The 144,179-nt window shown below is 36.4% G+C and overlaps 11 protein-coding genes and 2 long non-coding RNA genes across 26 annotated transcripts; 7 read left to right on the forward strand and 6 right to left on the reverse strand.

Annotated features, from left to right (window-relative positions):
* The first annotated feature begins 2,176 nt into the window (after positions 1-2,176).
* Positions 2,177-11,200, forward strand: LOC109175025 (protein DOWNY MILDEW RESISTANCE 6-like). Its single transcript, XM_019324281.1, has 4 exons — positions 2,177-2,576; positions 2,679-2,926; positions 10,232-10,556; positions 10,946-11,200. The coding sequence occupies exons 1-4, from the start codon at positions 2,379-2,381 to the stop codon at positions 11,186-11,188; spliced, it is 1,014 nt and encodes a 337-aa protein (XP_019179826.1). The 5' UTR covers positions 2,177-2,378; the 3' UTR covers positions 11,189-11,200.
* A 5,608-nt stretch (positions 11,201-16,808) lies between these two features.
* LOC109175051 lies at positions 16,809-20,864 on the reverse strand. 5 transcript variants are annotated; one of them, XR_002053232.1, is made up of 6 exons: positions 20,712-20,864; positions 20,375-20,452; positions 19,162-19,280; positions 17,721-17,826; positions 17,446-17,599; positions 16,809-17,241 (listed from the first exon to the last, which is right to left on the reverse strand). It is a non-coding gene; the product is annotated as an uncharacterized LOC109175051 (long non-coding RNA). The 5 variants fall into 5 exon arrangements; XR_002053229.1 differs by having other exon boundaries at positions 17,446-17,583; positions 17,721-18,010; XR_002053228.1 differs by having other exon boundaries at positions 17,721-18,010.
* Positions 20,865-40,020: 19,156 nt separating this feature from the next.
* LOC109175033 lies at positions 40,021-41,560 on the forward strand. Its single transcript, XM_019324290.1, has 3 exons — positions 40,021-40,355; positions 41,016-41,102; positions 41,183-41,560. Exons 1-3 carry the CDS (start codon positions 40,098-40,100, stop codon positions 41,321-41,323), a joined length of 486 nt encoding a protein of 161 aa, XP_019179835.1. The 5' UTR covers positions 40,021-40,097; the 3' UTR covers positions 41,324-41,560.
* A 21-nt stretch (positions 41,561-41,581) lies between these two features.
* LOC109175032 (peroxidase 5-like) lies at positions 41,582-43,180 on the reverse strand. 2 transcript variants are annotated; one of them, XM_019324289.1, is made up of 4 exons: positions 42,776-43,180; positions 42,502-42,693; positions 42,252-42,417; positions 41,582-42,099 (listed from the first exon to the last, which is right to left on the reverse strand). In XM_019324289.1, exons 1-4 carry the CDS (start codon positions 43,019-43,021, stop codon positions 41,687-41,689), a joined length of 1,017 nt encoding a protein of 338 aa, XP_019179834.1. In that variant the 5' UTR covers positions 43,022-43,180; the 3' UTR covers positions 41,582-41,686. The 2 variants fall into 2 exon arrangements, with proteins under 2 accessions (XP_019179834.1, XP_019179833.1); XM_019324288.1 differs by having other exon boundaries at positions 42,770-43,179.
* Positions 43,181-62,215: 19,035 nt separating this feature from the next.
* LOC109175066 (zinc finger BED domain-containing protein RICESLEEPER 2-like) lies at positions 62,216-71,286 on the reverse strand. 5 transcript variants are annotated; one of them, XM_019324327.1, is made up of 6 exons: positions 70,967-71,286; positions 70,489-70,580; positions 66,469-66,579; positions 65,675-65,855; positions 62,811-63,494; positions 62,220-62,726 (listed from the first exon to the last, which is right to left on the reverse strand). In XM_019324327.1, exons 3-6 carry the CDS (start codon positions 66,520-66,522, stop codon positions 62,620-62,622), a joined length of 1,026 nt encoding a protein of 341 aa, XP_019179872.1. In that variant the 5' UTR covers positions 66,523-66,579; positions 70,489-70,580; positions 70,967-71,286; the 3' UTR covers positions 62,220-62,619. The 5 variants fall into 5 exon arrangements, with proteins under 5 accessions (XP_019179870.1, XP_019179872.1, XP_019179871.1 ...); XM_019324326.1 differs by having other exon boundaries at positions 70,447-70,580; XM_019324328.1 differs by lacking the exons at positions 70,489-70,580; positions 70,967-71,286 and adding an exon at positions 67,640-67,944.
* Positions 71,287-75,873: 4,587 nt separating this feature from the next.
* On the forward strand, positions 75,874-77,829 carry LOC109175042. Its single transcript, XM_019324299.1, has 6 exons — positions 75,874-75,973; positions 76,222-76,296; positions 76,382-76,650; positions 76,742-76,901; positions 76,955-77,137; positions 77,240-77,829. Exons 1-6 carry the CDS (start codon positions 75,874-75,876, stop codon positions 77,827-77,829), a joined length of 1,377 nt encoding a protein of 458 aa, XP_019179844.1.
* Positions 77,830-78,749: 920 nt separating this feature from the next.
* On the forward strand, positions 78,750-84,450 carry LOC109175067 (DNA-binding protein BIN4-like). Of its 2 annotated transcripts, XM_019324330.1 has the most exons (14): positions 78,750-79,020; positions 79,401-79,647; positions 79,729-79,775; positions 80,223-80,547; positions 80,731-80,798; positions 80,892-80,945; positions 81,196-81,313; positions 81,530-81,576; positions 81,810-81,836; positions 83,257-83,332; positions 83,410-83,546; positions 83,657-83,756; positions 83,899-83,908; positions 84,240-84,450. In XM_019324330.1, the coding sequence occupies exons 1-12, from the start codon at positions 78,973-78,975 to the stop codon at positions 83,750-83,752; spliced, it is 1,290 nt and encodes a 429-aa protein (XP_019179875.1). In that variant the 5' UTR covers positions 78,750-78,972; the 3' UTR covers positions 83,753-83,756; positions 83,899-83,908; positions 84,240-84,450. The 2 variants fall into 2 exon arrangements, with proteins under 2 accessions (XP_019179875.1, XP_019179876.1); XM_019324331.1 differs by lacking the exon at positions 84,240-84,450 and having other exon boundaries at positions 80,223-80,499; positions 83,899-83,982.
* A 4,656-nt stretch (positions 84,451-89,106) lies between these two features.
* Positions 89,107-91,329, forward strand: LOC109175043. Its single transcript, XM_019324300.1, has 4 exons — positions 89,107-89,811; positions 89,852-90,704; positions 91,048-91,263; positions 91,319-91,329. Exons 1-4 carry the CDS (start codon positions 89,107-89,109, stop codon positions 91,327-91,329), a joined length of 1,785 nt encoding a protein of 594 aa, XP_019179845.1.
* Positions 91,330-91,352: 23 nt separating this feature from the next.
* LOC109175058 lies at positions 91,353-101,486 on the reverse strand. Its single transcript, XR_002053239.1, has 4 exons — positions 101,399-101,486; positions 97,112-97,118; positions 97,073-97,079; positions 91,353-91,363 (listed from the first exon to the last, which is right to left on the reverse strand). It is a non-coding gene; the product is annotated as an uncharacterized LOC109175058 (long non-coding RNA).
* On the forward strand, positions 94,576-115,863 carry LOC109175057 (probable ribonuclease P/MRP protein subunit POP5). Of its 3 annotated transcripts, XM_019324314.1 has the most exons (6): positions 94,576-94,588; positions 108,774-108,776; positions 114,573-114,768; positions 114,947-115,084; positions 115,306-115,476; positions 115,596-115,863. In XM_019324314.1, exons 2-5 carry the CDS (start codon positions 108,774-108,776, stop codon positions 115,452-115,454), a joined length of 486 nt encoding a protein of 161 aa, XP_019179859.1. In that variant the 5' UTR covers positions 94,576-94,588; the 3' UTR covers positions 115,455-115,476; positions 115,596-115,863. The 3 variants fall into 3 exon arrangements, with proteins under 3 accessions (XP_019179859.1, XP_019179858.1, XP_019179860.1); XM_019324313.1 differs by having other exon boundaries at positions 115,306-115,720; XM_019324315.1 differs by lacking the exons at positions 94,576-94,588; positions 108,774-108,776 and adding an exon at positions 113,189-113,433 and having other exon boundaries at positions 115,306-115,720.
* A 10,306-nt stretch (positions 115,864-126,169) lies between these two features.
* Positions 126,170-126,562, forward strand: LOC109175044. Its single transcript, XM_019324301.1, has one exon. It carries the CDS (start codon positions 126,170-126,172, stop codon positions 126,560-126,562), a length of 393 nt encoding a protein of 130 aa, XP_019179846.1.
* Positions 126,563-127,669: 1,107 nt separating this feature from the next.
* Positions 127,670-135,864, reverse strand: LOC109175056 (putative pentatricopeptide repeat-containing protein At5g37570). Of its 2 annotated transcripts, XM_019324312.1 has the most exons (4): positions 133,968-135,864; positions 133,278-133,907; positions 128,217-128,308; positions 127,670-128,129 (listed from the first exon to the last, which is right to left on the reverse strand). In XM_019324312.1, the coding sequence occupies exon 1, from the start codon at positions 135,650-135,652 to the stop codon at positions 134,006-134,008; it is 1,647 nt and encodes a 548-aa protein (XP_019179857.1). In that variant the 5' UTR covers positions 135,653-135,864; the 3' UTR covers positions 127,670-128,129; positions 128,217-128,308; positions 133,278-133,907; positions 133,968-134,005. The 2 variants fall into 2 exon arrangements, with proteins under 2 accessions (XP_019179857.1, XP_019179856.1); XM_019324311.1 differs by having other exon boundaries at positions 133,278-135,864.
* Positions 135,865-139,927: 4,063 nt separating this feature from the next.
* Positions 139,928-140,920, reverse strand: LOC109175045. The gene has a single exon (XM_019324303.1). It carries the CDS (start codon positions 140,918-140,920, stop codon positions 139,928-139,930), a length of 993 nt encoding a protein of 330 aa, XP_019179848.1.
* Between the last annotated feature and the right edge of the window lie 3,259 nt (positions 140,921-144,179).

Raw genomic sequence — 144,179 nt, forward strand, 5'->3', positions numbered from 1 at the left:
ATGCTTATGTTTTGGTTCTAGTAAGTCTATGTTGGTTGGATACACAGATGTAGACATGGCAGGTGACATTGACTCTAGAAAGTCGACTTCGGGATATCTAATAACATTTGCAGAGGGAGCAGTATCATGGCAGTCTAAGTTACAAAAGTGTGTTGCACTTTCTACCACAGAGGCTGAGTTTATTGCAGCAACTGAAGCTTGTAAAGAGTTGCTATGGATGAAGAAATTTCTTCAAGAACTCGGGATCAAACAAGACAAATATGAGTTATTTTGTGATAGTCAGAGTGCTATACACCTTGGTAAGAATTCCTCTTTCCATTCAAGATCGAAACATATCGATGTAAGATATCACTGGATACGAGATGTTTTGGAGATGAACCAGTTACAACTTGTAAAGATCCATACAGATGAAAATGGGTCTGACATGTTAACAAAGTCATTACCAAGGAAAAAGCTTGAGATATGTCGTTCAGCTGCAGGGATGCAAGTCCCTCCCACATTGGCGTGAGGGGGAATTTGTTGCTAGATGGTCCCACCAATGTGGGTAGGGTGGTGACCAAAAGCTTAACAATTAAGCTTGGAAGATGAAGTGAAAGGTTTTTTGATTAATGGCTTCATTCATGTCCACTTAATGGGAGATTAAAGTGGGCAAATGAAAAGACAAAAGAGTTGGCTTTGTAAAGCCTATATAAAGGCCATGGATTTGGCTACCTTGGACATGAGAGAGTTCAAGAAGAAGAAAAAGAGAGGAGAGAAAATTTGTTGAGATATACAAGTGTGAGAAAATTAGCCGAGAAGAAGTTGGTGGATTTCGTAGAAATTCTTGTGCCTCGAGGTATGTTATTTTCTCTTGTATTTTGTGTTGCCTCTAATCGTTGAATTAGAGAAGCCTCCTTTATTGTACCCATTATCTATATAGTGGAAGGTTTACTGGCTTGTGCCCGTGGTTTTTTACTCCTTGCCTTGAGGAGGTTTTTCCACGTTAAACTTCTTGGTGTTCTTCTTGGTGCCGTTTATTTATTTTCATTGCGCTAATTATATATTCTTGCGAGCTTTCTTCCCAACAATAACATCACGGTGAATATTTGTTGGAGACTAAAATGGGGTAACCACTAACCATATGAGGATTGGCATCATATTGGAGAGAATTGCCAACATATTGGAGAATGAAATAATTTGTTCGTAGTTTTGGAAATAAAGATTGCACCGTAATTTTGTTGGAGACTAAATCAATGATTTCATCTAAATTAACTATGAATGACATAACGTGTCCGTAATTTTGGAAATAAAGATTGCAGGCAATATTATCAATGGTTTCATCTAAATTAATTATGAATGAAATAATTTGTCCGTAATTTTGGAAATAAAGATTGCACCATAATTTTGTTGGAGACTAAATCAATAATTTCATCTAAATTAATTATAAATGACATAATTTGTCTGTAATTTTGAAAATAAAGATTGCAGGCAATATTATCAATGATTTTATCTAAATTAATTATGAATGAAATAATTTGTCCGTAATTTTTGAAATAAAGATGGCAGACAATATTATCAATGATTTTATTTAAATTAATTATGAGTTTAGTTTGACAAATATGTCCTTAAATTTGGTGGGGGGAGGGGGGGAGAACTTGGCTAGGCACTTCTATTATTATAGATAGATACATAGATACATAGATACATAGATTTATTTATTTTTTGAATTTCTCATTAAGCCTAAATTACGAATTTAATGCATCTACATCAATGCATTTTTTGGATTTTTGCCGAGGAAAAACTAAATAGGGATTTTTAACAAATGAGAAGATGGAATTTTGGAGTTTTTCTCTGCAAATTATGTTTTTTTGTGGGGCCCACCTATTGACCAAAGTGACGTGCACTCCGTACGTTCAGGGAAACTCTGCGCCCGACCTACGCGTTTAGAATTGTTATTTTATTTTTATTTTTAAAAATTTGTCAGATTTGTTTTTTCTTTTTCTTTTCCTCCTCGTTTTTCTCTCCCTCATCTCTCCCCTAATTAACACATAACAAACCAAAAAAAAAAAACAAAAAAAAAAAAAACAAAAAAACAAAAAAACAAAAAAACAAAAAACAAAAAAAAAAAAAAACAAAAAACAATGGGAGGTGCTCTTACTAGTTACTATATATATAAAGTGCCCTAGCGGAACCTAGCATTGAGAAAAATGAATTGCTTGCCCTCAGGATTTGGTCGAAGCTACTTAAGCTAGAGTACACAAAGTAGTTCTCTAGTTACAATCCGAATCCGAAGTAAAAGTGCACCTCTCCAGTTCTCCTTGTTTTACTTTTTTTTTTTTTTTCCTTATGAAAATCTTGTCTTGAAATTCTTGTTTTTATGTTACTTTGTACCGGAATCCATGGAAGCCAAAGTCCTATCCAACGGAACCCGGTACTCTTCCCTCCCTGAAAGCTACGTCCGGCCAGAACCCGACCGGCCGAGGCTATCGGAGGTCGCCGTCTGCAACGATGTTCCGGTCATCGACTTGGGCTGCGGAGAACGAGCCCTGATAGTCAAAGAAATAGCGGAAGCCTGCTCCGAATATGGATTTTTCCAGGTCAATTTTCAAATTTCCGACAAGCCATTTAATTTTGGACCGACAATGTCGCATTTCCTTGTACTTATCGCTAATTATTAACATTATTATTTTAAAATTAAGGTTATAAACCATGGGGTACCAAAGAAAGCCATAGAGGACATGTTAAAAGTAGCCCAAGAATTTTTCCAGTTGCCCGTAGAGGAGAAAATGAAGCTCTACTCTGATGACCCATCAAAAACCATGAGGCTTTCAACCAGTTTTAATGTCAAAAAAGAAACTGTTCATAACTGGAGAGATTACCTTAGACTTCATTGCCACCCATTGGAGAAATACTCTCCAGAATGGCCTTCAAACCCCTCTTCTTTCAGGTCAGTCCTCTAATTTTCTTCATTTTCTGTTTCCCAATCAAGTCCAATTTGGGTTCCATGCAATTATTTGTGCAATTTGGATGTGAAAGGGTCTATAAATTAGGGTTCCCCATGCAACACATAACATGCAGTTGTTTTCACGTAAGGAAAACTGTACCTTGTCTAGACTGATATACCTTAAAATAATCCCATTATAGTCAAGATTTTTAAAGTTTTTTATATGTTGTGGGACACTAATATAATAATTATGAAATCATTACACTATTAACATTTTTATTTGTCAATATTTAATTGCTAATTAAGGAATTAAGTAATAGATTTGTGTCTTTGCTTGATATTCCTGATTACTTTAGCACCAACTAACACTTTTGGTTGGTAAAAAGCATTGTCTGAATCCACCAGATTAGACCCATGAACACCCGAATATGTGCTGATTAAAGTAATCTTTTTCAAAACACTTTATACTAAAAATTTGAAAATCAATTTTAAAATTTGGAATCCAGCCCTCCTAATTTAACCACACCACAATAAATTTGTAACCGTGTCCCTATCATATGGTCCCCAAACATGTGACTCTTTCTGATCTGGTCGCATTATTGTTTAATATTTATTTCTTGATTTGCTGTAGGTAACAACCCAAGTACATCACACACATCTTACTTCAAAAAAAAAAAAAACAAAAAACAAAAAACAAAAAAAAAGAGTAAGGTAATTCAACCAAAATGACTAAACATATAAATTTGTAATCACAAGATTACGAGTTCAAATCTTTATCTTTTCATTTTAATTTAAGTCGATCAGTTATGGACAACCTAACTTGTTTAACTCTTTGTAGTCTTTTCACACGTGGTTTGGATCACAGTGGTTGCGGATTTCTTTCGTCACCCATAAAATAGTATAATATCACACCCAAGTGTTTTTATTTTAACATATAATAATGATATGAAAATTCAATAATATTAAAAACGCGTTATATTATAATAATATCATAATATGATGCATAAAAATAATTTAGATCAATAATTTGAATTTCTATGGTGAAATTAGAATGATAGAATTGTATTGTAAGCGCAAATCACGCAATTAACCCTTGTAGGTAATATTAGAATATATAGTAAATCATTATATAACCAAATGGTATTTTCCATAATTTATTAAATGGAGATTGGGAATATTTTTTTTGAAGAAAATGCCAACGGCGTTTGTCTGAAAGGTCGTGCCCGGCATAGGGTGTGTCAGGTCACGGCTTCTAGACATTTTTTGGCAGCACGTGGATGACGCAAGCCGTGAAGACAGCAGATGGCGTGGGTCGTGACGTTGGATGCCACGTAGGAAAGATAAAACGCGTTTTAATTGGCCTAGGTAGTGACGTTGTGGCGGTGACGTGATTTGTGCAGTTAAATCATGTGACAGCACGATAGGTTTGCCGTGTTTCTTGACATTTCAAATTAAAATAATAGTTATATTACGTGAATTTTCAAAGCAGAAAATAAAAATTAAGAATTAAAAAATATACATATAATATTTTACTTAAAATAAAATGGTAGGGACCAATATAGCATGACATAGTACTTTTTAGACACGGAGTATATTTCAATAATATTCTATTTATTTTACGGATTATGTGATATGTTTTAGGTCCGTTTAAGAACTTAAAAAATATTTTTTGAAAAAAAAAAATTTTAAAAGATAATTTAAGATTTAAAAATATTTTAATTTTTTGTAATGATTGTAATGACAAATTTCATATATTTATAATACACTCTTCACCTAGCGTTAAAAAGAATAAACAAGTATGTAATTGCATAAATTCGGAAGATTTTCCGAAAAAAAAGAATCATACATACTTCTCATGAGTGAAATTTACTTTTCTTGATATCATGAAATTATATTTTTATTGGCCTAAACTTTTCAAAACTAGATTGCACTATTTCCAAGTTTTAAATTCAATTCGCAATAAAGTTTGAAGTTTCTTAACTACCAAACACCATCACAATGACAAGTAGACCCATAGTAATTAGGCAAAGGAAAATGCTATTTTTCCTTTGAATTTTTCTCCTAATGTTTTGTCAAGGTACATTGAGTACAAATTAGAACGATAACGATTTATGTCTTTGAACATTTCAATAAACATAAATTAGTATTCAATATCCCTAGTATTCCTTAGAAAACCAAAGATAACATAGTCCACATAATTTGTGTGGACTATGCTACATTATACTAGAAAATGTTGATCTCTTGGAGCATCCGGCATTGAAATTGATAGCATATGCTTATGTGTATGAAAAAGACAGATTTTTTTTTTTTAAATTATTATTTGAATATCGAAACGTATGCGAAGAAAATTAGGGAGTTTGGATGAATGATGGAGCAAAGTGTAATTATCAGATAATTATAATATGCATTTTAATGTAATTGAATACAATCGGTTAAATTATTGAGTGTAATGACCCCCTTTCTTTTTTGTCTAATTTATATAGTTCGTTCATATCGGTTTAGACCAAAAAATACACAATCGTTATGCTTTGCAAGGTGGACACGGTTTTATGTTCATAATTACTGAATTATATGTTCATAATTATAAAGCTATATATTCATAATTTTTTAACTTCATATTCATAATTATTGAACTCTATATTCACAATTACAGAACTCTATGTTCATAATTAGTGAACTATATGTTCATAATTATAAAGCTATATATTCATAATTTTTGAACTTCATATTCACAATTATTGAATTTTTATATTCATAATTACAGAATTATATATTCATAATTATGTTCACAACTCTATGTTTATAATTATAGAACTATATGTTTATAATTTTTGAACTATATATTTATAATTATGAACAGTTTTAGAACCGTGTTCACCTTGCAAGATGGATACGATTCCACCGTATAATTTGCCAAAAATACAAATCTAGGCTTAGCCAGCTCATAGCCCAAATTTTATTTTTAAAATTTTAGGCTTTTTTTTCTAAATTTTTTTTTTTATAGTTCAATTGGGCTGGATGAGTTGAGTCCTACAATAAAAATTTGGATCTATCCTGGCCCATATACCAAAAAAAATTAATTTAGTTTTTTTTTCACCTTTTAATATATTTTATAACAAATAATTTTGTAATAAATTTTTAGGATCGCGGTCACGTAAGAATTATACATTAATTATTGTTGTAAAATGTATACATCTTTATAAGTATTTTTATTTATACATTAATCGTTAATGTTAAACAAGTATTATCAAACATCTGTATATAAACTTCTTCCGATGAGGATATAATATTTCTGAATGAATCAGATAATAAGTTTGTACAGGAATATATATAGTAGCGAATAGCAAACCTAATACAAGACTAACACTAGTAACAATAGGTAACGAATACTAATAATAATAGAGTCCTAATACTCCCCCTCAAGCACAAGGTGGACTAGCTACAACATTGAGCTTGCCACACAGAGTAGAGAAACGCGGACCAGGGAGAGCTTTAGTGAACACGTCAGCCAGCTGATCCTTAGTAGAAATGAAGCTAACCTGCAACTCTTTCTTTGCCACTTTGTCACGAACAAAGTGATAGTCAATTTCCACATGTTTCGTACGAGCATGGAACACCGAGTTGGAACAGAGATAAGTTGCACCCAGATTATCACACCAGAGAGTGGGAGGAGCTGCCAACGGCAACCGAAGTTCATGCAATAATAGAGAAACCAACCAGGTGACCTCAGCAGACACGTCAGCTAGTGCCTTGTACTCGGCCTCTGTAGACGAACGAGCAACTGTACGTTGCTTCCGGCAAGACCAAGAGATCAGATTGTCACCAAGAAAAACCGCAAAGCCGCTAGTAGACTTTCTGTCAGCGGGGTCCCCAGCCCAGTCCGAATCCGAAAAAGCATGCACTGCAACAGAGGAGGATGGGTGAATAAACAGACCAAAATGCAAAGTGCATTTAGCGTATCGCAGAACACGTTTGAGCATTGCCCAATGCTCAGTGGTCGGGGAGTGCATATGCTGACAGACCCGATTCACAGCAAAAGATAAATCTGGGCGAGTGACAGTAAGATACTGCAGAGCCCCAGCAAGACTGCGATACTGCGTGGGATCAGCATAAGGAACAACAGATTCAGAAACGGGTCGAGTCACAGGCACCGGAGTAGCCAACGGCTTGCAGTCCACCATACCTGCACGACTCAAGATATCTCGCATGTATCGCTGTTGAGAAAGAAACAAACCATCACCACGAGAGACCGTCTCAATGCCCAGAAAAAAAAAGACGGAGCACCCATGTCACGAATCTTGAACTCCGAGGCTAAGTCAGTCAGAAGCCGAGTAACACGCGAAGCATCAGATCCCATAACAAGGATATCATCCACATAAACAAGCACATATAAAGATACAGAGTCACGAGTGTATATGAATAAAGAGACATCAGTCTTTGAAGGTGAAAAACCAACCGACACCAAGAAAGCATGTAACCTGTTAAACCATGCGCGAGGAGCCTACTTAAGACCATAGAGTGACCTCTGTAATAAGCATACATCATCCGGTCGTGACGAGTCCTCATAGCCAGGCGGCTGTCGCATGTAGACTGTCTCTACAAGATTACCATTCAGAAAGGCGTTGTGAACATCCAACTGCCGAATTACCCAACCGCGAGAGACAGCCAAGGAGATTAGAAGCCGCACGGTTGTGGGTTTTACAACAGGACTGAAGGTCTCAAAAAAGTCCTGTCCTGCGACTTGATTAAACCCCTTAGCCACCAACCGAGCCTTGTGCCGCTCAATCGTGCCATCAGCCTTGCGCTTCGTCCTGAACACCCATTTGCAGCCTACAACATTCATACCAGGTGTGCGACTAACCAGACGCCAAGTGTGATTCTGGAGCAAGGCATTAAACTCAAGATCCATGGCCTCACGCCATTCCGGATACCGAACTGTTTGAGAATAACAGGTCGGCTCAGAAACAGTCATAAGAGCCACATGCTGCGTCGGCCCCAAAGAACGAGTCGCCATAACATGAGACCGAGGTGGAACCGGTTTTACCGCGCGCCGACCTCGCTTGGGCGCCTTAGGAGCACCCGAGACTGCCACATCTGGAGCCACGGCAGTCTCGGTGCGGGAATCAGAAGCAGCACCAGCAGCCCCGGAATCCGTGTCCATCTCCGGACGAGGATCCGGCCCAGCAGAACAAACACCGGAGCTCGCGCCAACCTGAACGGCGCCAACACCCCACGGCTCAATCGGGCGAGAGCTAGAGACCTGAGAGGGGACAGAAGAAGCAAATGGAAATATGGTTTCATCAAACCACACATGACGGCAAATGAATACCTTGTTAGTAGCAGGATCAAAACAACGATAGCCACGAAACGAAGACGGATAACCAAGAAACACACACGGAGAAGACCGATACTGCAACTTGTTACGATTATACGGGCGTAACAGAGGATAACAGAGACAGCCAAACACACGCAAGAAAGAGTAAGAAGGACTAGAACGATGCAACCGAGAATGAGGACTATCATTATCCAAAACCCGAGTCGGCATCTTATTGATGAGATAGACCGCAGTCTCAAAGGCATAATCCCAATATCGTTGTGGAACCGAAGCCTGGGCCAAGAGAGCCAAACCCGTTTCCACAACGTGACGATGCCGACACTCAACTCTACCATTCTGCTCATGGGTATAGGCACAAGACTGCCTATGATTAATACCCAAAGAGACAAAAGTACGGTGCAACCGTTTATACTCTCCCCCTAAATCAGATTGAATATAGACAATCTTACGACCATATGAACGCTCAACTAGTGAACGAAACTGCTCGAAGATAGCATACACATCAGTTTTCAAACGCATAGAATAAAACCATACATAGCGCGTATAGTCATCAACAAACAAAACAAAATAACGAAAGCCATTGACGGAAAGAAAAGGCGCTGGGCCCCAAATATCAGTATATATAAGTTCTAAAACATGAGACGTAGTAGTATTGACACGAGGCAAGGGAAACCGTGAGGATTTCCCAAGCATACAAGCACGACACAATTCCGAAGTATCACTAAAACTAGACTGAATAGAACATGAATTTAAAATCTGCCGCAAGATACGCGGGTGTGGATGACCCAACCGGCTATGCCACATGTCAGAGGAGACTCGAGAGGCCACAAACGCAGCGGGACTTGAACGAGAGACAGGCCAAGAATAGAGACCCCCCGAAGCCGGCCCTTTATATAGAACTTCCCTGGTTGAACGATCCTTCACAAAGAAACAATCAGGGTGAAACTCAAAAAAGACATTATTATCACGAGCAAACCGTTGCACAGACAATAAAGACGCAGAAAGCCCAGGAACATGAAGAACATCAGACAATCGAAACAGTGTTTTAGATGCGGCTAACGAAGATGAACCAGTACTAACAATAGGTAAACACTTACCGTCACCAACACGAAGATGGTCCGGACCACTATAAGGAACCGCCGAGGACATTAAAGACGGATCCGGAGTGGCATGATTCGACGCACCAGTGTTAGGAAACCACTGCTGAGGATTAACCGAAGCCGAATCATCAACAGAATATGCAACATGTGCCCGCGGCCCCGGAGCGCCATCATAACGACGATAGCACGAAGCGGCCGAGTGGCCTTCGCCGGAGCAGATCTGGCTCTAATACCAGATGAGGATATAATATTTCTGAATGAATCAGATAATAAGTTTGTACAGGAATATATATAGTAGCGAATAGCAAACCTAATACAAGACTAACACTAGTAACAATAGGTAACGAATACTAATAATAATAGAGTCCTAATACTTCCAAACATCTTTTAATAAACTATTAATATAATCTCTTGATAAAAACCACTCATGTAATTCAGAGAAATTTGTCCAATAGTAACAAATGGTGCCTCCACAGGTTGACATCCGATCCAACATAGTAGTAAGCAATCCGCCAAAGCAACCAAAATATTCCTTAGTGAATCGGGCGAAAACTATGGGCTAACTGCTAACGCTAACCAATTTGTTAACAACTAAACCCATTAATTGCAACCTTTATTTTAATGGCTTAGTGTTTTATCTGAAAGTTTTGAAATGTGGTAAGTTATAATGTCATATATTTTGTAAAGTTATACCTTGTATTTTGTTAATGATACATATAAAGAGCATACGACTTGCAATGCACAAGGTACAACCTTGCAACCTTGCAAAGTACACTAGTACAAGCCATTATTATAAAAAAAAAATTTATCTTTTAATCCTAATTTTGATATTGTTGCTAAGGAAAAGTGTTGGTGCATCCATATACTATACAGGGCTATTGTGAGCAATTATGTGAAGGAAGTTCGAGAACTTGGATTTAGGGTAGAAGAAGCCATATCAGAAAGCTTAGGCCTGGAAAAGAATAGCATCCGGGAGGTGTTGGGCGAGCAGGGTCAGCATATGGCCGTCAACTTCTACCCACCGTGCCCGGAGCCGGAGCTCACTTACGGCTTGCCGGCGCATACTGACCCCAATGCCCTCACCATTCTCCTTCAAGACTCACAGGTTTCCGGCCTCCAAGTCCTCAAGGATGGCAAATGGTTGGCTGTGAAACCTCACCCAGATGCCTTTGTTATCAACCTTGGTGATCAACTGCAGGTAATTAATAAGTATTTTTGTGGACTCTGATTATTATTATTATTATTGTGATAATGGCTGTTTGGTAAAATAGTTAGCTTATCCGTCAATTTTGACCACTATTAATTATTTGACTTGGTTAAAAAATTATATAAATATTTGATTAATTAGCTTTTTGTAACTTTAAAATGTTAGAATTTAAAAAGCTGCTCAAAACAACTTTTTTAATTAACTTTTTGAAAAAAAAATACAAATTATATCACTCAGCTAACAACTAATTTACTAAACATCTTTTTACAATCAGTTAATGTTATCAATTAGTTATACTCTCTAATTAACACATTCAGCTAATAGTTATTTACCACATAGGGCCAATATAAATAGCAATATAATTAAGAAAATGCATACAGGCACTGAGCAATGGCAAGTATAAGAGTGTATGGCACAGAGCTGTGGTGAACTCTGACAGAGAAAGAATGTCGGTAGCTTCATTTCTTTGCCCCAGCGATGATGCGGTGATCAGTGCGCCAAAGCAACTCTCCGACGATGGGTCTCCGGCTGTTTATCGGAATTTCACCTACGACGAATATTACAAGAAGTTCTGGAGCCGGAATTTGGATCAAGAACACTGCTTGGAACTCTTCAAGAATTAGTAATTAAGTGTTGGACATTTATTAAATAAATGGATCAAAGTATCTATGAAGTGCATGTACCAATTTAATACTTGTACTTTTATTCTGTTTAATTTAGTCCATATACTTTAAGATGTGATGAAACTAAAGACAATTGTCTAAATCTCATTAGGAACATGGTTATAATTATTTATTTTGGACATACTAAATTAATATATTAGTGGTATAAATAATTAATTTTAAATACTTATAAAGTAATATATGAATAGGGATACAAATATCGCAGTGCCATGTAACCTAAGTTAACGATAATATTAACACTGTTAACTATTGTCCTTAATTGTACCAATTTTAAACTACAAGGATTCAGATGTACAAAAAAAAAAAATGTATAAAGACTAAATTGAACAAAATGTTATAGTACAGGGATCTCGTAAGTACTTTGGACAAATAAATGTATGTTTATGAAACTTCATACATGTTATTAAAATTAAATAATATTTTGGGAGTTGTGAACTTAAAATATTATTTTATGTTTAGAGAAAATTTCATTAAAAGTTATTTAATTCTGGTTAGAAAAATAACCGTTCTTATAGTGAAGAGCTGTCAAAACGGGCTAACCCAGTCCTTACAGGCTGGTCCGTCTTGAGTTCAACAAGAAACGGGCCGGTCCATTTTTACGCGGGTTGAGATTTTCCCAACCCAACTCGTGTTGGACGGGTTGAAGGGTTAAATACGGGTTGACCCGTCTCGAGTTCAACACGAAACGGGCCGACCCATTTTTACATGAGTTTGAATTTTATCAACCCAACCCGTGTTGGACGGGCTTAACGAGTCAGCCCGTCAGCTCGTTTTTAAAATTTTTTAAAGTATATTATTAAAATTTTTAATGTTATATAGCTTAGGAACCGAACCTACGACCTTTAAGTTAACAACTAAAACTATACCCAACCAATCACATTAAACCTTTTGAATAAATACCATGAATGGTTGCGCGCACACACACACACACACACACACACACACACACACACACACACACACACACACACATATATATATATATATATATATATATATATATATATATATATATATATATTTATATATATATATTAAATTTTAATATATGATTGTAATTTATTTAATTTATATTTAATAGTAATATAGTTTACATGTAATATTTTTTTATTTTGTAATTATAATATTATTAAGTTATAAAGTTTATCAAATATATAGTTAATAACTTTATGTTAATATTTATATAAAAATACAATTAATTTTAGTAATTAATACTTGTAATAAATATATATATATATATATATATATATATATATATATATATATATAACAGGCTAATTTCAGCAATGGTCCTCTAACTATTATGATTTTTCAAAATTAATTCTCGACTTTTAATTTGGACATCTTAGGTCCTTTGACTTTCAATTTCTTTTCAATAGTGGTCCTTTCATCAATGTACGGTTAAATGGAAGGGGTAAATTTGTCACTCCATTTGCATATGTATTATCGACCGTATATTGTAAAAGCATATGTATAATTGATCGCATATCGTCACTCCACGCGATGAGTGAATGTAAAAGCATAATCCCAAAAATTCAGTCTCCTAAATACGCTCCCAGTCGAAGAACAAAAATCTCAATTTCCCTCCTTCAAACCGAACCCTAATCTTTGAATTAAAAGAAGTGAGAAGTGAGATTATGGTGGAAGAACGAAGCGCGTTCATGGATTCGAGAGGTTTAGGTGGCAATAGTCGCACACCAGGTAACTCTATTGTACTCTATAACGTATGTATTGTGCTTTAGGACGAAATGCTAGAAGTGGAGACCATATTGATGCTTTTGTTTTGTTTTGTTTTGTGTTCTGTTCTATATGTGATAATTGGACACTACACCAAATCAGGCATTTAGCGGCGGTTACAAACCGCCACTAGTATGTTTAGCGGCGGTTATTCAACCGTGTCTAAATAGTGCGTCGCGAAGCATTTAGCGGCGGTTTTGTAACCTCCACTATATATATATATATATATATATATATATATATATATATATATATATATATATATATATATATATATATATATTTAGGTTCTCGTGCGGCTGAGGGCTTCAGGTGCGGTTGTGCGGTTTAATCTGAGTCATTCATCTCGCTTTAATCAACGTCCATGATTATCAAAGTTTAAAAAAAAAACGCGGTGACAATTTTGTAGTTTTTGCATCTAGGTCAAAATTAAGGTGAGTGGATCTGTGATTAATGTGCGTGTGTTTTGTGCTTAATGTACGTGAGGTTTGTGCTTAATGTGCGTGGGGATGTGCTTAACGTGAATAGTTGTTAAAACTTAAAGTCTCTGAGTGAATACTTAAAGTGCGTGAGTTTTGTGCTTAATGTGCGTGATGTTTGTGCTTAATGTGCGTGGGTTTTGTACTTAATGTGCGTGAGTTTTGTACTTAATGTCAGTAGTTGTTGAAACTTAAAGTCTGTGAGTTAATATTTAAAGTGCGTGGGTTTTGTGCTTAATGTGCGTGAGGTTGTGCTTAATGTGTGTGGGTTTTGTACTTAAAGTGCGTGAGTTTGTGATTCAGATCTAACACTTAAGGTGCACCTTAGCTTATACTTCTTTGTTCCAGGCATGCGTTTTTTTTTTCTTTTTTAATTTTCATTGATTTGAGCCGTTGATCTAAATTTGATCAACTGCTCAGATTTAACCGCACAACCGCACGGGAAGCTATACCCGCATCTGAACCCTTCCATATATATATATATATATATATATATATATATATATATATATATATATATATATATATATATATATATATATATATATATATATATTTCTACTATATACTAATAAGAGCCCAATAGAGTTAGGCCTATAATGGGTAAAAAAAATGGTAGTCAAATTTTTTAATCAAATGAATGGCTCATATTGATCAGATTTTAATTTTTCTTTAAGATTTTCTAATTTATCCTTAATGAATATGATTTTTCGTTAACTTTTTCGTTAAATATTATCTTTTTCCGTTAATTTCACCGTTAACTTACTCATTGATTTCAATAAAAAAGGTCTTAGGTTCGAACTACATTCAATCAAAGTTGGCATAATTAGTACTCTATTTTACTCTTATTGAATTAAACAATAATTTAGTAGCTATAACAAAAAATAATACATATGCATTTCTTTAATTTAGAATTATGTGTCTACAATGCCTTTATTAAAAAAAATTATTCATTATTAATAAATTAAATAAGAGAAATAATTTCATTACTTATATTGTCTTTATTTTTCTCTAATATAAAAATTATTTACATTCAAAATTCAAAGTCATCAATTGATTATATTCGCTACATTGTCCCTACAATGTCTTTATTTAAAAAAAATTATTCATTATCAATAAATTAATTAAGAGAAATAATTTCACTAGTATATTGTCTTTTTTTTCTCCAATGTAAAAATTCTTTACATTCAAATTCATGAATTGATTATATTCATCACTACATTGTCTATTATCTTTTTTCTGCACTATTTTTTAATTAAATATCAAAGTTATAATACAAAATAATGTTATATATTTATTTACCAACTATTTTATTAATACCATGAAAAAATTTAAAAATTTTAAATTAATAAAGTCAATCATATTAACTATTTGAAGGATTTGTTGATAAAGAGAGTATTCAAATCACACAACAAATTGAAATGAGAAACTACCTCGCAATGTCCTTGTTTGACAATCAGCCGTTAGCGGTTAGCGTTAGGGGATTATATTAGCGGATTTGACCAGCGAATTATATCAACTGTTGGTAAAAAGATATTTGAAAAAATTAGATATTTAAAATGACCTAAAGGCATAATAATAACAAAAATTTAAGGACACCCACATATACTCTTTTCGCCTATACTAAGGCTCAAACACTAAACCTCCCATATATGAGACCAAACCAGATACCAATAGACCACAAGCCACTAATACATCTAAATTCCTTTAATTAGGAACTTCTTTATCCATAATAATTTATTCAACAATAATAGTTGAACTAAATGAACACTGAGCAAAACACCTAAAGGATTAGCACCGTTGAGTTATTCATTGATCTTGTATTATGCGCATCCATTAAATATATTAGAACCCCTTGCAACAAAAATATTTAGTTACTATTTAAAATTTTTTTAGTAATAATTATAATGAATCTCCTATAGTACATTGTATTCATATACTATGAATTACATATTTAAATAAACAAGTTAGACATTAAATTACTTATGTTGAACTTCTCATATATTATGCATTGATATACTTTCAAATATTTAGTTAATTATAAACATTGGATATAAAAAATGACCATCAAATTACTAAATCAAATGAATAGTTCAGATTGTTCAGATTTTTATTTTTCCTTGAGATTTTCTAATTTATCCTTAATTATATGATTATTCGATCCGTTAACTTTTCAATTAAGTACCGTTAATTCACCGTTAGTCTAATTCTAATATTAAAGTCTAATATAGAATTATAACTACAACATTAATCTAATTCTAATATTAAAGTCTTAATACAACTCTAACCACAAATCCGGCAAATTATGCTGTGAGCACGTGCCCACCTTGCAAGGTGGGCACGGTTCCATATCCATAATTTCTATACTGTATATCCATAATTTCTATACTGTAGATTCATAAAATTTATACTTTAGATTCCAATTGTTGAACTCTGTTTTCACAAATCAGAGAACTATATGTTCATAATTGATAACTATACCGTTTAGAAATTATGAATTTACAGTACAGAAATTATAAATCTACAGTACAGATCTGCAGTATAGAAATAATGAATCTAATATATAGAAATTATGAATCTACTGTATTTAAATTATGAATCTACAGTTTAGAAATTATGAATCAAAAGTATAGAAATTATGAATCTACAGTATAGAAATTATGAATCTACAGTATAGAAATTATGGATATGGAACCGTGCCCACCTTACCGTGCCCACCTTGCAAGGTGGGCACGTGCTCACAACATAACGCTCCTACTGCCGGAATCTCCTCAAACAATATTAGTATATATTCAATATTAATATATATTTAATATTTTATGTTTTAATTTTTATTTGCTCTCCCTTATATCCCGTATTTGGTTTCAACCATACCCATACAATTATTTTATTGACAATTATAATCAATCTTGACTATATTATCTTGCATTTGTAAACTTAGAATTATCAATTTAAGTACGCAAATTCAACATTCATTATCTATGCATGAACAATTCCAATATAATCTTGCATTGATATACTTTAAAATACTTATTTAAGAAAAACATTGGGCATTATCCTCGTAAAAAACTAGTATTTGAATAAATTTTAACGGCGATTTTGTAACCGCCGCTAAATGATTTATTTATTTATTTTTTAAAATTTTAGTGACAGTTTGTAATTGTCGCTAAATTGTTTCTTTATTTATTTTTAAAAATTTTAGTGACAGTTAATAAGTGTCGCTAAATTTTTTATAATTACATTATTATATTTTTATAATTATCATTTAATTATATTTCTTCAAAAATCTTTATATTGCAATCACAAATAAACTCTATATACACATTAATTAGAAAGAAAATCAATTATAACTAATCTTTGTCAAATAATTGTAACAAATAACTAGTGTTCTCAAAAAAATAAAAAGAAGCCAATAGTTCTGAGAAAAAAAGAGCAACAACATTAAATTTGTACAAATAGTCAAAATAACATAAGATCACTTGGGAGCTAAATTTGTCCCTATCACCTTCCCTAGTGTTCTGGCATTTCTTGATGTGTTCTGGCATTTCTTGATGCAATTTGAGCTATGCAGTTCGATGTCATCTACTTAGGCACTGCAAAGAAGACTTGCATGTTTGCACCAATCCAAGTAGACAAATCATTGTCCATCCACTCATTCCTGACTTTACCAAAAAGATCAATTAAAGCATCTCTGTTTTCATTCCATTCTTCCACTATTACAGGTTTTATCTTCATCCAGTTTTCAAGTATCTTATCAACTGTGAGTCCCTCTGCAACCTTGCACATTTAACAACAAACATCAGCCCAAGCATTATCAAGAAAAACCATAAAAGATGACAGTGTCCAATTAGGATATCAGTACTGTATCATCACATCTACCAATAAATTTTCATAGCCGGTTTCTACCACTCTAGAATAAGAAGTCCATGTAAATAGAAAATGTGCAATTGTTTGCTATTTTATTAGTTATATAATTCCAACCTTCACAGTCAACTGGACATCTCTGTCTTTTGCCATTTTTGTAAGTGATGACTATAGGGAGTGTATAAGCAGTTGCAGACAAGGTAAGTCACAATGAAGAGAGTTGCCTTAACAACAACCAATGACCAATCTGCAGTCCTACATTGCCCAGAAACTGCAGAACCTTAAAATGAACCCCAGGATAGATTAAGAATGCAAAGGATTTCCTAGCTTCAACATTAGTAATTACAGTTGCATATCATGTAGAAGATTGTTAATTGTATGAAACTACTTACAGTTGCATATCATGTAGAAGATTGTCCATTAACATGATGACTAGCGGATGAATTTTGCTTTTCCACTCCCTTGTGAAGATTGTTGCTTGCTTCCTTCATCGGGTACCTACATTTCATAGTATAAATTTCAAGGCTCGACTCTAAATAGTTAAATGAAATCAATGGTGTTTCATTATGCTGAATTTGTTCTTGATTTGCATCATTCAACGATTGCTCGTGTGTTGATGAAGAGGATAGTTGTTGAGATATTGGCCGACTATTATCCATGAACCTTTTGGATCGTGGCATACCTACACATCAAATGAAAAACAAATTTCAGATTACATGCATATCTCTAGAAATTATAATTCAAAAGGTCTACGTTAGAAACTGATCAATTAACAAGTTAACAGCAGAAAGAGTGATATAACCAATAAAGTTGGAAAATAGTTTAGTTGAGTCAATTAAAACCAATGCTCTAATCTGATCTGCAAATAAGTCTTGAATGAAGATATGCTTGACCACTACCTCTAGTTGCTTAATTAGCTTCCTATTTCTTGTATGGGCTCTAAATGTATATATTCACTTTATATAAGAAATGATTAGAGAAACAAATGTTAATGCATTAATTAATAAACAGAGATTATTGTGTTTAATATGGAATATTTTATAATATTGGCCTATCGGGCCAGTAAAGTTAAAATAGCAAGTTTCTCATCTTCATTTCCAAACACTAACCTGATATGTTTAAGATTTAAGAAAACAAATGTTTAATATATTCAGTAATTTAATTAATGCATCGAAATAAATAAAGAAAATGTTTAGCATTCTTTTTAGTAGCTAACTGCAATGTTGCAAAACACGCTAGGCGCCCCCTAGGCGCCAAGGGGGCGTCTAGCGCCTAGGCGCCGATTTTTTATTTTTTATTTTTATTTTTATTTTTATTTTTATTTTTTTAATTAAAAATAAAATTAAAAATTAAAAATTTGGTAATAAAACATAAGGTTTCCATAGTTATTTCTTAGAAACTATTTACGAAAGTGGTTGTAAAAGTGTTCAAAATATTGTTTAAACCATCTAAAAATACATAAAAAAACTAAAATTAAGAGCTAAAGAAGCATTTTTTTGAGAAATTAGTGGACCAAACCGCCTTCGGCGGTTTGCGGTGTATAGATCTCGAAAAAATACGCGATTTAAAAAAAAATTGTCCAAATCGGACAACCGAGTCAAAAGTTATGCCCCTTCCGAAAGTTTTCCGACATTTTCAAAAAAAAAAAAAAAAAAATTAAAAGCGCCGGTTCAGGCGGCTAAGCGGCCGGCCGCGGAGATGGCCGATTTCGGCCTTCTTCGCGGCGGCGCAATGGCGCCTAGTGCCTAGGCGCGATTTTTGCAACATTGGCTAACTGTTAATATGAAGATTCAACTACCAAATTGCTGACGAAGCATTAAAAGAAGTTCTCACCTGAGTCCTATTAGATTTGCTGGATTTAGAATTTGGTTTGCCTTTGTTCTTCTGCAGTGTTGGTACCCCTGTCCCTTCCACCAAGACACTTCCTTTCTGGATGACAGCGTATGGACCAACTGCAAAACTTTTACCAATTCTTATTGCCAAGTTGAATGATATTTTACCAAACATGAAAAAAAAAAAAAAAAAAAAAAGTATTGTGACAATCTATAATCAAGGGAATGGGAGGTAGGGAGAAGAGTTGCGGTGTGAGTGACCCAAGAGGGAATTGAGCGGAGAAGGTTAGGGCGGCGAAGATATAATTTTTCTTCTCAACAAAAGTATACAACAGTATCAGCTAATGGATTAAATTGTATGTTTAATTTGAATTTAAAAAAAAATTATTAGATTAAATTCTCTCAAGGTTTATGTACCAATACAAAAGAGTTTCACAAAATTTCTATATAGTTTTACAATCATATTCTTCTTTACTGTGGGTGCAGATTATAGGCATGTCTCTAGAAATAATCAATTTCACAGTAATATTAAAAATTAATGGAAGGCCAACTAAGGAATTTCTTGAAGGATTAAGCTCAACTAGTCCCATGACTAGAGTTCTACACTAATACATAACCAGGTAGCATATCATAACTTTCACATTATCTCAATGTACTAAATGCACCAGAATATAAATCATTGATCTAAGTCATCTAACAACACATAATATCAGTTAACAAATGGCTCTATAAGGTGGAGTTCAAGTAATCAGAAGGCATACTAAATATGTCTCTACATTGCAACCTTCTTCTCTGGTAAGCAAACCATTAACTAAATTGTACTTGTAAGCAAAACATTATTTCCCACCATATTTAGGTCCCAATATCACCAATGCAAGAATAAATTCATTTAAGCTTGGCAGGAGCTTTGTCTTTGCCTCTTTTACTCTTTATACTGAAGTATTATTCTTGTATCCATCCTAAACCTCCCATAGTTTTCCTCTGCTGCTTTCTTAATTTTATTTTAATATTTAATTTCTTTGAAGATTTCTAGCATCATAATGTGTATGACTACAATATCTGATGGTAACTCATATTCAAACACTACATTACATATTAACGGCACCTTTGGCAGACCTTTTGAACTGTTCAAAAATAACTGCTTAACAATATCGGTCTATCCGTATCAAATGAAGCCAGCTAAAATATAAGCATTTTCGTCTTCATGTTTATACCTGGATTTGTAGCAATATTCCCAAGGATAGCCGTCAAATCTGGTTTTTGCAACATTTACTTGTCTGTTAAACTGCAACCTGAAAAAGTGATTAGAGAATACAACGCTTAAATAAAAAATTATTTCAATTTACTGATTTCTACCCTAACATTTGCAATACTCGGTCGCGATTTCCGCATCGTCGCCGAATCTAAATAAAAAATCTAGATACGAATTCTGATTTCTGCATCGTCGCGATTTCCGATTTCTACCCTAACTTTTGCAATATATTCACAGATTCGACTCATAGACTGGGAATTGAAAAGATGGATTAGTAAATTGGGAAAAAGAATCCATACCGGAGACGCCGTTCTAGCCTTCCATCCGGCGACCATCTTTCAAGTCGCACAATCGACTTTCCAACTCAGTCGAGCCTCAGTTCTCTATATCAGTTAATGAATTGCAAACATGTATCGAGCACGACTGAAGGGTTTTTTGTTTTGAACACATCCAAATAGTATATGAATAAATAATTTCGTTGATTTATAGAAACCAACTGCGGCTAAAATATACCCATTTATTTTAAATGAGTTTTTAGCCGCGGTTAAGAGAACCGCCGCTAAAATAAACATAAAAATGATAAAATTAAAAAGAAATCATTGGTTTCTAAATTTTAGTACAAAATTAGTGGCGGTTTCTATAACCGTCGCAAAATATTCATTTAGCGGCGGTTATATAACCGTCGCTAAGTAAGTGTCGCTAAAAGACTAATTTGTTGTAGTGAGAGTTTTTATATTCTGCTTCGTTTACATACATGTTGGGATCATTTTGTGTTTTAAAATTGCGTGGTTTGTCTCGTTAAGCATCTGCTGGGGAGCATTCTTGTGGTTTCTTTTAATGCATTTAGTGTAAAGTAGTCTGAAGTTAACCATCTGTTGTCTGGTAACTCAAAAGCATATGCATTTCTATTAGAAACCTGTTGATTGCATATGTATTGCATTTGTCTGGTTATGCATCTGCTGGGGACCATTCTTGGGGTTTATTTTAATGCATTTAGGGGTCGTTTGGTTCACGGAATGTCAGATTACCTTAGGGAATGTTAGATTCCTGTGTTTGGTTAAAATTGGGGTATGTAATATAATCATGTTTGGTTTAAGGTTATCTTTTATTCACACACTATAATATTCTTAACATATTTTCATATATTTTAATAAATTTAAAAATTAAAATAAATAAATAAGATAACGGTATCATATATAATTACATGATTTTAAAATATTACCTAAAATATTGAACTTGAGAAACAAAATTATTTTATATGCTAACCTAACATAATAAAAATAAAAATATATAATTACAAAAATAATTTTATATATATATATATATATATATGTGTGTGTGTGTGTGTGTGTGTGTGTGTGTGTGTGTGTGTGTGTGTGTGTGTGTGTGTGTGTGTGTGTGTGTGTGTGTGTGTGTGTGTGTGTGTGTGTGTGTGTGTGTGTGTGTGTGTGTGTGTGTGTGTGTGTGTGTGTGTGTGTGTGTGAGATAAACTAACATAACCAAGGTTATCTTACATAACCTTAGAAATTGAAGGGAATCACATTCCCTTCAAAATCCTATGTGGATGGAATTTGACATTCCTGGGGAATGTTAGATTCCTTGAGATAATGTGAACCAAACATAGGAATGTGAGCTTTGGAATGTCACATTCCCTTTGTTATGTTATATAACCTGAACCAAACGCCCCCTTAGTGTAAAGTAGTCTGAAGTGGACCATCTGTTTTCCGGTAACTCAAAAGCATATGCATTGCTACTTTGTGTACTCTAAACTGTATTGCATTTTCTCAATTCTTTATTTCAGGAATTTTTACTCTTAAGTTAAGACATGGAGGCATGATAAGTCAAACTTTACCTCCTAACTATATAGGTGGCAACTTCATTTAATGACATGGTAGAAGATGAGTGGAGGTTGATTTGTTTACAGGAGAAGGTAGGGGAAATTGGGTATACCCTGGATGATAGTTTGAGCTATTCCATAGGCATTGAAGTAGGGTTGCAAGAATTGGTGAAATATTTTGATGTTTGGAACTTAGTTAACCAATCTTGTAATCCTAAGGAAATAGAAATATGGGTTGTAAAAAAAAAAAAAAAAAAAGGAATGGTGATGATGCAGGTGAGTGTGTTCTTAGTGGAGGTGACAATGAAGAAGAGTCTGATGCTAGTGAGGCAGAATATGAGGGTAGTGAGGAAGAATATGATGGTAGTGATGAGGATTATAATTCAGATGCCTTAATTACTGTAGGTGTGAATGATGATCAAGAATTTGTAAAAATTGTAGATGTGAATGTAGAGTATGGAGGGTTAGTAAATGTAGAAAGACAACCTCAACAATCTGAACCTACATTTGGTAATGAAGTCAACTATTATGATGAAGGAAGCTTGATAGGCAGTGAGGGTGAGGCAACAGGGTTCAAATGGACAAAGTATTTACAAGACATTGAAGGTAGTTGTCCTAAATTTGCATTAGGATTAACCTTTAAAGATAAGAGGGAGTTTCGAGAAGCTATAACAAATTATGCAATCAATGAGGGGAAGGAAATGAAATATGAAAAAAAAATGATAAAGTGAGATGTGTGGTGAAGTGTAAGCATGAGAGCTGTCCATGGAAAGTTATCCTGAGGTATGATAAAGATGATAAATTTTGGAAGATATCTGTGTTAAATGAGAAACATGATGGTTGTGTAATACTGTAAGGACTAAAAAGAATTCAATGGTGAATTTCATCATTGTTGCAAAAAGATGAAAACAACATATTAAAGGACATTTGGATTGGAAAACAAACGCATTTTTAGAAAAAGTTTGCACGGATGACCATTACACACTAAGTAAGAAGCAAGCATGGAGGGCTTTAGTCAAAGCTAAAGGTGAAATAAGACATGAGGCAGAAGACTACTTTAATAAGATCTGGAGCTACTGTAAGAACTAATCCCAAGTGTAGTTATGAAGTGAAGCTGAGTGACTCGCAAGTGGATGGAAAAAAACAGATTTTTACGAATGTATATCTGCTGGGAAGCTATGAAGGAAGGGTTTAAGCACTGTAGGAAAATAATTGGCCTAGATGGGTGTCACCTAAAGTGTAAAACTGGAGGCCAATTATTGACAATAGTTGGAATAGATAGGAATGAAAGTATATTTCCAATTGCTTATGCAATTGTAGAAGGTGAGAACAAGAACTCTTGGACTTGGTTTCTAGAATTGCTAAAGAAAGACTTGCAAATTCATGCCATGGTTCAGAATGAGTTCACAATGATGTCCAACAAGCAAAAGGGTTTCATACTAGCCTTTGAAATTGTGTTACCAGGAGTTAGGCATAGATTCTGTGTTAGACACCTGCACTGTAACATGAGGGTGGCTGGTTTCACAGCAAAAACAATCAAAGATGCCTTGTGGAAAGCAGCAAGGGCCACTACAGTCAATAACTTTACTGTGGCTCTACAAGAGTTAAGAAATCTAGATGAAGATGCCTTTGCTTGGCTTGCTGATAAACACCCATCTGAATGGAATAGATCCCACTTCACAGGAACTTCCAGTTGTGACATGTTGGTTAATAACATTTCAGAATCATTCAATGCAATTATCTTGACAGCTAGGGAAAACCCTGTGATTAATTGCTTGGAGATAATTAGGAAAAAAACAATAATGTTAAGGCTATTTGAGTTTAGATGTAAAAGCTACTGAATGGAGTGGAATAGTTTGTCCAAATATTGTGAGAAAAATAGATGACATTGATAAGCTTGCAGGAGGACTAATTGGCTATTAGTGTTCTCCAATGCTCTTTGAGATCACAGGGACAATCTGAGCAGTTTACTGTTGATTTAGGTAGAAGAGCTTGTCCTTGTAGGAAATGGGACCTAACTGGAATCCCTTGACAACCTGCAGTCTGTGCAATCTGGATGAAACATGGAAAATGACCTATTTGGCATTATGTGGATTCATGCTACTTGATTTCCACATACTTGAAAACTTATGAGGGATGTATAAATCCAATGTCAGGTTATGAAGATTGGCCTCTCACAAGTAGACAACTTCCATTGCCACCATTCTATAAAGCAAAAGCTGGAAGACTTAGAAAATTGAGAATGAAGTCTAAAGGTGAGATCAGTAATGATGGTGTGCATTTGTCAAGAAGACATGTTGCTTTACATTGCAAAAAATGTAAAGAATTAGGTCATAACAGCAGAAAATGTCCAAAATACCCTACTATGAGGCCTGCCAATCAGGTTAGATAGTTTGTATTTTTTTTATTACATTACAGTCATAATCTATTTGCATTAGTAAGCAACATAAACTTTTTGCAGTTCACAAGAAGAACATCAAGAGGAGTAGCTGCTGCTACTGTCCAGGCTGATCAACCTCAACTCTAGGCTGCTGTTACTGTCCAAGTTTCTGCTATTTTCCAGGCTGCTGCTACTGTCCAGGCTGCTGCTACCACACATGGTGCTGCTATTGCTGATGAACCTGATGTTATTACTCAACCTGAAGTTGAAGATAATCAATGGGAGATTCCAGATGATGTTTTGGATGCACATTGGCACCAAATCGAAATTCAGACACAGGACATTGATGGAGGTATGCTATTACATTCCAGTAACTAGGTTTGTTATGAAATTCAATTTTCTGTTTTCCCTAAGAACCAATATTGATTAAGGTATGTTATGTCTTGTAGGGGCTTCACTAAGTAGCAGTATGGAAATTCCAGTCATAACAGTTCATTGTAAGTTTTACTCTAGTCCATTCCTTCAATTTTAATAGAGTATTTTACCTACCGATTTACACTTGTAGTATGTGTAGTTGAACAAGAAGAAGGGAGTAAAGGGAAACAAGTCATGCAACCCAATATCCCAAGAAAAAGAATAGCTCCAATGAAGTCAGATAGGAAGAAACAACCAGTGAAGAAGTATGCTACAAGATTATCATCCACATTCAAGTCTAAATTCTGGGGAATGACAAAGACCCAATAAATTTGGATTAGTTGATGTGTACTCACTGCTTTTTGGATATCATATGATGTAACCTAGTCACTTTTATAAACTATTTTGGATATCATATGATGTAACCTAGTGAACTAGTCTATTTTGAACTTTATGTTATGTGTTTTGATGACAAAATTGACTTTTGATGTGTAATGGGAACTAATTACACTTTTAGTCATGGATGGTTATTTTACAACATTGTCTTTTGATATGGATGATTGTTTCCATATGGTTATTTTATAGCATTGTCTTTTGAGATGGTTATTTTACAACATTGGCTTTTGATATGGATGATTGTTTCCAGATGGTTATTTTATTGGCAAAAGTTATCTCTTACTCTGTCTTTCATCACAACTTCTCTCTAAAATTTCAGGTTTTTTTTTTTTTTTTTTTTTTTTTTTTTTTTTTTTTTTTTAATCTTCTGGTAATAATCTCATTTAAATTGAAACACTAATCACTTGCTTTAATAAAATTTCTGCCCTCTGGTAGTAATTACAGTAGAGTAGTGATAACAACATGCAATATTTAATTTCTGTATTACAACAGAGTCGTAATGAACAACATGCAATATTTAATTTCTGTATGAAACAACCAATTTTGATATAGATGATTGGTTGTTTCTAGATGGTTTTTTGACAAACTTGACTTTTGATGTTTAGTGGTAATATTATGTAAATGGAATTTTAGAACTTTATGTAGTTAAACATAACCACAACTACTACCAAAAAGTTGATTTCTTATTCACACACTTGCATAGAAGTTTATAGGCAAGTTCCATTTTCTAAGCTTAAGCCCTAAAGTTCAAACATTCAACATAAGGTTCTTGTTTTTTCTAGGTACATTCACTGCTGCTACTACAAATAACACAATGCATACTACATTAACACCAAATATCCTAATAACCTTGCCATGTCCTTGCTTATTTTGACAGTAACATTTGCACAAGCTTGTAGCCTTGTTTTCAGTCTTGCAATCTCTTCTTCATTTCGATTGATCCTTCTCAATAGCCTAGGAATAATTCTTCTTGACCTTGCGCACATCGGCGGATCATACCACCTCACAAAACCACACATTTTCCTTCCCTACAACAAAAAAAGCATAAAGTTTAAAACTTAAAAATTTAAATACGGTTGGAATTAAACTTAAACAACAATTCATGCAAATACCAAAAGTTAAACTCGAACAAAAATTACTCACACAACAAAAGTGGAACAAAAATTGCTCACAAAATCTGGAACAAAAATTGCTCATACAAAAAATTAAACAACAAACACAACAAAAATAAACCCAAAAAAATTACATTCAACTGGAACAAAAACTAAATCTGTACAATTCTTAAAACACTCACATTTTCGATTGAGCACACCCAATACCTTCTTAAATCTGTCCAAGATGTTTGAAGCTTCAAGTGTTGCCCACATTGACAATTTGGAATGGAAACCAACTCACCATATATGTATTCTTGTCTTCTTGAAGATGACGAGCTTTAGCTGATATACCTTCTAAACATCTCAGAGGAACGCTTACTGATACGATCACTCAGCAAATGGGGATCTACGGTTAACACGCTAGGGCTTCCATGAGATAAACAACTCTACGACCAATGCTGAGAACTAAGAGATAAACAAGGGATTGAGAGTATGTATATATCGCGTATAGAGATGATCAATATACGGTCAATAATACATATGCAAGTGGAGTGACTAATTTACCCCTTCCAATTGACACGTTTTTTAACAGGTTTCGGATCATGTCGACACGATATGACACGAAACTCATTTAAACCAGCTCAACCTATTAATATATTAAAAAACTAAAATTTAAAGTTAAATTATATTAAAAAGAAATAAAACCTACAATTCAATCCATCAAACAAACTAAAAAAATATTCAATTTATAACATTCATAAAATGGTAAAATAGTGTCCAAAAATCATAATTAAAAAGTCCATACTAGTTTTTAGAATAAAATTGAACACAAAAAAAAATAATAATAAATTCAAATTTCATATTGTTGAACATCAATAATTGGTATAAGATATTGGCCTAATGTAGTAAATTCATACTTAGTCATGTTCATGATATCTTTTGTAATCTTATTCATGACAATGGTTCTTAGCGGGTTATAAACATGTTTGAGTAAACAAGTTAACCTATTAACATGCTAAACGAGTTCTTAATAGATTTAACGAGTTGACCTGTTAAGACACGAACATAACGGGTCCTTAACGAGTCAACCCGTTGATCCGGGACACATTAATGCTAAACACTAACTTGTTATTTTCCTGTTCAGTTTCGTGTCGTGTTAACGGGTCGTGTCCTTAATTACCAGGTCTTTATTAACAGTTGAGGATTGAATTTCATAACATGCAATAATTGAAGGATTAAAATTGCAAATTTTCCATTATTTAATTAAAAACTAATACTTTAGGTTGCAAAAACTTAATTTTAGTAAAGCTTTTAATTTTTATATTCCTTTCCTAAGTTGTAATTTTTTTGAAAGAAAACTTTGTAATTTTGAAATCTGTATATATGCCTTCATAAAATATTTCCTTCATTTCCTATTACATTAAAATCTTTTCTCTGAGAATATTACGGTATTACCTAAAGCTATGCACGCCATGATTTTAAAGAGCACAACTTTGAGAATAGGTTTAAAATACAGTCTTACCAAAAACAAAATCAGTTATAGAATGTTATATATCTACATATCTGCATCTATCAATATCTATACAAATACATACAAAACTAAATTGATAATCTTGCATTGATATACGTAAGCATACCGAATGATATTTTGATAAATTCTGAAACACTAATTTAAAAATATATACATTGGATATTGGACTATTCGTGTAATGTTACTAGTTAATTAAATAAAAATTAATTTGTATGTTGTGATCAAATAAAATAAAATAATAGAAATATTTTCAAGTTTATATTGTAAAAAAATATTTATATTTATCATGGTTGCAGTAGGCGCTAGGCGCTAGTCGGGCGCCCGGACAGCGCCTAGCGCCTAGGCGGTCTAGGCTAGAGCTGTCAATACGGGCTAGCGGGGCGGGGCCGCCAAAGCCCGCCTTTTGGCGGGGCGGGCTAAAAAGCCCGCCAAGGAAACGGGCTTAGGTAGGGGCAGCCCGCCCCGCCCCTCCTTAAGCCCGCGGGCCCCCGCCTAGCCCGCCTATTTTTTTATTTATTTTTATTTTTATTTTTGATATCATGTATTCATGTGTCCCTAAAATCTAAACTCTAAGTCTCTAATATGAGTACATGACTGGTAGGGAATATCCCGACCGACATAGCTTCACCACGACCGAGGAGCCTTTTGTCCTTTTCTCTTTGTCTTTGCAGGTAACAGGTCGGGCTCATCGAGAAGAACCCGGTCGGGAACCGACCGGGAGTTGCCCGAGCGATGGTGTCAACCCCGAGCGGTAGTCCTTCGGCGAGGGAGCTGACTAGAGGCACGTGGCGGCTCTTTACATCGACAGGCAGGGCACCCAGGAGGATGGCACGTGGTGGCTACGTGGAAGACATGCCGAGCGGCTGGGATCTTGTCTCCGGCACAGCGGCTATAAGTACCCACAGTAGCTACAGTGTAGAGGATTTTTGGACAATCGATAGGTTGTAACTAGAGACTCCCGACCGCAGTCAGTCGGTACTCAGTGCAACCAAGTAGATTGTACTTAGGAACTCTACCTTGATCAATAAAGACTTACTTGCTTTACTTGGTCTTGTGTTATTTATATTGCTTACGTAGAATTAGCAGTATCATTTTGGCGCCGTCTGTGGGGACCGTGCAACAAGCCAACGTCTTGACGAGCACCCGGTCACCATACCAACATGTATCCGTGGGCACATAACAACTTCGCCGACGACCAGGCGGATGCGGCGAGCTCCTCCGACCACTATGCTACCCAACAGCAAGGTCAGACGATGGACCTCAACCTCAATCTCTCACCACCACATCCGTCAAATACATACCCGGCCGCCCAGCAACCGGTGAATTACATACAACCGGGATACCCACCACCCGGTCTGCCATACCAGCAGCAGCCGATGATGTATCCCGCCCAGTACCCGTACCCGGTCCCACCTCCACCATACGGGTATTGGCCAAGCCAACCGATGTGCTACACTCCCCCGGTTGGTTATCCACCATATACGCCTGCCTACACAGCTCCAGCCGCCGCCCCTCCAGTACCACCGATCGCACAAGTAGAGCCGCAGCGTCAGTCCACTTCCCGGGCTCGACGCTCGGCTCATTCGCGGTTGGGGTCGGGGGGTGCCGATGCGATGGAGGCACCAGCTCAGGCCGTTCAAGCGGAGGACCCTGAAGAGGTTGCCCGTGCGGTAGCTTTTGATCGTCTACGACCAGAGATGCGCCAGCGTCTGGGACCCCAGGACCCGAATCCCAGGCAAGAGGATCTACAAATGCAGGAAGCTAGCCACGAGGCTTCATCCGGGTACAGCGGGTCGAGATCACATCGACGTCGACGCGCTCGGGATACCGCCCAAGCCGCCCAGAACGCCGAGCTCAATGAGACCCGAGGATTGCTCTACAATCTCCAGGCCGAAGTTGCGCAGCTCAGGAGTGCGTATCCTACAGCACCCCCGGCCGAGCGATCGACCCTACACCAGACGCCTTTCACGGCCGCGGTGATGGCTCAGCCTTACCCGCTCGACTTAAAGGTCTCGGGAGAGAAGAGTTACGACGGTCGGACAGATCCTGAGGCTCACGTGAATGATTTTTTCAGCAATATGATGCTGAAGGGCGTTTCAGACGCCGTGATGTGCAGGGCCTTCTACTCAACCCTCACCGGTCGGGCAGCAGAGTGGTTCCGCACCTTGCCCCCGGGGTCGATCGACAAATTTGAGACCCTGGCGATCAAGTTTGTACGGAAGTTCATTACTTCCAAAGTAGTGAGGAAGTCCTATATGTACCTCGAGAAGGCCAAGCAGTTGGAAGGGGAAAGCTTGACCGACTTCCTCGTCAAGTGGAAAGCAGCGGTCGGAGAGGTCGAGCCCATGGATGATGCGACCGCCACTCACATGCTTCACATCTCCCTCCGGGCGGGGTATCTGTACCAGGACTTTATCCTCCACCCCCCGACCACATATGAGGAGGCCCTCCGAAGGGTCACGGATTACGCCAACGCAGGTGAGGCGAATGCCGTTAAGCGCTTGCAGGAGGTCGGCTCTTCCTCCCGTAAACCGGCCGGCCGGGCGGAACATCGATCGGGAGACGATCATCCCCGATCCCGCACCAGGCCTGGTGAGTTTACGGCCTTAAACCGATCTGCAGCGGAGGCCATGCAGTATGCCCAATCCTGCAATCTCATCAAACTCCCCCATCCCGATCGAGACGGCTCTGATAAGAGTAAGCACTGTGCTTACCATCGATGCGCCGGGCATGATACCGAGGAGTGTACCCACTTGCGCCAATTGTTGGAAGATTTGCTCAATTTGGGAAAATTGGACAAGTGCGTGGGGAAGAGAGAGGAAAGCAAGAGGAATACCGATCGGAGGGATCACAGGCGATCTCATCACCGCTCTGATCGGTCGGGTCAGAACCGAAGAGACGATCGAAGGGACGATCGTCATGAAGACCGACGGGACCCTGATCCCCCGACCAGCAGTCGCCCGGTCGGCAAGCCCACCATCCATGTCATATTTGGTGGCCTAGAAGACGCTTCCCAGCCGAGGACGAATTGCCCGGTTGCGATTGTGGATTCCCGAGAGACCGGGAAAAGACAAAAAATGGAGCCCATAACCTTCACCTTAGAGGACCAACCTAGCAGCAGTGACCACGGCATGGAAGCGCTCGTGGTCACAATCGACGTCAAGGGAACGGACGTCCAGAGGGTTATGGTGGACACGGGTAGCAGTGTGAACGTCCTATACTTGGACGTGTTCGAGAAGCTTGGCCTCGACAGGAAGGAGCTGACTCCGGTCGGTGTACCACTGTCGGGATTTACCGGGGCCCTCATTTACCCCGAAGGCAAAATCACTCTCCCGGTCGAGATCGGCACCCCCCCGAAGTCGATCAGGACAGAGCTGGAGTTCGTTGTGGTCAACCTCCATTGCGTCCACAACATCATCCTAGGCCGACCCGCCATCATGAAGATCGGTGGGATAATTTCCATGCCCCATCTCTGCATGAAGTTCCCCACCCCCAATGGGGTCGGTGTGGTCCGTGGCGATGTCCAGTCCGCCCGGAAGTGCTACACCCGAGCGGTCAACAGACGCGATTCCGGTCCGTCTTCCCGGGTGAACACTATAGCCAAGGAGGAGGCTAAAGAACGGAAGGAGCAACCCGAACCTTCCGAAGAGATAGAAGAAGTCCCCCTGTCCGAGGACCGCCCGGATAGGAAGATTAAGATTGGCCGGGCCCTCACCCCCGAGCTCCGAGCAGAGGTTCTGAGCATACTCAGGGAGTATGCTGATATTTTTGCGTGGGGACCCGAGGACATGCCCGGGATTGATCGATCGGTCATTTGCCATAAGCTAGCCGTCGATCCCGCAGCGAGGCCGGTCGTGCAGAAAACACGACATCTCTCCTCCGATCGCCGCGAATTTGTCAGGGAGGAAGTCAAAAAGATGGCGGCGATCGAGCACATCCGACCGGTGATCTACCCCGAGTGGGTGGCTAATATTGTCCTTGTTCCGAAGCCCCCGGCTTGGAGGATGTGCATTGATTTCACGGACCTCAACAAAGCCTGTCCGCTCGACCCGTATCCACTACCGAGCATTCACCAGATGGTCGACGAGACGGCCGGGGCCGAGTTGATGAGCTTCATGGATGCCTTCAAGGGGTATCATCAGATCATGATGCACCATGAAGACGAGAGCAAAACAGCCTTCGTGACCCCGGACGGGCTGTATTGCTATCGAGTGATGCCGTTCGGCCTCCGAAATGCAGGAGCGACCTACCAGAGGATGGTCAATATGCTCTTCGCCGATCTATTGGGCCGGACGATGGAGGCTTATATTGATGATATGCTGGTAAAGAGTCGGGACCGATCCGACCACACTCGAGACCTCCGGGAGTGCTTCCAGATCATGAGGAAGTACCAGTTGCGGCTGAACCCGACCAAGTGCACGTTCGCGGTTCAGACCGGCAAGTTCCTCGGCTACATGATGACCAAGAGGGGAATTGAGCCCAACCCGGCCAAAGTTAAAGCGATTCTGGACATGCAACCACCTTCTACCGTTCGGGAGGTCCAGCAATTGACCGGTCGGTTGGCAGCCCTCAGCCGGTTCCTCTCCAAGTTAGCCGAGCGCGCTTTACCTTTCTTCAAGGTATTGCGAAAAGTTAATGGGTTCGTCTGGGACGAAGAGTGCCGAGCAGCTTTTGATGAGTTGAAGGAGTACCTCATGTCACCTATTGTGCTCTCAAAGCCCGAGCTCGGAGAAGAGCTAGACGTATACCTCGCCGTCTCCGATCGTGCAGTAAGCGCAGTATTGTGCCGAACCGATCCGGAAGGGGTCCAGCGACCGGTGTACTATGTAAGCCACGCGCTACATGGGCCCGAGCTCCGGTACTCCCGGTTAGAGAAGGTCGTCTACGCCCTCTATATTGCTGCGAAGAAGTTGGCTCCCTACTTCCAGGGTCGAGCAATTCGCGTGTTGACTGATCAGCCGATCGGACCAGTCCTCCGCACCGCCTCTTCATCCGGTCGCCTAGTTAAGTGGGCGTTAATGCTGACCCAGTACGCGATCGAATACCGACCGAGACCAGCAATCAAAGGTCAGGCTCTGGCAGATTTCTTGGTCGAGTGCACCGCCCGGGATACCCGACCCCCCGAGGTTGAGGATCCCGAGGCCGAGTGGTGGTCACTAGCTACTGACGGGTCAAGTAGCAAGAAAGGGGCAGGCGGAGGTGTGGTAGTCACGAGCCCAGAAGGATTCAAAGTCTATTTTGCTCTCATGTACCAGTTCCACCCAACCAACAACGAAGCCGAGTACGAAGCTTTCGTGAATGGCTTGCAATGCGCTCGGGACTTGGGGGCTGAATACATCCGAGCCCAAACAGATTCTGCGCTCGTGGTCGGGCAAGTTCTCGGAGATTATGAGGTTAACGGAGAACGTCTACAACTATACCGAGACCTCGCCATGGAGAAGCTTGCACAGTTCCGGGGGTACACCGTCCGGCACATACCCCGATTGGATAATGCCGATGCGGACATCTTGTCCAAATTGGCCCAAGACGCCCCGGAACACATGTCAAAGATAGCCCGGATCTTGGTGATCCCGAGACATAGTATCCATCGTTTACCAGTCAATCCAATTCAACCGGCGGAAGATAGTTGGATCACCGATCTGAAGGAATTTCTCGAGCACGGTCGACTTCCGGACGACCCGCAGCGTGCTCGAAAAGCCAAGTTGAGAGCCCCGAGGTTCCAGGTCTTGGACGGCCGTCTATATCGACGATCGTATGGAGGTCCCCTCATGCGCTGCTTAACCGCGTTTGAGGCTGATTTAGTGATGAAGGAGCTTCACTCGGGAATTTGCTCCTCACATCAAGGAGGCCGATCGCTGGCCCGTCGTATCATGCTGATCGGGTACTATTGGCCGTCCCTCCAGCTAGACTGTGAGAAGTTAGCTCGGGAATGTGAGACGTGCCAACTGTACGCCCGGATGCCTGGTCGACCGGCAACCTTCTACCAGCCAGTCACGACCGCAATTCCTTTCGCTAGGTGGGGGGTGGAAATCTTGGGCCCCTTTCCTCAGCTGTCCGGTCGGAGAAGGTTTGTGATCGTCGCCGTTGATTACTTCTCCAAGTGGATAGAAGCCGAGCCCTTAGCCACGATCACATCTCAGCAGTGTGCTCGGTTCCTTTGGAGGAATGTGGTTTCCCGCTTTGGTGTGCCCGTGCATCTCATCAGCGACAACGGCCGCCAGTTCGTAAGCCAGTACTTTCAAAATTTCTTAGCCACGATCGGGACGACTCACGTCCGGTCGTCGGTAGCTTACCCGCAGGGAAACGGTCAGGTGGAAAATGCTAACCGGACGATACTGGAAGGTCTGAAAAAGAAGTTACACTCGGCCGGTCGTAGTTGGGCCGATGAGTTGCCATATGTCTTATGGACTTATCGGACGACCCCGAGGGAAGCTACTTCGGAGACCCCTTTCGCCCTGGTTTACGGAGCTGAAGCCCGGCTCCCGATCGAGGCTTGGATCCCGACCGATCGAGAGAGAACCTACAACGCGGAGGACAATGAACATGCCATGGCTGTGGATCTCGATGCGGTCGAAGAAAAAAGGGAGCTAGCCGCTCGGCGTATGGCCGAGTACCAGAAGCGCGTCAAGAGCTCGAAAGACGTTCGGGTCAACCCTCGTTATTTTCAAGTCGGAGACTACGTTCTACGACGAAGGGAGGCCAGCCAACCTCTAGAGGGCGGAAAGCTAGCTCAGAACTGGGAAGGGCCGTACATCATCAACGCTGTCATACGGCCGGGTACATACCGACTAGAGACAACGACGGGTCGGCTATTAGAGGGGACTTGGAATTCCGAGCACCTCGTTCTTTTTAGGCATTAGCCTATTTTTTGTATTTTTAGACGAAGTGGGGGCTGGACCTGCGAGTTAGTCCCGGTCGTCATTTCTATGTAGATTTTATGGTTGTAAAATTAATTCAACCGCCTGTGAGCGGGAAAGTTTAATGTATATACGATCAATGATTGCTCGACCGTTTGTATGCGGCGGCACGATCGGTTATTTTCTTTCACCCTTGTCATCAGCAGCTCAGTTCAGCATTCATCGATCGGGCGAAATCTATCGACCGGTCAAAATGCGCTCCATATTGGCGGACACTCAAGTCACGCCACCGATCGGGGAAGCCAGGAGCTCTCAGCATTATTCCCCGATCCGTCCAACTTCTGTCCACTATCGCACCCACTCGTGCCTCGAGCGCACAATAGTGTGGGGGCTGGGATAAGAAAGTACGGTACAAGGCCCGTCGCTCGGTTACATTCCGACCATAGAGGCTTGCTTGTTCTCGGCCCGTCGCTCGGTTACATTCCGACCGTAGAGGCTTGAAAATTTTTTCGACAAAGGCCCGGAGATCGGGTAAACCCGATTGGTTGGCCAGTTTTTAAGTCGAAACATCGAACGCACGACCAGGCCATAAGGTCGTAAGGTCGGGCGTTAAGCGGATCGAATATTGCGAGACCGGGTTTAAAGGCCAGGGGGTCGAGTGATTGAGATCAGTATGTGCGAAGTCGGGCCGCAAGGCCGCGAGGTCGAGAGTTAAGGGTCAACGCTTGCGCGGTTAAAGATAAAAGTGCGAAAAGAAAGAACGAGCGACGCAAGATGGAACCAAAAAATAAATTTCATTAACAAACAAAAAGTTGCCCGGTACAACTCGGGACCGGGCTCCCGATCAATGGTCCTTTACAAAAAAGAAGAAGAAGAAAGGAGCTTATTCTACCTCTTCATCTCCCGGGCTCCGGCAGCCGGTTCCTTTCCGCTCGGGGTGGCCGCTGTTGATGCCCCGGCCTCAGACGCCTTGGCTTTTGGGGCGAAAGGAGAGGGACCGGGATCGGCTAGGTCTGGGGGCAAGACCGAGAGGACCAGCTGAAGGTCCTCCCCATCCAAAGCTTGCTCCAGCCGGGTGCGGACTCGTTCGAGCATCTTCCGCTTCCCGGCCGTAAAACCCCAGCGGCCGAACGAGACGATCAGCTCTTCCCCGACCGCTGTTCCCCGGGCTTCAGTGAGGAAGGCCGAGCCCAGGTCCTTGTCCTTGAAGGCCGCCCGCGCCAGGTCGCTCGGATTCTCGAGCTGGGCCTTCAGCTCCTGGGCCTCTCCAATCGCCCGACTGGCGACCTTCTCGGCGAGGACCCGCTCCTCGTCACCCTTCTTCAGGGCCTTCTGCGTCTTCTCCAGCTCGGCCTGGAGCTCCTTGATCTCCTTCAGACGGCGAGCGGCCGTCTTCTTGTGGTGATCAGCCTCCTCGGCCAGCATTGCTTGACCCTGAAGAAGTTGGGTCGCCCGGGAAATCTGCAAAGACAAGGAACGTTCGGTTATCCCGGTCAAAGATACTTGGGCAAAGGAGATTACAAGTTGGGAAACTCACCTCGGCCAGATCGTGGCCGATCCGTTCAGCCACCTGGGCCGGGGTCATCTTCCCCAGGTCCGCTCGGGCTGGCGCGGCATTGCCGATCCGTGCCAGCACGGATGTAGGCTCCCTCTCCCGCCCGGCCGAAGGGCTCGGGCTGTGCTGCTCCCGGCGCCGCTTCAGGCTGCCCGCCTCGGTCGCGCCCTGGTCGGCGACCTTCTCCTTGCCCCGGGCGACCTCCACCCGGGTGACCAGAACGTCGGGCTGCTCGACGATGAAGCCCTCGCCCGTCGTCACGGTCGAGGCGCTCAGAGGTCGGGCAGATGGGATCTCCTTCTCCCCGGCCGCCTTGGTCTTGGCCTTCTTCTTCCCGCCGAGGGAGATCTTCGTGGGCGGGGGAAGGGCGGTGTCTTCATCACCGAACTCGGCCATAGCTGCAAAACAAGAGCAGGGTTAGTTCGTTCAAGAAATAAAGCTAGGTCGGGAAGAACAGCTCGAGCTAAACCTTTCTTCTTTCGTTTCGACGGCTTGGCGACCGTCACGCCCATCGGTACGGGCAGGTACTTCTCGCTTAGCTCGTACGTGGGGGGCGGGAGCTTCGCGGCTGCGAGACTCTCGGCCGTCCGGAAGATGGAGTACTCGTGTACTTCACTCGAGATCCGAGTGACCGTCTCCTTGAGCGCCTGAGTCGCGGCCGGCACCACTTGTTTCCGAAAATGTGTGCTCCAGACGCGATCGACCGGGAAGATCCAGGGCTCGTACTTAAGGGAGAAAATCCTATTTTTCCACCCCTTGTTGTTCCCGGGCAGCCCCTTGATTGCACACATGTCGGCCCGGGATTGCAGCATCAGGAACCCACCCCCGTAGCGGCCCGGGAGAACCTTGATCTGGTAGATGAAGTTAAACAACTCCATCGTGCACTCGGCCTCGTGCCGAGCGCATATCTGTGGGAAGCAGGCCAGGATCCGATGTGCGTTCGGGCAGATCTGGGCCGGGACGACCCTGTAATAGGCCAAGAAGGCGTTCAGGAGGGGGGTGAAGGGAATGGCGATCGGGGCCATCAGGGAGTCGTAGTGCATCCCGATCCACTTGCCCCGATGCCTGTCGATCACGTTTCCCAGCTGCCGGCTCGTGTCGAACTCTGCCCGACCCCGGAGTATTCCAGCAATCCGAGTCGCTTCGCCTTTGGTCAGCAGGCTCATCTCTTGCTCGACACTCTCGCTATTCAGGAATTCGAGCTCGACGGCTGGTGTAGCCAGCCCGGCCGGGTCTTCTTCGGTCTGCTCGGGGGTATTTTCTCGATCGCCCCCTCGAGGAGCAGCTTCCGGGTGGTCCCCAACCACCCGGGTAGGCGTTTCCCTGACGCCCTCGGTTGGAGAACCCCGCCCGCTTGACGTGGTCCTCTCTTCCTCTTCTTCGCTGGAGCTCCCCGATCCGCTCGAGCTTGAGCTTGACGATCCAGAGGAGCTTGATGCGTTGTCTCGCTCGGCGGCTTGCTCGGGGGCTGACGTCGCTCGGGGACTAGCGTCTGGGGTGTAGGACATAATGTCCACTTCCTCGTCGCTGATGTGCTCGACCTCCTCGTCGTAATCAGCAATCGAGGCGTTTTGACTGTCTGAGTCCGTCATATCGATCTACCTAAAGGTCGGTCGGAGTTAGTAAGGACTTGAGACGTCCGGGACAGTTAGTTGACCTAGCAGTTCTACCTATAAGTGAGAGCCTAAAGTAAAGAGGAGGGTTGAGAGCTTACCGATTGAAGGAAGACTGAAGTTTGAAGCTTGAAAGTTGAAGTTTGCTTGCTCGACTGCCTTGCTAAGCTGCTCTGCTCGGGACTCTCTGAGGGTACCGACTGGTGCGAAAGAGTGAGGAAAGTTCAAATGAGGGCCTCAAGGGCCTATTTATAGGAGGGCATTTAGGCGGGAAATGGGCCAACTTGCCTGACACGACCCGCGCTGAATCCGAGGCGACGGATGGGATCGCCGAGGCCGGCAGAGGCTGGCACGTGGCGTAGGAGGGAATGACAGCTGGCGGGTCGGCTTGGTGGCTGACGGTTGGGCTTCTTCATCCCGTCCCGTTTTTTCCCGACTGATCAAAAAGGCCCGGGCTGGGGGGCTCTTGGTAGGGAATATCCCGACCGACATAGCTTCACCACGACCGAGGAGCCTTTTGTCCTTTTCTCTCTGTCTTTGCAGGTAACAGGTCGGGCTCCTCGAGAAGAATCCGGTCGGGAACCGACCGGGAGTTGCCCGAGCGATGGTGTCAACCCCGAGCGGTAGTCCTTCGGCGAGGGAGCTGACTAGAGGCACGTGGCGGCTCTTTACATCGACAGGCAGGGCACCCAGGAGGATGGCACGTGGTGGCTACGTGGAAGACATGCCGAGCGGCTGGGATCTTGTCTCCGGCACAGCGGCTATAAGTACCCACAGTAGCTACAGTGTAGAGGATTTTTGGACAATCGATAGGTTGTAACTAGAGACTCCCGACCGCAGTCAGTCGGTACTCAGTGCAACCAAGTAGATTGTACTTAGGAACTCTACCTTGATCAATAAAGACTTACTTGCTTTACTTGGTCTTGTGTTATTTATATTGCTTACGTAGAATTAGCAGTATCAATGACTATGTTAATAACTTAAATATTATCTACTTAAAACACTTATTCATAAGTAAATAATACAAATTAGTTCATCATGACAACGATGAGTCGATGATACCATAGAGTCCAAAACATAAAAATTCAACATAATAGAGAGTTAAAAATTACAAAAGTTCATAACTACTTTAGGGAGACGGGAGTAAGACTAAGGACTAAGGAGTTACTGTCTGTCTGTCTTATTGTCTTACTGAGGAGTTAGGGACTTAGGGTTTTTTATTTTTTATTTTTTTTTTTATTTTTTAGACTTTTAGAATTTAGATATTAGTAATATTACATATTTAGAATTTAAAAAAAAAATTAATACAAGCGGGCTGCAGTTTGACAATTTTAATGGGGTTGTTTTCAACATTTAATTTAATCAAATAACACATCCAAATAAATGAATTAATGATAATTCATAAGTCATAACATCAAAACAATGATTTTCAAAAAAAAAACATTAAAACAAAATTAAAATTTAAAAATACTCAAACACTTCAATCATCCAAAGATTCAAAGTATCAAACTAATCTACGAGTGTATATATGTCATATTATATATATCTGATATGCGCGCGCGCACACACACATATATAATAATAAAATAATAGGTCGAGCCGATCGGGTTAACTCGACCGAAATGGACGAGTTAACTCGACTAACTTAGACGCTAGGCGGCCAAATCGGCCGAGTTAGGCGCTAGGCGGACGCCTAGACTGCCGGTAACCTAAGCGGGCGCCTAGGGAGGAAATCGCCATGGTCTAGAGACGCCTAGATCGATTTTTACAACCATGATATTTATTATACAAGTGATTAAAATATTTGATAAATAAATAATTGGAAAAAAAAAAAGATTTTATTTTATATGTGGTGGGCTTTGATGGTGTAAGGCCCATTCCAAGCTTCTATTTCAGAGAACTGCGCTATTAATCTTCTCCTCGGAGCCTAATTCGAAATTCAAATCAAACAGCAAAGATTAACGTTGCGCGGTGAGTGTGGGGAGTGGAAAGTGGAAAGTCTCCGAAAATGGGTTGCAAGAGAAATGCGAAAATCAGGAAGCTTGGAGCGGTGGTAGATGTGTCTTCTTCCCCGGAGACTGATTTGGAGGATGAGCAGCAGGGCACTCCCTTAAGGCAAATCTTTTGTCTCAAAAGGAGAGAGCAATTGAAGGAGTTTGATAACAAAGAGGAATGCTTTATCCTTGATTTTGATCCTTACGATTCCTCTCGCCCTGTTTCTGAGAATCTCGATCCTGAGATCGCTGTCGTCGCCGAAAAAGGCAATGTATGCTCATTTCAATCTTCTTGAAACTGGGTTGTATTTGTTTTTTAGTTTTTGAACTAGGTTTTCGTTGTTTTGTTTTGAATTTGGAGGGTTTTTCTTCTTTATCCATTTGGTTTGTTATGCTATTCGTAATTTTCTGAGTATTAGAGTACTAGAGTATAGTTATTGATTCTGTATATATATGGGAATGGGAGATTTATTGTTGATTATAATTCTTGATTTCATTTTTCTTGTTTCTTTGTTTTCTGGTAAATATTCATTTCATTTACTTGTGAAAATTGTTATTGATTTTTATTGCTTTTACTCTTCTGTGATTCTCATTTTTGTGTCTGTAGTGGATATAATCCATGAATTCTGTTTGCTTTCTGGTTAATAATCATTTCTTGATATACTAATGAAAATGGTTATTGATCACTGGTGCAATCTTTTCTTTCTTCTGTGACTTTCAATTTTGTGAATGCAGTAAAAACAATTTCTTTGTGGTGGTAAATAATCATTTCTTGATTTACCTGTGAAAATTGATGTTCTTGGTTTATGTAATAAGCTTTTATGTTTTAAGTGATCAATGGTCTTATGCTTTGGATACCAATTTTTTTTTTTTTTTTCATTTATTTCACTTTTCTTGAATTTGTGACTGTATTTCTTGATGGGTGTATACAGGTGGCATGTAGAGATTTCCCACATGCAAGGTATGTGTGTGTGGAGTTTCCCTATGGCACTACACCTCATGAGAAGCACTGTAAACTGGTAATATGATTTTGTACCTTAATTCTCTTCAAGAAATGTATTTACCGTAATTTGACCAAGTCCCAAATGTTCTTGATCAGTGCTATTGCTATGTGTGCGATGTCGCTGCTCCATGTAATCTTTGGACCCACGGAACATATCCACATTGTCACGCAGTAAACACCGAAGGTTGGAAACATCAGCGACGGGAAACGAGGAAGCAAGCGAGGATACAACCTTAAGCAAAGGTCGCGTGTCTTTATCCTTCACTGTCCAGCATTTTGTGTGCTTTTACAAGTCAACAGGGCATTTTAGGTCTAGTCTTGTCTTTGTCCTGTATTGTTGGCCGTTTGGACCGTGAAGTTTTAGCTATAAACGTAGAGGTATATGCGGTGCAGCCATTCCTCTAACTTAGTTTCTTTGTAGATATTTTTGAACGCTAATATGAAATTGGTGGATGGAAGAAAGATTATTCCTTGGCCATAATTTCCTCCTCAATCAAACTCAACACTTAAACTTAAACATTCTTGTAGATTAACATACAGGACTTGATACAAAAACTCTTAAAGTTCTAAATTGGTCAACACCCTGCACTCTTCTGATCTTCAGTGATTAACCACTCTACAATTGGCTCGAATTTCCCCGGCATTCCCTGTCAGGACACCAAGTTTACCCATCTTCACCATTGCAGCAGCAAATTTACTTTTCCAGCGAAACGGGGCTCGAGCATTCTGACTGACTTGTTTTGCAGTGGATGGATCTGTGAGCAGCGTTTGATCTGAGGTTAAGAGACCCCGGTTCGCTAAAACATTGGTGTAGTAGGCAACATCAAAGATGGCCGGGGTTGCAGGGTCCATTTGCACCACCAGATTTGGATCCTTACTGCCTTGCGGGCACTGTTGTTTCAGTTTAGCTGCATAGAGGGGATCTAGGCTGGAGTCTTGCCCCGTCGTCGTGTTAAAATTGTATAGCCTGTTGCTGAACGACGTGCAGTGAGAACGCCCGATGGTGTGTGCTCCTGCATGTAAATATGTATATATCAGTCAGATATGTTGAGCATATAGCCATTAACGTGCAATCCAACTATGAGCTTAGGCTTTTAGTTGAGATGGAGCACATGCTTCAATTAGATAAATACTAATCTCTTCTAACTTTCAAATCCCTCCTTACCGGAGAGCGTAACCATTTCTTTTTGCGTGAATCCCTTGTTGCAAAAGAGTGTGGTAAGCTGATCGACGTTAAAGAAAGGCGTTGGCAAATTGTTGGCAACCTCAGAAGCTAAAGAAATATGGCCATCTCTTCTTCCAGCCGGAACATCATAGCCAAGCCCTCCAGTCTGCAGTGTTACTGTAAGTGTGAAAACTACTTACTATTCTGTATATATATATATATATGTATATATAACATTGAAAATTCTTACTATCTCTACACTATCTCTGGCTGCAAAAGCCAATATATCAGCACATGACACAACTCCTTTACATATGGATTCCAGCCTAGCCTTTGCTTTGTCGATGACCTCGAATCCCCTCAGGCTTGGATTATTCGCGGGAGAATCCTTCTCTGCTTTGTTTGCAGGAGTGGAATCTATGAGCACCGAGCCATCACAGCCCTGCCAGGTATACATATAGAGTTTGAATCTATATTATAAGCGAAATATTGCGTATATATATGTATAATCTGCTCACCCTTACAAAGCAGTCATGGAAATGCACCCTGACAAGCCCAGCAGCCACTCCCCTGTCACGAAAGAACGCTTTCCGGACTTCATCTTTGACAACAAGCTCAGCCGCCCTGCACGAGTTTCGGTAAAACCCAACTTGCAACTTAGCTTCCAACACAATGGGGTGACATGAAAGCAGAATCATTGTCAGAGCTAAGCTACTGCAACAACTTAGGTTTCTTGAACTCATTTCTTTCTTCATTTGTTTGTTTATCATATCCCTAGCTCCCTTCCCAGAGTGTATGACTTGAGGTTGAGGTTGAACCCATAATTGTGTACTCTTTATATATAGACAAAGATTTCTACATTATTAGAAATGGATATATATGGACAAGGTCTATAGGGCCGCTGTATTTTCTTCTTTCTAGCATCCTCATAGCTGTAACTTGTGCTCTCATGCAGAATAGGAGAATGGTGGGTTTGTCGAGTTTTGTTATATTTGCAACACGAATATTTGTTCTTAAATTAACAATCTTGTTTTTTGTTAAAGGAATCTATATAAGCCACATTGAATTCCCCTAGTGCTGTAAAAATCGGTCTAGGCGGCTGAGGGAATTTCACCCCTATGCACCTTTTAGTCTGCCGATTAGGTGTGCCCGACTTGGTCGAGTTGCCGCCTAACTCGGCCAAGTCAGCACCCAACTCGACCGAATGTTTTTTTAATGGTTTAGGGCGGTGGCCGAGTTGTTGCCCAAGTCGATGCCCATTTTGACCAAGTATTTTTTTAAATGATTTAGTATGACTACACTTTATTATTATTATTCGACCCGGCCACCGACTAGGGCAGTAACGCCTTTTGTAACCATGGATTCTCCAGGCTCGAGAAGAAAGAATAAATGTCATCACTGATATTCGATCTCATGACTTCTCATATGGGAGAAGACACTACATGCCATCTAAGCACAAGGTGCTTGGCCACTACACTGGTAATTTAAAACAAAAAACAAAAATAAAAATAGTTTCTTCTATCTCCATAGGCTTTTTGGACAAATCCTTGAATTAACAAAATCAAAAAGGAGAAAAATACAATAGAATGCAACATAATAAAACGTTTGATTGATATATGGAATAAGATTAGCCTCTAAGCCTTTGACAATGAATCCTTAACTAACTCCCTCTGTACCCACATGGTCAAGTTGCTAGGTGTGTTTCCATCAAGTTCGATTCATAAGATAGATTAGGAATACTTGACTCTTTCTGCTTTAATAAGTTAAAAAAATATGTATGAAATATTACATGGTAACATAGTCAATAATACTAAAAAAATGAATAAAAATATTTATAGAAATAAATAAACCTATTTCATTATTTGAATTGGCTTTCTATTATTGGGGATGGGCTATTCTACTTATAAGAAAGTTAGACATGTTTACCAACCATAGTTAGTTTATCAGTTAATTTTGGTTTATTTGACCACTATTAGCTGTTTGACTTGGATAGTCAATATGAGTGTTTGGTTAATCAGTTTTTTGTAACAGCTTATTACTCTAAAATGTTAAAATTCAAAAAGTTGTTCAAAGTAGCTTTTTCAATAAGCTTTTTAAGAAATAAATTATACTCTTAAAGATCATTTTGCATGTAATCAACTATCAGCTAACAACTAATTTACTAATTATCTTTCTACAACCAGCTAATGCTATCAGCTAATCAAACCCGCTAAACCGATCCGCTAGCAGCTATTTGCCAAACACCCCTATAATCATTTCAAGAGGAGTTTGATATTGGTTATTCATGATTTTTTTTTCTCAAGAAATAGCGATTATAATTATATCATGAGAAAATCATTGTTTTGGTTCCTCAATTGTTTTGTAACTGTCAATTTGGTTTCTAATTTTCAATTTGAACGAATTGACCCTCTAATTGTTTTAAATTTCGTCAATTAAATCCTCTAGATTAATTAAGTGCTGACTGACAGAATAGTGACTAGGGGATTTAATTGATGAAATTTATAACAATTGGAGGGTCAATTTGTTTAAATTAAAAATTAGAGACAAAATTGACAATTGAAAAATAATTGAAGGATCAAAATAATGATTTTTCCTTATATCATTATAATTATCGTTTCAACTCAAAAATAAAAAATAAAAAAAATTGTTATCTGATTTTAGTAAATTGCCAGAGTGTTACTGGCAGAGGGATGGAGTTTAATATGGAAGAGGCAGACATAAGATAAAAGGAAAAGAAGGGACCAGTTTGTTGCTATTGTGAAATTAAAGTGCTAATTTGGTCCTCCATTTTAATTACAACTGTAAATATTTCAGCTGTTTTGATATTATTATTACAACAATTTTTAACAGTAAAAAATGTATATAGCAGCTCGTGACTTCTATGACGACCGTTTGGATGGTATTCATAGACACTGTTCTCTGTTGGCCTTGAATTTTGTTAGAGTTGTGTGATCTTGTTTCTGTAGTTTTTAATTTCTTGTCTTTTCTTCTCTATTGTATTAAAAAAAAAAAAAGATTTAGTCTCGATCAAGTTTAATTAAATTTCATCGAATTGAAAGTAATCTAGAGTTTTAATCTCGGCCCAAGTCCACCAAACTAATCCCTATTTGCTCAGAGAGATTGGAAGTTGGCCCGATGGGAATTGTAACTTATAAGAATTAAATCCAGATTACTCCGAAATTCTCCACACGAAAAGAGCTCATATACCATCTAAGCTACCACTCCGGGTTAAGCTAATTGTTTATGAAATTGCAAGGTATGTGTTTATAATATGTGTCAATTCAAATTATGTCCTTGATTTTTGTCCATTTTTTGTGTACTAATAGAGGTATATAATTTACTTTAAATGTTATACATTTCATTTTGGCCATGTTTGGCAATTGACGATTAGTGGGTAAAAAAATATTTAGTAAAATTAGTAGTTTGATGTTAATAGTTAAGGGTGTGTTTGGAAACCCGGAAAATGACTTCTGGAAGTCATTTTCCGGGTTTTTGGTGTTTGGCTACATGGAAAATGACTGGTCAAAGGAAAATGGGGTAGAAGTCAATGGAAAAGGAAGGCAATTTTATGGAAAATGACTTCCCCTTTTTTTGGGGGGAAGTCATTTTCCACTCTTTCTTCTCTTCAACAGCCAGAGACGTCAAGCCTCCATCAACACCAAAAAGAGAAGCTGCACCGCCGGAGACTAATACCATCGCCGTCGATCTGCTCGTCGTTGCTGCCACACAGACTACTTCGCCGGAAAAAAGGAGAAGACATTGGACTGCTCGCCGGATCCGTTGTTGCACTGCCGGAGATGCTTTCTATACGGCGAGCGAGAGAGATGCCACTGTTGCTTGCCGCTGCAAATAGTACGCCGGAGACGGAGGACTCGCCGGAGAGGAAGACAGATGAAGAAACCCAAGTCCAGAAACAGGGAGACAAAGGTTCGATGGTTGTTGCTTCGCCGCCGGATCTGCTATTCACCACCGCGAGATCTGATTTGTATCTACACTTGAAATCAATTTGCGAAAGAGATGGTTTATGGGAAGAGATAATCTGTAGAGAGATGCAGTCTGGACAATTGTTAAAAATTATGCTTATAATTATTGAAATGAATATTTTAGAGACTAACATCACCGCCGGCCGCCGAATTTGGATTACTTATTATTAGTGTTTAACGAATATTTATTGGGTTGCAATGAATATTATAATATTTATTGGAAAGAAATGAATATTATTTTCTTTTGGATTTTTGTCATTTTCCTGCTCATTTTCTGGAAAATGAACCAAACACACAAAGACAATTTTCTGCTGTGCAACCAAATACCGGAAAGAAAAATGTTTTCTGGAAAATGACTCATTTTCCAGAAGTCATTTTCCAGAAGTCATTTTCCTGCTTTCCAAACGGACCCTAAATGACCTATAAAAACATACACATATTTCATAATATAATTAGAGTAAATACCCAAAATAGTCCCTCGACTATAGCTAAATTCACAAATTGATCATCGACTTTCAATTTCAACCAATTAAGTCCTTAACTTTGCAATTTTAACACAATTTGGTCCCCTGTCTATTTGACCGTTTGTTGACTGTGATTTTTGAGGATATATATGTAATTTCATGGTCCATCGTCGGATTTTTAAGGTTCCGGTTGCATTTCCAGACCGCACTGTTACATTTGAATCCACTGCCGAAAGCAATCTACCAAATCCGGTTGCCTTTCTTCATCCTCCCTTTGGATTCAATGTAGTTGAGTTCGTACCAGAGCGAAGAAGACGACGTGTTTCCGAACCGGTGCAACGTCATCCTGGAGGCCTCCACGTGCTCCGACGAGAGCTGGAGGTTCTTCTAGAGATCGTCGATCACGGTCAACAAATAGTCAAATAGATGGAGAACCAAATCGTGTCAAAATTGTAAAGTTAAGGACTTAATTGATTAAAATTGAAAGTCAAGGACCAATTTGTGAATTTAGCTATAGTCGAGGAACCATTTTAGGTATTTACTCATATAATTATAATAATAAAAAAATAAATAAAAAAATAAAAAGAATAACCACCTACTTTACCCACATCGGTGGGTAAAGTGGGTGTGGAGCCTTGAGGCTCCTATAAAAAGAAAGCCTCAAGGCTCCACTTAAATAAACTTGCCTATCCAATTGGGGAATCGGATGGGCAAGTCATGAGTATTCCGATCGAAGAAAGAAGGAAGGAGGCTAGTCCCCGAAAATGCCTTTGGAAGTTGGGGTGGTCATGAGTATCTTTGGGCTCCTTTAAATGAGCCCTCTCGGGTAAGTGTCTCCCGTGCGGGTGATTAATGTGCGTGAGTGTGTAATGCTTAATGTTAATGTTTAATGTGCGTGAGTCTTGTGTATAAGGTGTGTGAGTTTTGTGCTTAATGTGCGTGAGTGTGTATTTAATTGAGTTGGTGTTGAAACTTTAAAGTGCATGAGTTTTGTACTTAATGTGCGTGAGTGTGTACTTAATGTGAGTTGTTGTTAAAACTTAAGGTACGTGTGCTTTTGTGCTTAAGGTGCGTGAGGGTTGCGCTTAAGATGTGTGACTTTTGTGCTTAAGGTGCGTGAATTTGTGTTCTGAATGTATTTTGTTTGTGTATTTAATGTACGTATGTTATGTACTTAAAGTGCGCCAGTGTAATAATGCTTAATGTGAGTCCACCCGCACAACCGCACGGGAAGCACCACCCGCACCTGATCCCTTCCCTATTATTATATAAGAGGCGTGTTAAAATATGGCTCAAATTAACCAGCCACTCACCATGCAACGTGTTCCCATTGTCCACATATTGCTCCCATGTACTGCAAGTCTCCTTTTTTGGTTCCACACATTTACCGCATTTCTTGCTTCTTTTAATTTAGAGTATAAATAGCAGTATTGCTTTGTAGTTAATCACTCATTCTTACATCAATTAATTGAATTCATTTATTTCCTCTTTATTGTCTTCTCACGTATACACATAGTATACATATATATATATATATATATATATATATATATATATATATATATTCTCTTTTGTATGCTCATTTGAGATTATTAATATATATATATATATATATATATATATATATATATATATATATTTATTCATTTGTTATTTTAGAATTTCTTCATTTTATATTTTCCTTATTCCTATTATTTAACTTCTATAATTCTCAATTTTCGATTCTTCGCTTCCGCATTATTCCGCTATATTCCTAACAAGTGGTATCAGAGCGGTTTAATTGAGAATTATTTTCAAAGATGTCAACTGTTACCAAGTTCGATATCGAAAAGTTCGACGGGAAAATTAGCTTTTCTATCTGGAAGGTTCAGATGGAAGCCGTTCTAACCCAGAACGGTTTGAAGAAAGCGCTAGCTGGGAAGAAGAAGAAACCTGCTACAATGACAGATGTAGGTTGGGAAGATCTGGATGACAAAGCACGTTCAACCATTCTTTTGTGCCTGTCTAAAGAGGTTCTACGTGAGGTATTAAGTGAGACGACTGCGTCAGATTTATGGTCCAAGCTGGATGCGCTTTACATGGCCAAAACTCTGGCGAATACGCTACGCCTGAAGGAGCGTCTGTACACAATCCGTATGACGGAAGGTACTTCTATTAAGTCTCACTTAGATGAATTCAATTCTATTTTATTGGACTTGGAAAATATTGATGTCATAATTGACGATGAGGATCGTGCTGTTTTATTGCTTGTTTCTCTCCCTAAATCATACAAGCATTTCAAAGAAATTATGCTGTATGGTAATAGTAGTGATACCCTTACTTTCGAGAATGTTAAGTCAAACCTATTGTCCAAAGAAAAGTTTGACTTTGACATTAAGTCTGAGGACAAAGGTGAAGGCTTGACTGTAAGGGGTCATTCACTTGAAACAGAGAGTAGCAATAAAAAATCTAGATCCAAGTCCAACAAATCCTGTAAGTATTGCAAGAAGCATGGTCATGATGTGACTGAATGCTTCAAGTTGAAAAACAAGCAAGAGAGAGAAAAGAAGTCCGCTGAAGCTAGTGTTGTTGAAAGTGATTCAGAAGGCGATGTTTTGTTATCTGTTAGCTCCGGTGAAAAACGGAGTGAAACCGAGTGGATTTTGGACTCTGGTTGTACATTCCACATGTGTCCCCACAAAGATTGGTTCATTTCTCTGGAACCGGTTGATGGTGGAGTTGTCTTGCTGGGTAATGATACCCAATGCAAGGTTAGTGGAATTGGAAGTGTTCAGATTAAAACTCATGATAATGTTATCAGGACTCTTATCAATGTTCGGTATATTCCTGATTTGAAACGCAATCTGATATCCTTGGGCACCTTGGAATCTTTGGGGTGCAAGTACATAGCTGAAGGTGGAGTTCTGAAGGTCATAAAAGGCTCTCTTATTCTCTTGAAAGCTTCTCGTTCCGGAAGCTTGTACATCTTGCAAGGCAGTACTGTGACAGGTTCAGTAGCGGTATCCTCATCGATGTCTGATGCGGATCTCACTCAACTATGGCATATGCGTCTGGGGCATATGAGTGAGAAAGGCATGCATCTCCTGAGCAAGAAAGGTCTCCTTGGTGGTTCAGGTACGGGTAAATTACAATTTTGTGAGCATTGTATTTTTGGGAAACAAAAGAGGGTTAGTTTCTCTACTGCTACACACCGTATAAAAGATGTATTAGAATACATACATTCTGATTTATGGGGACCAACTAAATTCCAGTCTATGGGAGGCTGTAGATATTTTATGTCTATTATTGATGACTTTTCTCGTAAAGTCTGGGTCTATTTCCTGAAACATAAAAATCAGGCATTGTCTATTTTCAAGACGTGGAAAATACTTGTTGAGACTCAGACAGGGAAAAGGTCAAGAAGCTCAGGACAGACAATGGCTTGGAATTCTGTGAGTCAGATTTCAATGACTTCTGTGCAGCAAATGGAATCGCCAGGCACAAGACCTTGCCTGGTAAACCCCAGCAAAATGGTGTTGCCGAACGTCTAAACAGGACATTATTGGAAAGAGCTCGTTGTATGCTCTCTAATGCTGGGTTATGGAAACGGCGTGATTTTTGGGCCGAGGCCGTTTCTACTGCTTGCTATTTGGTGAATAGATCTCCACATTCATCCCTTGACTTCAATATTCCAGAGGAAATTTGGTCAGGTAATCCTGTTGACTACTCTATCTTAAGAGTGTTTGGATGTCCTGCTTATGCTCATTCCAGTACGGGTAAATTAAACCCGAGAGCTGTCAAATGCATTTTCCTTGGTTATGCCTCTGAGTCAAAAGGGTATCGTCTATGGTCTCCTGATTCTCAGAAAATCATTCTGAGTCGAGATATCACTTTTGACGAAAATGCACTACTTTCTTCTGGAAAAGATTCCAGTACAGGTGAGACGCAGAGTACTGATGATAAGGTGGAGTTTGAGTTCAGGCCTATTGATAGTGTTACTACTGCTGATGGTAATACTAAAGATGATGCATCTACTAGCACAACACCTCTCGTCGAGCCACAACGAGAGTATTCCATTGCTATGGATCGGCCTAGGAGGACAATCAAGAAACCTGTTAGGTACGCTAGTGACGATGAAACCAATATGGTTGCTTATGCTCTTTCAGTCGCATAGGAAGTTGATGGTGATCCATCCTGCTATTCTGAAGCTTTTCCTATTGCTAAGTTCAAGCCATGCTTGAGTTTAGTCGGCTGTTCCAGTTGTTAAATCTACAATGAATTTGATCCAAGGTGGAGATTGTTAAAATATGGCTCAAATTAACCAGCCACTCACCATGCAACGTGTTCCCATTGTCCACATATTGCTCCCATGTACTGCAAGTCTCCTTTTTTGGTTCCACACATTTACCGCATTTCTTGCTTCTTTTAGAGTATAAATAGCAGTATTGCTTTGTAGTTAATCACTCATTCTTACATCAATTAATTGAATTCATTTATTTCCTCTTAATTGTCTTCTCACGTATACACATAGTATACATATATATATATATATATATATATATATATATATATATATTCTCTTTTGTATGCTCATTTGAGATTATTAATATATATATACATATATATATATATATATATATATATATATTCATTTGTTATTTTAGAATTTCTTCATTTTATATTTTCTCTATTCCTATTATTTAACTTCTATAATTCTTAATTTTCGATTCTTCACTTCCGCATTATTCCGCTATATTCCTAACAAGGCGTCTTGGAGAAAGAAAGATTTTTTTTTTTTTTAAATGCCATGTTAAAACGCTGCAATTTGTAGTGTGTAGAAATTTGATGGTTTAGAGCAAATCTGATGCAATTTGTAGTGTGTAGAAATTTAGTGGGTCAACCAATAATCAAATAAGCTTTTTATTTGACAAAATTATCCTTATTGTATTTTTGTTAAACAAAATTATCCCGTTATAATTCCCTTATTATTTAATAACTATCACTATTACCATACACTTGATTTTATATTTTTTTTTCTATTCTTTAATATCATTTTATCATCTAATAATTAATTTATTATAGGTTAGAGTTAATTCCATTATTGAATCCAGCTACTAACCTCTTCCGGAACTTCAATAGTGGAAGGAGTCATCTGGAATGGAACACTTGGTGCATGTGGCAATTCAGAAAGTTGTTCGAGCAGCATATTCCTGCAGCCAAAATACTCGTTAAATAAAAAATTAATTATAAGGAATGTATTTAGAAATGAACTTGACACTGACAAAAAATAAAGTATTTGCATACAGCACTATTTGAGGTCAAACAAGTATAATATCAAGTCCAACACAATGGTGGTTTTCTGTTCATGGATGTTAAAATAACCTCACAAAGGAAATCATACCCAACAGTTTCAGACTACATAAGAGGGATCATCATACCAAAGTAACTTCCTCCAATATCCATTTTATATAATACAAATTCCATTTTGTGATGATCCAGATACTTGGTACACCATAAAAGGGTGGGAAATGCATTTAAACAATCAAACTTAACCATTCACAAGTCATCACTACAAGACAAATACACAATATAAACCAGAACAGAACAGATAATTTGACTGTTCTTTTTTCTTTCCCTGAAAAATAGGGAACAGTAAATTAGACAAACCAGTTACTATTAACATGATCATTAGAATAGTAGAATTTGTCCAGTATGCTCAAACCAACATCAGCATAAATCCTATATCATGTCATTGCAATACCCTCCATCCATCCTTCATTAACTTGTGCAGTCAACACATTAATGAACTTATTTGTATTTTTCAATTAAGTTGTGCCAAATACCAAAGAGAGAGAGAGAGAGAGAGAGAGAGGGGGATGCTTTCAAAGCTGTTTAAGAGGCAAAGAGCCTCCCCTTTTGAGAGGTTCCAGCTAGGCCAAACAAGCACATAATACTATAATAGGAAGAACTAGATAGACGGAAGAAGTGATATTTTATCTCATCCATCACTTAAGGAGACAAACTTGTAACCACAAGGTCACGAGTTTGAATCCCAACCCTCTTAGTTTGAGCCGGTCAACTATGGACAACCTAGGCTGGTTTACCTCCTTGTGGTCCTTTTCCAGCTAGGGTCACAAGGCGGGGTTTACCCCACCCTCGGGTAGTGGCTGCGGGTTTCCCTCGTCACCCCAAAAAGATAAAGAGAAGCCTGATGCATATGTAACCAAAATATGAGAAGTCTGGTGCATGAATACAAACCTGATCTTCTCCAAATCCCGTGGTGAGTTCTGATTCTCCATGGGATGTGGTTCAACATGAAGTGTATAATCAGGACCAAAATATTCATAGTACTCGTTATAAGGCAATTTATTATCAGGTTCAACCCCCACTGCTACTGCTGTCTGCAACATAGAAAGAGGTCAACCTTAGAGCACATAACTGTACAGTATTAAACCAATAAATACAAAGAGAGATCACAAAAAAACACACAAAGGTGGGAGAGGCAAAACCTCATAGCACCAGCACCGGGCAACATTTCGAATTGTATACCCTCCACCACCCAAGACCATTAAAGGAACGTTAAAAGATCTGAGAAAACGGAGACAATCAGCATGGCCTTTGACGGACAAGTTGAAGCACCCCAACCTGTCTCCAGCCAAAGAATCTGCTCCACACTGAAGAACAACAGCATCTGGTTGATAAACCTCCATGACTTTTTGGATGATTGGACGGAATAAACTACGAAAACTTTCATCATCCATTCCATCATTCAATGGGACATTGAGGGCATAGTATTTCCCCAAACCTACACCAATGTCTTTGACGTGGCCGGTACCAGGAAAGAAGTCCCCAAATTTATGGAAAGATGCAGTCATTACCCTGTCAGTGGTGAAAAATGCCTCCTCAACGCCATCCCCATGATGAATATCAATATCCACATATAGCACACGCTGTGCAGTAGCATTACACAAATCAGAGGCAAAATTGTTCATGATAAGCTAAAAGCTCACACAAAAAGAAAGCAATCAAGAATGCAAATATATGCAGTTACATGAGTATGAAACTATAAGCATGTATTTTATGTGTCAATATAAAATCCAATGATGGGTAGTGTGTGGGACTCAAATATATAACTATCTAAGACCTTTTGAATATTGAATCATATATTCTACCTCAACTAAAAACTCAATGGGGAAAAAAGAGAAGAAAACAAATGCCTTGGGTTTTAAAGGTCATACTCAGATAACAGCACTGCTGCCTGCTAACCACAACTTTCTTCATGACAACAAGAACAACTAATCATCATCTAGAATTTTTCTTCTAAATGTTATCTGTCAGTAGAATTTTAACTGTTTTTTTTTTTTTTTCAAAACATCATTGTTTGGTCCTACTATTATTGTGGCATGATCATTTTTTTTTTTTTTTTTAATCTCTATCAACAAAATTCTTTTAAGATGATGTTAAATACATGAGCATTTTGGTCTATTTATTTTTTTTATATCAACTAGAAGGGGAAAACCCATTAAATACAGGAGAGTTTAACGGCTTACATTACAAATATTACACCAAGCCGGTATGCCGGCATGCCGGCGTTGTCGTCGTCTAGCATGCCTAATATATGGATAGACGGGTGGATTTTCTAACACATGCAACCCTTTGGGAGACTCCCTGGCTAGCTTAGCTAATGCCAGTTTTGTTCACGGGAAATGTCTGAAATTTGCCATATTTCGAAACTTCGCAATTCTTTTTTGCACGACTCAAGAATATTATGAGCGACGTTGGTTGGTGGGTTGTTGCTCTCCATATATTTGGCTAACATACTGGAGTCACTTTCAAATATTGCCCTTTTGAAACCCATACTCGCTGCTAGTTGAATACCCTTCAGTAGTACCCAGGATTCTGCTTCTAGTGGAGAGCAGTTACCAATACTGTAGAAGAATCCTTGCTTCCAATTACCACCGCAGTCTCTTATGACTCCACCGTAGTTGGCTTTGTTAGACGATTGATTGACCGAACCATCGACGTTGATCTTAACGAAATCTTCTTGTGGTTTAGCCCAGAAAAGTTGCTTCCACCGCCATCGACGTTAATTTAATTTTTCATATAAAATGGTTCAACTGTACATTTTTTATTTGATGGTTCTAATTGCATGGACAGTAAAAATTTGGTAGTCTATTTGATACTTTTTTCTTATATAAATTTGGACTAGTGTAAATTTGATTTTTTTTTTTAAGTTTGAAATATGAAATAAATTTTTAGTTTTCGATAATTTATATAACTGAGTAACCTGATAATTGGTTATTCGAGTGGTTACAATATCCATTTCAATCGGCTATAAAAGTAAAAATATCTAATTAATTTTTGGTCGGTTATGTAATCGACTTACTGTTTGCTCATTCCTATTCATAACAAGATTAAATTCATACTATATAGAGCACATGTTTTAATTTGGTATCAAAGTCAAACTAAAGGTCATGGGTTCGAATTTCAGCATGCTTCAATTTATATAGCCCTAAAAATGTTTTTTCTTTCTTTCTTTCTATAGATTGTGTCATATGGGCTTTATAATTTTGTCTTATGAAATTGGTTGTACCTTGTAATCAATATTTTAGTAATTTTTTTTTTATTTTATTTTTTATAAAGGAACCCTGGGCGTATGGGCACATGACAGGCAAATTATGCCCTGGACCCGTGTCCATAATGAATTGTGGACACGGGCCCAAAACGACGTCGTTTTTCAACAAAAAAAAAAAAAAAAACGCGTTATTTAGTTAAAAATAAAAAAAAAAAAAATTACGCGCGTTTTGCTGTTAACGGCGTTAATTTTTTTTTTTTTTTTATTATGAATGTACAGTTATGCCGTTATAAATGTACAGTTATACCGTTATGAATGTACAGTTATGCAATTATGAAATTATGAACACAGAGCTCTAACATTATGAACTTACAATTATGAACATATAGTGATAAAATTATGACCATGGAGTTATGAATGTATAGTTATAGAGTTATGAATCTATAGTTATGGAGTTATGAATCTACAGTTATGAGATTATGAATCTACAGTTATGGAATTATGAATGTACAGTTATTGATCGAATTATGAACAAAGAGCTCTGACGTTATGAACTTACAATTATGAACATATAGTGATAAAATTATGAACATAGAGCTCTAAAATTGTGAATTGAACATAGAGCTTCGAAAATTATGAATGTACAGTTATGGAGTTATGAATGTACAGTTATGAGGTTATGAATGTACAGTTATAGAGTTTTGAACGTACAGTTATGGAGTTATGAATGTACAGTTATTAACATATAGTAATAAAATTATGAACATATACTCCTATAACGAAGCGATCTGAAAAAAAAAAAAAAAGAAAAAAAAAAAGAGGGTAACAGTACCTACATGCTGGACACGGGTCCAACGCATAACGAATGCACATGACATTGTCATGCCGAAATCCCCAATTCACCCTTACACTCAGAACTCAGAGCCCCTCAAACACACCCCGTCAGCGTCGATAGCTTGGAAATCATTAACACGATTGAGTGTAATTTTTTTATGAGATATAAAAATAAAACACTTTTGAAAAACGTGAATAAATAGGAAAAGAGAATTTATGGAATGTATGTTTGATGAATAAAAAATTGACTCCCGGAATACATGTTAGCTTTTTTAAGAAAAATTAGTTAAAGGTAAAAGGCTATGATATTATACGTTTATGTGCATCGTATGTAGCAATAATGAAAAAAAGGTAATAGTATATGTATACTTACTATTAACCTCATTCATTCGGTAATCATTTATAAAGCATAATAGTTAGTTAATTAGTATTTAATAATTATTACTAACAATTTAGAAAGCTAAATGTAATTAACAATTATTTATAATTAGTATTTAATAATAATGAAAAATAATTTAAATTATTAGGAATCATAAAAGTAATGAAATTAGTAATAATTAGATAATGACTACAATTCTTTAGTACTTAGATAAGATTAGTAATTATTCTTTAGTTGTAATATAATAAGACAGAAATAATTTATGACTACTTTAGTAATAATAATAAACAATTTATAATCAAATTATTTATAAAATAATATTACTTATTACGTAAAAATTTAAGGAATAAATATATAATAATAATTTGCTTGCAAATAAAAGAAAGTGATAAATTGTTGTGTTCATATTTATGATTCATTTAACAAGTTAAGTTCACCATACATGTTGTCATGAATGTAATATTTTACCCGCATGGGTAGCTCAACTGGTCATAGAGGTGAAACTTTGGAAGAATGACCAGGGATCGAGTTTCACCAGCGACAGTGTAGGAGCAACCCACCGGTCTAGCCTCTATGGTTCATGTTCAGTTGGAAGAATGAATGTAATATTCTCAATCGACCATCATGGATATGGTTCATGTTCAGTTGGAAGAATGAATGTAATATTCTCAATCGACCATCATGGATATGGTTCATGTTCAGTTGGAAGAATGAATGTAATATTCTCAATCGACCATCATGGATAAATATTCTAAACATTATATATTGCTATTTCCTCGCACAATTGCGTGAATAATGTTGCATCAAAGTAGAGCTCTAGTTTTTTTTTTTTTTTTTTTTTTTTTCTTTTCAACAATTAGCTGTTAAAGTGTTATTGAAGACGTCGGAGGTGTTGATAAATGTACACAAGAAAGCATGCTAGAGAAATGTAAGAAGAAGTTCGTAAATAAAAATATCGTTTTGAATGAAGTTGAATGTATACGTTAATGTATATTGTTTCTTACTGCTGAAGGTTGAGAGAATCAATATACCACGAACGATGTCGTCTTTGTAGTATATTAAATGAAAAGGATGGTGGGATATCGGACATCTCCCAGTTATTTGGTCTAAAATATAACAAAAAAAAATTAATATATGTAGTGGGTGAGGTTCCTGTGTGAACAGTGCTTCTCGTGTGGACGGTGCGGATTGCACCATTAGGTTGGCATAAATGCACCATTAAGTGTCTAAAAATACACCATTATGTGTGGTGCATTTTTTTTTGGTGTGTGGTGCATTTTGTGGAATTTCATTCTGGTGTATTTTCGAACACTATGTGGTGTATTTATGCATACCTAATGGTGCAATCCGCAGGAAGCTATGTTCTCATTTGAACCAAAATTTATATCTAGTTAAGTGTATAATCTATAGTTCATGGATTATAAGTGTAATATTACCTTGTTCATAATGGCGAGATGTTATGTATTCTCCATAACGATTAGACTCTAGTTTTATCTCACTAGGTGGCTCTGTTGTAGCCATAGTAGAAAAAAATTTCAAAAGTGAAGAAAACAACATGTCTAAAAAGTATAATGTCTCCAGGATATAAAGCATTCTCTATCATGAATTCGGTGTTTCCCGTAGTGAAGTAAATTTTCTCAATGGTAACTTCCTACCGAGCGATCATGGTGCAAAATAGCGATATAAAAGACTCAAGACCGTAATTTGGTAAGCAGGTACTCTTTCAAAATAACGATTTTTTTTTTCATTTAAATTAGTATTTGCCTCGTGCGATGCACGGAATGAATTTGTTGTAATATATTAAGAGTATTTTGATCGATATATAATTATCTAAATTAGAACATCAAATATTATATAGTGCAATGGAATCGGTTTGGATCATTTATGTGTTTTTATGTTATCATAGCTTGAATTTGTGCAAATAATTGTTCAAATTAATAGCTAATGTGTAGATGTACGCATTCAGTGCTGTAACTTTGGAGATTTTATTTATCATTGTTCAATATTGTTATAAATTAGGCAAATGTGTTCGTTCTCTAGCAACTCAGTTATAAGAATGAATTGATATTCTAATTCATTTGTATGAAAATATATATTTTTTGTCTAGATATATAGTAATTTTGCCATTTAAAAAAACATAATATCACCGATTGTATTTACACATTATATTATTGAAACCTCTTTGTAAACAACATTGGTAGTAGCAACACAATTTTGTCCATCTTCATTTAGAGCTAACACCTTCAGTCCATCAGGATGGGTGACACGGTGAAAATATATAATGGTAGAATATCAGTCAATTAGTGATCTTTTTATATTTTCAGTCAATTAGTAATATCAGATTCATTTTCAGCCAATTATTCTTTTCTATTTTCAGTCAATTAGTCCATTAGAATATTAGATGCAGTGATATTTTTACCTAATTTTCGTTTCATTTTTAATTGATGATATAGAGTATTTTTATTGAAATATTTTCATTCTATTTTTAATTAACTTTACTATTGTTTAAAATATGCATTTAGTATTGATGATGTAGAATATTATTATTGAAATACTTCCGTCCAATTTTTAATTTTCGTTCCATTTTTAATTAAAATGCAATGATCACAATTTTTTTTTTTTATTTTAGTCAATTATGGATCATTTTTTATTTGCAGTCAATTATTAATATTCATTTTCTTTTATATTTTTTATCCATTAGTAATATCAGATTCATTTTCAGTAAATTATTCTTTTTTATTTTCATTCAATTAGTCAATTAGAATATCCGATGCAGTGATATTTTTACCTAATTTCCATTCTATTTTTAATTGATGATGTAGAATATTTTTATTGAAATATTTCTGTTCCATTTTAATTTCCGTTTCATTTTTAATTTATATTTACTATTGTTTAAAATATGCATTTACTATTGATGGTGTAAAATATTATTATTTGAAATATTTTCTTTCCGTTTTTAATTTACCTTTACTAGATGATGTAGAATATTATTATTATTTAAATATGTTTGTTCAATTATTAATTTTCATTTCATTTTTAATTTCCGTTCCATTGTTTAAAATTATGAAAGATTTATGATATAATTGCGGTTTGATTTATTATACTGTCTAATATTATTGTGAAAATTAAAATGCAATGATCTGATTATTTTATTTTTCATTTTAGTTAATTATGGATCATTTTTTATTTTCAATCAATTATTAATATTCATTTCCTTTTCCAATTAACCTAATTTCCGTTTCTTTTTTTTTTCATTTTTAATTTTCAGTCAATTATTAATATTTATTTCTTTTTTCAATTTACCTAATTTTTGTTCCATTTTTAATTGATGATGATGTAGAGTATTATTGTGAAATATTTATGTTCCTTTTTTAATTTACCTTTACTATTTACTATTGTTTGAGTGGAAAATCAAGTAAATAGGATTTTGTTTTTAATTATAGTATAGATTTGTAATATGCATATGGATGCTAGTGAAATGAAACTATTATTCTTTTCCCTAGAATTTTTGTCTTTACTCTCTACTAGTAAGTGTCCCGTGCGATGCACGGACTATTATTAATTTAACAAATGAGCAAATTATATTTTTGGTCCTATGACTATAGGAGGCATGTTAATTTCGTTTCATGACTTTTAAAACTAACAATTTAGTCCTTTAACTATGTTTTTTTTAGCAGATTTGGTCATTCCGGCCAAATCACCGGTAGAAATTGGTCGGAAAAACTTAAACCTTTTTAAATTTTTTTTCATGAGGGCAAAATAGTCTTTTTACATAAGCTGTTTCTTCTTCTTCGCGTTCATGAGCTACGGCTAACAGTTTCTTCTACTTCCAAGAAAGAACAGCTCCAAGAATCGAAGCCCCAGGTTCAGAAGCATGGTATGATTTTTATCCTCAGCTTTTTCTTCATGTTGCGCATTTCTTGATTCATCTTCCCCAGATCGCACGGTATAAAGCTCTATTAAGAGATCTAAACTCCCAGAAATATTCTTCTCCCTACTCTAGCCACAATCATCCTCCCAATTCCAGCCACGACCAAAACATAATTGTAGTATTGGTTGTGGTCCAGTGGATGATGGTTTAATTTATTTATAGTATTGAAGTAGGTGTAGATGTTCATGTAAATATTGATTCTGAATTTTAAATTTATCTCCAATCAATTAACCTGAGACGTGCTTAGACTAATCTTCTGGCCAGATGTTGCACAGAACCGCACCATACACTGCTTGATCACCGTTACCTGCTCCAAATTTTCTTCCGAGAACATGACCATGTCATCAGCGAAGCATAAATGTGATAAAACAGGCCCAGCTTGCGAGAGACGAACCCCTTTCCACCCGCCCTCGTCCACTTCTAATGAGATACTCTGGCTTAGGCATTCCATACATAGGATGAAAAGGGCGGGCGACATTGCATCACCTTGAAGAATGCCCCTACCTGGGCAGAATTGTGGCAAACGCACACCGTTCCACACAATAGACACAGCTGCCATTTGCACACACTCCATAATAATGCGCGTCCAATCCTTGTTAAAACCTGCATTAAAAAGAGTATCATTAATAAAATTCCAAGAAAGGCAGTCATTCGCCTTTTCTAAATCAATTTTAATTGCCATCAGCCCCATTTTCCCTTTTTTAACGCACATGGAATGCATCACTTCTTGATACACTATTACGTTGTCAGTAATCTGTTTCCCTGGGATAAACGAGCTTTGGAACAGGCCAACAATTTTGGGTAAAATGAGTTTGAGTCGGTTTGCTATAATTAAAGAATATAAGAAAAGATATGGTAGATGCATGTGCATGGTAAAAGTAATGGAAAAGATAACGGAAGTTATAACGGTAAGGGTATTTTTGTCCAAAAAATTGTATAGTACAGCTCTAAAAGCACAATGTACAAAATGGTTAGCATTAAAAACATGGACATAAATGAGGGATGTAACTTTGATTGAGACTTATTATGTTTTTAGATTTATGATGATTATGATTCGGGAATATTTTTTCCTAATCATTTTGCTTTAATATATACTAATAGTAATAATAATTATATATATATATATATATATATATATATATATATATATATATATAGATAGAGAGAGAGAGAGAGAGAGAGAGAGAGAGAGAGAGAGATAGAGATAGAGATAGAGATATAGAGAAGATAAGAGAAGAGATAGAGATATAATATATAATGTGTAATATATAATATATATGCAATATTTTATAAATTAATGATATAGACATGTTATGTTAATGTTCATTTGATTTGTAATTAAAATTACATGAATTTATAAAGTAATGTGAATACAATAAATGCTTTCACACTTTGGAGGGAAAAATTTTTCCCTAATCATTTGCTTTAATATGTATAGAGATAGAGATGTTTAATTACCATAGTAAGATTAAAGTGTTAAATATAGGTTTGTAATATTGACGTAATATATGTTAAATACAGGTTGACAAACTTATGCTAATATGATACCCGTGCGATGCACAAGACAAAAATTTATGAACATTTTAGTTATGTTGTTGTAATATATGTTTAAGATAATATTATTATTTATGTGCATTGTGTTATTAGACTAATAAAGTTAAGTTTACTATCTATCATTATAATAAAGCACTAAGTTTCTGCTTAACAAATTCTCCCGCTCAATTAAAACGACGTCACTTTATGTCCACAAAAAAAAAACTCTACACTAAATGGTGCTAAACAAAGCTTAACGCGTGCACTTTAATTTTGCCGGCTACTTTTTGATAATACCAAGTAAAATAAAGCAATTTAAATAGACTTCTAATAATTACACACTTCTAAAGAGAGTGTTCATATTAAACACTGCTTCGAAAACATACTTCTCAAATCTAAAATAAATAAATATAAATAGACTCATACTAAAGAGACTCAATGATGTAATGTCTGATCACCATGCTCTTGGAAACTGAAAGGTCTCCATGACCATTCATGCTTCCAAGATAACATCATAGATTTTGAAATCCAGTTTTACATTGTATATAAGCCTCTGTCGATGGAGACATCCACTCCCAACTTCACCCTATCTTCAGTTCGAATCACTTGTCAATTAGAAAAAAAAAAAAAAACCAAAATATCTGCAAAGAAACCATGCCAATGTATGTTGCTGTAAAAGATATTGGCCCCCTAGATAGGGAGAAAGCAATAAGAGTAAGGTGTGTTAGATGTTACGAAATAGCTGAAAACAGAGGCTCTACAGAGATTAAGAGTCGAGAAACCATCAGTACCAATTTCTGCAACAACAAAAAATTAGAATAGAATGTAAAAATTATAAGGAAATAACAAATTGTAAAAAAAATTAGAATAGACTGTGTTACCTTGTTCAAATCTCTCCAATTCCTCTAGATTTTCCTCAATTGATAAGGGGGTATTTGGTAGCCTAAGCCAATCCTGAGTACAGACCAAAGCTTCCACAATTTTAGGAGTTAATGAACTCCTAAAAGGATCCAAAATCCTCCCAGATGTACTGAAGGCAGATTCTGAGGCAACAGTAGATATTGGTATAGCTAAAACATCCCTAGCTATCTTAGAAAGGATAGGAAACCTTTCAGCATTCAACTTCCACCATCTAAGTATGTCAAAAGAAGTTTCCTCTTCAACTATTGCCTCAGCAAGGTAAATTTCTAACTCTGTTTTTTTCATTCCCCCACTCTCCAATCTTTGTTTCTTAATCTGTGACTTTAACAAATGTTGGGGCCTCCCAACTGTAGACTGTGAAAAATCAATAGGAGTACTGACAGAACCAGTAGTGGAAGAAGCAGGAGTAGAGGCAGCATAATCATTAAACAACTCTTTCAAGGCTGCAATCACTTTCTCATAGTAGGGTTTACCTTTTACCTCACCATACATGTGATTCATCTGTGTTGCCATGTACTCTAACTTGTCTTTGGGGTCTAGAATGTTTGCAAAGAATATCATCAAGTTCATTTTATCTATATCCCCCCAATATTTCTCAAATTTAGCCTTCATATTTTCTCCCATCAGTTTCACAGACCCTCCAGCTTCCACCATTCCATTCAAGATGCAGTATAAATCAGAAAATTCAAAAAAGAAAGTGTTAGAAGTGACATATAAAGAACCAGAAATTCTTATTGTCATTTCATAAAAACATTTCAAGATCTCCACCAAACTCTTCACAGACTCCCAATCAAGAAAATTAGGAACAGAATCAGACAAATTTGATTTGAAGGAACTATCACTTTCTTCAAGTGACTCAAACACTTTCTCATATGTAATTGCAGATTGAAACATAAGATATGTAGAGTTCCATCTGGTTGGAACATCTAGACATAAAGAAGATTTCTGTTCAATCCCATTCCACTCAGCCAAGTCCCTAAATTTCTTAAGTCTAGCAGGTGAACTCCTCACATATCTTACAGCCTCCCTTACCCTCTTCACAGAAGCATCACATTGTTTCAGGCCATCTTGGACAACAAGGTTCAGAATATGGGCAATACATCTCATGTGAATATACTTGCCCTTCACAGTAGATGTTCCGCAAGACATCAATTTCTTTTTTAAAAAACCTATAGCAATGTCATTAGATGAAGCATTGTCTACTGTTATTCTATACACATTCCTAATCCCCCAATCAAGCAAACAGGTTTCAAGGACTTTTGCAACAGACTCACCCTTACGTGATGTAATAGGGACAAATGAGATAATCTTCTTATGAAGCTTCTACTCTTCATCTATAAAATGGCCAGTCACTACCATGTAGTTAATTCTCTTAATAGAAGTCCAAGTGTCAGTTGTAATACTGACTCTTTGAGTGTTCCCCCTAAAAACACATTTCAACTTCAATCTTTCCTCTTCATAAATCAGATTGATGTCCCTACTAATTGTCCATCTAGATGGAATCTTAAACCTAGGACAAACCACCAGAATGAACTTCCTAAACCCTGGACCCTCCACAAATCTAAAAGACAGTTCATCTATTATAATCATTTCAACCAAGGCCCTCCTAATAGCTTCCTGGTTAAAGACCCAAGTTCCTAACTCACCAACAGTAGGAGGAGATGCATCAGAATTTGTAATAGCTTGAAAGGTTAACAGTGATTGTCTAGTGTCTTTAGAGTGGGGTTTTTCAGACAGCTAAACATGTGGTTTCTCAAGGAGGTAGTACCATGCTTTTTAGCTTGACATTGATAAATTTTGGCACAATATATACACTTGCCTTTGATAGTAACATCATTATTATCCTTAATTTTTTCATAATGATCCCACACTGGTGATTTGGACTCAACAATCTTCCTCTTCTTCTCAGGAACTGCAGTAGTAGGTTGCACATTCTGTTGATTATTTGTGTCAACAGTTTGGGCTTCCACCACTGTAGACCCATCAATTGAAGATTTAGAAGGTTGACTTCCAGACTCTATGATATTTTCCATCTAAGTAAATGGAATACTATCAGTATAGTGGTCACCACAAAGTGGGAAACATATTGAACAAAATCAGATAGTCACAGACAACTAAGAGAAGTAGAGAAATCCAGAATCAGAAGACAGACACTTCATAACTTCATCATTTTTCTAAATTTCATAATTGGGACTTTAAGGAATTAACTATTAAGGGTCATACATCCATAAACTTATAACTTATAAGTTATAAACATAGTAACATACAGGCATACAGGGATACAATCACAGTATCATATTAATCACACAAAGTGACAAAGAAATCCAGAAATCAAGAACCTGAAAGCCTGAAGTGTACATTCATCATTTTACTGGATTTCACAGTTGGTAGTTACAATTGGGGCTTCCACCATTTTCACCAACACAGGCAACATCCAACAACCAACAGGGGTTAGGGACTTAGGGGCTTCCACAAACAATACAGACAAATCATACAATCACAACTAAGTGATTCTAAAAAGTCACAGTCCATAGAATCATAGAAACCCTAATCAAAGTATCAAAAATTCACAAATAAGGGACAAGTGACACGCAACCTGGAACTTCTCAACAGATTGACATTGTCACAGTCCACATAATCATAGAAACCCTAATCAAAGGATCAAAAATTCACAAATAAGGGACAAGTGACATGCAATCCAGAACTTCTCAACAGATTCACATTGTCACAGTCATCAGAATCATAGAATCACAACTAACAACAACGTATCACAATATATAACAGTATAATCTAAGTATGTCTAAGATTAGGGTTTAGAGATTACTTCGTTTCTCCAAATCAAACCCCCGAGAACAAAGGGCTTCAAATCCGTGAGACCGTGACAGCAATCTACAATCCACCACACCGACCACCAGTCGTCCAGAATAGGGCTTCCACCGAACAATATTAGCTAGCTTCCACCGGAGACTCACACTCTCAGTCTCTAACTGAGCAAGTCTACAACTCTAGAAGAAACTCAGAGAGAAAGAGAGAACTTAGAGTCTCACAGAGTCAGAGAACTGGAGAGTGGAGAAGAAAGAAGTAAGAACTAACTAGGGTTTCAGATTTCAGAGAAGAAAGACGAGACTCACGAGAGAACGAGACTAGAGAGTTCTCAGAAGTCAGAAGAAAGACGAGGAAGCTGCACAAATGACTAGGGTTTCCTTCTAACGGAACATATATACACCGCTTACACGACGTTGTATACCTTAGGGTATACGAAGTCTTACCCTAATTCGGGTTGTCGGACGGGTTCGGGGGGATTTTAAAACCCCCAACCCGCCTCGTTCTAACCGGCTTTGTGGATTGTTCTCGGTTCGGGTATCCTTGTTCGGGTTTGGATTCCCTCAAAGGGCGTATATTCGGGTTCGGGTTGGTCGGGTTTTTCGGGTGGGTCGGTTTTTGCACAGCCCTAACTACAGTAGCTGATCTATTGAAAAAGAAGCAGGTTGAACTCTATAGCTCTAAAAACCATGAATACAGTCCACAAAACTGATTATAGATTAAATAAGATAGATTATATACGACAAAGTAACCAAGTAATTTCAAAAAAATTGTAGAATGGGGAATTCTATGTACCTGTTGAAATGTGGCCATTGAAGGTTCTTTTGGATGGATGTACATCTCTTGCATGTCACCAGGATGTAACAGAAAGCTTTATGAACAAGCAGGTGATCTGATTTGTACAAACTGTGATAAGAAATATAAAGAAGGAATGGTCAGGTATCGGGTCAAAGTGTTCTGAATTAGTTGGTATCCCAGCACACAGTTTGTACACAAAGTATAATAAGGTAAAGTTACATTACTTTTAAATTTAACACATACATATAAAGTCTTTTTGTATTTGTCTTTTTTAAAAGTATGCTATTTTCTGTATGTTAGGTTTCTGACATTCCAAAAGAATTGGAATCATTTGTTGGTATGAGAATGATATTTAAGATATCATTAAAAATGGAGTTTATGAAGGGAGCTAATTCAGCCTACACTGTTATGAGAGTTCTAAGGGATGAAACCTTAGTCTCAGCATATTGTTCTAAACTGATTGAAGACCAAGACAAGGATTTGATATAAAAAATGATAGATGAGGACGAGGAGGAAGAGGAGGAATCAGATCATGTTGTTATTGTTACTAAAGTCAAATCAATTTTTACATTTTTAATCCTATGTTTGACATGTTTTAGACTAAACTTTATTTTAATATACAGGAAGCTTCAAATAGAGAAAATGAGGTCAACAGACAACAGTCCATTAAATATACAACAGTCTCAAAGGCTAGACAATGAACCTGAAGAGTCTAATGGTGTGAAGCCATTGCTTATGGACCAATTCTCCTCCTCTAGCAAGAAGGGAAAAACTGTGGCTGTGAAACAAGAAAAACTTTAAGGCTGTGTTTGGAAACCCGGTAAATGATTTCTGGAAATCATTTTCCGGGTTTTTGATGTTTGGGAGAGCATGGAAAATGGAAGTCAACTGAAAATGACTTCTGGTCAAGGGGGAAAATGGTTATGTTTTCTGAAAAACAACTTCCCCCTTTTTGGGGCAAAAGTCATTTTCCGGAGCCACACACAAGACACAACCCTCGGTCTTCATTGTCTCCTCTCCCAAATCTTCTTCATTTTCTTTCTACAATCAACAACAAAAATGGTCGAATCAGATGGGAGATTGCACAACCCATTCTTCCGCCATGGCAGCTGCTATCATCGTTTTTCATCAGAAAATTACAAAGGAGCGGGTGAGGTTGTGTGATTACCGTCTGTGGCGATTTCCGTCGTAAATGTGTTCTGGGCAACAATTGATTTTGGTCCTCAGCGGTGTCGGCAACGAGTTATTCCAGTGGCGGCGAATAATCCTTGTTCAGCGTGCGGCAGAACTTCTTCCGTTCTCTGCTTTGGTGCAGCGAATTTCCTAGGAGGAGGAGAAATTCATTCGGCGGTGGCTGTGGTGTTTCCTGACTCTTCTAAGCAGCAACACTCACAAAGCTTTCTTTGACTTTTATTTTATTACTGTATTTAGTTTAAGCATTCTTAATTAATAAATCATTAGTTTCTTGATTAGGAGTTGGTTATGACTTTTTGATGTGTTGATAAATGTTTAATTTTATAATTCTACTCATTTTCCAAAAAATAAACCAAACACACCAATACAGTTTTCCAGAATGCAACCAAACACCGGAAATGAAAATGTTTTCTGGAAAATGACCCATTTTCCAGAAGTCATTTTCCTGCTTTCCAAACGGACCCAAAGATCTGGGAGACTACAGACTATTACCACATTAGTGTGGTTTTTTATCTTTTTAAACTGATCACTAGCCCTGCTCAATTTGACTGTGTTTGTGTTGAACAATTTCATTTTGTTTGAATCTATGATTAGACTCTTTTCCTTTGTTATTTACCTATTATTTTTTATAAACATTCATAAATATCTGTTTATTAGTTTCTATTGTTAGATATATGAAAATGTATGCAGGACAAGAAGGAAGCAAACACAATCACACTCAGTTAAGGAAGCAAACACAATCAAGCAGTGTGCCACACAATGGTTTTCAATTCTTAAATTATAGCCATCTGCTAAATGTCTATCCAAGTACTAAATCTGTATTTTAAATTAGACTCTATCTAATGTAATAAAACTCATTATTTACACTGTATACAGACTGCTATTTTACTTTAAAACTCACACAGTTTAAATATCATCATTAGCAAAGTACCAAAAAAGAGTAACCTCTGACAATAGTAAAACATTAAACTTCACATATAACATTTAATCAATCAAACACACCAATGTTGTAATTAAAAAAAAAAAACTAAAATTTAAAGTAATAAAATATACATTCACTTTCTGGATTTAAGTTGTGTGTTTTAAGTACAAAATTAAAACAAAAATAATACTTTTATCAGAGTATATGTATAGTCCTACATTCTAGACCTTTAAATCAACATTACTTAAATTTAAAAATTAACTTGGTCAAGTTAAAATGTAATTAAATTTTATGAAATACTGAAACATTAATATTGCACAGATAACATTTAATCAAGCAAACACAGCCAATGATTTAATTAAAAAAAAGTTACATATAAAATAAAGTGAACATTCACTTTCTGTGTTTAAGTGATGTGTTTTAAGGACAAAATTCTAACCAAAATAATAGATTGATCAGAATATAAGTAGATAGTCATATATTCTACGTCTTTAAATTAACATAACTTAAAAATTAAAATTGATTATATCAATTGAAAATATATTTACAATTTATGTGTTGAATTTGATACCTAACTAAATTAAACCATAATTTGCCACAAAGACAAATAAAAACTATAAACATTCTTACAGATTGTACAGATTCTTAACAATGTGTATATAGTGTTAGATTCTAGACCTTTTAAAAAACATTACTTACATAGTCCAAGAAAAAAAAAACATAAATTGACTTGGTAAATTCAGACCTAACTCTAATAATAGATTACAATTTCTGAAGTCAAATTCAGACCTAACTCTAATAAAGCATAAACATAGAAATCAAAACAAATAGAAGTAAAATTATTTTACATAAGGTATATACTGATAAATTATAGACCTTTAAATAAACATTAATTACAGAGTCAAAAATCGGAAATCAAAATAAATTGATTTGGTAAATGTAATTGAAATTTTTGGGACTATTGTTGATGACATTACAAAACGAAAAAATAAACACTTGAATAATATCATTGTATTTTTGGGATCAGAAACATCATTTCATCCCTTGCCATTACATAATATATAATCTAATCTAAAATTAAACTTAGAAAGCTAAGAACCGTCCCACCATATGTGCCTCTTGAAAACATGTAACAAAATCTCAGATAAAATGATGTTTAATTAGAAAGCTAGTGGTGGGAATAGTATTTAATTAGAAAACATGTAACAAAATCTCAGATAAACCGATGCACAAATACATCGGGATTACATCTCAAAAACGTAACTGACACATTTCAGAAAAACAAAACTAAAAAAAAAGAAGGCCATTAATCGAAAGTCTAAAGCTGAAGCAAAACATAAATGGGGAACACACAGCCAATTTATCCACAGCTTATTACTTAATGTGGCACAATGTATTAAATAACTCAAAATCTGCCTACACAATTAGAACATAATCATGTATTCAACTGCTATTTCACTGATTAAATAGTGGCATCAGAAATAACGATTCATTATTTGCCAAAGGCTAAAAAACACTGTTAGTAACCAATGTAAAAAGAAGAATATAAAAAAGATAAGGGGGAACATGTCTATTCAATTACAGGAAAAGTAATTGGCATTGTTGTTTTTCCAAAAAAAACTGAAGAGTCATAATCATTGTAGGCCATGTCAAAACATTAATGACAAACACACAATAAAGCATTTAATTGGTAGAAACTATGCATAATACAACTACAATCACAAATCACAATTGGAACATACAAAAAACATATCAAATGAGAAAAATAAATTCTTCTACAATAATAGGGAGCAAAAGGAAGCAGATAATGGACAACAAAGGTATTGTCTACACTATAAAAACTTTTATTTAAAGCTTACCTCACTGCACGTACTTCACTGCATACATTATGTTCTGCTTACCTAATCGGATGCTTGCTAAATGTCACATTTCCTGATATAGATAGACTCCAGATACCCGATCTTTGGTATGTAAACATATTTCGAACTCCAACCTGTTTAGTAATTAAAAAAAAAAAAAAAAACAGATTTTAGGGTCATATAAAGAATTGTGGAAGTAGTGATAACTAAGAACATAGAGAAGACGAACCATACGATGAATATAATTTAAACCATCCAAAACGCAGTCATATACAACTGTATCTCTTTCTATTAATTTTAGAGGACTAAAAAACTCACATCAAATACGAAATTAATAAATCCTAATATTTACACGGACTAGATTAATAAACTCACAAAAAATGCAAAAAAAAATTCAAATTACAGTCAAATCTAACAAATAAAGTAGGTTATTATACATGGATTTCGAAATCTCAAAACAAAATACATGAATTTCAAACAAATTAAGAAAACCCTAGAAAACGGCTAATGAAATTATTACCTTAGTTTTCACTGATTTGCAGATGATGGTTGATCCACTCAGATTTCTCCTTGATGAGAACTAGCTACATCTAAAAAAAAAAAAGAAGACGAAACATAGCAAAGGAATGAACGTAGATCGAGAGTTGTATATTAGGGTTCTATGTTTCCAGATCTGGAAACCTTACTAATTAAGAATCGTTCTAATCGCGATTTCGACAACGAAAGCAAACCAACTTAGATTATTATATAATCTAAAGAAGAATGAGGAGGACGATAACGCTAGTATGAGTGGAAGGTAGACAGAGAGTAGACTTAGAGAGCAGTAGACAGAGAATAGACTTAGAGAACAATAGACAGAGAGAGATAGCAGATCAGAAATGTCGAGAACATTTCGTTCTCGACATTTCTTATCTCTCTCTTGGGTCGGGTTTGGGCTAAATTCTGGACCATAGTTTGGGCTAAACATATATAGGAATTTTAATATTTTAGTTTTATATGAATTGGGGTTGTTTGCAACCTAACCTGCAAAAATAATTCAAATCTTTTAAAAAGATTGGCTAATGCATTCAAATGGTGAATTTCATGTTGAATTATTGTGTGCATCATGATCCACACAATTGTGTGGACCGTGAATATCAAATACATTTTAAATTACTAATAAATGTACATTATTTACATTCAGGGTTTAAATATGTTACCCTTTCAACATTGCATTTTTATTTATGTTACACGGTATTGTGTGGACCATTGTTAATGTAATCACGATTTTAATTCATCTATCATTTCTGACAATTTTTTTTTTGTGCGCAGAAAATGTAGAGAACCACAATACCATTCTAAAATAGAATACTAATAATACACAAATGGAATACACACCACAACCATACTCTAATTCAAATGATAGACCAAAAAGTGCTCTTACAACAGGTAAACCATTTAATGTTACCAAATTCAAATTTAGTAAAATGTCATTTCCTTTTATTAACAGGTTATAACATATTACAAAAATGTTATGTCTTTTCAGTTAATAAAGAATCTTTAAATATACAAATTAGTACATAAAGCATGGAATATACGACAAGCAACAGTAAATCAAGGCATTTTGTGTTAGGAAGACGAAAGTCATTTTCTTCCAGTGTAACAAGCGATATACTTAATGGTTAGTTTTTAGTAATTGGGGAATTACTTAATTGTTTTTATTCCAGTTACAAATTTGAAACAGTAGTCATTAAAAATGTTACATATGTTATATAAAAGGTACCTACTGTTAAGGATATGTGTGACTGACATTTTATCTCTTTATATTTGTGGTAGTTATGTTCCTGTAGAATAGGTGTGTTGAACAAGTTGTTACAACCTCCTACTATTCTCCCTCTCTTGTACACTATTTATAGCTCATTAGTTTACATCAATAAAGTATAGTTTATAATCTTTACATGGTATCAAGAGCCTTGAATCTCCTACGAAGTTTTTTTTCTCTACCCACATGGCTTCCACTACTACAGCCACAAACGATATAATCCAACTAAATGCCCCTACAAACTTTCACGTTAAACTCAATACCACGAATTTCCCAGTGTGGAGACGTCAAGTCCACTCCACACTTATTGGGTTTAATCTTCTGGGTTACATCGATGGTACCACCACGGAACCCGCCAAATTCACTGATACTGCTCAAACTGCCGTTAACCCGGCCCATCTAATTTGGTATCTTCAAGACCAAATCATTGTCAGTGCACTTCTCGGTAGTTGTATTGACACCATACAGCCCCTCATCTCCTCGGCTACGACAGCCCACGACCACCTCTACAGGATATATCCAATGGTAAGTATTCTTTATATTAGTTTAGTTGCTTAATAAATGTATTTTTTTATGCCAGCTAAGTTGTAAACTATAAATTAATTAGGTAACACAAAGTGCAACAAAAGGACATGCAGGATAAGGGTAAAGCTGTTATCCAGTGTAATGTTGTCAACTGAGATTTGTTTCAAGATTTTGAAGAAGTTTCCAATATGGATCTAATTTCAAAAACCGTTCAAGACAATTTTAGTACGTTTAATATTAAATTATAGTATTTTCCAAATATTTAATGGGGTAATTCTTTGTTTCAGTCATATTTAGTTCTTACGACGAAGCGGATTATTATTTTTGGGAAACTAATATAATATATTCTACGTAGGATTCTCACCAATTACACAACAACATATCCAAGAAAGTGCAAATGGTAAGTAATTATTTTTTTACAAATTACAATGTCATTTCAATTTTTTAACTAATTGTGAAAATCGTTATTGATAAGATGATTTATGTACATGGTAGGTACAAAAAAATGCAACGAGACATCGTGCACAAACCAAGTTACATTACTAATGCAGTCGACAGTCGGAATTTCAAATTTTAACCAATCAGGTGATGAACAAGCAAATACGTCTCAAGTTTCAGAAACGACTGCTTACAATACTGGTATGTATAATATTATTCGTTCTTCTAATTCATATGTTATAATGAAAATAATTGGTTTTGAATTATCAACTTAGTGGAATACAAAGATCTTGGTGATGCAACTATAACATGTCAACACTGTGGAGCGCTTTTTTGGTACGAAGAAAGGACACACAAAACAGATAATCACGGCCCCCAAAAATATAACTTGTGTTGCAACAATGGTAAGGTTCAATTGCCACAAATGATGATGCCACCACAAGTGATATATGATCTTTTTTTTTTGGAGAAGGAGAAAAAACCAAGCAATTTCTGCACAACATTAGAACATACAATAGTATGTTCTGCTTCACGTCTATGGGTAGTAAAATAGACCGAACCGTGAACAGAATCGGTGGTCCACCAATTTTCCGTATAAATGGCCAAAACTTCCATTACATTGGTAGTTTCTTGCCGGTAGACGGTAAAAAACCACATTTCGCACAGCTGTATATCTATGATACCAATAATGAATTAGGCAATCGTGTCAATTCTGTAAGGTAAGTGTGTGGCCTTTTATTTTTAAATTTAATGCAATTTCTAAAGTGTTCTTTGATTAAAATTCTTATTATTGACCCTTTCAATTTTTAGGCAAGATGGTCAGCAAAATGACATCCATGTGGAAATTGTTAATGCTATTCAACAAGTTTTGGATGACAAGAATGTGTTGGTAAAAACATTTTGCATGATACGAGATGAACTACAAAAGAATCCACTGGCCGAGGTTAAGATAAAATTGCTTGGCAAGAGATCAAAGGATGCGAGAACATACAATTTGCCACAGGTTTCAAAAGTTGTTGCGTTGATTGTTGGTGATATCGATACCAATATTGGAGAACGCGACATTTTGGTGGAAACAAAGAGCGGTCTATTGTAAAGAATTACTGAATTAAATCCTGCTTACTTGCTAATGCAGTACCCTTTATTGTTTCCTTATGGTGAAGACGGTTATAGGGAGGACATTCCCTTCTCAACATTAAGAGGAAACACAGCTAATGGACGTCAAAGGATAAGCCCTAGAGAATATTTTTCATACCGTATCCAATCTAGAATCTCGGAAATATCAACTTTATTGCATGCAAAAAGGCTATTCAACAATTTCTGGTTGATGCCTATACAATGGTTGAGTCCGGAAGGTTAATATATATAAGGACACATCAGAAAAGTTTGAGGTGTGAATCATATAATTTCTTGAATGATGCATTAACATGAGGTGAACTTGACCCCACTACTCAAGGAAAAAGAATAATATTGCCTTCGAGTTTTACGGGTGGTGCTAGATACATGATACAAAATTACCAGGACGCCATAGTGGTCTGTCGATGGGTTGGATATCCAGATTTGTTCATCACATTCACCTGCAACCCCAAGTGGCCTGAGGTACAACGCTTCTTGAATGATAGAAAATTAAAGCCAGAAGATCGTCCTGACATAATATGTAGAATATTCAAACTGAAGTTGGACGCCCTACTATCAGAATGTTAGAAGAACAAGTTATTTGGGCCAGTCATGGGAGGTACGTGAAAAATAAGCTACTATTTTAATGATGCAGTTTTTAAACCATATAAATGTCAAGAGATTTAGTTCTATTCTAAAATTTGTTATCTTTTTCAATGTTAACAGTGATCTATACCATAGAGTTTCAAAAAAGAGGTCTACAGCATGCTCATATACTTTTGTTTCTGGATAAAAAAAAAAATCAAGCACAAAGTGGGATAAATCTGGAAAACATTATTTCAGCTGAGTTATCTGATCAAGAAACAGATCCAGAATACTTCAAAGTTGTTGAGGAGTTTATGATGCATGGTCCTTGCGGGAGAGCACGGTTGGCTTCTCCATGTATGGCGAATGGTAAATGTACTAAACACTTTCCCAAGAAGTTTGTTAATTTATCAACTGTGGACGGGGATGGTTATCCTATATATCGCAGACGAGACAATGGTCGTTCTGTCATGCGCAATGGTATTCAGTTGGATAATAGGTACGTAGTACCACACAATAGACATTTGTTGCTAAAGTATAGGGCTCATATTAATGTGGAATGGTGTAATCAGTCCCGTCCAATCAAGTATAAGTACGTCAACAAGGGGCATGATAGGGTAACAACAGAGTTTTACAAAACCAACAGCGAGGAAGATTGTCTGAAAGTTATTGATGAAATAAGTATGTTCTATGATTGTCGGTACATTTCACCGTGTGAAGCATCTTGGCGATTATTTGGATTTGATATACAGTTAAGGACACCATCGGTTGAGCAATTAAGATTTCACTTGCCAAATCAAGAAAGTGTCGTATTCGCAGATGATGATCTAGTTGATAACATACTAAGCCGTCCAAGAATCTTACAAAGCATGTTCTAAGAATGGTTTGAGGCAAATAAAACCTTAGAATGGTTTGAGGCAAATAAAACCTACCCTGCTGCCAGATAACTGACATATGCTGAAATGCCAACTAAATTTGTATGGAAGAAAGATGTTAGGAAATGGCAACCAAGGAAAAGAGGATTTGCAATAGGTAGAGTTTTCTATGTGCCACCTGGTACAGGTGAGATATTTTATTTGAGATGTCTTTTGAATAAAGTGAAAGGGTCCACAAGTTATTTGGATATAAAAAAAAAGTAGATGGTGTGCAATACGAATCTTTTAGGGATGCGTGTTCTGCAAGAGGATTAGTAGATGACGACAACGAATATGTTCATGCTATAGAAGAAGCAAGTCAATGGGCGACATGTGTAAATTTGAGAAGATTTTTTGCCACTCTCTTAATGTCAAACTCAATGGCAAAACCATAAGTTGTCTGGGAAGCTGCGTGGAACTATTTGTCTGAGGATGCACAATTCGGGATTAGAGAACAATTGGGAATTACAGGTAATATTTTGTTTTTGTAGTTTCATGTTGTACAATATATTTTTATACACAAGTTTATAATATGCGAGTAATAATACTATCACAGATTTGATTTTATCTGAAGATGAGAAAAAGAATTTTGCACTTAGGGAGATAGAAATAATGCTTTCGGCTATGGGAAAGAGTTTGAAAGACTTTCAGTCGATGTCAGAACCGGATTTTGAGAATCATGCTAGAACCACCAATCGGTTGATACAAGAGGAATTAGCATATGATATTAATGTCATGAGGGAAGAGAATGATACTTTGGTGCAACAACTCACTGAAGAGCAAAGGGCTATATATGACAATGTATTGCAAGATGCTGAGAATAATGTGGGAGGCCTTTTTTTTTTTTGTTTATGGATACGGTGGAACGGGAAAAACATTCTTGTGGAGAGTATTGTCTTCTGCTTTAAGGTCAAAGGATGAGATAGTTTTAAACGTTGCATCAAGTGGCATAGCTTTTCTTCTACTACCAGGAGAAAGAACTGCACATTCGAGATTTGCAATACCAATAGCTGTTCATGAATATTCAACTTGCAATATCAGCCAAAGTAGTCCTTTGGCACAGTTGATCATGCAAAGTAAGTTGATCATTTGGGATGAGGCACCATGATGCATAAATTTTTCTTTGAAGCTTTGGACCGTACTATGAGAGATATCATGCGTGCCAAAAATCCAAAAAGCTTGGATATGACTTTTGGTGGAAAAACCGTGGTGTTAGGGGGAGATCTCAGACAGATTTTACCAGTCATTCCAAAGGGCACGAGGCAAGATATTGTGGGAGCAAGTATAAATGCATCATATCTTTGGAGAAGCTGTAAAGTATTTAGGCTAACAAAGAATCTCAGGCTTAGGTCATTGCAATAAGATACTGAAGTTCAAGAGATTGAAGAATTTGCAAAGTGGATTGCTAATATAGGTGATGGAACAATTGGTGATTCTTTGCATGGAGAATGTGAGATAAATATTCCTCAAGAATTTGTGCTAACGTGTGTTGAGGATCATATTTCTACAATTATTGATAGCACATTCCCTATGTTCCGCAGTGGCCACAGAGATATTACATATCTAAAAGATCGTGCTATTTTGGCACCAACTTTGGATATTGTGGATGCAGTAAATGAATACATGAATGACTATAATAATGCTGAAGGAAGAACGTATCTCAGTTGTGATTCGGTTTGTAAATCTGATTCAAATGTTGACATGCTTGCTGATCTGCACACTCCGGAATTTTTAAATGGATTACGGTGTTCTGGGGTTTCAAATCACTCATTGACTCTGAAAGTTGGCTCACCAGTTATGCTTTTGAGGAATATTGATCACTCATTGGAGTTGTGCAATGGTACAAGAATGATCATTTCAAAGTTGGCAGATCATGTTTTAGAAGCTCAAATACTATGCGGGGCAAGTGCTGGTACAAAGGTCTTAATTCCAAGAATGTCCTTAACACCTTCTGATCCAAGATTGCCTTTTAAGTTCCAAAGAAAGCAATTTCCACTGATGTAGTCATATGCAATGACAATAAATAAAAGCCAGGGGCAGACACTATCCAACGTGAGTTTGTTTTTGAAGAGGCCGGTTTTTAATCATGGTCAAATGTATGTAGCAGTGTCAAGAGTTAGTAATCTTAAGGGATTAAAAATTCTTATTTGTGATGAAAATGTAAAATTTAAAAATACGACTACAAATGTCATATACAAAGAAGTATTCAATAATGTCTAATAAATTTTAAATAGTTGACTATCCAATTATTTTTGACAATTATACTATATATTATAATATGTATACATATTGCCGTGCACCGCGGGTGCAACTACTAGTATATAATAAAATTGCTAATATAAATTGAATAATGCATACATAGAAAAATATAGAGAAATAGCAATTTATAAATAGATTTCGCATGATATCCTTATATAAATATAATTACCATACTATATATATATATATATATAGAGAGAGAGAGAGAGAGAGAGAGAGAGAGTAGAGTTCCAATGAAAATACTTACCTAGGTGAGAACGTGAGAACAAATCGTGTGCATTCATATAATATTTTTTAATAGTCTAAATTAGATTAGATTTTAAACTTTTTATGATATTACGTAATGGTATATATTTATTTAATGTAATGTAATTATTTTTTAAATCTTTTGACATATACGTAGACATGATAAATGTGAGATGCATTTTTCAAAAAAAAATTATTATTTTACATTAAACATTTTTTATTCTGAAAAATTTTAAGAATTAATTAATTATTAATTACATGGCAAAGTTATTTATTATTTAGGGTATTTATAATAGATAAGTTTTGTATTTATTTATGTATATTTATTCGTATAATATACCCTACTATGTCCAAAGAAAAGTGTCCATTTTGGTATCCCAAACACCAAAAAAGAAAAAAAAACACCTAACCTGCAAAAGCACCCTGTAAACTATTCTCTTTCTCATCGGAGCAAGCGGACGAATTAAAACATCGCTATGGTATGAAGGTTTTGTGAGAAATTTCTTCATAAGCTTATCGCGTTCTTGCTGCTTCGGATTTACCCTCAATCTCAGTTCTCACTCTAAACAACCGACCGTAAATGCTCGCCCGTACACAAATTCTTAGCTAAATTTATTTATATTTTTCTCCTCAAAGCTCACAATGAGTACCTCAAGAGAAGAATCTCCAGATTGGCTTCGTTCTTTCAAGGTAAATGTATTGATTTTCTCTTGTAATCTTTTCCACATAGAATTTGGTTTCTTTTCTGCTAGAGCTGAAATATCTGTTACAGAACTAATAATGGCATTTGAATGTATTATGTATGCTTACTTCAAACTTCAGTTGTATTTTATGCAGTTGGATTATGAACGATTTGCCTTTCGTTTTGCGCCTGTAAAAAATGCGCTCTAGTCTCAAATTATATAGCACCCAGAGTTGGACTATTTTATATTCTTTGATGCAATGCAATTAGTTTGGTTGATGATTTATTTGGTTCTGTGAATTGAGCAGATGCATATGTTTGGTTTGGATATAGTGAAGTGTGATGTTAATGTTGTTGATGGTAATTGAGAATTTTAATGCTAAAACAGGCACCTAGTCCTGTATCATTATCGTCGGATTCAGAGCCCCCTTCAAATGATAGTGATGAGGACGGAGTGAGTCTCGGGAAATTGTTTTCCAAAGATAAATCCAATACAGTTGAGACTAAAAACAATTTGGATGGGAATGACTCGTTGGTTTACACGCCTTCTAAAAAAAAGTCTCCTGCTAAGAAGGCAAGAGTGGAGCATACACCAGGTGGAAAGAGGAAGAGAGAAAGTCAACCTGAAAATCAAGGTATGCTTTCTAAAATTTGTTAATACGTATTATTTTAGCTAAAGCAGAATAAGACAATAAATGCACTCTCTAATTGTACAGGAAAAGATGCTAAGAGAAAAGCTACAGAGAAGCTTATTTCACATGAGGTAGGCAGTGCTTTGCAATTATACTCAATTGTTCTTTGTATTAGTGAACTTTGTAGTCACATAGATGGAGTTTCACCTATCATTGTTGATGATGTATCCTTACAGTCTGTGAATTTATATATGCTGAGCTTATTGGATTGCGGAATATAAAATGTAGATACTGTGAACAGGGCTGATTTTGGTTTGCTGATATTGACTATTTTCTTGCAATGGGGGAATGATAAAACTTTCTCTCCATGAACTACAAACAATCTAGTTTATATATGATGATCGTTGATTTATTGGTTTTGTTGTCTAAAGTTTATTGGACCCTAGTTTTGTTCCAAGGTAAGTTCAGAACCATTACATAACTAACTAGATGATGACAGTTTTCTAGGAAGATTTCTAGCAGCATTTGAAGTTTTAACCATCTTAGTGCACTCCTCAAAGATGACTGTTCTTTTACAGGAACCTAAACATTCAGTCTGGAGTCTCTCATCTGACCCCATGTCTTGTCCTGATACCAGTCCTGTAAGAAAGGGCCATATCCTTGATAAAGACTTAATTGCACATAATGAAGCTCAAGAGATGAAATCTGAAGGAACAAAAGATCCAGATTTCCTTGACAGTGATGGAGAACCTGTCCCCACCGAGGATTTGAAGATGAAATCTCCGAAAAAACAATCTGAAAAAGACAACCACACGCCAAAAAAGAGGAAGAAAGTAGAAAAGACTACAAATGAGGGTAAGGAAGCGATTAATGACCTGAAAGTAGAAAAGACTACAAATGAGGGTAAGGAAGCGATTAATGACCTTTCTGGACATTGCTATAATTCTTATTAAGTAATGGATATGATGAATGAACCTATAAGGCTGTAGTCACCCTAACATTTTAAAAAAGTAATTTTACTTATTGAGCTTCTAGAGACTGTAGCTTTTCTAAGCCAAAGTCTTGTTTATTTATTTTATCATTTAGATGCAGAGAATAAAGCTAATGCTGATGTCCTAGAGGAAGATATTCCAGAGAAGCATAATGGAACACATGTGAGATATAGAGTACTTTTATTGCAATTATGGTTGATATTGGAGATAGTAACTTAGCCAAACGTTGTTCTGAATTCTGATCTATTTGTGTAGGTTTCATATTCAAGACTCCCTTTGTTACTTCCTGAGAAAGTGCAAAGGTTAAAGGTTAGTCTGAGCAGGCCTTAACTGATTAATCTGTGTTCCTTTGTTTTCTTTCTCCTGCATTCTAAAAGCCAACTCCCACTTTCTGCATGAGCTAAAAGACGTCAATGTTGGTGCCTTTAGACCTAGCTACTTTGATGTTACTTCAATATTTCTTGATAATAATTGAATGTCTTAGTAGTCATCTGCAAATATCCCATGATTTAACATGTTAATGCTTGTTGACACCGTTTTTTTCCTTTTGTTCATAAAGGCACTTGTGGAGTGTGATGGTGATTCCATAGATTTGAGTGGTGATGTGGGCGCTGTTGGGCGGGTTGTAATCTCAGATAATCCATCTGGAAGCAATGAAATGCTTTTGGATCTAAAAGGCATGTACAAGTTTCTCTAATATCTGATGATAAAGTTCTTGATTTGCATGTCGTGTAGAACCATGAAGTAGCAATATCTTTCTTGAGGTGGTATGATGAGATTCAGTGTGGTAATTATATGTTCTAGTTATAGATGCTTCACGCCCTCCTCTGCAAAGCAACAAGGTTTATTACTCATGGCTTTTCTGATTTTAGAAATCTGGTTTGAAATTTCAGGAACCATATACAAAACGACAATAGTTCCTTCCAGGACATTCTGTGTGGTATATGTTTTCTTTAATACAGAAACCTCTTTATCTTTGTATTTTCCTTTTTTCCAAATAGGACTAGTTCCAGTTTTGGTTCAAAACCTATAGTGGAATTTTCACATTTAGTTCTCAATTATCAATTTGACCATATTTAGTACATTGACTTTTCCAAATTGACCACTTGTCTTCTATACATGCATGAATACATATATTTATGTATATGATCTGACACTCCTCCCTTGCTGTAGGTAAGCTTTGGTCAATCAGAAGCAAAGGTGTGTTTGTTGATTATGCATTGTTGATTTATTTGCTCTAGCCATACCGGCATGCACCTTGAAAAGGAAGAACACATAATACTTCATTTTAAAATGGGTGAATCAACGATTTGGTCCCTCAGTTATTAGCGATTTGTCAATGTAGCCCCTCAATCGCGTATTCATCGATTTGGTCCCCGAAAATAATTGTTTTTCGTCAATTTAGTCCCTATGGCCGTATTCCGTCAAGACTCAGGCGAGAGCTCCGATTTGTCCTGGGCATTTTGGTCATTTCACGCCTTCTTCTTCATTAACTTTGACCAAGCTTCGCCGGAGAAGCTCAAGCTCGCCGGAGGGATCTCCATCTCTTCTGCTCGTCGAGAATTAACCCTCTAAAGGCACAGAGAGGTTTCCTTTCACCTTCTTCTTTGTCGTCTCTCTCTCTCATCCCCAGAAGAATTAAAGAAAGGAAATCACTATTTCTTTTATCTGTTTGGACAAGGTTGAAATTTGAAATGGAGGGTGGATTTTACATTTTATTTGTTTTTTTATGTTTAGGATTAGAAATGGGGAATCTTCCGGCGAAAGTGAGCCTAACAGCGGCGTTCCAGCGGATGAGGGGCGACTATTCGGTGAGATGGTGAGGGAGTGGAACTAGAAACAAGGGGTTTGCAGGGGTAGATACGGGCATTGGGAGTGAGTATGGCGGAAGAAAGATGGGTGGGACGGGAAGTCTTGTGTTGAGCGGAGGAAATGTTGAATGTGAGGGAGCCGGAAAATGCTGTACGTTGAAGCCGCCATTGAAGGAAGCTTAGAGTTACAGCCGTGTCAGTAGCTTCCTTTTAGGGGAAAGATGTTGTGTATATATTGGCCTCAGCTTAAGTGAGCAGTGAGCACCCATCCGGCAAGCAGAGAAGAGATGGAGCTCCCTCCAGCGAAGCTTGGTCAGAGTTAATGAAGAAGAATACATGAAATGACTAAAATGCCCAGGGCAAATCGGAGCTCTCGCCTGAGTCTTGACGGAATACGGCCATAGGGACTAAACTGACGAAAAACAATTATTTTCGGGGACCAAATCGATGAATACGCGATTGAGGGGCTACATTGACAAGTCGCTAATAACTGAGGGACCAAATCGTTGATTCACCCTTTTAAAATTGGTAGATTTTATAACATTGCTTGTAATGGATTGACCCATAACCTTTGACTTACTTCAAGCGTACTAATTTCCCTACCTCCTTTATGCACCAGCAGTTAGGCATAGGTGTAGCATAATAAGAAACTTTAATTCACCTTTACTTGCTGTTCTGATCTTGAGTCCTGGCATTCTGCTTTCATGTCGCATTGTATATAAAAATGGTTGGAAAGATAAAAACGAAGAAAAAAAAGGCATTTTGGTTGATGTGTTCAAATTACCTATTCCTCCATGTCTTTTCACCAGATTGAAGCCATCATGAATGACTTCATCCATTTGACGCCACAATCAAATGTTTATGAAGCTGAAACAATGGTTGAAGGTTTGATTTCTCCTTCAGATCTCCTTTTTTCTTTGAGGTGTAAAAGATGTTTACTCTCTTGAATATATTCCATTCAGGAACTCTTGATGGATTTTCATTTGATTCGGAAGAGGAGGCTGACAATTTGCCCAAAAAGACTGCTGAAGGCAATCAAAATGAAGCCATTGAGGATGAAACAAATGGAAAAACAGAACGAAAAGCTAAAAAATCATTAGTATGCATAATGAATTTTTTTTTTTAATTTAAAGAAATAATCTTCTTTTTTTTTTTTTTTTTTTTTTTGGCGTTAAAATTAAGTTGTTGGGATCCATGTTTATTGTTTAGGGGGGTGAGCAAAAGAAGGGCAAAACTGGAGGGGGCAAGCAACCAAAGAAAGCAAAAAAGAAACCTCAAGTCACAAAGAAAAACAAGAAAAAATGAGAAGGTTTTTTTTTTTTTTTTTTTTTTTTTTCACTTCATATCGTGTACATTTTCTTAATTTTCTTGGCTTGTATTCCTATTTTTGTTTTAGCAAGCTTCAATTGTTTTATAGATTTCTCCAATCCTAATTATCAATTGTTTGGTAGGGAGCCCAAGCTTGATAGCAGCAATTATACTGTGGATCATGGTCCAAAATGATAGACACTATAGTGTATCCAAACTGATACTGTCTCACGTATTATTTTTATTATATTATCAAATGAAACTACAATTGAATTGAAATGAAACTGTAGTTGTGTTGAAATGAAACTACAATGTATACAAAATGAAACTGAATAACAATTTCACATATTTGAGTGTATATTGTCAAGTGAAACTATAGTTATATCAAAATGATATCGTAATTGTGTTGAAATGAAACTGCAGTGCATATTTGATGCCTGAACCACAATGCATTGTGGACTGCGGTACCCAGTATAATTTGCCACTTGATAGAAACTGCTCTTGGTGCAACTTAAACTTCTAATGAAGCCCCTATCATCTCTATTCTTTGTGAATTTGATTACAATTGTGCATGCATACACAGAATTGAATGTGTAAAAAAAAAATCTCTATATATGTATCATATTCACGTAATTGAAATCATTACGAATACTTTTTATTATGAATGCCTATATGTTCATGGATTGATTTACATATATAATGTTTTCCCTTCGTGTATGTCAAATTGAAAGTAAATAAGACAAAATTAACATCTTTTGCATTGTTTTCCTTTGAACTTGATGTGTTCTGATTGATGTGTTGCTTCTTTCATACAGTTGTCTCTTTATTCACTCTTTCGCTACAATTTAGCGGTTTACGGATTTTTTTAATTTTTGTTTGGGTGGAAAAAGTTCACATTATGTTTTTATGTGATCACAGCTAGGGATGTCAAATGGGCGAACCCGTTGGGTTTTGGACTAGCCCTACAGGGTTGGTGGACTTGTTGGCTTGGGCTAAAATGGTTTTTTATTTTTTCTTTTTGAGTTGGGTTGGACCTAACCCTGAACAACGGGTTGTTGGTTAATCCAACGGGCTAAATCACTAAACAAATTTTTTATTACAAATAGAGTAGGTTCATAACTATATATATATATATATATATATATATATATATATATATATATATATATATAGAGTGTGTGTGTGTACAGTGTGTATATATATATAGTGTGTGTGTAGTATATATATTGTGTGTACAGTGTGTGTGTATATATATATATAGTGTGTCTGGTATATATATTGTGTGTACAGTGTGTAGTATATATATTGTGTGTACAGTGTACAGTGTACAGTGTGTGTCTGTGTGTGTGTGTGTGTATATATATATATATATATATATATATATATATATATATATATATATATATATATATATATATATATATATATATATAGTGTGTGTGTGTGTGTACAATCTGTGTGTAGTGTACATATAATATGTGTAGTGTATAAAAGTACATTATTTCATATATACTATCAAATAATGTACCTTCAATATACAAATAATGTACAATTAATATATTAAAAATGTACCTTATATTCATGGTCCACACAAGTTGTATAGACTATGGTCCATCCAATAATCATTGAATATTACATGGGCTAGCTCAACAATCCATGAGTTGGCCCAACTCAATCCAATAACCCAATAGGGCCAACCCAATGAGCTTACTTTCTTATTGGATTGATCTTTTTGGATTTTAGCCCTGCAATTTTTAGGGCTTAATGGGCCAGCCCATTGGTTCAGGGCTAAATTGACATCCCTAATCACAGCATCAAAAACAAAGTCTGAATTTTCCACGGAAGCCGGGTTGATCCAGCCGGTCCCACTCGCTATTCACCTAGCGATTGGATTGATATTTCCGTATCGTCCCTCTGAGAGAAGTTATGCATTATAGCAATGATATATTGATATTTAGATCTTTAAAATGTAGTAATTTAAAGGGAAAAAAGGTCAAATAAGCTTTTGAACTTTACTCAAAAAGTCAATTAGGTCTTTAACTTTCAACATTTGCAATTAAACACGTTATTTTGAAGCATTGAAGCCTAGAAATCAATTGATTACCTAGGGTTCTGGTGACCCTTCCACCATTCCACGACAATAATCACCAGCGACCGGACGGTCGCCAATCACATTTGGAGTAGGTGACCAAATTGGTTGCCATCGGAGAGGCAGGCCAATTGGTTGCCTTCTTTGATCGTAGGTGATTGTTGTTGGAAAATGGTGGAAGCCTGGAAGGGTTGCCGGAACCCTAGGTAACCTGTAATTACAAGTCACCCGGTTTCTAGGTTTCAATATTTCAAAATAACATGTTTATAGATTTAATTGTTACTTTTGAAAGTTTAAGAGTCTAATTGACTTTTTAACCCTTTTTCCTAATGTAAAATCAAAACATTTTTATCATGTGACAATGATATCTAATATTGTTGGAGATTAGGATCCTCCTTATCACAATTGTTCCTCAGTGATGATCTCGTTTCTATTGGTTGGAACCTCTATTACGCAGTACATGATGATAGAACAAAAGGAATAGATAAAACTGGAACTCAGACTAGAGAGGAAAACACAACGAGAAATTTTCATTCATTCAATCAACTGAACTCTGTACATACAATGTATATATATTTGTAAATAATAGGAATTAACTAACCACTAAGCTAAGATAATGGCCATCCACGCACCTCATATAGTTATAACACTCCCCTTTGGATATTATCTTTGTGAGAAAAATCTAGACAAGGAAAAGAGTACATGATGTATGTATAATCATGTGTTACACTGGTTGTCTCATTAAAAATCTTAGATTAAGAAAACTCATTGGGAAAAACTTAACTTAGATAAAAAGAATACAATCAAATGTCTTCAAGGCTTAACCTTCTGGATTATGATGGGCTTCTGGACACATTGATCAAGAATATATAGATGTTGTTGCTCCTCCTGAAGGTAATAACCTTCTAAGCATATTTTTCAAAAGTTGATGTAGGCAAGGATTTGGTGAACAAATCTGCTAGATTGTCACATGAGCGAACTTTCTGAACAATAATTTTGCCACTCTTATAGAGTTCATGTAGATACAAGAATTTAAGTGCAATGTGTTTTGTAAGGTTTCCTTTAACGTAGCCATTACTCATTTGTGTAACATGTGCCGCATTGTCCTCATACAGGACAGTGGGAATATCATCTTTGCTCTCTATACTACACGAGCTATTGATATGATGTATTAGCGACCTCAACCATACATACTCGATCTCATAAAGCCTCATATAGAGCAATAATCTCTGAGTGATTTGATGAGGTAACAACTAGGGTCTGTTTAACATATCTCCACGAAATAGTTGTGCCTCCACAAAGAAAAACATAGCCAGTCTGAGATTTGGCATTATGGGGATCAAACTTGTAGCCAATATCTGAATAACCCCACCAATGTAATATCCTGATTTTTCTCAAAATAGAAGGCAAGATCTTTTGTACCTTGGAGATATCTGAGTATAAGCTTTACTCCATTCCAATGCTTTCTAGTTGGAGATGCACTAAACCTAGCTAGTAAATTCACTAAAAAGGCAATATCTACCATAGTGGTATTGGCAAGATAGAGTAGATCCCTAATAGCACTCAAGTAAGGAACTTCAGGTCCTATAATATCCTCATTGTCCTCCTTAGGCCTACATGTGTCCTTATCCACTTCTAGGGATCGAACCACCATTGGAGTGTTGAGTGGATGTTATTTATCCATATAGAATCTCTCAAATAGTTTGCTTATGTAGTTGGATTGGTATACAAAAATTCTTTTAGGGAGATGCTCGATCGTCGAGGAAAACTTGGTTTTCACCAAAGTCTTTCATTTCAAAATTCATTTTAAAACATGAAGAAGCTTCCATAAGATCCTTGTGTGTCCCAACAATATTAATGCCATCGACATAAATGGATATAATGTAGAATCCATATGATGATTTCTTAATAAAGATGCATGGACAAATCTCATCAATTACATATCCTACCTTCAGGAGGAATTCATTAAAGCGGTTATACTACATTCTACCCGATTGCTTCAAACCATACACACCCTAAGTCTCGTCTGGCTCTCACTACAATCGCATGGGGAGTTGGTAAAAATTGTTCCCATCCAAATTCCATGCAGTACTGCCACCACCTCACTCACATGACTTCCATTCCCATTCTGCAGCAGATCCTCCACCCAAGAAATCACAATAAACTGTTGTTGGGGAAGAGGCGACAATCTTGTTTATTCCCATGCTTTGTGTGCATATATAGATGCAGTTATATATTAAAGTTAAAGATGTGCTCTAGTGTTTCTTCCTCAGCCCAACAGATAAGGCAAATGTCATCCACTTCCAAGAAGCAAAAATGTAGTAGGGAGAATTTTCCTCACCATCCTCCATAAGAAATAAACATATCCAAAATTTTGAGCTTCATAGTTAACATTGTAAGTGTGAAAATATTGCACGTCTAAACCTCTTAATATTGGCTTAGATTAGTTGTCAAAGTAGATCTGGATTAGTTGCTGGATTAGTCACAACGTTTGGAGTAGTTGACTGGATCAGCGCAAGAAAGTAATCCAGGAGGAATGAAGCTTCTTCAAATCCTTTTTTTCAGTCAAAACCCTATCAAAGAGGAGATCTAAATCTACTGGAGCAGCCGAAATCAATGATGGAAAGAGTGCTTGATTTGTGGATCAAAGATCTCTTTACTACCTATATAAAATGCTACTTTGTTTAGCATTGTTTTACACACTCTTTCACATGATTTTACTCTGAAATTCCTTGGTTATTTATTCCAAAGATATTTCGTATTGCTGAGTGTGAAGAAAGGTCCTTAACCAGTTCATGAAGAAATGAAGATCTCCTGCAATTCGGATCCACTGGAGTAGGCTCTGGAGTAGTTATAGGTTATACTTTAGTGTGTAATTAACTCTCCTCTTGTACTCCCTTTTATCATAGTGGATTTGGGTTGATGTGAGTGGCCCTGCAGACGTAGGAGTGAGGCTCCGAACTGCGTGAACATTTTCTAGTGCATGCTTTCTTTTACTGTTATCTATTTTATGTTCTTTATTATATCTGGAGTAGGATTGCATCTAGTCCAGCATTATAATTGAAATAAAATTAAATTCTTAAGCTAGATCTTGCATTCAAGACTCACGTGCTTTTTCAATTGGTATCAGAGCCCGGGGACTTAAATTACTAGTCTAACCGATCTGGCGATCACGTGTTTTTTGAACTTAAGATCTCAGCATCTGTCTGTTTTTTTGTTTATCTGGTTTATTTGTTGCTCACTGTGCATTGAGTCTTACAGCATGGAACGACATAGAGCACCTCCTGAATTAACAGGTGACAACTATGCGTACTGGAAGGCCCGCACCAAAATGCATCTACGAGCTCAAGGAGAGAGGGTCTTGAGGGCTGTTCTTACTGGTTGGTCTCATCCTACCAAATATGGAGACAATACAGGAGATCCTCCAGTCCTCAAACCAGAGGCAGAATGGACAAAGACTGAGATGACCACCGCAAGCTGCAATCATAAAGCGTTAGATACTATTTTTTCTTTAATGCATGAGAGTCAGTTTACCATTGTTGCAGGGTGTGATTCAGCTAAAGAAGATTGGGATGCCTTAGAAACTACCTATGAAGGAACCGCATCGGTTAAACAATCCAAAGTACAAATGGTTCAAACAGACTTTGAAGATCTAAAGATGAAAGATGATGAAACTATAGTGGATTTTCATGCTCGGGTACAAGAACTAGCCAATAGGGCAAGCATCTTAGGCGAGCCAATCACTCAAGAAAGACTTGTCAAAAAGATTCTTCGCTCACTCCCTCCCAAGTTTCGCATGAAAGTTACAGCTATTCAGGAGCACGATGGATGGGAAAAGAAAACGGTACAACAATTGATGGGAAGCCTACAAACCTATGAGATGGAAATTTTAGGCGGCCCTGAAACAAAAGGAAAAACCGTAGCTTTCACTGTCAAAGACGCTGGAGCTGTTTCTGATCCAGATGAGGTAAGTGACGATCCAGTAGTTTTCTTAACTGTTGCAACAGGTAAAACAACGACAAACTGGAAAATTTGGCAAGTTTCAAAGTAAAAAAGGATCAGGGTCGAGTGCTATTCGAAACAATCAAAAATCAAACTCGTCCAACCAACGATCAGGCACATCAAGAAACTCTCAATCCAAAGAAAAAACCGGAGGCAAAGGGATCAAATGTTATGAATGTGAAGGATATGGTCATGTGCAAGCTGAATGTCCAACCTACCTAAGACGGAAGAAGTCGATGAAAGTCGTCCTTACCTGGAGTGATGATGATGAACCAGAAACTGATCCAGGATCTGATCCAGATGAGATCTCTGGGAACTTTGTTGCCTTCACGGCCCTCACAACTACTGTACCTGACTCAATAACTGGTGAAGAATCTAAAATTGAAGAGTATGTGTCATCAGAAGATCAAGATTTACCTGCGCCTTCATTTGAAGTAGAATATAGAAAATTGTATGCAAAATGGGAAATACTTGTAAAAGTGAATAGATCTCTGTCTAGTCAGGTTAACATTATAGAAAATGCCAAAAAGGTGTATCTATCTAAAATATCTTACAGGGACAGTATCATTGAAGACAGTCACAAGCAAGAAGAAACTCTCAAACATGAGCTGGAAGATCTCAAAAATGAACTGGAGCAACTCAAACGCAAGATCAAAATGATGGACAACACATCCACTTTAGACCAAATTTTGGATTCTGGTCGAAAGACACCCACGAAGTATGGGTTAGGATATTCTGGAGGAAAGGACAAAGCTGTTACAGTTTTTGTCAAAGCCTCAGGCCTGGACTCAGGCACTGGAGCAGATCAAGATAGTCCAGAAACTAGTACAGCTCAACGTCAAGTCAAATTTGCTCCAAGTAAAAAGACAACTAAGATTAGATTTTATAATCCTATATGTCATTACTGCAGGGTACGTGGACATACGAAATCAGAGTGCTTCTACTTCTACAAAGACCAACGTGTTGAGAAATACACCAAAAAATCTATCACCCCGTTTGTTAAGCAAATTTGGGTGAAGAAAAGTGATTTCGTCTGCCATGTCTCCTTCCACTCTCATTTAGGCCGTAACATACATTTAGCAACAAAAAAATCTTTCACTCAACAAGTGCTCTCCGAACCAAAGATGGTACTTTGACAGTGGGTGTTCACGTCATATGACGGGAGATGCTAAGTTCCTAAACAATATAAAATGAAGTACAGGAGAAGTGACTTTCGGCGACGGAGTTAAGGGAAAGATCACTGGAATTGGTACTCTAAATGTCACAGGGCTACCCAGACTAAAACAAGTTCTTCTGGTGGAAGGCCTTCATGCAAATCTTATAAGCATAAGCCAATTGTGTGACCAGGAATGGAAAGTCTGCTTCACCAAGGACAGTTGCAATGTTACAGACTATCAAAAGAACTGCGTCATGGAAGGTAAACGCTCTTCTGATAATTGCTATATACTTACTAACGATTCCTTTTGTTACAGGTCCAGCATAAAAGAATCAAAATTATGGCATCAAAAAATGGGTCACTTAAATTATCGCTCACTGGAAAAGCTAATCAAGATTGAGGGTGTAAGAGGTCTACCAAACATCAAGGTAGAAACAGCCGGAGTATGCAGTGCATGTCAAGCTGGAAAACAAACTAGAGCAGCTCATACCCCTCAAAATATGATCAATACCACACACTGCTTGGAACTCATTTACATGGACCTTATCGGAATTTCAAACATATCCAAATTTCTTTACATGTGTCTATTTAAACTTATTATTATAGTCAACTAAGTCCTAGTTGAGGTGGGAAAAAAACTATTCATTATAAAGTCCAAACACACTCCTACCACATTTTACAATCCTATGAATAGATTCAAAACTCAAACTATAATAAATTCATCATCAAAGTCCAGTGATTCCTGATAAACCGTGAGAAAATTTACCATAAACACAAATCAGAAATAAAGTACATATATATATATATATATATATATATATATATATATATATATATATATACATGTCTATGGAGGAATAGAATCAAACTTCACAGTTCATCAAATTAAATAAATTAAATCCCATAAATTGAATTAAACTTAGGTGATAGGGTGTGAATTCAAAATCCCAAATTCCAACAAATTAAAACATTAGAAACTAAGAATTGCCATAAATACCCACATCCAACAGGCAAAACACTGCCAAAACCTAATTGGGCACTCGATATTCTGGGCCATTGCGATACTCTTGTCAAATGGTGTAAGGAATTGCTGTAAAAGGATTGGTCAGTCATTATAGATTTTATCCCCCGTGAGAATAATGGTGTTGCAGACTGGTTGGCAAAGATTGCTCCGCGACGACAATGTGAGTGGGTGGACTTCCGGTGCCCTCCTAGGGAAGTCAGTGTTATGTTGAGCATGGATGATGAGAGTTATGTGTTGGATCGCCAAGCACTAGACTAGTAGGGCTACCCCTCCCACCCCTTCCCAAAAAAAAAATACAATTGGATGCAAAGATAATCAGATCAGGTAAGAGCGTGGACCTTAAGCCGACCATATATATACCAATAGAATAACAATCTGAATTTAAATACTTTATAAGATCTATGAAGCAATAAATAATTGCTTTAAAAAAAAATGAATCAATAAATGATTAATTCCAAGTTTGGATCTTCATTAATTATATCCTTTTTTTGAACTTCTGTTTCTATATTATTTCTATCAAATTCTTCTTCTATATCACTTGTTGATTCTTCATCTATTATTGCATTTAACAATTTCATTTTTCTTAATACTTTGTGATTTTGATCATTTTCCTTAACTATTTATGAGTCATCTTCTTCTTCATCTATTAATCCTTCTATATATCCTATTAATTTTAAATCTTTTTTATTATTTTCTGTTTTTTTTTTCTTCTACTATCATCATTTTGAGTGTCTTCGCTACTAGTATCACTTATCTTATTTTTATCCTTTTAGTTTGGGTGTGGAAGGCTCAATTCGTAGGGGTATATATTAGGGTGTGGAAGGTTCAATTCGTAGGAGTATATAAATTTTTTGAAAATAATAAATTAAGTAAATAAATATGTTACATTAAAACTCTATGCGGGTGTTTGGCAAACGGGCGATAGCTGATTGGTTTAACTAGTTGATGGCTGATTATATTAGATGGTTTAACCAATTGGTTGTATTAGCTGGTTAGAAAAAATTGTTTAGTAAATTAGTTGTTTACTAGTAGCTCATTGAATGTCAAATGGCATTTAAAGGTATGAGTATATTGTGTTATTTTAACCTTTAAATATAACAAGATGATAAACTATTATTGATAAATAAATAAAATAATTATAAAATTGGGGTATTATCTATACTTTTTTAAGGATATAATAAGTTAATTATTTTTGTTTATTTAACTCTTATTAAATTATATTCTAAATCAACTTTTATTAATTATTTTCAATTATAATAATTTAAAATGATTTACTGTAATAATAATAATAATAATAATAATAATAATAATAATAATAATAATAATAATTATTATTATTATTATTATTATTATTATTATTATTATTATTATTATTATTATTGTTGTTGTTGTTGTTGTTGTTGTTGTTGTTGTTGTTGTTGTTGTTGTTGTTGTCAAATGTATAAACCCACCACCCATTTTTTATTATTATTATTATTATTATTATTATTATTATTATTATTATTATTATTATTATTATTATTATTAAATGACAAACCCACCCCCCGTTGTTTTATTATTATTATTATTATTATTATTATTATTATTATTATTATTATTATTATAAAATAGCAAACCCACCACCCATTTAAAAGCAAATGTCATTGATTCCAAAGGATAAAATAGTCAATATATCATTGATTCCAACCAACTGATCAAAAATGCTATATCCATTAGCTTTTCAACTTTTGACTTATTGGCCCAATCAGCCATTTACCAAACACTTCAAAACAGTTTATTGGTGGGTCAAACAACCAAACTTGGTCAAATCAGCTAAAATTTGGCTAATCAGCCAATAACCAAACGCCCCCTATATCTTAAAGTTTCTAAATTTTTGATGTGGATTTCATAATTTTTTATTTGTTAACAAAATTCATTTATTTGTTGGGTTATTTCTTCATGATGGGTATCGTGAAAATTACCGTGTAATTCTTTAATAATTTCATGAGACTTTTACAGTTCTACTAAACAACTCTTGGAAAAACAGTATAAAAATGACATTGTAAGTGACTATTTTGTGGTACAAATATAATTGGGGTCCACTTTCGATTTGGGTCGGGTCAAAGTGGATTCAAGTTCTTCGTAGTAAGACGAAAATATTGATATTTTGTGACTTATATCAATATTGGATCCAAGTTGGTGAAGGTATATGTGACTTAGTCATTCTTTTATGATTAGTAAATATATTTGGTAGAGTTAATACGCAGAAATCATCTATATACTTCTCCAAGAATACCCCCCTGGACATGCAACGAGAAATCTTAGCCATAGCAAGCATGCAGAAATCAGAAGATCTAGGTAAATACCTGGGGGTGCCTTCCATTCATGGACGTATAAAGCAGGATTCTTTCGCAAACACTATGGAGAGAGTCTAGAATAGGCTTGCATGGTGGAAATCTCGTACCCTCTCTTTGGCTGGCAGACAAACTCTGGTTCAGTCGGTCCTCTCGGCGGTCCCATCTTACACAATGCAGACTATGCTCATCCCTAAAGGAGTAACCTCTAAACTGGAGTTGATTCCACGTAACTTCCTGTGGGGATTCAAACAAGGAGAGAAGCGGTGTAACTTGGTTAACTGGTCCACCGTAACTATGCCCAAACAGTTGGGGGGAATGGGAATTCGTAGGCTTGAACAAATGAATAGAGCCTTCCTTACTAAACTAGGATGGAGGTTTATGAATGATGATGACAGCCTCTGGGTTAAACCGATGAAGGCTAAATATCACGCCAACAATAACGACCTTACAACTTGGAAGGCTAAGCAGGGTATGTCTTCTGCTTGGAAGGGCATAGTTGAAAACTCTTACATTTTGGTGAAAGGTGTTAAAAATGGTGAGTCTACCCTTTTTTGGCTTGATTGGTGGATTGGGAATCATCCCTTGAAGGAAGAAACGATTAATCACATACCCGATGAAGATCTTTTTGCATCAGTCAGTGACTACTAGGATCGAGCAGGGATCTGGAAATGGAGTAACTTGCATGGATTACTTTCTAACAATGCCATCACCAAGCTAAGGTCTGTAACCATTCATCAGGACGCAGATGCGGCGGATTCTGTAGGGGAAAGGTTGCGTCGAACATATTCTCTGTTATGGAGCAGTCAGGGTTGTAAAAATCGGTCTAGGCGCCTCTAGACCGTGCCGATTTCCCCCTAGGCGGGCGCCTAACGCCTAACTCGGCCAATTTGGCCGCCTAGCGTCTAAGTTAGTCGAGTTAACTCGTTCATTTCGGTCGAGTTATCCTGATCGGCTCGGCTTATTTTTTTTATTATATATATGTGTGTGTGCACGCGCGCACATACATATATATAATATGACATATATACACTCGTAGACTAGTTTGATACTTTGAATCTTTGGATGATTGAAGTATTTGAGTATTTCATATTTGAGTACTTTTAATTTTTAATATTGTTTTAATGTTTTTTTTTTTTGAAAATCATTGTTTTGATGTTATGACTTATGAATTATCATTAATTCATTTATTTGTATGTGTTATTTGATTAAATGTTGAAAACAACCTCATTAAAATTGTCAAACTGCAAGTCTACCACTGTTTTTTTGGCGCCCGCCTAGATTCCGCCTAGGCGCCGCCTAGACCGCCTAGGCGCTAGGCGTTTTCCGGGCGCCCGACTAGCGCCTAGCGCCTACTGAAACCATGGGAGCAGTATTTGGAAATTGAAGGTCCCGAATAGGATATGCTCTTTCCTGTGGCTGGTTAGGCAAGACAAAATCATGTCTAACCTCAACAGAGTTAAGAGAGGTTTTACAGTTTATGCTAAGTGCTGGCTTTGCAACGAAAATAAAGAGGATACCGATCATATTTTAAGGAAATGCCCTAAGGCGGTAGGAGTTTGGACAGCCTCTCAGCAGTATAATCAATCGTGCTTAAATAATCTCCCTTTCACCCAATGGTTTGATCAAGGTATTTCTGGTGGTAACATGAATAATCATCAACCTATGGTGGCTGTGGAAGTGGCGGAACGAAGAAATCTTCAATCACCAAGTTAGATCAATGGGGTATAAGATTCAGTGGATCAACTTGCAATTTGCTGAAATTAACAGAGCTTTCTCAAAGGCCAAAATGCCAGGGAATCTATGCATGGATTCCTCTTAGAAGCCGATCAAGTGGAAAAAACCGCCAGAGGGCTGGGTAAAAGTAAATTTAGACGGAGCATATTCATTTGAAGAAGCAGAAGCATGGGGCCTTCTCAAAGGAATCCAACAGGCAAGGCAATGTGGATTCAAGTATGCTATCTTTGAATCAAATTCAAAGGAGGTGGTCAACGCGGTAGTTCAAGGAAGGCTGCTTTTTAATCCAGTGGATAACATTGCACTTACATGCATGATAGAATTGAGCTGGTTCGAAGAATGGCAAGTTAATCACGTGATGCGAGAACAAAATGTAGCAGCGGACCAGTTAGCTAAATTGGAATCAGTCTATCTCCCGGGCTTTAACATGATAGACCAACCACCAAAAAGCTTAGGCAATGCATTAGGCAATGATATTCTTGGTGTGCCAATTTGGGTCAAAGTACCTGTTAGGTCCCTGTATTGTAGTATTTTGTTCAATTTAGTCCATGTACCTTAATTTTGTTCAATTTAATCCATGTGCTTTAAGATTTAGAACAATTAAGGACAATACTTAACGCCGTTAACTTTTTCCATTAAATTTGTCCACGTGGCGTTGGATTTGCCATGTTAGATTGTGTGATGTGACATAAAATAATATATTTTTCGAACTAAAAAGGAGTAAGTTTCAAACCCACAACCTGGCTAGAGAATGAAGGCTCCACCACCAAGCTACACATTAATCTTGTTACATAATAGTTAAAATTTGTAATAATAGTAATTTGTTTACACGTGGGCACCAAGTTCTCCACCACCAAGCTGTCCAGCAAAACGCATAAATTTTTGCACTAGAAAGCAAAATAAATAAATAAATAAAATCATGAACTTTTACACAATTTATGGGCTAAAAATGACTGTTTGACAAGGTGTTGAGAACATAACATCTTAAATAGTAAGACAAATATTCATTCATCACATAACATCTTAAATAACATCACAATGTACTAATTTTAAACAAGCCACCAAATTTTTGATTGTCTAAAAACACATGTACCCAAATCGTATTAAACACTAATACACAATAATAAAAAAATAATTCATGAATCCAATGCGTAATTGATGTTTTCTTGGTTTGGAAACGGTGTAGAATCTCTTGCAAGAATTGAAGATTGTAGTTTGTCCTTAGCTTTTTCACGTTGTATTTCCTATATCACAAGCAAAGAAAATGTTAAGTTATAAAAACTTATGAGCACATTTACTTTGGTTGGAAAATTAAAATTGTCACTCACCTGTAGTTGACCAAGTGAAATGTATTGTTCAGTATTAGATGTTGCAACTACGTATTTATTATATTTTCCTGCCTAGTTTTATGAAAGAAAAAATTAGTTCTATGTGGTAAATAAAAAGGGAATTAGTATTGTAAAAAATATATATAAGACAAAACTTTTTTGCTTACATTAACAACTGAAATTTTTTTTGAATGTCTGCTTGTTGCATTTTGTGTATGATGAGATGAACTAGCTTGAGTAAGGTGCAATGAATCAGCTTTTGCCTACATATTTACATTTTGTGAAGGTTGATATGAACTAGTTTGGCATGGAATTGGAGTAGGGTGAGATGACTCAGGCCTTGTCTGTCTACTTGCATCAGTCTTCATTTTTTTTTTCTAAACACATAATAATACAAGTTATATTAGTAAAAAAAAAAAAAAAAAAAAAAAAAAAAAAAAAAAAAAAAAAAAAAAACATAGTGAATGAAGAAATGTAATAGTAGTACCTGAATATTAGGCCTTTGTTAGTAAAGATCTACCACTTTTGGACATCTTAGCCTATTATGTCCTATCGGCATATGTTACACTTCATTTTTCTTCCGATCCTAGACATTTTAACCTTTTTACTACCCTCTAATTATTCCCTTCTTCTTTCCTTTTATGGTCTGCCAAACACGTTTTTAACATAAGGTGGCAAAATTTCTTCTACATTTCTTTTAGGCCAAAACATTGGCCCTTTTACTTGATGAAACATGTGATGGTATGCCTTTAGATAAACATCCTTCTTAAAGTAATTATCTAAATACTTTGTTGGATCTTGACCCTCATACATAATTGCTGAGATTGCATATTGACAGGGAACTCCACTTATATCCCATCCTCTACAACTACAACTTATTTCTTTTATATTCACAGAGTGACTTTCCCTTGTTTGTGCCTCAACATTCTCCCAAGAAACTTCATGATGATCTCCCCCATTCCAATCAACTTCCCAAACTGCTGCCAATTTTCTATTTTTCTCTAATTTTTGAAGTTGTCTAGGTGCATAATCAGCCTTCCAGTTTCTCCCATACTCCCTATTTTTAACTAATTTTCTCATAATGTAAACTCTAATCTCTTCTAACATAGAAATTATTGGCTTACACCTAGCCTCTAAAATCACCCCATTTAATGTCTCACACATGTTATTATCAATTACATCACATTTTGAGAAGTCAGAAAAAAAAATGCTTGACACCAATGAATTGGATCTCACTGTTCTTTCAAATAATCATGTGCTTCCTCGTCTATTAGTCTCAAAGTAGTCATATTTTTCTCAAATTCAGGTTTGTTGGGAGATCTTGCACATACCAAAACTGAAATTTTAATTCATCTCCTCTAAACCTTTTACCCCATCTAGCATAAATATGTCTAGCACACATTCTTTGTTCAACAAATGGTAACAAATCACTTATAGAACGTAACAAACCCTACAAGCACAAAAAATGTACAAGTAAAGTCATACCATGAAAGATTTCCAGACTTCTCCAATAATACACACATACCATGAACACTCTCATCATCAAATAAAAATTTCAAACTCCATCGTGGACTCCAGTTCTCCATAATATATACTTTTAATCTCATCTAACTTATACCCTAAATTCACTACCATTTCTACTAAAGTCCAAGAACAGATTGTATCAACATCAACATCAGCATCTTCAAATACATTCATTTTTCCATTTAAATATTCTACAGCTTGAACCAATATTCCTCCATGATGAAAGCAAATACTGTTTTTTTTTTCAAAGTTTCAGTTCCTGAAATATTATAACTCTAACTTGAGTTTGATAAATATAACTATTCTAAATCAAGCATATAAAAAACGCAAAGAAAATAAAAATAGATTTAAAACTAATCTCTCTACTGCAACAGATACAGTGAAACAATTCAGATTTTATTTCATAAATGATAAAACAATAAATAAAATCACAAACAGACATCATATATATAGCTTAATAGATTTGAGAATCCATGTTTTCAAAGCTGATAGGATCGCAACTAGCATATGAGAAATTTGGATTTAGAGCAAGAGATTACAGTTCGTAGATCGCCGATCGCCATATTGCATCTAATCAGAATTTTCAGAGTTTGGTTCAAGAATTGGGATAAAAGTAACTGGAGAATTTTACTTCTATAATCCGATCATGTGATGTCAAAACGTAATTTGAAGTTAAAGAATTAAATGGTGGAGACATACCTTGAGTTGTTTCTTCAATTGTATCATTCTTGCTTCTTCTTCTTGAATCCATGAATTTATGGTTTATGTGCTTACATTGTAATTCCGAAACCAGAGAAATACGAAGAGCGAAAGAGGAGCCATCTGTGAATCAGTGAAGGCCTTTTCCTTTTTTATTCTTTAGTACTTCACAAGGATAACTAATATTATATAATTTTAACTAACTTTAAATAAGTGTTGTGTGTAATTTAGTGGTGGAGAGCTCATCTTTTAAACTAGAGATTCTAGGTTCGAGTTTTTTACATCCTTTTGGTCCAAACTACATTATTTTATGCCACATCACACAATCTGACATGGCAAATCCAATGCCACGTGGACAAACTTAACAGAAAAAGTTAATAGCGTTAAGTATTGTCCTTAATTGTCCTAAATCTTAAAGTACAAGGATTAAATTAAACAAAATTAATGTACAGACTAAATTGAACAAAATGCTATAGTACAAGGACTTAGCAGGTACTTTGACCGCCAATTTGGAGACAATGTACTTGTGACACCGCGTATTTTTCATTTCGGAAGTTATATCTCGTAACTATTCTTGTAAGGGATTTATTATTTCTAGTAGCCTAAATTCTTCAAATGAATAATTCCTAGTCTATATGTATTTATTTAAAAGCCCAATTTCCTTCACAATAAATAAATCCCTAGCATATTCTTTGTAGTTTATTTAATTGGTTTGTTGGCCCAATTTCCCTAAAGTAAAGACTTATATTCTTATATAATATAATAGCCCATGAACCATCTTATCTTATCTTATCTTACTCTATATAATAGCAAAATGTTTTTGCCACATCATTTTCCCGCCTAAATCTAACTGCGTCGTTCAGCTGCTTTTAATAATCAGATTTATGAATCATTTTGATTACTACTATTGCGTCTTTCCATATGTGTATTAATGGTGGCGTCGTTTCAACTACTTTTAATCATCAGATTTTTGAGCCTTTTCATTACTGTTCTTGTGTCTTTCCATATGTGTAATATAATAACATTGATTCAATACAAGATATATAGAAAGCAAATAACGTACACATGTATTCAATAAACATTGTGACTTTCCATGTGTATTAATTGTTTTAACATTTGTTCAAATAATCCTTAGAATCCGCACAACAGTATGAATTATGTATCAATGAACCGACATATATATAATGTACAATGTAATCAGAATGTAATAATACTAATATAGTAAGCTTTTCCAAATACTAATTTGAGAATATGTTAGCCCCACTTTTGAAATGACCCTTGAAAATTGTTCATATTCTAATGAAATTAATAACGAAGCATTAATGGAGAGTCACAGTTGCTACTCAAAAAAAATAGTATAAATATGCACTAATCCGGTAGTGTTCTTCACCAACGAAACTTTGTGAGAAAACAAACTCTGCGAAAACAAACTCTTCAAAAATGCTTGTGGTCATGACTACAATTTCAGAGTTGTATAAGCAAACTGAGGTACATTTATTTACTATTTACATATATTTATATACTTCTAATCTTATTATTGACTATAAGTAAACTTATTATGCACTATGCAAATATGGTAGCAGGGTGGCGATTTCTTTGTTGCTGCCATGATTTCTGGGATTGAATGCCGGGGTGAATGGTATTACATTTCATGTAAAACCAGTGGATGTAATAGGAAGCTTAATACATCCAATGGATAACTATATTGTAGTGCGTGCCAACAGAACTGGCAACATGGTGCAGCCAGATACAGGGTCATTGTTAGGGTCGTAGATGCAACAAGTGACGCTCCCTTCCTGTTGTGGGATAGGGAGTGTTCAGAACTTATTGGCATCACAACAGATTCATTGCTGTCAAAATACAAACATATAAAGTATACAAATATATTAAGTGTTGTTTACTATTGATACTTAGAACTAACAGACTGCTAATTTATGTACATTTTTTCTGTTATTTAGGAAGATGTTGATGTTCATACAGAAGTGGAAGCAATGATTGGAAAGTCAATGGTTTTCAAGATTACAATCAAGAAAGAAAAGAAGCAGAATTATGGCTTTGGTTTTGCTGTTATGAAAATTTACAATGATGAGGATATTGTTGCATTATGGCCCTAGATGGACATTTTCTAACCAGAAAAGAAAAAGAATCATTTAAGCATATTTGAACATGATTTGTGGACTTGGTGAATGCGTGAACAAACACTGTTTTTATTTCCAGGCTATGTTTACAAATATTATATGTAGCCTGTTAAGAAATTATTGGTGTTTTTGACCAATGTCTTATGTAGCCTGGAATATATGCTTTTTATCACTGTTTAACTACTATTTTGTTTTTTTTTTTTACTAACAATTGCAGGTGCTTCAACTAGGACAATACACAACTCAGACATAAAGCAAGAAATGACAGATCATTGAAGCCTTGTAGACCCCAACAATAGCCCTCAAGTTCCAGACATAGTGTCAGGCTGCAGTGTAAATGCAGCCTGTTACGAGATCATTGAAGTTTTGGGACAATGTCTTATATATGTTCTTTATTACTTTTAGACAAGTGTTATATTATGTTTTTAGAATTTTAATTACAATCTGTTTTAAAAAATAATATAGAAAAGTAGCACTTTATCAAAATACACAGAACAGTAGCACTTTATTAAAAAATATTGCTATAACTAACAATAACTCTCTGCATAAAAGTATACTTAAATTACAAGTATAATTGATCAGCACACTCAGAAAAACTAAAAACACTAAAAATATACTCAAATTACAAGTAAAGAAATAACACTAACGCTTAAAAAGAAGGATCAAATAGAAATATGGCTAATATGCATAAAAATCAATTCTATTTTTAAAGACTTAAAAATAAAAAAAATTTATTTGTTACAACTAGGTAATTAAAAAGTCTATAAGTGTTGAAATCCAACTAAAGTATTTTAGGCAGATATTTTTTTTCTTTAGAGGAATCTGTATTGTAAATGCATTTATAACACAAGGACAACAATGAAGTGTTCAAAGTTCTGGATGCGTTTATTCATGAAGCCTGCACAATATTTATACACAGAATGATACTAGAAAGCTAACTAAGGAATATGAAACAACCCAAGAAAAACTCTAACACACCACAACTATTTAACAGTCTAATACTCCCCCTCAAGCTGACGTGGGACACGGGACCACGCCCAGCTTGAACCTAAGGTCACCAAAGCGAGACGAGGAGAGCGCCTTCGTAAATATGTCCGCTAGTTCATCATGGGTGGACACAAAATTCACTTTCAATCCCCCGGTCGCCACTTTATCTCGGACGAAATGGTAATCCACTTCGACGTGTTTAGTCCTTGCGTGAAATACCAGGTTAGCACAAAGACAAGTCGCCCCCAAGTTATCACACCAGAGGACCGGCACAGTTGGCGGATGCAAGCCGAGCTCACGCAAGAGAGACTGAATCTATGTGACTTCTACTGCAGCATCAGCTAGGGCCTTATATTCAGCTTCAGTGGAGGACCAGGCCACAGTGCGTTGTTTCCTCGAGACCCAGGACACAAGATTGGGGCCAAAGAACACCGCGTAACCTGCTGTAGACTTCCTATCAAGCGAGCACCAGGCCCAGTCAGAGTCGGAGAAAACGTGCACAACCAGCGAGGATGTGGCAGTGAGGCGAAGACCTAGGTCCCGCGTGCCTTGCACATAGTGAAGCACTCGTTTCAGCGCCACCCAATGATCCTCTGATTTACTGCAAAAGACAAATATGGCCTAGTAATGAGAAGGTACATAAAGGACCCGACGCGACGCCGGTACGGCGTGGGATCATCCAGTAACGGGGACTGAGTAGCAGCACCTGAGGTGTTAAGAGACATCGGAGTCATTAGTGGCTTGCAGAACTCCATGCCGGCCCGCCGTAGTTACTCCGTCATATACCGCTGTTGTGATAACATTACGACATCATTTTTATATGCCGCCTCGATCCCGAGAAAAAACCTTGGCGTACCAAGATCCCTAATGTGAAACATCATGGACAGTTGAGTCAGCACAGTATTGATCATGTCGTGGTCGTTGCCTAGTAACAGAATGTCATCGACGTAGACTAGGACATACGCTCGCACTTGTCCTAAATAAAAAATGAACAGAGAAATATCCGTTTTTGACGGTCGGAACCCGACCTGCAGTAGGAAGTCATGTAATCTCTTGAACCATGCGCGAGGGTCCTGTTTGAGGCCGTATAACGAACATTGGAGTTTACACACATAGTCTAGGTAGTTAGGATTTGCATAGCAGAGTGGCTGTCGCATATATATATATCCTCGTTAATGTGCCCGTTTAAAAAGGCGTTGTGGACGTCTAGCTGACGCATAAACCATTTATTTGACACAGCATATGCCAATAGAAGACGAACAGTAGTCAGTTTGACCACTGGACTGTATGTCTCAAAATAGTCTTCACCTGGTACTTAGTTAAACCCCTTGGCCACGAGACGGGCCTTGTAGCGCTCGATAGTGCCATCGGACTTGCGCTTAACATGGAAAACCCATGTACACCTTATTATGTTCATGTTAGTTCGTGCATGTATTAAACGCCAAGTCTCATTTTGCAATAATGCATTAAACTCGGTGTCTATAGCTGTGCGCCAATGTGGCAATTTAATAGCTGGCATGTGACAGGTTGGCTCATTATCGTCCACCAAAGCCACCATTGCAGTCGGTTGTTGACTCTGAGTATGCTGACGTGCATGTGTTGTTGTCCAGAGTTGCATGACATGAGTCCGGATGTTCGGCCTTACGCGTCGTCGTCTGGTTGTTGTCATCGACGAGGTGGTGGGTTGGAAAGATGAAGATGCCGCATGTGCTGCCGAGGAAGAGGTTGGCAGATTCTCCGATCGAGTGCTAGGCGGCGGCGGTAGGCAAGATTGGCTAAGGACCAGAGGTGGTGGTGGTGATGGTGCAGGTGGACTTGCCGGTGATGGATGATGAACTTTTGCACATGCCCAAGGCAGTGTGGGTTATGTTGCGGAGGCGGTGCAGTCTTGCTGAATGTATTGGAAAGGAAACACCTGCTCATTGAAATGCACATGCCTTGCAATATAGATGCGGCATGTTTCTCTGTCCAAACACTTGTAGCCAAGAAAAGAGTTGGGGTACCCAAGAAAAACACAAGATTTGGAACGATAGTCCATTTTGTGTTTATTATACGGGCATAAACACGGGAAGCATTCACAATTGAAGACACGTAACAGACCGTAGTTCGGACGGAGTCTTATGGAATAATTTAGAGAATGGGCTATCATTTTGGGTAATAGTAGACGAGAGGCGATTGATCAAGTGAACCGCCGACTCAAACGCATAAGACCAGTATTGTTTTGGAACATGACTCTAGGCTAAAAGAGTTAGCCCGGTTTTAACTATGTGTCGGTGTTTGCGTTCTACTCGGCCATTTTGCTCGTTTGTGTGTGGCGCAGACTGACGGTGTAGAATACCAGTGGCGGTAAATACCGTGTGAAGTTTGCGATATTCCCTGCCCATGTCAGACTGGATACATTTAATGGGAGTGGAAAAGTGTTTTTCTACGAACGTACGGAATTTGGCAAATATAGCATAAATGTACGATTTATATTTCATAGGGTAGTACCAAACGAAACGTGAAAAATCGTCAACAAAAATAACGAAATACTTATACCCATCTATGGACGGGACCAGGGAAGGCCCCCAAATATCCGTGAAAATAAGATAGAGTACAGACTCACTAGAATTTTCAATTCGCGTGAGTTGGAAGCGCGCAGACTTACCCATCTGATACGAAGAACATACATTATTAACGGAATTGACAGAACCACTAACTGGACAATTAGATGGAACTTGACGTAGGACTTAACTATGCGGGTGCCCAAGGCAATTATGCCACACTTTAGGGGAAGCTTTGGCTGACAGTAACGCGACTGGAGTGGACATAATGAGTGACTACATCCCCCCGTTGCTTGGACCTTTAAGATGAACCTGCGTTCAGTATGGACAGACCTGAGTCATCGCCCACTCGTAGTGTGTCTTCCGGGGTGTACTGTTCAACATTGTATAAAGCGGCTCCATTCGGCGTTGCGTGTGCATTCGCTCCAGTGTCCGAATACCACACGTTGGAAATGGGTGCACTGTTGAAATCCTCTTGGGGCTGTTGAGCAGCCATGTGAGCTTGCGGTGCTGAACCCGTGCGCTGGCCGGAATGTTACTGGACCGGCCACTGGCTGGTAGGGTCCACGAAGCTGTAGCACGTCAGCGCCGTATGTCCGGGCACGTCACAAAGCTGGAAAAGAATACCTCCTCGACCACCCTGGCCACCATGACCGCAACCTCTATTGTTATTGCGACCTCTGCCGCGGGCCGCGGCTGCCATTCCTAGAAGTCGGGTTGTGTTGAGCAACCATTGCCGCCGGTGGTGGCGCCTCCTCCGGAAACAAGTATTGATGCGTCGAGAGGAGGTCGGCCACTTCTGGAATTTTCAGTGGAGCTGTTTTCGTCGTGAGGGAGGCTACGAGACTCCGATATTCCGGTCGAAGCCCGCGGAAGACATGGAAGTTTTGTTCGTCAAGCCCCACTGGGCGACCTGCCTGGGCGAGTTGCTCCACCAATACCTGTGCCTTGCCTAGATATGCAGCTGGAGTCGAGTCGCCTTGCCGGAGGCCTTGGAGCTGCGTGAGTAAACTGAGCGACCGGTTTCGAGAAGAAGAGCCCAGTGTTGTTTCGATAGCCACCTAGACTCCCCGCGACGTGGAATGGCCAATAGCTAAGTACAGTACCTCCTCCGCCATGGATGATATTAGCATGCTAAGGATCGATTGATCCTGTTGTATCCACACGGCACGGAGTGGATTGATGTTGGCAGCAGCAGTTGGCATGGTACTTGCAACAGTTTCCGGCGGGCAAACAAGGGAGCCATCCACATAGCCATAAAGATTTTGACCACGTAGAAAAGGTACTAATTGAGCTCTCCAATATAGGTAGTTTGAAGAGGAGAGCTTGATTGACACATAATGGTGAGCCTGCTGGAGCATGTTGGAAGAGCGTTGCTCCACGGCGGTGATGGGTGGTGCCAAGGCGCCATTGGAGGCGGCTGGAAGACTTTGTTCAGAGGCCATATAATCTTAAGGCTTAAACTGATACCAAATGAAGTGTTTAAAGTTCTGGATGCGTTTATTCATGAAGCCTGTACAATATTTATACACAGAATGATACCGGGAAACTAACTAAGGAATAGGAAACAACCCAAGAAAAACTCTAACACACCACAACTATCTAACAGTCTAATAACAACAACATGGCTTACTGACTAAAAAAATCAAAGCGCATCACAATTTAACTATCATCATCCGCATGAACCTTTAAAAAGTTTTTTAGTTAAAATCCATGAAAAAACTGCACTGGAAATAAACATATATAAAAAATAATACTCAGGGAGACACTTTGTTTACCCTAAAATAAGTTGAACAGGCGGCTAAAATAACTCACATGTCTGAAACTGAAGAGACAGTCCATATCTAAGTAATTAATGTTATAATCAAGGTTATATATACAACAGGGGCAGTTAAAAACTAATCAACATCCAGAATAGATATATGTATCTACAACTATCCTAACAGCAAAATGAGGAAAATTTTGTCATCAACAGTTATCGGGGAAAATGTTAACAAACCAAACCACTTCTAGGTATTAAGACATTATTTTTTAGATACTGTAAAAAAAATAAGACTACAAAGATACTGACAAAAAAAGGACTAAACATATACTCAAATTACAAGTAAACTAATAATAGTAACACTTAAAAAGAAGGATTAAAAAGAAAAATGTCTAATACGCATAAAAAATCAATTCTATTTTTAAAGCCTTAAAAATATAAAAATTAAGTGCTGAAATCTAACTAAGTTCTGAAATTTGTATTATAAATTTATTTATAACACAAGGACAACAAAATGTCTCTGACTAACAAAAAATCAAAGCGCATCAGAATTTAACTATCATCATCTGCATGAATCTTTAAAAAGATTTTTAGTTAACATCCATGAAAAAACTGCACTAGAAATAAACATATATGAAAAATAATACTCAGGGAGACATTTTGTTTACCCTAAAATAAGTTGAACAGTCAGTTAAAATAATTCACATTACGAAAACTGAAGAGACAAAAGCATACATAAGTAATTAATGTTATAATCAATGTTATATATACAACAGGAAATATTAAAAACTAATCACCATCTAGAATAGATATATGGATCTACAACTATACTAACAACGAAATGAGGAAAATTTTGGCATCAACAGTTACTGGGGGCAAACGTAAACAAACTAAACCATTTCCAGGTATTAACACATTATTTTTTAGAGTTTCTTATTCAACAATACCTGCTTTTTTGAACATTTCACTCTAAATCAGTTGCTCATCGTGACCACCCTGTTGAATGACCTGAAACTTCATCGCTTCTCTGTCTATTTCCTGGAAAATCATAATGGTTAGTACGTGTAAAAGGATTAAGAAAGGATTTCAACAAGAATAGAACGATTAACTTTCAAGCACAAGACCAACACTTAACTTGCAGATAACTTTCAAATCCTGGCTTAAGAACCTATTAGAAAGCTTGCAGAAATTAGAAACCAACACATTTAAAAACGGTTCAATATTCATCCTAGATTTGTATCAGAAATCACTATATAAAAACTAAATAAAAAACCCTAAACCACACTTATCTTTTCGTAGATCTTCCACACTTCACTCCGTATGCGTTCTGAGGAGAACATAGCACTTCAAACACCCAAATCTGTACTCAGATCGGTCATGCATGTCTTCTAACTTGCAGATACATACACTTTAGGAATTGTAGGTGTGTGTATTGCGAAATTGTAGTCAAAATAAAGAAACAATCTGCCAAACAGTGAAGCTAGGTTCAAACAACTAGGATCACGCAATTTCGAAACTAAAAAAAGAAATGAACAACGATCGGTCTTCAAAATTCGGGAAATGGATTACAGATCTGTGCGCGATATAGCTTCAAATCGGACATCTCTGACCCATAAATGTGTCGGAGAAGTCAATTGTGTAGGAAGTACAAATGCTATCACTGTGCAGAAGCTTAAGAAAGGATTTCATCGCTGAGATGGTTTAGAGAAGTCGGAGATGCGATGGAGATGGGAGATGACAAAACGCCAGCGTATATATATTTATCTAACATAATAAATATTTTGTAGTATATATATAAATATAAATATATATATATATATATATATATATATATATATATATATTGTTTACTGTTAAATGTAATGATTGATATTGTATTTGTGGAAGAATTTTTGTGAGTGATATATCTACGACTTATTTAAAAAAACTTATAAACTGACAGATTTTTTTTGTATATTCTTATTTGCAAATGATTATTATTGTATTAAAGATGAGAACATTGAGCTAGACGAGATTGAATCAAGCAGTAATAGTAAATCAAAGCGAACATTGTACTCATCCAATCCAAATACACATTCAATGCATACACTAATCACTGGCGCAACTCAAGGTAATGTAAGAATTATATATTTTAAATTATATATTTAGAATATTTGTTAAATAAAAGTTGTACTTATGGAAAAATTGTAAACTATTGAGGTTAACAAAAAATCTTCGGTTGCATAACATCCAAGATGATGTGGACTATCGCGAAGTAGAAGATTTCGCCAAGTGGATAGCTGAGATTGGTGACGGTGTTGTAGGGATAGCAAATGATATGGATTGCGATATATCTATACCGCAACAGAATGTATTACACTGTGGGGATGATCCAATTGCTACAATAGTTGAATCTACGTTCCCTAATTACCGTAGTGCAAACTATGATCAATATGTTCTTGAAAACCGTGTTATTTTAGCTCCAACATTGGATGTGGTTGACAGCATTAATGAGTATATGAATGGAATGAATGAATCCGAAGGTAGAACATATTTGAGTTGTGATTCAGTGTGCAAATTCGATTCAAATGTGGATATGTTGTCAAACTTACACACATGAATTCTTGAATGGAATCAAATGCTCGAGTATTCCAAACCATGATCTTATGCTAAAGGTAAGCTCTCCAGTGATGTTGTTAAGAAACATTGACCATTCATTAGGTCTTTGTAATGGTACTCGGTTGATCATTACCAAATTGGCTGATTGGGTTATAGAAGCGAAAATTTTGTGCGGAGTTCATGTAGGAACAAAAGTTTTAGTTCCTCGAATGTCACTAACACCTTCAGATCCAAGACTACCATTCAAATGTCAGAGGAAACAATTCCCTTTGATGCTTTCTTATGCAATGACAATCAATAAAAGCCAGTGGCAAACATTAGCACACGTCGGTTTATTTTTAAAAAGCCCGTTTTTTTTAGGGTTATTCGCCAAATGACCAAAATACCCCATTTTACAATATTAGTGTTGACTTGTTGAAGTTTCTACTAGTTGCAAAGTGTAGAAACTTTGGCAAAGCATAACTTTTGACTCGGTTATCCGTTTTGGACAATTTTTTTTTGAAATCGCGTATTTTTTTGAGATCTATTCGATACAAATAGCCGTAGGCGGTTTACCCTTCTAATTTCTCAAAAAAATCTTCTTTTGCTCTTAATTTTAATTTTTTATGTATTTAGATGGTTTGAACAATATTTTGAACAATTTTACAACCACTTGCATAAATAGTTTGTAAGAAAAAATTAGAGGAACCTTATTAGTGAATTTTTAAAATTTTTAATTTAATTAAAAAAAAATGGGTCGCCTAAGCAACATTGATTATTTATAAAGTATTAATAAACACCTAGCTAGTAGCCACCTACAAACAAAACTATTTTATATGAAAATTTATAGCAATATTTAATACAAAAATTTTATTAATAACAAAATAGTTCCAATAAGGGGCAACCACAATCCAATTAGTCAGACTGTTGATTTAGTAACTATAATTTCATAAGGTTACAAATTTGTTGTGAACAGTAACAAAAGAGCTGCAGCTTGTAGCCAATTGTTATGCCATTGACTCATGTCCACCTTGCAAGGTAGACACGGATCCAAAACGGCGTCGTTTTACTTCAAAACGACGCCGTCTGAATTAAAAAAAAAAAATTGCTTCCTTTCTTGCTGTTTGTCTTCAGAATTTGTTCCTCTATATTCATAATTTTTGTCGTTTGTCTTCAGAATTCGTTCCTCTATATTCATAATATTTGAACTCTATATTCACAATTACAGAACTCTCTATTCACAATTTTATAACTCTATATTCACAATTACAGAACTCTATATTCAACAGTATAATACAATTTTTGAACTTTATATTCACAAATTTTGAACTCTATATTCATAATTTTTGAACTTTATATTAACAAAAAAATATCATTAGCTCCAAACGCGCGTTTTGGACCTGGGTCCAAGTGGACCCGGGTCCATAGCATAATTTGCCAATCATTATTGTGTGGACCATGGTCCACACAAGTTGTGTAGACCATATTTTGTCTGCTGTAAAATAATGTACATTCAACACAAAAATAATGTACATTCAGTATAAAAATAATGTACATTATATTCAGGGAATGTACATTATTTTTGTTTTGAGTGTACATTATATTATATAATGTACATTCAGTAAAAAAATAATGTACATTTAATACATTAAAAATGTTCTTTTTGTTGTGGTCCACGTAACATGGTCCACACAATAATTTGCCATAATTTGCCGTTTGCAGCTCCAAATTTGTGCTGCAAACATCAATTTCTCTTGCTTTTGTTTGCAGTTGCATTCATTCTGCCAAAAGTCCCAAAGAAATAATTTATGTTTGAGTTAATTACCGAAATGGTCCCCTAACTATAGCAAAATTATCAATTTAGTCCTTGACTATTTTTTTGACCAATTAAGTCCCTCAATTTTAAAAATCTTAACTAATTTGGTCCTCCGTTTGTTTGATCGTTAGTCAACCGTTAACTTGGGACCAAATTGGTAATTTGCTATAGTCAAGGGACCATTTTGGTAATTAACTTTAGGGGTGGACAATTCGGTTTAGTTTTATCGAATCGAACCGAACTAGTTTGGTTCGGTGATATACCGAACAACTGAACGGTATTGGATTCTTGTATACCGAACGGTTCGATAAAAAATTGATCTGAACCAATTCGAATTGTTCAGGTTATATAACATAACCGAGGGAATGTGACATTCCAAAGTTCACATTCCGGTGTTTGGTTCATATTATTTTAGGGAATCTAACATTCCCAAGGAATGTCACATTCCCTCCACATAGGATTTTGAAGGGAATGTGATTCCCTTCAAAATCTTAGGTAATGTAAGATAACATATATATATATATATATATATATATATATATATATATATAATTATTTTTGTAATTATATATATTTTTTATTTTTATTATGTTATGTTAGCATATAAAATAATTTTGTTTCTCAAGTTTAAGATTTTAGTTAATATTTTAAAATCATGTAATTATATATGATACCGTTATCTTATTTATTTCTTTTAATTTTTAAATTTATTAAAATATATGAAAATATGTTAAGGATATTATAGTGTGTATAAAAGATAACCCTAAACCAAATATGATTATATTACATACCCCAATTTTAACCAAACACAAGAATCTAACATTCCCAATAATCTAACATTCGTGAACCAAACGACCCCTAAGGGTGGGCAATTCGGTTAAGTTTTCTCGAACCGAACCGTACCAAACTAGTTAGATTCGGTAATATACCGAACAACCGAACGGTTCGGTAAAAACTCGAACCGAACTGAATTGTTCGGTAAAAATCGAACCAAACCGAATACCGTTTGAACTTTGGATTGCTATTTTTTTTTTTTTATTAGACTTTGGATATGGACTATGTAAACACCATAATACATAATATAGAACTTTTGATAACAAACCATAAAGAAATCAAATAAAACATTTACGAGAGATACCCGTGAGAATATAAGCTGAACAGCAGAGCAAGCAGAAAGGGACTTGGATTTACTTTTTATTTATTTATTTATTATTATTATTATATATATATTTTTTAAAAAATCAAACGGTATTCGGTTCAGTTCAATTTTTTATCGAACAATTCGAATTGGTTCGGATCAATTTTTTATCGAACCGTTCGGTATACAAGAATCTAATACCGTTCAGTTGTTCGGTATATTACCGAACCAAACTAGTTCGGTTTGGTTCGATTCGATAAAACTAAACCGAATTGCCCATCCTTAAAGTTAATTACCAGAATGGTCCTTTGACTATAGCGAAATTACCAATTTAATCCCAAGTTAACGGTCAAACAAACGGAGGATTAAATTGGTTAAAATTTTTAAAGTTAAGGGACTTAATTGATTAAAAAAAATTAATGACCAAATTGATAATTTCGCTATAGTCAAGAGAATATTTTGATAATTAACTCTTTATGTTTTGATCCAATCCTATAGCCTAATACAAAATACAAAACACAAAATAGCATAGCCCTAATCCCTAATCCCTTATTACGTTATCGGGCTCACGGCTTCTGCTTCTGCCTCTGTTGACGGTTCTCCAGTTCTCCGCTTCTCCCTCGTCTCTCACCGCCCAGCGACACTCCGGTCAGGTGGTCACGCTCTCCGCCCTCGCTCCTCAGTCCTCACTTCATCGACTCAGTCGTCTCAGCGGCGACCGTACGGCACTCAGCGGCTCTGCGGACCTCACCTCAGCCTCGCTCCTCAGCCAGTCCATCCTCTGCGGCTCTGCTCCACTAAGTCACTGTAAATCCAAGGCTCAAGGTAAATTTTTATTTTTTACATATTAAAATTTAAAAGGGATTACATACATTATATGCTGCTATTTTGCTCCGACTCTCTGGATTTCATACATTAATTTTTTTACATATTTCATACAAAATCTTATTGTGCTCACTGGACTCTGTTGCTAGTGTTTGAAGAATGAAGATTAATTCTGGAGTCTGGACAGTGTGTTATTAGGCATGAAAATTTTAAATTTTCTGTAATTGTTCATTAATATTTCATGTAAATTTTTGAGAAGTAACCAAAGGAGTTACTGTGTTTGTATCACTGTGGTTGAGAAAATTAATCCTGGAGTCTCAAGTATTGCACAATAGAATTTTTAATTATTAATTGTGGAATAAATTGTTAATCTTTCGGAACCATCCGAAACTGATGGTCAAAATTCCAATCGGTTTTGCTCACCCCTAGTGCTTCACGCCTCAGCAAGTCACGTCCCCGGCCTCACACAGGAGTCAAGACGCATCGTCGCATCCCGAGTTCTTTTATGGATCAATTCGTAGTTTCTTACTAATGGTTTTCACAACGAAATAGAAAAAAAAATGAATAGTTTTTGGGGAGCTCTGGTATATGCCCTGCCTTTTTTTAAGGACTTACTCTTGTATCTAATCAATTTATAAAAGCTTTTAGGGGATTTTTTTTGTGCAAATGGCATGGTTGGTGATGCAACTTAGGTTCTTGAAGATCAAAGAAGGCCGTGCTTTAATTGATTTCCTGGAACTTTGCTTGTTAGTTTGTTGGTACACTTTGAACTTGTTTAATGTTGGAACTTTGAATTTTTTTTCTCCTTCAATTGAATGAGTTTGCTTGTTTTAATTTAGCATATACTTTTTTAGTAATTTTTTTCTTTCTTTTTTTTTTTTTTTCTTCAACATACAACTTATTATTTTCCAGCCTAGCAGGTTGTTAATAAATAATAATAACCCAGCAAGCTGACTCCATAAGCCGATAGGAATCTATGAATTTTTTTTTATTTTTATTTTTTAAATTCTGCACTAACATTTTTCATTTACTCTTTGTTTGCTAAATGCTAATGAGAGTGCAGTGACTAGTGACAACTTGTATTACCTTTTCTCTATTGTTGTTCCACTCTGCTTATCTTATCCCAATGCATTTTTTAGCCCACAAGGTCAGCAATCATGGTGGGGTTCAAGAACAGATACATGGTGTTGGAAGTGTTTTTGGATCCAAATAAAGATCTTACTGGAAATGACCCCATTATAATCACCCAATTCAATTTGTCAAAATCTATCAAGGATAGCATTCTAGCAAACTTTGGAGAGTGTGGTCTAGCCTCATCACTCAATTCATTTCAAGGTATGGGATTGGGATTGGTGTCCTTGATTTTCACTTATGTTGTGACCATAGAATTTGAGAGCATTGCTCCCTGTTTATTGGTGTGTTGCTTAAAATTAAGGGTATAATTCAAATACTCTTTAACTAAGGGTAGCTATCTTATTTCATTTTTTTTCAATGTTTGTTTTCTTTGGTGCAGTGAAGTATGTAAATCCTATTACAAAAGTGTGCATCATTAGAGCATCCAGGCAACAGTACCAAAAAGTTTGGGCTGCAATTACCATGATTACAAGTATAGGGAACTGCCCTGTGGTATTCAACTTACTTAAACTGAGTGGTAAGCTACACAACTCTGGTGCACTGTTTTATTTAAGATGCATGCCGAATATCATCTGAATCTAAAATTTCATCCGGTTGGCACTATTTTGTTATAATTCTGTTAGTTAGGAGTATTTTTGTTTTAAAAAAGGGCTTTGTTGCATTGCCATGCTAATGAATTCTCTATGATATGTTATTTGCCTATTGGGCATTTAGTTTCCTACTCTTTTCTTGTGGTAGGATGTATCAAGGCATGCAAAGATGCTGCTTTGAAGTGTGAAGAGTCAAAGTTTGAGAATTGCAAGTTACTGGCTGGAATCCAGCTTAATGATGATGTCAAGCAGCACATGCAGAATTGCCTCGAGAAGATCAAAGTTTTGGAGCATTGAGTTTAAACAAGTGATTTTTGAGGTATATCATTCTTTTTAAAATGTGTTGGGAAGTTATATAAGAAATTATTTTCATTTTCTTTGTGTTTGCAATGGCCCATTCATTTTGAGTGTTGGTTTTCTTGGTTGATTTATTGCCAGAACAAAAATGTCCACTTTCATTCTTTAGTCACTGATAATTGCCGCATGCTACTACTCTTCCAAGAAGAGAGAAAAAAGGAAACAGGAAAAGAGTTGATCAAAACTGCTTATTTTTATTTACTACACTGATTATTGCAATAGGTTCATTTGTAAGGTGTATATGTTGATTATCAATTGTGCTATGAAGTACTACATTTAGGCTATAAAGTATTAGATTTAATGTTTCAAGTGTTGATTATATATTTGTGCTATTAAAGAATTTGTTTGATGATTAGTGTTAATTATTTATTTGTTCTAAGTAGTATATTTGTGCTATAAAGTATTGTGTTTGATGATTAAAGTGCTGATTATTCATTTGTGTTCTGAAGTACTTGATTTAGGCTATAAAGTATTAGACTTAATGGTTAAACTGTTGATTATATATTTAATGTTGCAGACTGGGTATTAGATTAGATTTTTTTTTTTTTTTAATTATGGAAGATAAAAGCAACAAGAGGAAACGGGGCAAAAATGTAATTTGTAGGTATTTTTTGTGAAAAGTGTTATATTTTTTTATTTAGAACTATTATATTATGATTGTTTAGTGTTATCCTTCATTTTTATGCTATATGCATTAGTTTCGACTCATAAGTAACATTGTAATTGTAGCCCTGAGTGTTTCATTTTTATGCTATAAGCATTAGATTTTGATTATTAAGTAACATTGTTATTGCACGACTTTATTCCACATTGCCAACCAAAAGGCCTATGTGATTTGGTCTCATCATTTACAAATTTGCAAAGAGCCAATTTTGAATCAATTAGATTTCAGGGGCTCTTAAGAATGAAAGTTACACGAGTGGGTTGTTCGATAATTTTGAAGTGGTTGGTAGAGAATTTTAATGGTTCTAGTCATATGCTAACTATTAACTCTATCAATTGTTTTGTCATTACACGGGATGTTGTAGACGTGTTTCAGTTGCCGAGGTATAAGTCTATCCTTGTGTTGACATTAAAACAAAATAATTAAACTATGGGGATTATGGTTGAATGGAAGGAGCAATATGGAGTTGACAACAACACATCAATATTAAAGTTTGAAGACTTGCTTAAGGGTAAATTATCATGTGCTGCTCATGACTTTATGAGGATATTTGTTTTGTATTGTTTATCTATTTTTCTTACTCTTGCTAATAGGAAAGTAGATTTTAATGTTGTGAAGTCTTTAGTTAATGTTGTAGGCAATTGGCCGCTTTGATTGAGCCAATATGTTTTAGATGGACTATGCACAATAATGTCAAAATACAACAAGTCTACCACACAAAAAAATGTTGGTGATGCGTTTTACTTTTGCAAATTCTCTATTTCCATACATTGAAATGACTGGGGATAGCTTGACCATACACTGTTTTTTTTTTATTTAACATTAGACTTATGAAATGTTAAAACAAATAATGTTTGAGGAAGTATCTGCTGGAGCTTTTAGGCAGGGAGAGTTGGATCATTCTACGTATCATATTAGTAGTAGTAGTAGTAGTAGTAATAGGATACGCAAATTGATCCAACTCCCCTTGCCTAAAAGCTCCATCAGATATTTTCTCAAGCATCCTTTGCATTAACTTTTCATAAGTCCAACGTTGAATCAAGGAACAGTGCATGGTTGAGCTATCCCCTGCCGTTTCAATCTATGGAAATACAGAATTTGCAGTAGTAGAACACATCCACTAATATTCTTTTGTGTGGTAGATTTAATTGTATTTTGACACTATTGTGCATAGTTTATCTAAAACATATTGGCTCCAATCAAAGTAACCAATCTCTCCAACATTAATTAAAGACTTCACAGTAGTAAAATCTACTTTCCTATTAGCGTAGGAGTAAGGAAAGTTGATAAACGATACAAAACAAATGTCCTTTTGAAGTCATCACCACTGCAAGATAACCTACCCTTAAGCAATTCTTCAAGCTTTAAAATAGATGTGTTCTCAAGTCCATACTGCTCTTTTCGTTCAGCCATAATCTCCACTGTTTCAATGTGTTTTAATGTCAACACATGGGTTGACTCGTACCTGGGCAACTGAAAAACATTTGCAACATCAGCTGGTGTAATGACGAAACTATTAGTAGAGTTAATGGTTAGCATACGGCTAGAACCATTAAAAATTTCTACCATCCATTTCAAAATTATGGAACAACCTACTCTTGTAACTTTTATTCTTAATAGCCCCCCTTAATCCAATTGATTCAACATTAGCTTTTTGCAAATCTGAAAAAGATGAGACCAAATCACATAAACCTTTTGATCGTCAATGTGGGATGAAGTGGTCTAGGTTGCAATAACAATGTTACTTATGAGTCAAAATCTAATTAATGCTTATAGCATTAAAATGGAAAATAATACTAAACAATCATAATGTAACAGTTATAAATATAACACTTCTCATAAAAAATACATTTGAATTACATTTTTGCCCGATTTCCTCTTGTTGCTTTTATCTTTCATAATAATAATAAAAAAATCCAATACAAATCTACAACATTAAATATATAATCAATACTTTAATCATTAAATCTAATACTTTATAGCCTAAATCAAATACTTCAGAACACAAATGAATAATCAACACTTTAACCATTAATCTAATACTTTATAGCTTAAATCTATTACTTCATAGCACAAATGAATAATCAACACTTTAACCATTAAATCTAATACTTATAGTGCAAATATATTACTTTATATCACAAGTGAATAATCAAGACTTTAATCATAAAACACAATACTTTATAGTGCAAATATACTATTTCATATCACAATTGAATAATTAACACTTTAATCATCAAACACAATACTTAATAGCACATATATATATTAGTTCATAGCACAAATATATAATTAACACTTTAGCCATTAAATCTAATACTTCATAGCACAAATAAATAACACACTTTAACCATGAACTTAAATCTAATACTTTATAACTTAAATCTAATACTTTATAACTTAAATCTAGTACTCTGCTCGGACAATACCAATTTTCATCGTGAAGAACGTGGATGGCAAAAAAAAGTGGTGAAAATTGATAAAAATGAATCAATAAAAATTGACCCTGAAATATTAAGAATGGGCAAAAAAAAAAAGCCCATATCTTATTGTTGAAAAAAATAGCCCAAAGAAAGACCAACTCATAATTCTAACTATGACCCAAATTATTATGTTGACCCGACACGTCTCACAGATTGAGACCCGTGAGATGGTCTCACACAAGTGTTAACCCATTAAGTATTGAGTTAATTATCGAAATGGTTCATTGATTATAGCAAAATTACTGATTTAGTTCTCGACTATTTTTTTGACAATTTAAATTCTCAACTTTGAAAATCGTACCTAATTTGGTCAGTCGTCAAAAAGTCTATTTAATTCGGGAGTAGTGATAGAATTCACATTGCTAGCACTATTTCCTCTCTTATATAGCCGAATAATCTATAGTTTTCCATTTTCTTCCATTCCTCATCCAAGCTTCATTCGCATTACCTTGTTCAAGGTAGCGCCTTGAACAACAATTTTGATCTCGACAACGAAGAGACCTATTGTTGTTCAAGGGTTCATTACGGCAAGGCAAAATTCATCTCTAATTGTTACTGTGGCCAAAGATTGAAGGTACGAACATTATAGACGGATGAAAATCCAGGAAGAAGGTATTGAGATTGTTTATATGATGATAATCAAGTAAGAGTGAAATTATTCTTTCTTTTTCTTGATTTTTTTTTTTTTTTGGTATACTGACAGAGTTTGTATACAAGGGAGGGGTGTTGGTGGCTGTGGATTTGTGAAACGGTTTGACCTTCCAAAGGTATTGGTTGTTATCAAACCGAAAGATATTAATAACGGTTTCGATGTGGCCAGCGTTTTGGGCAAGCAATTAATTTCATTCATAGTTACCAATTCAACAATGTAGGAGTTGTGTTCAACCTAATAAGGACTGAGGCTTCAACAATGTCTTCTACTGGAGCGCACAGATCATGGATGGCTCATCGCCTACATATTCGATCAGCTTCAATAGATCAAGAAGAGGACTAGATCAATATTAATTTAAATCTTTTTAGTGAGGTAGAAAAAAAAAAAAAAACTCTGAAGAGAAAACCTAGTGAGAGAATTTGTAGTTAACTATTATGAAAAAACTCGGGCTTTGATATTGATAAATTAATAAATTTTAGTTTCAAATAAATTCTGTGAACCCTCACTACAGTACATGTATGCAGTCTGTTTGTGTCATGAATTATTATATGAAAACTATCAGATTAACTTACCACGTGAATTATTATGCATATCACCAAGTTTGCTTTATTTCTATTAGAGTAATTAAGGAAGACCAACCACTTGATTATGAGTTATAACTAATCATGAAGTGCAACGAAACATAGATAAAAATGCATGAATAAAATAGACACCAAGATTTTAACCACGTTGAATCCACGAGGCCCTAACCCAGAAAGAAGTTCAATTCACTATGCATTTTTAATTATATAAAACGCAGAAATTAAACTTATACAAACAAGTATAAAACATGAACACTTGTCGATGCTCTTTATGTAACACCATGGGAATTGAGAATATGACTTTCCCGTGCTCTAATTTTTAGGATGGTGTGAATGCAAGTACTTTGAGTGTGTTGTCAATTCATCTAAAAGGGGATTGAGAATGTGAATTGTGCTTATAGATTTTTTATTTATAAATTTCATCGAGGTATATAATTAGTTGTATATATATATAGGAGTTGAGAATTGGATTGAATTGGAGAATTAATGTTTAGATGTTGGGAACTCCAATCCGATTTTCAATTGAATTCTTGCATGCATATTGTTTATTACATGAGCCTAGCTAGCTCAACAAATGAGTCACACACACCCCATCCATCTGGGAATTAATATAACAATAAAACCAAAAGGCCCAGCCAATTCATGTATGCTAACTAGGCTTGAACGGCGTTGGAGTCTTGGGTTTTATCCTCCTTCTCCTTCTCCTTCTCCTCCTTAATGGCCGCTTCGGCTTTTTCCTCATCAACCTTGGTATTAGCCTCTGGAGCTGGTGGGGCTTCCGACACATCTACCAAAGGCTCTAATAGTTCCTTGTTGGTCGTCTCCCCGGCCCCTTCATCATCCTGAAGAGGAGGGTCGACAGCCGCCTCGGGGTTTTTGGGAGCCTCAGAAGGGGGAGGACCACCCTTCTTCAAATCCTTTGGTCTACTCGCGCAAGCTCCCATTATATATATATATATATATATATTTGGCGAGACGACCAAATTAAAGAAAAAACCAAGCAATTAAGGAAACTCGCCCAGAAGGATGGGTTAGTTGGAATTCAATTGATGATGATGGAGGAGAGTGTAAGCGACAGATTTGAGGTTTTATAGGACGGGAGGAATTGTGCGTTCATCGAGGATGTCGTGAAAGGGGTGTTGATGCGTTGTTGTCGGCTGATGATGCGGAGGAATGGAAGAACTTTATGGGATGCCTCATTTGTTGTTTGTTGTACGTGGGGGAAGCTTATATTAGGCCGGCCGCGCCCAGCATTAATCATCATTTTACAGCTCATTTTCTGATCCTCTCTTGTTTCCTTGTATCATTTTCATGACCAACAATGTGCATGCTTCCAAAGTCTACCCTGTAATCCATTATTTTTAGAGGTAATTTTCAGTGAGACGCGTCAGTCCAGTTGAAAATGTTATATTTATACCAAAAAATATAATACTAATCAGGAATCAATCATTATACTGTGGATCTTCTCCCAAAAAGTTGAATTCCCAACCCTAACGGCCCCCACACTCAATTATACTAATTCCCAACCCTAACGGCCCCCACACTCAATTATACTGTGGATCTTGATTCTATACGACGTCGTTCTGAATTTTAATTTTAACGTCGATCGTTTGTTGTTCAGTTCGCATTATAGAAGTGTTTTTTTTAAAGCATATGTATGTATATCGTGTTATGCGTTTCTGTCCATCATGTTATGCAATTATGTACATTAAGTGTATAACACAAAACATATTGTGTGTCTTATTTTACGAATTTATGTCTTGTATTATGAAATTATGTGTCTATAGGACATAAATTATTTACATAAATCAGATTTTAGAATAAGTAAAATAGAAAACATGTGTATGTATATTTCGTGTTATGCGTTTCTGTACATCATGTTATGCAATCCTGTACATTAAGCGTAAGGATTTTGTACCTAAAATAAATTAAAATTTGTGTTGAAACATGAGAAACGGAAAGTTACGAAATCTGTTAAAGCTTAAACATTAAATAACGCCGTTTTGATCCAGGGTCCACAATGCTATACTATGTGGACTCTGGTCCACGATATAAATTGCCATCAGGAATAGAGTGTTTGTTACTTATAAGAGAAAATGTAATACTTTTGAGAAAGTGCATGTATTACATTTTTCTTCAATTACACTTCCCGTTATAAGTAAGAAACACTTTATTCTAGGTTAATATTATATTTTTCAGTATAAGTATTACATTTTCATCTTAACCCGATACGTCACACAAACAAGAATTTGTGAGACGGTCTTACACAAGTTTTTGCCTTATTTTTATTATTATTCCCTAATTTATTATCATTATCTTGTCCAATTTGGGTCTTCAAATTTTTTTTTTGTTTGTTTTTTTTTTTTTTTTTTTTTTTTTTTTTTTTTTTTAATGTTACATTTTATTTAAACAACCATCATTTTTACCCATCACTAATTGTTCAATCAGCATATTGTCATTGTAGTCACCAATTATGAAATAATAATTTTAATCCTTAATTTTTCAAGGTGAAAGGATGAACTTGTGAGTTGTAACACAATTTCAAAATTATTTATACCATACTAAACAATTAACACTAAGATCATTATTCCGTCAATTAACAATTCACTTTTTCCTATGAGAAAATGCCTTTTTCGAGCAGTTCTGGTTGCAATGCAATATCATCTCCAACTTTATGAGTTGGCATATGCATGACAGGATACACAATATTTTTTTTGTCCCCACCAACTTATAATTTGCAACATTAAGTACATTTTATTTTTAAATATGTGAAATTAGATGTTGTGCAATATGCTGTAATTTTCATGTTGAGTTTTTTTTTTCTTTTTATATATAATCACAATTTCTTTTCAATTTTTTTCTACTTTTTAATTTTATTGTTTTTGAAAGATGCATTAAAGACTTTTAGTTTCGATGGGGATACACTCTCTAAGTTTTTGAGTGATGATCACTTCACTTTGGGTGACTCATGTCATGAATGAAGTTTCAAGCTTTTATCATTAGTGCTATGCCGCTTTATATATCAAAATGTTAATTTTATAATTATTTCACACGTGATATATGATATGATTGTTCTAAATATTATTTGCTTGAGAAATCAAAAGTAGTGAATCATATTTCTAGTATTTGTTATGCTTGTTATGTTGTGATGCCTTTCTTTAAAATTTGTTTTAAAGACCTAGATTATTACTTCGTATAAATTATGACAGAAGTTAGTGAGTCATCTTCGATAGAACATAATGTGACAGATGTTTATTTTTTGTTGGACATCATATTATTCATATGTCAATTAGTTGGTTCCTTCTACAATTGAGAATTTTATGAACCATGTGTGAATGGAAATTCTCAAATTGCCTATTTTTCGTTTTTTGGGGACATTTAGTCTTACACACAGATATTGATGTTTTTTTTTTTTATTATCTAAATTCGACCTACTGCATATCTTGATTATTTCACCTTACACATAGTATGTGTAGACTAAGCATTTTTCATCTGTGTTTTATTATCAATGTGAAATCTATATTCCTATATCAGCATTGTAGAATATCTCTAGGGGCTATCAAAGAAAACTAGGTATATATGTTGGTTATAAGCCCCCGTCTATTGTTAAATACCTAAAACTTATAATAGAGGATCAATATATAATTAGGTACGTTGACTGTATACTTTATGAAGATTATTTCATGGCATTAGGGGGAGATAAGATGTCAAATTTAATAGAATGTCAAGAATTTTTATGGATTGAAAAAAATATTTAGCATTTAAATTCATGTACTAGTTATACTAAATTAAAAGGTCATAAGATAGTCATACATATTTACAAAATTATCACTCCAGTTTTCATTTAAATATAGATCTCATCCGTCCAATATTTTAGTATATAAATGTAATTTATTCTTTTTTTTTTTGAATGCTACTACCTACGCCTCCATTGAGGCTTGAACTCACAACCTCCCATATGGGAGTCCAACTCAGATGCCATTAGACCACAAGGTCTTGGCAAATGTAATTTATTCTTATTTTTCACATTAGACACTATTTTTACAAGATCTCATCTTATAGTTATGAACAAGTTCAAGTGATCTTAGAACAATATTTCCTTTAGAAAAATGGAATAATGTGATATGTCTATCTAAGATAATTAATAAATGACTTGAAAATGAGGGGATAATAAGGATCTTCCTTGTTAACCATGTCATTTAGTCAATTGTTACGTCTTCTAACCACGTAAGTATACGGCAAATTATGCACCATATGCATACGGATGCAAAAACGATGTCGTTTTGTATCAAAATGCGCGTTCTACTTTTAAAAAAAAAATCAATTTCGATTCCGAACAACAACATTATGTTGTTCATATTTTAGTTCATTCATTCTGAATTTTTAGTTATGAAATTATGGATGTGTAGGTATGCAATTCTGGATTTATAGGTATGAAATTATGGATGTGTAATTATGCATGGTGTAGTTATGCAATTTTGGATTTTATAGTTATGAAGTTATGGATGTATAGTTATGAAGTTATAGATGTGTGTTATGCAATTCTGGATTTATAGTTATGAAATTATGGATGTGTAGTTATGTAATTCTGTATGTATAGTTATAATTATGGATGTGTAGTTATGCAATTCTGATTTTTTTCTTTTTAAAGTTAAACGTCAAAACGACGTCGTTTTGCATCTGTATGCACCATGCATTGTGCATACGGATGCACAGCATAACGATTGGTAAGTATACCTAACAATTTAACAAACAATATTAACAATTTTAATTACCTAGCTAATTGTTCAATTGTTAATAATAATGGACTAAATTGGCCCAATTTTATAGTATAAAAACTAAATTGAAAATTTCACATGAGTATAGAGACTAATAATGACATTAAATTTTAAAAAATGAAAATAAAAAATATAGCTTATGATTGGATGGATGAACTTAGATACAAATATACAATTATGCTGTCTTGGTGTACTTAGAAATGAGTTGTATACAAGTATATTTATTTATTTTTTGACACATTAGGTTATTCTAAGCTCCCAGATGGATCCCACACTTTAATAATAATAATAATAATAATAATAATAATAATAATCCATGACATAGAATAGTTGGTTCGTCGTCCTACTTAAAGGTCATAATTGGAGGCGGTTTGAATTAGATTCTTTGTGCGCACATGAAGACTATGATTTGATCGGTGGACTAATTGCACGACTCGTGATTTACCTCCACAATAACTCTAAAGACGGGGTCCTGTGGACTTAGGATTAGCCCGGCAAAATGATCACCTAAGTTCTTTGACGAGAAAATATCATTTTTAGTCACTTGACTATAATACATGTATCAATTTTAGTCTTTGACTATTAAAATTTTCAAATTAGGTGCATAGCTATTCAATTTGTATTACATTTGGTCCATGACTATTAACATTTTCAAATTAGGTGCATGAATACTCAACGTGTATCACATTTGGTCCTGTCATTAAATTTTCTGACCAAATTTCCGACCAAGTCATCGGTGTCTGACTAATTTATTTACTTTTTATAATTTTTAAATTAAAAAACTTAAAAATAAAAACAAAACAAAACAAAATAAAATAAAATAAATGACGGCCACCCCCACCCTCCTCCTTCGTCTCCGGCAAGAAGTGGATGGGGTTCTCCGACAGAGACAAAGGAAGAAGGGGGAGAAAGATAATACCGGCCATCCCACCCCCTTCTTCCTTCATCCCCAACAGAGATGAATGAGGAGGGGTAGGGTGGCCATCGTTTTTTTTTTTTTTTAAAGATTTTTAATTTAAAAATTAAATAAATAAGTTTGTCACTAATGAATTGCCTAAAAAATTGAGCGAAAAATTTAACGGTAAGACTAAATGTGATATAAATTGAATAGTTATACACCTAATTTAAAAATATTAATAGTCAATAAGTGAAAGTGATACAAAATTTAAAAATTTTACGAAGTAATAGTTGACGGAAAAATTTCTCTCACTTCAAATTTGTCAAAGTTGGTGTTGCAGTTGAAGCCGTTGGGACAACTGTAAAGCGATTGAGATATAAGCCCCAAGCCTAGAAAGTGTCAAACCAGAAAGGAATACTTAGTATACCGCTGTCCTTCCTCGAAATACCTTTCTTTCATCCTCACAAATCCCCCAAATTCTCAAAACTCGTCTTAGGGTTTGATAATTTCACAGGATTTTTACGGTTTCTCAGTACAATAATTTTGGGGATCGACAGCAAAGGGGGGCGAGCTCCGCTTCAAGCTCGCCAAAATCCGCCATGATTTCGTCATCGAAACCTCCGTTATCTCTCCTCGTCTTCGCCCTTCTCATCGCCGTTTTCTGTTTGTCCACATCCGTGTTGGCAGAGTCGAGCAACAACCCGCTCCGATTGCCGTCGGATCAGGACGACGGTGACGTCTGCGCCATGCTGGATCCCCCGGCTTCCTGCCCAATCAAGTGTTTCCGGCCCGACCCGGTTTGCGGCGTCGATGGCGTGACCTACTGGTGCGGTTGTGCCGATGCGCATTGCAACGGCGTGAAGGTGGACAAGTTAGGGTTTTGCGATGTGGGGAATGGTGGATCGGGTCCGGTGTCGGGTCAAGCTCTGTTGCTGGTTCACATTATTTGGCTCATTTTACTTGGGATTTTCGTGCTATTTGGGTACCTTTGATTCTTTCTTTGGCTTCTCGGATTTATTGATTTTCCACAAACACATGAGAGGTTAGACTTACAGCTTTAATTCATATATGTATATGTCTCTTCTATTCATTGTAATTTACACCTTCAGACTCTGATGCTTTTATCTTAATTGTTGAATGACCTTCTACATTCAAGAAGATCATTATACATAATTCAAAATTTCTACTGTAATTAGAGGCTCTTTCTTTTAATGTGTTGCATTGTGATTTGTAAAACCAAAATCTATCTTTATGCAGAAAGATATTTCATTCTATCATCAGGATTTCCATTCAATTCTATCTGGGCTACAAACCCAAACCTACAATAATAAATAAATATTAACAAAGTAAAAGACAAAATGTTTTATCTTCCTTGGGAGAGTTTGTGTAACTAATAGCAGTAATGGAGTTCTTGCCATCAGGCACTCCTAAAGGTCAGTTTTATGTATGCTTTCACCTAGGAATTGAACATTTTCTGGTTTGAAAAGGGCTTGAGTGGGTTGGGTGTGCAACTGCACCCAATGCACCACTCCTCAGATCTTGGCCGTCGAATCTCACATCTCAACGCTGCATAGGAGTTCACAGGTTCACACCCAAGCAATGGTTCTCACCTGAATCTGACCTATATATATATATATATATATATATATATATATATATATATATATATATATTTGAATCTTCTCAAGAGTTTGTTGAGATCTTCATAAGGGGTTTTAGATTAGAATGGAATTCTGGTTGTCTACCAAAGTGGAAAATTGCAGTATTTTCTGTTTTCAAGTGTGCCTACAGTTAATCATTTTGCTAATTACTACATAGCTGCTGCTTGGGGTTGCATGAACTCTATATTCCATTTTATGGACTACTATGTTCTTCCATTGCAACCTATTGCCCTTCTGGACCAAGATATGTAGTGTTCCGAAATCATTTGTTGATGTTGATGGATAATATGATTGTGATGGCTTTCTTGTGGATCTCTTCCATGCTGGAACATGGGCAACAGAATTGAATACTGGAACTTTGTGTTAGCTATTCTGTGGACATCAGTATTTTCATTTTAGTCTTCAGTGATTAAGGCAGCACATATATTCTTCTTTAAATTGCATATGGATAACAAGTTAAATAACTTGTGTAATGTAGCAAGGTGTTTATCTTACTCTTACACAAGGTCCACCAAAGTTCTCAAACCCCAATCGTGACAAAGCAATTTGCAACCAAGAAATCAACGACTCTATTTTGTTCCTTAAAGACGTACATTATCCGAACACCCTAATCCTGAACCATTAGCCGCTTACACAAGGTGGGCGCCACGAGCATTTTGTTCATTAACTAACCACTTGGCCAATTCACTAGAGTCACATCCAACAATGGCATTATGCAAACCCAAATCCCAAGAGGTGAAGAGGTACATATCCTTCAAGAATCAAGGCTACCCAAAGCTCTGTGTCTTCAGTGCTGCAGGCCCCAATATTTAACCTTGTACATTTTTGTGACTTCCAAAGCAATGATTGAACCATTTTTCTACTCGTCTGCAGTATTTAATGTTGGCTTGCCTTTCTCCTGTATATACAATATTAGATATGTGCTGTGTACAAAAAGAAGCACCAATAGTTCACATGCACCAATAGATGAGGTAGAGAAAGTTACAATTGCTTAATATTTTAATGTGATGTAGCTTTATGAATGCTGTCCTAGAGAATACAATTGGTCATATCAGCAAATATCCTTCTTAATTGCCCCTGCAGAGGTAACAAGAAATAAATCAGAAAGCAAGAAGACTTTTGTAAAAGTTAAATGGAGAATTCACTTCCAATTGTGTAAAAGCTTTATTATCACAAAGATATCCAAGAACCGACTTAAACTCACTTCTACAAGCAATTTATAGCAGACTATAAACTAAGCTTGTTAGAGAAGAGAACAAGACACAAAACAGTTCCTTTTCCCCCATCATGGTCAGTGTAGTTAATGTGGGGGATTATTTCACACTTCTATGTTCATTCTTAGTTTATTACTCCATAATATTTTTCAAAGTGCATACTAAAATCATGATCCCTCTCATACAAGGTTTTAAAAGGCGAAGGCGTGTCTTGAAGCGTTTTGTAATGTCGAGGCAAGGCGTAAGCCTCAATTTTTAGTCTCAGAATATATTACTAAACTGTAAATATTATTAATAAAATTCTCCAAAATATAAGATTAAAGAAACACACCACGAAACATCAAATATAATACAAGTCTAAAGCAAACAAACACATAACAATCCAAGATTAAAGTAATAAACAAACACTTCTATGTTCATTCTTAGTTTATTACTCCATAATATTTTTCAAAGTGCATACTAAAATCATGATCCCTCTCATACAAGGTTTTAAAAGGCGAAGGCGTGTCTTGAAGCGTTTTGTAATGTCGAGGCAAGGCGTAAGCCTCAATTTTTAGTCTCAGAATATATTACTAAACTGTAAATATTATTAATAAAATTTTCCAAAATATAAGATTAAAGAAACACACCACGAAACATCAAATATAATACAAGTCTAAAGCAAACAAACACATAACAATCCAAGATTAAAGTAATAAACAAACAAACACATCATAAATCACAATGAAACTTCATCTAAAGAATCATTGTAGTCTATAGCCTCATCATCCTCATTTCCACTATCTTCCCATTCTTCATCTTCATTAATTAGTCTCCATTTTCATTTTCCCCTACTTGACCCTTTTGCACTAGTCTTCTTGGAGTTTTTGCTTGAGCATTCAATTGGCTAAGATTGAGGTGCTTGTGATGGCTCCCCCTCAAAAACATCAAGGTAATCCACACTTATATTGGGAGCATCTTCATCATTTTCACCACAAGTCATTCATCATCTGATGGCAACTCATCAATGAACAAGCTCTTTTCATCATTTCCTAAGAAGACTTCAACTGCCTATCATTCAACTCTTTGTTGTACAAAATATAAACCAAAGCATTCATTCTCATAGTGGTCAAGCGGTTTCTTCTTTTGGTGTGTACTTGATTGAATGTACTCCAATTGCGCTCGCATCCAAATGAAGAACAAGTGAGGCCTAGCATTTTAACTGCAAACTTTTGAAACTCGGGAGTGCTATCTCCATATTGATCCACCATTCAACTAAAAATAATAATAACATTAAGTATTTGAATCTACTATAATTAAGCAACACTCATATTTAACTATTTAAGTAAGAATTCAAACTTTAATTTACCAGGAGTATATTTGTAGATTGTGTTTTTAACTTGAACCAACCCAAAATATCCCTTTCGGCTGTGGAAAGCACAACATTGTATATCAGCTTTCTCTATTTCATCTCTATTGGGTATGAGCTTGTCTAAACAATTGAATAACCCAAGCTTGATTTCTGGATGGGTAGAAAAATCAGGAGAACAATGACAACAGGGATTTAGATAGTAGGGAGCTGCATGCAAATGTCGGTGCATCTGAAAATCTCATTTTTCGTCAATAATATCTCATATTTCCTTGTAATCTTTTTCTTTTCCACCCAAGTTCTTTGCTATCTTTTCTTTGGCTTTATCCATAGCATTATAAAGAAAACCCATAACAGACTCTTTTTCTCCCTCAACACTTCAACCAAAGGTTTTGTAGTCTTGATAGCATAAATCAAACTTGGTCAAAAGTTGTTATCCTTCATAATTATTTTTCTAACTTCTCTCACATTAGCTTTGCTTGCATAATTACTCTTTGTCCACTTTTTAGAAGTGAACATAGCTTCCAATGGTTGCCTCACATGATAAATGCTTTGCAACATCAAATATGCAATGACAAATCTAGTGGCAGCTGGCCTAATAAACATTGATTCGCATGAGAGTTTGAGTAATAAAACTTCAAATACTATTGATGTTGATGAGTTGCAACAGTTTGGACATTTGAAGCCACGTCCAATTGGCCCTATGGATAAGTTTGCAAACCAAATCAATCCTGAAAGTTCTTTGAGTTCAGGAAAGGGTAAGGCGCAACAGCGGATAATTGAGGCATTTGACAAGGAGAGGGTTAACCGAGTGAAAGAGTACATATGCATATGGGCTTATGAATCAGCTATTCCATTTCATGTTATTGAGAAAGATAGCTTCAAGTTGATGATTGAAGCTATTGGTCAATTCGGTCCGGGAGCGCATGCACCAAATAGATATGAATTGAGTGAAACATATTTGAAAAAAAAAAAAGGTTGATCGAGTCCAAGACAGTTTGAAGGTACATGAAGTGGAGTGGAAACTAAATGGCTGCTCAATTATGACCGATAGGAAGAGAAGAAGCATCATGAACTTGTGTGTCAATTCAAGTTTGGGCACTGTTTTTTTATCTTCTAAAGAATGTTCAAGTGAGGCACACACAAGTCAATTTATATTTGAATATGTGGAGCAGGGCATTCAACAAGTTAGAGAGGAGAATGTTGTTCAAATTGTCACAGATAATGCCGCGAACAACATGGGAGCTGCTAAATTGTTGAAGGAGAAGAGGCCACAGATATTTTGGACTTGTTGTGCAACTCATTCCATTAATTTAAAGCTTGAAAGCATTTCAGGTATCTTTCAATCTTTATTCTTTAATCTATAACTTTAAATCTTTAAATTGTTCATACTTGAATGCCTTGCAGGTTTACCACGGTTTAAAAAAGTTCTTGATCAAGCAATGAGTTGCAAAACAAGTCCAAAATATCTGTGGCCTCTTCTCCTTCAACAATTTAGCAACTCCCATGTTGTTCGCGGCATTATCTGGACAATTTGAACAACATTTTCCTCTCTAACTTGTTGAATGCCCTGCTCCACATATTCAAATATAAACTGAATTGTGTCTGCCTTACTTAAACATTCTTTAGAAGATAAAAAAAAACAGTGCCCAAACTTGAATTGACACACAAGTTCATGATGCTTCTTCTCTTCCTATCTGTCCATGCATCGGTCGTAATTGAGCCGCCTCCACTTCGCTTCATGCACCTTCAAACTGTCTCGGACTCGATCAACCTCTTTTTTCAAATATGTTTCACTCAATTCATATCTATTTGGTGCATGCGCTCCCGGACCGAATTGACCAACAACTTCAATCATCAACTTGAAGCTATCTTTCTCAATAACATGAAATGGAATAGTTGATTCATAAGCCCATCAGCATATGTACTCTTTCACTCGGTTAACCCTCTCCTTGTCAAATGCCTCAATTATCCGCTGTTGCGCCTTGCCCTTTCCTGAACTCAAAGAACTTTTAGGATTGATTTGGTTTGCAAACTTATCCATAGGGCCAATTGGACGAGGTGGCTTCAAATGTCCAAACTGTTGCAAGTCTTGCAACTCATCAACATCAATAGTATTTGAAGTTGTATTACTCAAACTCTCATGCGAATCAATGTTTACCTCCGCTCTTATATTAACTTTTTTCAGCTCTCTTGTTCTTCTTTTTGTTCTTTGCCATCATGAGAGCATCTCTACATTTTAATTGATCTTCCTTTGAAGCTATGAGGCATTTGCTAACATTCCCTTGAATGCCAGCAATATGTTCTTTGATCCGATAAAATCCACCAGACATTACTTTCTTGCACAATAAACATTTAATCTTGTCCATTGACTTAGTAGGATCATTAATTACCCCATAGTCCCAACTTATATCATTGGACTTTCTTTTTATTGTAGTTGTAGATGGTTGAGAAGATCCAACACCGACTTTGAGTTTGAATTGGTGTTTGAGAAAAATATTATTATCATCACTTGCCATACCTAATTATTATTAACACTTAATAAGTTAAGGGAAAATTGCATCTTTAGTCCCTGAGTTATAACCAAGTTCCGACTCAGTCCCTAAGTTATGGCAGTATCCGAGTTTAGTCCCTCAGTTATGAGCAAAGTGGCAAGTTTGGTCCCTAGCGTTAATATTTTGTCTGCAGCTAACGGAAAACTTAAAAATAATTTAATAATAAAGGGTTAAAATAGGAATTTCACATTATAATCCCCTTCTTATGTTGAAACCCATTGCACAACTGTCATTATTTTCTTCTTATATCTAACGGAAGTGGGAGATTTCAGAGCTTGGGGAAGAAAAAGACCTTCAATTGTAGATATAAGAAGAAAAGAATGACTTTTGCGCAACGAGTTTCAACATAAAAAGATGATTATAATTTGAAATTCATATTTTACCCCTCTATTATTAAATTGTTTTTAAGTTTTCCGTTAGCTGTAGACAGAATATTAACGCTAGGGACCAAACTCGCCACTTTGCTCATAACTGAGGGACTAAACTCGAAAACGGCCATAACTTAGGGACTGAGTCGAAACTTGGTTATAACTCAGGAACTTGGTTATAACTCACGGACTGAAGATGCAATTTTCCCATAAGTTAATACTTAATAATTAATATAAATTTTCAAATTCCCATACGGCCATACCTAATTATTAATGCATAATCACATTTTAGTATTTTACAATATAATGAATAATGATATAAGAAATTACGTATTCACAAATTCACATTTCATATAGACATATCCACATATATCAAAAACAGAATAAAAAAAATTAAAAAACAGAATATTTAATATTGAACCAAAATCAGAAAATACTAAATAGAACAGAAATTAAGATTTAAGAAAAAAATATCAAAACAAAGAAAAATACTAAAATAGAATATGAGAAATTGAAAGTCAGAAATTGAAAAGTGAAAAATGAAAACAGAAAACTACATACCTGTGAGTCTATGACTCTGTGAGCGTTGGCTAGCGGAGGCCGGATGTGGAGGGACTGGGCGGCGTCGCGGCGGAGGGACCGGGCGGCAGAGGTGCGAGCGTTGGCTGGCGGAGGCGGAGGGTGAGGCTGTGAGGGTGTGTGACTCGACTAGGAAGGGTTTCGACTGGTTTGGCTTCAGGGTCAGAAATCGCGATTTAATTTTTTTTTTTTTTTGGGATATTCGACGTCATTTTGGCGAATAACCCAAAAAAAAAAAAAAAAAACAGGTTTGGGACGGTTCGGCCGGGGCGCCTAGACCGCCTGGCCGCGATTTTTGCAACACTGTATTTTCTCAAATATATTCTTAGTTTAAAACTTGTTTGATTTAAATTTAAAAATAAAAAGAAAAATAAAAAAATCACCATGTCGATAGGGTGCATGACCAATTACCTTAACATGCAGCATCTTGAATGTGGAAGTAGCATGGTAGCCAATAATTGTCATCACTATGGAAACACAGTGGTTACTGATTACCATGCACATCGTGTTTCTTCTCTTATAAAATTTTACCAAAATGAAGTACCCCATTGAGAAGGTCATTTGCTTTCCACATTTTGTAAAACAATTTCAATATTTCATTGCTCACAATCTATAAACTAAAACTTCCTAGCAATGACTTGAATAGAATACTGTACCAAGTCCATTCTAGAAATAGCAACAGAGGTTATAGGGCCAATCCATGTCTATACCTATACCCAACTGCGACCAGGTATCTTCCGAATACCCCTCTCACACATTTTATCCCTCAAATATGAAACATCTAACCACCTATCTGATGCAGCATAGATGTCTGACAAGAGCACATAATTTCCCGCATTGAGAGGCTCAAGTTCAAAAAGCTTGCGCGCTATCTCCTCACCTAATTCAATATCAGAATGTAGCTTACAAGCCCCAAGAAGTGCACCCCAAGCTCCAGCATAGGTCTCTATGGGCATTGCTCTAATTAGGTTATAAGCAGCTTTGAGCTTTCCTGACCGTCCAAGAAGGTCAACCATGCATGCATAATGGTCAGGAGAAGGCTTTAGAGAGTATTCCTTTATCATAGAGTCAAAAAAACGAAAACCCTCTTCAACAAGTCCTCCACGGCTACATGCTGTCAAAATCACAGTGAAGGCTACACCATCAGGAACTAACCCTTCACCTAGCATCCTATCGAACAGCCCAACAGCCTCTTCACCACGGCCATGAACAGAAAGTGCTTGCATCAATGAACAATACAAAATTACATCACGCTTAGGTATCTCCTCAAACAAAGTCATTGCTCTGTCCATATTTCCACATTTTGCATTCATATCTACAAGAGCAGCAGCAACATGAGGTTGGTGGAGATCAAATGAGCTTTGCTTAATGTAAGAATCCACCCGTCTGGCCAGATCCAAACATCCTATTTGGGAGCAAGCAGACATCAAACTGACCATAACAAATTTATCTGGTCTACAATGTAAAGACATCATTTCAAAGAACAATTTCACAGCCTCATCAGGTTGTCCATTCTGAGCATACCCCGATATCATAGCAGACCAGGAAACTATATCCCTTTCGGAAGACTGATCAAACAAAAACCTTGCAGACACCATGTCACCAACCTTTGCAAATCCATCAATCATAGTCGTAAAAGAAACCACATTCCTTTCTGGCATTCCATCAAACAGTCTCTTGGCAGTATTCAGATCCCCAAACTTCACAAATGCACTAATCATCACATTCCATGACACTAGATTTTTCTTGGGCATTTCATTAAACAGTTTCTGAGCTTCCAAAAAGTCACCAATATTCACATACCCAACAATAATAGCAGTCCAAGACACTTCATTTTTCACAGGCATTTCATCAAACAACTTACGCGCACACTCAATTTCTTTACACTTGCCGTAAAAATCAATCAATGTCGAACCAACAAACACATTATTATCGGTCCCATACCTGACTACCAACCCATGAACAGCCTGCCCATCTCTCAAAGCCAGCACATTTGAACACGCCTTGATAAGCGAAGTGAATGTATATCCATCCGGAATCACGTCTAAACATTTTTTCATTTGGTTGAAAAGTGACAAGGACTGGGCAAGAGATGAATGTTCAGAGTACCCTTTGATGAGCGAGTTCCAGAGGTAGATGTTGGGGTGAAGAACGCGCTCAAAGACTCTGGTGGCATAGGCGACGCTGGAGGAGAAGGAGTTGCAGTGAGAGATGAACTGAGTTATGATGATGTGGTCTTGTTCTAAGCCTTTGCAGATTATATGGGTGTGGACTTGTTTGAGGTTGTGGATGTTTGTGCAGGCCCTAAGCAGATTGAGAATCTGTGAAGAGGCGGCGCAAATGGCAGGGACGGACATCGACGACAGCGGCTGTGGGACGAAATATTAGTCAAATGCCGCAGAATAAAATCAGAAAACTTTTCCCATCTATATCACTATATCAATTTCCATTCCATTCCATTCCAAGAAGCAATAAATCAGACGTTGTGGTTGTCAAAGTGATTATACACAAGAGAAAGATTATAGGGCTATACTTTGCCACTTCCTAAATCTTACTCTTTGTGATTTGTGAGGTGATCTCCCATTCAAAACATCAAATTTTGCACCAAATTTTACATTAAAAAAAAAAAAAATATATATATATATATATATATATATATATATATATATATATATATATATTCTTAACATATTCTTACATGGTTATACCAAAATTTTTCATCTCCAACTTATTTACATCAAATTTACACCAAATTTTATTTTATCTCTAACCCATTTACACCAAATTCTATTCATACACTAAAATCATTTGTATTAATTTAAATTTTAAATTTTGTTACTTTAATTATTTTAATATAAAATATAATTTTAAAATAAATAATAATATTTTAAAATAATTTATTTTTTATGTATTTTAATTTTTAATTATTTTATAGTCGATATTGATATCGTTTTAAACGTTTCAATGCGATTTTTAAATCTTTATAATTTATTTCTAATAATATAAAATTTTAAAAGGAAACAATTGGTAAAAAGATTTTTAAAAATTCTACACCAAAATGGTGTAAATGAATAGTGTTACACCATATTTTGTATAATACTATCCATTTACATCATTTTGATGTGGTGGATTTGGTGTCTTCCTTGGACGAAGGTTGTGTAACATTTTTCATTATGTCATCATTAAGTGGTGCAAGTTAATAGGCTCATTCATGACCATAATGTTGTGGTTTGAAACGGAAGTAACGGTTTCCGTTACTTAGCCTACAATGATGGCATGTAGGCTATATATAAGCATGGTCCTCCCACTGCTCATGTACATCATCACAACTACACCACTAGTTTCTCAGGAGATCAAGTGGTAGACAAAACTCATTTTCTTACCATTCTTCAAGCAATACAACGAAGGTATCAACTATGGTTGGAGGTATGCTTGATCCTATGCTTCCACTATTGAGGTTAGATTATTACAAATACTATGATTGTATAATTAATCTAACATTTAGTATCAGAGCCTTGTTTATCTCTGCCTAGTTGTTTAATTTGCATTGATATATGTTTTCGAATAATAGTATAATATCAAGTATATGTTTTTACTATTCTTTCTTCGAAAATATATATAGCAATTTAAGTGTGTACTTGTTGACATTTCTCATTTTGAGAAGCAATTATTCTATATGTAACATTTGGCCCGTTGGAGTGTAATTAGGCGATTACATTTGACAGGCATATCGCCATAGGTATGTTCCGGTTATGTAATATATCAAGTGTTCAGAATGCCTTGTGTTAAATTACTGTATATATATTCTGTATGCGTGTTATATACCTTTAGGAAGTCTATAAGTGCAAAAATATATACCTGCTTTGTGTCTATACTGTTGCTGATTTCTATATGAAATGAGTATATGCATTTTGATGTTCGAATAAAGAAAAGTCAACATTAATCTCATATTCATGAAGCTTTTGTATATATTTTGCATATTAATTCTACACATACAAGATAGAGTCATAACCCCGAATAAGTCAAATAAATATGGTGGATTTCAAAATGTCGCTGCATGGAGTGTGGATACCAAGCAAGGAAAACCGTCTTTGGGGAGTGCATTTCTCTCCCACAGAGACTCGGTATCCGTGTTCGCGATTTAAGCTCTCCGTATGTACACTGTATTTTGTATTTCATTTAATATATGTAGTCTATGTAGTCTTCGTATTCCAATGTTGTATTCCAATTTAATATGATTGTAAACGCAAAAAACTTGAATTGTATATATTCAAAATTCAAAGTATCGGTTACAAGTAGTATGTATCAATCAAGAAGGGGTACAATCTCTGCATATGAGAAGTCCTCTGATTCTCTACTAGAAGTATGCCTGTTGGAAGTGTGCCAAATTCGGAGTATGCCGAATTGGAAGTGTGCTGAGTTCGGGGAGTGTGCCGAACTTGAAGTAGTTCCTTGCCGGAAGTATGCCGAGTTCGGGAGTGTGCCGAACTGGAAGTATGCCGAGTTCAAAGTATGTTGAACTGGAAGTATGCCGAGTCCGGGAGTATGCCGAACTGGAAGTAGTTCCTTGCTGAAGGGCCTCCGGAGTTATGTAGCTTGTTCTTCAATGAAGGGCTAATATGCAGCTTGATCTTCAAAGAAGGGCTTCCGGTGTTCAAGTGGCGTGTTCCTCAGCGCGGTATACGCAGTTGTAGCGTGGTATACGCAGTACAACTGCGGGCGTGTTCCAGACGATATCCTGGAGAGATTTCGGCACATGCAGATTTCTAGAGCTTATCCTTTGAAAATGAAACCATTATTTATAGTGGTGAGGGTGAGGGAAAATCTCCAACCAACTCTTAATTCCTTATTTAATTTAATTTCTTTAATTAAATTAAGGAATGTATCGGGACACCATTGCGCCCAGGTTCATGATTTCATTAAATTTTCAAATAATATCAAATATTCAAATTTTCTCAAAATTATATAATCCACATATAATTTTAGTGGGCCAAGACCAAGTCAAGCCCGCTAATTAGGCAACCCAATTCATCCAAGCAGCCTGGTCCAACTCGATTAAATATTTCGTCATCTCGGGCCGAACAATCCAACATCTAATTACATTTAATTAAGTAATTAAACTAATTAATTATTCAATGGGCCATTTAATTAACCCAACTAAATAAATATTAGTCCAATTAGCCTAATTAAAGTAATTAATTTAATGATCAATTATCCATCACGGTCCAACAATATTATTGAAATTTTTCAATGCTTACAATGATATATTATTCCAATTTATCCATGTAAGACTTTTAGGACTTTATTTTTAGCAATGTTGTATTCCAATTCAATATGATATATTATTCCAATTTATCTGTGTCAGACTTTTAGGACTTTGTTTTTAGCAAAGTGCTATACGGACTATAGTCCGTGAGTTTGACGGCACAGACTACTAAGTCCGTTTGTCATTTTGTGTGGCTGTAGCAATCAGATGAATTCATCTGATTGCTACAGTCATACGAAATAAAAAAATTTGTTATATATGTAAATTTAAAATCTTTTATGACATTATTTAATTAAAAGTGTTATTTTGATGTACTTGTAAGTAAAAAAAAAAAAAAAAAGAATTTACTAGAGTGCTGAACTAAAACATTGGATTTTATTAATGATTTAAATTTGGACATTGCATAGAAGAGTGTGTTGTCTTTCGACAATACTTACATTTTGTTCTGCGATTGCTACTAAAGTCCATTTCATTGGGAAATCTTGTTGTTCGTCGTTGGCCTTTTTGTGTCCGTCGCTTAGCGTTAATAGGTGGAAGGTAAGTGATATGATTTGTCCACTGAGTATGTTCGGCCAATGGATAGAAATTACCTGCGTAAACATTCCTGTAGTTTTGGACGGAGTATACTTGTGGCACGAATTGGTAAAATGCCTCCCTTCGGAAATTACAAGCTGCTATCACATGTGCACACGCACGGTATTCCGTCCACATTCCAGTTGCCGCAGTTGCATGTACGTTCAACCAAGTTGACGTGAAAATAATGGTGTAGACCGTGAGCCATGTATCCAGAAATTATAGCAACGCCATAAATGCCAAGAGTGTCATTATATCTTTCAATGCTTGCATTGTTTGACTCATTTTCTCTAGCAACCAAATCTTCTTGAATCTTTGGCGTGAAAAGCATTTGCTGTTGATGCATCATCTCCCCCGCAGTACGCCTGTCGGCAAACATTGTTCGTAACTTGTGAAAAGTTATTCGTGCGATTGCCGTGACAGGCAACATTCGACAACTCTTAATCGAGTTATTAAATGACTCAGATAGATTGGTTGTCATAATGCCGTACCGATGACCCCCATCGTGACATAATGTCCATGCCTCTTCATTGAGTGCTGCCAGATAGTTGTATACATTGGGCCAGTGTTGTTGGATGGTCTGCATGTTTTGATTGAATTGATTTGTTGTAACAGCAGTACCGGCTTCCCATATCAATCTACGTAACCATCGATTTCTGCTGACCTTTGTTAGTACATTGCTCCGAAGGTGTCGAAGGCAATACCTACGTTTTACTCGGCCATGCAATTCTTTGACGTCCTTAAACGCCGCATCAATTCCAGCATGTCTATCCAAAACGATGCACATTGAATCCTAATCGGGAAAGACATGTACAGCGAGTAGTCGTAGAAACCAAGTCCAGTTAGCATTATTTTCCGAGTCAACTATTAAATAAGCCAGTGGATATATTTCCTTGTTTGCAGTGTATCCGCATGCTAGAAAGAGATGCCCTTTGTACCGGTTGTACAAATGTGTACCATCAATACAATTAACTGGGACGCAGTAGCGGAATCCATCAATTGTCGGCTTGAAAGCCCAGAATGCATACCTGAAATGCATGTATTCAGAACCACGTAGTTCGGAAGGAATACACTCCATCTCGACAATTGTTCCCGGGTTGGACACTTGCAAGTTACACAAGAATTGTGGGAGATCATTGTAGGATTGTTGAAAATTCCCGTACTGCATTTCAATGCATTTTTGTCGGGCGTACCATGCCTTCCTGTATGAAATGTCCACACCGTAATGTTGTCGCACATCTACTTGGATGTGTTTGATTTTGTACTGTGGGTCTGCAACGATCTTTTGGAAAATCAAATCGCTAATTAATGCGCTGCTGCACATTCTGTTTGCCCCTCCTTGGTTGTATTGTACTGTGCAGTCATGTGTATCAAAGAACTTTGTCACCATCCATTGAGAAGATGCCCCATGCAATTTCCTTGCTGATAATGTCCAGCCACAAGAAGGTATTGCATGGAAATTTGGACACGAGATTTTCCAATTGTTTTTTTTCTTGTGATTCGTTATGAAGCGCCGCCTTTGATGAATACTGTATGTTGATACAGCTTTTTTTAGTGTGGGAAAATCTGGTAAAACCATTCCGATGCAGATGACATTTGTTGAGGGGTCATATGACATCATTTCTTGGTCATCCCTCTCTGTAAACCCGTGGCTGAATGTCGTTGTCATTTGGGGTATTGGAGAATGGTAAAAAGGAATAGCAGAATCAGGAACAGTTGTACCTCGACCACCATAATGTTGAGCAGTTTGTCCCATAGTTTGGAAGTCAAACTGCAACTGGTTCATCTATGTCCTCGTCCGTAGTATAGTCACTGCTTGATGGTATTGACTCAGGTGCATAACTCTCATCTGTCTCCGAAGAAGTTTCCACGATCGTTGAAGAAGATGGTGTGGCATGAGAAGTATAACTCCCAAAATATGATGCCATAATAAAATATTGAATCAAATTGTGTTGGTGGGTATTGAAAAATTGGTTGTGGTGTGAAGGGTAAATAGAAAAATTGGATTTTGATCTTATATGCGTGAAAACAGTGGTGAGGTTGTAAAAATAAAATGAACACAGGCAGAGGGTAAATAAAGGGGAAGAAGCAAACGGACTCAGCTAGTCCAACTGTTTAATTTTTTTAATTTTTTTTTGAAGTTAGACTCCCCTAGTCCTACTGTTATTTATTTTGTAAATTTTATTTGAAGTTGGACTCCCCTAGTCCAACTGTTTAAAGTTCCCATCCACTCAAGTAATCGCCGGGTTTTTGTTATTATATTTTAAAGAGAATATTTTATGTTCAGTTAATGATAATAAGCATACATTTGCGCCATTTTTTTAGAGAATATTTTGTTTTAAATAGAATATTTATATTCAATTAATGATAATAAGCAATCATAGTAAAAAAAATTTTTTAACAATACACATTGAAGTAATGATATAAGGATACATAGTAATTTTTTTTTACTTTGAAAGTAGATGTTTAAATTCTTCAATGATTGCATCAACTCTCATAGCATGTTCATGAGTCTCCCATGCTATTTCCTGCTGTATACGCTCAAAAATCTGGGCATTAGAAGTTTTTTTTACATTGTGATTTGTGATACAACTTGAACTGCATTGTCCTCCGACATCGTTTTGTTGATTGTTTATGAATTTGTTGAAAGCTTGAATGGCTTCATCTTTACTAGTATATGATTTATATAAATTGTCGCTAAATCGATGCACTTGAGCTTTTGCATCCTCCCAGTTTTCATATATTCCTGGTTGTCGACCGATAAACACAACATATGTCTTCACCTAATATTCTATATCTTGTTAGGGGCGTACTATTAATATAATGAAGACAAATAAAATTTAAGAGTACGTACCATTGTAGTTTAAATCACACGCTTGATGACTTGGTTGAAGTGGTAAAACTACAAACGATATGCTTATTGATGAGCAAAATAGATGTTTCCTCCTTTCCAATATGGTATTAAGGAAAGACATAAATTGTATGGTCTTCACGAAACTAAGAAATTGATGGTGCTTTAAATAAGGCTATTGTATAATCGGTATGGAGTAGTCCAACTACACTTCAATATTTATTGTTTTAAATATTTAAATATTTATTTTGACATGGTATGATATCACACTGTTTTGGAAGAAGATATGTTTTGGGAGAAGATATAAGGATAAAGTTGTACTTCCCTAGCCAAGTCAAACTTTACAATATAATCTGCAATTTTGTTTCGAAAAAAGTGGTCAAACTTTACAATATAATCTGCAATTTTGTTTCGAAAAAAGTGTTGGGCCAATTATGGTGAAGTAAAGTTGTACTCCCCCAGTCCAACTTTACAATACAATCACAAATTTTTTTCGAAAATAGGCATGCAGAGACATGCACCAACTTTATTGTTTCAAAAATGACATCCACCAAATTTGGTTAATTAAATTTGTACTTTCCTATTCAAGTCACACTTTAAGTCAAACTTTACATTAGAATCTGCAATTTTGTTTCGAAAAAAGTGTTAGACCAATTATGGTTTAGTAAAGTTGTACTCTCCCAGTCCAACTTTACAATACAATCACAAATTTTTTTTGAAAATAGGCATGCACCAACTTTACTGTTTCGAAAATGGCATGCACCAACTTTGGTTAATTAAATTTGTGCTTCCCTATTCAAGTCACACTTTAAGTCAAACTTTACAATAGAATCTGCAATTTTGTTTCGAAAAAAGTGTTGGACCAATTATGGTTTAGTAAAGTTGTACTCCCCCAGTCCAACTTTAAAATACAATCACAAATTTTTTTCGAAAATAGGCATGCACCAACTTTACTGTTTCGAAAATGGCATGCACCAACTTTGGTTAATTAAATTTGTACTTCACTAGTCAAGTCAAACTTTACAATAAAATCAGTAATTTTTTGGTGGAGTAAACTTGTACTCCCACAATCCAACTTTACTTTTAGGATTTTCGAAAAAGTGGTGTGAAAAAGAGGAAAAATAGGTCAGGTCTGAAAAAGAGGAAAAATCGGTTTGATTTCCCCAAAATAGTGAAGTAAAGTTGCACTCCGCCAGTCCAACTTTACTTTTAGGAATTTCGAAAAAGAGGTCTGAAAAGAGGTGTGAAAAAGAGGAAAAAGAGGAAAAAGAAGACAAAGAGGTCAGGTCTGAAAGGAAAAAGCGGTTTGATTTTCCCAAAATAGTGAAGTAAAGTTGCACTCCTCCAGTCCAACTTTATAATAAAATCACCATTTTGTGAAAATGAGATGTGTAGTTCACTCGGCACCAAACATTAAATTAAATTCAAAACATTACATTTGGTGAAAATGTCTGATTTCACATTAATATAGGTTAAGTTAATGTGACCTATAAAACTACTCTAGTCAATTGCTCTATATAATAGAATTGCTTGCATAGTGATAGCTCAAAAAATTGTTGTTAATAAACCAAAGTTGTCAAATAATGGATATGTGGAGAAACTTTAGTTCAAACGAGATAGAAATGAATAATGAGTTGGAGAGTATTGAGTATTTTGTGCATACTATACACAATCGGAAGTATGCTATGTTCACATTAATTAGATAGAGCAGAAGAAGCAATTACATGCTTGTCGTTTCACCATCGTGACTGATGTTGTTGAATGTTTTAGGATTTTCCGTAACATTCCCCACGACAATCCGCAGCAGAAGACGTGCAGACGAATTCGTTCAAACTGTTATTTGTGGTTCAATTGCTTATAATTTTCGCATAGACCGTTGTATGACTTTAAAAATACTTACGCACATACCGTATGATTTATTAAAATGACTAATATTATATTTAATTTTTTTTTTTGTATATTGCAGCTTGTTACACGTACTCTGAACTTGTAGGTCATACCCATCCGTCCATGCGCACGGTTATTTGGTTTGTTGTCGACATTGTCACGTCATTATCATTTGTATTTCCATACTGCATGTTAGACCACTTGATTCAGCACGTAAAGCCTACTGCACTATTATTCCACGGACATTCACACCCACGGGAGTTACCTGTTGAAAATATGCGTTGTTATGAAGGATGTGCAGACTTTC

The sequence above is a fragment of the Ipomoea nil genome, unplaced genomic scaffold (genome assembly GCF_001879475.1).
Source record: "Ipomoea nil cultivar Tokyo-kokei standard unplaced genomic scaffold, Asagao_1.1 scaffold0681, whole genome shotgun sequence".
Lineage (NCBI taxonomy): Eukaryota > Viridiplantae > Streptophyta > Magnoliopsida > Solanales > Convolvulaceae > Ipomoea > Ipomoea nil.

Bases quoted from the DNA above. Each gene is read 5' to 3' on its own strand.
- LOC109175025 (XM_019324281.1), top strand. From the start codon at position 2,379: ATGGAAGCCAAAGTCCTATCCAACGGAACCCGGTACTCTTCCCTCCCT. The intron at 2,577-2,678 runs GTCAATTTTCAA...TTTAAAATTAAG, and splicing joins CCGAATATGGATTTTTCCAG to GTTATAAACCATGGGGTACC. The intron at 2,927-10,231 runs GTCAGTCCTCTA...TATACTATACAG, and splicing joins TCAAACCCCTCTTCTTTCAG to GGCTATTGTGAGCAATTATG.
- LOC109175033 (XM_019324290.1), top strand. From the start codon at position 40,098: ATGGGTTGCAAGAGAAATGCGAAAATCAGGAAGCTTGGAGCGGTGGTA. The intron at 40,356-41,015 runs GTATGCTCATTT...GGGTGTATACAG, and splicing joins TCGTCGCCGAAAAAGGCAAT to GTGGCATGTAGAGATTTCCC. The intron at 41,103-41,182 runs GTAATATGATTT...GTTCTTGATCAG, and splicing joins ATGAGAAGCACTGTAAACTG to TGCTATTGCTATGTGTGCGA.
- LOC109175032 (XM_019324288.1), bottom strand. From the start codon at position 43,021: ATGATAAACAAACAAATGAAGAAAGAAATGAGTTCAAGAAACCTAAGT. The intron at 42,694-42,769 runs GTGAGCAGATTA...TATACCTGGCAG, and splicing joins TCCATGACTGCTTTGTAAGG to GGCTGTGATGGCTCGGTGCT. The intron at 42,100-42,251 runs GTAAGGAGGGAT...ATTTACATGCAG, and splicing joins AGAAATGGTTACGCTCTCCG to GAGCACACACCATCGGGCGT.
- LOC109175066 (XM_019324325.1), bottom strand. From the start codon at position 63,999: ATGTCTTGCGGAACATCTACTGTGAAGGGCAAGTATATTCACATGAGA. The intron at 62,727-62,810 runs GTAACACAGTCT...TTGTTGTTGCAG, and splicing joins ATTGGAGAGATTTGAACAAG to AAATTGGTACTGATGGTTTC.
- LOC109175042 (XM_019324299.1), top strand. From the start codon at position 75,874: ATGCCAACTAAATTTGTATGGAAGAAAGATGTTAGGAAATGGCAACCA. The intron at 76,651-76,741 runs GTGGGAGGCCTT...TTAAGGTCAAAG, and splicing joins TGCAAGATGCTGAGAATAAT to GATGAGATAGTTTTAAACGT. The intron at 77,138-77,239 runs GTAAAGTATTTA...TTGCTAATATAG, and splicing joins ATCATATCTTTGGAGAAGCT to GTGATGGAACAATTGGTGAT.
- LOC109175067 (XM_019324330.1), top strand. From the start codon at position 78,973: ATGAGTACCTCAAGAGAAGAATCTCCAGATTGGCTTCGTTCTTTCAAG. The intron at 80,799-80,891 runs GTGAGATATAGA...CTATTTGTGTAG, and splicing joins AGAAGCATAATGGAACACAT to GTTTCATATTCAAGACTCCC. The intron at 81,577-81,809 runs GTATATGTTTTC...CCCTTGCTGTAG, and splicing joins CTTCCAGGACATTCTGTGTG to GTAAGCTTTGGTCAATCAGA.
- LOC109175043 (XM_019324300.1), top strand. From the start codon at position 89,107: ATGGAACGACATAGAGCACCTCCTGAATTAACAGGTGACAACTATGCG. The intron at 89,812-89,851 runs GTAAGTGACGAT...CTGTTGCAACAG, and splicing joins CTGTTTCTGATCCAGATGAG to GTAAAACAACGACAAACTGG. The intron at 90,705-91,047 runs GTAAAAAGACAA...AATGAAGTACAG, and splicing joins TCAAGTCAAATTTGCTCCAA to GAGAAGTGACTTTCGGCGAC.
- LOC109175057 (XM_019324314.1), top strand. The intron at 114,769-114,946 runs GTATGGGATTGG...TCTTTGGTGCAG, and splicing joins ATCACTCAATTCATTTCAAG to TGAAGTATGTAAATCCTATT. The intron at 115,085-115,305 runs GTAAGCTACACA...TTCTTGTGGTAG, and splicing joins CAACTTACTTAAACTGAGTG to GATGTATCAAGGCATGCAAA.
- LOC109175044 (XM_019324301.1), top strand. From the start codon at position 126,170: ATGATTTCGTCATCGAAACCTCCGTTATCTCTCCTCGTCTTCGCCCTT.
- LOC109175056 (XM_019324312.1), bottom strand. From the start codon at position 135,652: ATGTCCGTCCCTGCCATTTGCGCCGCCTCTTCACAGATTCTCAATCTG.
- LOC109175045 (XM_019324303.1), bottom strand. From the start codon at position 140,920: ATGAACCAGTTGCAGTTTGACTTCCAAACTATGGGACAAACTGCTCAA.